The 144,179-nt window shown below is 45.9% G+C and overlaps 1 protein-coding gene across 1 annotated transcript; it reads right to left on the reverse strand.

Moving 5' to 3' along the window:
* Nucleotides 1-55,856: 55,856 nt before the first annotated feature.
* Nucleotides 55,857-96,291, reverse strand: DUSP10 (dual specificity phosphatase 10). The gene is made up of 4 exons (XM_043569236.1): nt 95,793-96,291; nt 92,742-93,580; nt 61,821-62,192; nt 55,857-58,241 (listed from the first exon to the last, which is right to left on the reverse strand). The coding sequence occupies exons 2-4, from the start codon at nt 93,535-93,537 to the stop codon at nt 57,976-57,978; spliced, it is 1,434 nt and encodes a 477-aa protein (XP_043425171.1). The 5' UTR covers nt 93,538-93,580; nt 95,793-96,291; the 3' UTR covers nt 55,857-57,975.
* Nucleotides 96,292-144,179: the final 47,888 nt, after the last annotated feature.

A 144,179-nucleotide genomic window follows, 5' to 3' on the forward strand; every position in this document is an offset into this window, starting at 1 on the left:
CGCAGATTTAAAAGGGCTTCACGGCTTTCCACTCGAGGGTGCTTGGCAACACAAAAGTCAATTTGAGAAGGTGTACCTCCCTGGTTCAAAGTCACCCACCCACATTAAGGTTAAGATAGCGGGAGCCTGGGGCTTGCCAAGCAGACAAAATGAGAAGGGTTCTGAACTGTAATACTCCAAGCATGAGCGAATATCACAAACACAATGTTGTTCAAATGAAGTCAGACACAAAAGAGTACAAACTGTACCACTCCTTTTAGATAATGATGTTAAAAGAGGCAAAACCCGGGCGCCTGGGTGGCTCAGTCCCGTTAAATGTCCGACTTCGGCTCAGGTCATGAACTCGCTGTTATTTGTGAGTTTGAGCCCCGCATGGGGCTCTGTGCTGCCAGCTCAGAGCCTGGAGCCCACTTCGGATTCTGTGTCTCCCTCTCTCTCTGCCCCTCCCCCGTTCATGTTCTGTCTCTCTCTGTCTCAAAAATGAATAAAACGTTAAAAAAAATTAAAAAAAATAGTAATAAACTTCAATCGCATCTGCAAAAAAAAAATCGTAAGAATTAGGGGAGGGGCGTCTGGAATGAATTTCTAATTAAGAAGGAAGACAGCATTATGGTTTGTTACAAATCCTTACATTCAACTCTACTTCTTTGCTTGTCGGTAATAGGGTTGGAGAACGAGAGGAAAAGACGGGAGAAACGCCAACCACATGTAAGCCACTGTGACTGGGTCTGAGCGGTTTAGGCAAGTACGCAAACTCTAAACTGGGGTGCCCCCCGGGGAATCTTTCAAAGTATAAACTAAAGTCAGTTCAAATCAATTCTGCAAATCTTCACTGCACTCTATTCTCTGAGTGGAACAGAAAGTACCATAGGTAGGTCCTCGTCAGTCAAGGAATCTGTCCCCGGCTGGATTCCAGCCAGGAAGTGACTCTCCCCCTCTTCGCTCCCCACACAGAGTTACAATTCTTTTTCCTTTACTGCAGGGCGGCAGCAAAAACAAAGCAAGGGTAAAGGACACAGAGACGTCAGATGCGAAGTAGAGAATCGTGGGCCAGAGGGAGAAGTCTGAAGATCACCGACTGTCTCAGAGCTTAATGGATAAAGAAACTCTCCTTAGGAATAAAGTGACAAACTCTATTAAGCTTTGAATAAATGTCTGTGTAAATAAGGACTTCGATTTTCAGAAGCAACATCTTATACCAATTGGAGCTTGACATGCACCATATACGACGTAGAGCTGTGTATCTTATCATTCATTTGCTCTGTGTCAAACACTGGGAGTGTAAATAGAACAATGAAGGCTCTGCTCTTGAGTTTGGAATTTTAGTGTGAAGGCTAGAAAGAGGGAGAGCGTATATAAAGAAGGAGGTAAATACGTAACATGTCAAATCGGCAATACGTGCGAGGTCCGGGTGAGGAGGTCCGAAAGCGCTGAGGAGGAGGGTTGATATTTTACATGCAGTGGTTATGGAAGCTCTCACGACTCAGGTGGCATTTGAAAAAAAAGTCTCAGGGAGTGAGGGAGTGAGATATATAGATACGTGGGAGAAGAATGTTCCAGGTCAAGGGAAGAGCAAGTACAGATGTCTCGTGGCAAGAATGAACTTGGCTTTCAAGGCACGACTAAACCGATGTCGCCTGAGCGGAGCGAGAAGGGAAAGGATGGCAGGAGAGGAGATCAAAGGTAGCAGAAGCCAGATCACAAGGGCCCTTGTGGACCATGATCAGCACAGTTGGCCGAGTGCAGTGGAGACCCAGTAAAGGTCCTTAAGATGAGGGACATAGTGGAACTCAAAAATTCGTTTTGGTTTCTAGTTTAAGAGTATGCTCCACAGGAGAAAGAGCTAAAGTGGGGAGAGTCACAAAAACTTCCTGCAAGAGCCCCGAGGAGAAATTGCTGAGGCTTGGCCCCGGGCAGCAGCACTGGAGAGAGTGAGGACTAGAGGCAGGGTGGACAGGAATTCTCATAGATTACACAGAAGATGTCTAAAGAGGTGCAAAGCTCATAGTCTCTCTTTTAACAGCCGTACCTGTACAACCATAGCTAAATGAATGATAGCGTTTGCATTTCAGAGTTTCATTTAAATAATTCTCAGTGAACCTTTTCTCTATTTCTTCAACTTTCTAAGTCTAAGATCCTCCCTAAGCATTGTTAGAGGTGTACATATAAATGGGATAGTTATTAATCAGAAACCTATGCCACGATTCATCGATCTGTTCAACAAATATTTGCCAAGTTCCCACTATGTGTTGGGCACTATACTGAGCAGAGGGGGACACAAAGGGGAGCAAGACGGACCTGACACGTGCCGCCACGGAACAGAAACTGGAGTTGAGAGAAGACGAAACGAAATAAGACACTCTTCTTCCCGATTGCTGTATCTGTATGTTATACCATCGAGGTTAAGAACACAGGGTTCTGAACAAGATAGACCTGGGTTCAAGGACTATGTCAATTCTCAGTCGTGTGACCTTGAACAGTTGACATAAGCTTTTTAAACCTCATTATCTCCTCGGGGAAATGAAGGTGCTAATCCTATCTTAGGAAAACAACTGTAAGAACTAAGAGGAGATGAAAACATCTACCCCACACGGGGCTTTGGTAGATAGGAGCAATGTGTGAAGGCAGCTCTCAGTTTTAGGTCTGTTATTACACAAGAAAGCCTGTTTCTGACAGAACGAGCTCTGTATCAGTTGCATCTTTAAATCTGACTTCCGAAGAAAGCTCGAACAAGTACAGATAATGATGCCAAGTTACAGCCTCCCAGGGTAAACCTGTACACTCACCACCTCTTTGCCACACGCCATTGGGCCATTATCCAGGAGTGTTTCCTAGTTTCTAGATTATCAGTGAACGTTCCTGCTTCTTTTTCCCACCTTCCTTTCATCAACCTTTGAACCAGTTTACTCCTTGTGTGCACTTTGATCAAACTTGAGTATTTGAAAAGAAAACAAAAAACAAAAAACAATCAGATCTTAAAGCAAAACAAAAACCCCCACAAACTTGTTTTAGCTTTGGGATAAGATTTCGCAGTTAATGAAAAAGAAATGACTGGTGCAATTGAATTGGGAACTAAATGTGGACCTACTTTATTCATTTGTTTTTGCTTGCCAAAAACCTGGAAAATAGACAATTTTCTGTTCTTTACTGTCCTTCTCTGGTAATGACCTTGTTTCAGGTGCAATTTCCGATGTGAACAGGCACTATTTCTGACATTTCCCCCAATTTCCCTCCACCCTCATGCCTCTAAAAACAGAGAAAGCACGGGGCAAAACACATTAGGAAAATGATAGCTAGTTCATTGAAAACAGGTCTTTTCTTTTTTATAAACGTCGTTCCCGAGCTGGAATTTTCACAATAAAATGCCATTTCCAGAGGGGAGAAATATTCACAAAATCTTAGCAATTAAAGATGTTCAAAAACGAGGTTCAACAGAGTAAATCTGAAGATCGAATTGGCTCTACTCAGCGATTGGTGGATCCCCCAGGACCTGTACCAAAGGAAATGATCTTATAAGCAGAAACAGGGCGGGGCAAGGAGGGTATTAGCAAAAGAAAAGAAATGGAAAGATGGTCTCCGGCAAGGTCACCTTCCCTTAGGGGGAAGGGCAGAGGGTTTTATCATCCAGATGATCTCACCAGTGCTGATCATGAAATTCCAGCCTGATTAGTTTAAAATTCCTCTCCTGGGGGAGGCTGAAACTGCAGTTAGTTTAGACAGGGAGTCTTGGTAGAACAAGTGACTGTTTTGAACATGTGGCTTCTTTTTAACAAAAAGATATTAGATATTATGAATCCCTACATTTTTTAAACGAAAAAAGTGGGGGCGCCTGGGTGACCCAGTGGGTTAAGCGTCTGACTTCCCCTCAGGTCATGATCTCATGGTTCATAAATTCAAGCCCAGCATTGGGCTCTGGGTCGATAGTGTGGATCCTGCTTGGGATTCTCACCCTCTGCCTCTGCCTCTCTCTCTTTCTCTCTCTCTCAAATAAAAATAAATAAATAAACTTAAAAAAAAATCAAAATAAAAGAAGAAAGTGAGCCTGACAAGGTTGGAATGTTACTGAGTCAACGAGTTTATGCAACTAATCCATTGGGGGCCCAGTATATTCACGTCATGTTTTCTGCAAAATGGTGGACTCTGACACGAGAATGAAGAGACTTTAAAAATGCATACCTTGAGGGACACCTGGGTGTCTCAGTCAGTTGAGCGTCAGACTTCAGCTCAGGTCATGATCTCACCGTTCGTGAGTTCGAGCCCCTTATCGGACTCATTGCTGTCAGCACAGAGTCCGCTTTGGATCCTCCGTCCCCTTCTCTCTCTGTCTTCTCCCTGCTTACTCTCTCTCTCTCTCTCCCTCTCTCTCTTTCTCAATGAATAAAATTTTTAAAAATGCATACCTTTCATCTTTTCAATCCCTGACTGTCTTGGCCCTGGGGAAAGGATAGGTAACTCTTCAGTAAGCTGGGGAAGAAAAAGGGGCCTGTCCCACTCAACTCCACTCTTGGCAGTAGATCCCTTCGTACCCCCAGTGACAACCCCCAAGCCAGCCCCAACAAGGCCAGGGTTGGCCCTACCGGGGGAGAACCTTCACCCAATATGAGGAAAGCTCCTCGGCCAAAAGCTCTAAAACCATGCCTTCCTGCCTCGTCTCTCAGCAACAAGGGTGATATCTTGGCCTCCACCTTCCACTCTCTTTTCCCTCCATTTCCTCCTAGGCAGAGCAGGGAAGAAAGACACGGTTTATTGGGTCCCCTAAGGTATCAACATTTGAGTACATTTCAAATTATCTCAGCCTACTAATGATAATGTTAATAACTTTTCTGGGAATATAGCTCCTGAGGAGTGTGTGTGTGTGTGTGTGTGTGTGTGTGTGTGTGTATTATGACACATCACAAGGCTCTGCTGCCAATTTTTCTTGTTTGTATTAAGAACATAAAACCTGAGGGAAGGCTTCTGTATCTATGACAGATGATCAGACCTACAGAGGGTCCAGATATTACATCTAAAAGTTTTTACATTTTTTTGGGGGGGGGTGGTAGGGGGAGAGGGAGAGGGAGAGAGAGAATCCCAAGCAAGCTCCACACCTAGTGTGCAGCCCAACCTGGGGCTCCACCTCATAACCTTGAGATCATGATCCGAGCTGAACACAAGAGTCAGTTGCTTAACCACCTGAGCTACCCAGGCACTCCCATACCTATAAACTTTTAAGGATCTTGAGATCCATCTTGGATCTCTTGGCAGATGATGGATCTCTTGGGTCTCTTGGCCACATGACGGAGATGTGCCTGGGGAGAGGGCAAGCATAGGCAGAAATGGAGAGAAGAGGGGGGGCCTGGGTGACTCAGTCGGTTAAGCACCCGACTTCAGCTCAGGTCATGGCGTGGTTTGTGAGTTCGAGCCCCGCGTCGGGCTCTGTGCTGACGGCTCGGAGCCTGGAGCCTGCTGCGGATTCTGTGTCTCCCCGTCTCTGCCCCTGCCTTGCTCACACTCTGTCTCTCTCTTTCCAAAATTAACAAACATTAGAAAGAATTAAGAAAGGAAAGAAATGGAGAAGAGCACAGAAGGGAGAACCTGGTAAAGAAAAATTGTCCATAGCACGAACATTGTTAAAATGGTAAGGAAAAGTTTATTCGACAGGTACTATTGCAGTGGGGTCTTGCAGTAGGGGACAGAGGTTGGGCTCGACTCCCAGCTGTCCAATGACAAATGGGGATTTGTAGCCAAGAAGCAGGGTGGAGATCAGTGGGTAGAAAACTACCAAGAGGAGTGGCGCCTGGGTGGCTCAGACAGTTAAGTGTCTGACTCTTGGTTTCAGCTCAGGTCACGATCTCATGGTTTCCTGGGTTCAAGCTCCACGTCAGGCTCCGCACGGCCTGTGGGAAGGCTGCTTAGGATTCTCGGTCTCCTTCTCTCTCTCTCTCTGCCCCTCCTCCACTCATGCTGTCTCTGTCTCTTTCAAAATAAATAAACTTAAGAAAAGAAAAGAAAAAAAGAAAAGAAAGGAAAAGAAAAGAAAGAAAAGAAAAGAAAAGAAAGAAAAGAAGAGAAGAGAAGAGAAGAGAAGAGAAAAGAAAAGAAAAGAAAGAAATAAAAGAAAATTACTAAGAGGAAACATCAAGGCTAGGGGGAATTGTTGTTAGACCGACTTGACGGGATTCTGGCCGAAAGCAGACTAGTGATAAGATGTTATGGGATAGGAAAGAAAAGCTTAATCAGATCTGAAGAGTGGTCAGATACCAAGGGTGGGGGACTTAAGCTAAACTCACCCATCAGAATTCTTGCTAAAAATGGATTGAGCGGAGCAAAGACAGAGCCAAAGTTTAGGGCCTCTTGAAGAAGAGGAGTCAGAGGAGACTGACTCAGGTTTGATGAAAGAAAAGCATCTTCATTGGGACCTGTTTGAAATTTACTTAATAAGATTTCTTGGAGCCATCACCTTTTCTTTTCATGTTTCAGTTTTCAGTTCTTCCCGTTTTTTTAATTTTGTTTTTCTCAAGTTTTTATTTAAACTCCGGTCAGTTAACATAGAGGATACTATTAGCTGCAAGTAGAGAATCTAGTGATTTGTCACTTACATACGATACCTGGTGCTCATCACAAATGCCCTCCTTAATACCCCTCAATTATTTACCTTTCCGTAACACTCAATTTGTTCTCTGTAGTTAAGAGTCTGATTCCTGGTTTGCCTGGTCTCTTTTTCTCCCCCTATGCGCATCTGTTTTGCTTCTGAAATTCCACAGACGGTTGAGATCATGTATTTGTCTTTCTCTCACTGACTTATTTCCCTTAGCATAATACTCTCTAGCTCCATGCACATCGCTGCAAATGGTAAGATTTCATTCTTTTTGATGGCTAAGTAATATTCCAGTGTGTGTGTGTGTGTGTGTGTGTGTGTACCACATCATCTTTATCCATGCATCAGTCAACAGACATTTGGGCTCTTTTCATAATTTGGCTATTGTGGATAATGCTGCTCTAAACCTCGGGGTGCACGTATCCTGTCAAGTCAGTATTTTTGTATCCTTTGGGTAAATACCTAGTAGTGTAATTGCTGGATCATGGGGTAGTTCTGTTTTTAGCTTTTTGAGGAAACTCCATACTGTTTTCCAGAGTGGCTGCACGAGTTTACATTCCCACCAACAATGTGGAATTGTTGGTGGGAGTCCCCCTATCTCCACATCCTTGTCAACTCCTGTTGTTTCCTGTGTTTTAGCCATTTTGACAGGTGTAAGGTGACATCTCATTGTAGTTTTTTTTGTTTTGTTTTGTTTTTCAAAATTTTTTTTAACGTTTGTTTATTTTTGAGAGAGAGACAGAGTGTGAGCGGGGGAGGAGCAGAGAGAGAGGGAGACAGAGAATCCAAAGCGGGCTCCAGGCTCTGAGCTGTCAGCACAGAACCTGATGCAAGGCTCCAACTCATGAACCATGAGATCGGGACCTGAGCTGAAGTCGGACGCTTAACCGATTGATCCACCCAGGGGCCCCTCTCATTGTAGTTTTGAACTGTATTTCCCTGATGATGAGTGATGTTGAGCATCTTTTCCTGTGTCTGTTAGCCATCTGGATGTCTTCTTTGGAAAAATGTCTATTCATGTCTTCTGCCCATTTTTTAACTGGACTGTTTGTTTTTTTTGGTGTTTGGTTTGATAAGTTCTTTATATATAAGAGATACTAACCCTTTATCTGATACGTCATTTGCAAATATCTTCTCCCATTCCACTAGTGGTCTTTTAGTTTTGTTGAATGTTTCCTTTGCTGTACAGAAGATTTTTATTTTAATGAAGTCTCAGTAGTTTATTTTTGCTTTTATTTCCCTTGCCTCAGGAGACATATCTAGTAAGAAGTTGTTATGGCCAACGTCAGAGAAGCCATGCTTGTGTTCTCTTCCAGGATTTTGATGGTGTCCTGTCTCACATTTAGATCTTTCACCCATTTTGAATTTATTTTTGTGTATGGTGTCAGAAAGTTGTCCAGTTTCACTCTTTTTCATGTTGCTATCCAGTTTTCCCAGCACCATTTGTTGATGAGACTGTCTTTTTCCCACTGGATATTTTTTCCTGCTTTGTTGAAGATTAGTTGACCACATAGCTGTGGCTTCATTTCTGGGTTTTCGATTCTGTCCCATTGAACTACGTGTCTGTTTTTGTGCCAATACCACACTGTCTCTTGGAGCGTTCTCTTTTTTAACTGGGACCCTGACTTTCATTGGAATTGAAGAGATCGAATCATTCAACAATATTTTTCATTTAACAGTTTTCGTTACTGAACACCTGCTATGTGCCAGACGCAGTGTTAGTCACCAGGGAAACAATAGGGATTCTGATAAACATGATCCCAACCTCCATGGGACTGACAGTGTCATAGAGAAACAAGTAAACATAAAAGTCGTGCCTAAGAAGATAATAAGCAGAGGGTTGTTCCAGAAAATAATAGGAGACGGTATGATCAAAGAGAAGGCAATCTTTAAATGGAGAATGATGAAAACAATGGTGTTGAGCACCCAATAAACCACAGGAAGAACATCCCAGCCATAGGGAGCATGACTGCAAGGGCCCTGAGGCGGGACAGGGTTGAGTGACACTGAGAACATAGGAAGGCCAGAGTGGGTAGAGCAAGGGCATGGGACAGCAAGGCACAGGCTGCAGGAAGAGCTTGACCACGACGTGATCAGATGTGTTTTTCTAAAACATCACTCTGGTCACTGTGGGGAAAATAGTCAAGGACAAGAAAAGAAGCAGGCAGTTACGTAGGAAGAGTCCATTAGGGTCATCTTTATAAGATGTGCTGGTGGCTTGAGGTGATGAGAGGAAGAGGGACAAGGGGAAGCAGCCTGGGGGAAGGTGGCGGGGCAGGTGAAACCAGCAACTGGTGAAGCAGTTTGGTCCGTATCCTTCACTGTCTCTGTCAACAGACATGTCTTGAGCCCCCACTACTTGCCAGGACCTGGCAGGGAGAGACCAGCCAATGAGACAACCAAGAGCCCTGCCCTCCTAGACTCACATCATCCTGGGGGCCGTGAAGAATGCATCGGTGAACAAATACGTCTGTCGCACCGGGGGATAAGAATTCTTACGAACCACAAACGAAACCAACCGGGCGAGGAGGCCTTTGAGCAGGGACCCGAATGAAATAGGAGAGCAAACCATGCAAATATGAGGTATGGAAGGGGGTGTCCAGTTCCTCTGCAGCAAGTGCAAAGCCCCTAAGGGGGTGGGGATAGGGATGGGGCAGGTTTGGCACACTCCCCTCACGTGCACCCCCCCCCCCCGCCGCCATCCCTGAAGATTCGATGTCTTTCTTCTCATCTCAGAGTAGTACTTATCTTTCATTCAGTCTCAACAATCCTAGGTGCTACAAAACAGAAACTACCCCACGGGAATTTGGATGACCTCCGTTTTTTTGTAATTCCGAGGGTCTTTTTTTTTTAACTTTTTTTTTAACATTTATTTATTATTATTGAGAGAGAACCGCAGAGCGTGAGCAGGGGAGGGGTAGAGAGAGGGGGAGACACAGAATCCGAAGCAGGCTCCAGGCTCTGAGCTGTCAGCACAGAGCCCGATGCGGGGCTCGAACCCACCAACTGCGAGATCATGACCTGAGCCGAAGTCGGTCGCCTGACCAACTGAGCCACCCAGGCGCCCCCCAAGTGTCTTTTATTAACTAAGAATCACATACTCAAAAGTCTGTGACAGCACATTTAAGTACTTAAGCTTTATACCCAGATGAAAACTATTTCGAAATTATTCCAGTTTAGACAGGAAAAGCCAGAGTCAATCTGATAATGGAGAAAGGCAATGACAGAGAGCCTGGGATCTCTGAGACTGAGTTGACGATGGGGATTTTTAATTGTTTTTTAATGTTTATTTATTTTTGAGAGAGAGAGAGAGCAAGAGACAGAGCGTGAGCAGGGGAGGGGCAGAGAGAGAGAGGGAGACATAGAATTGGAGCAGCTCCAGGCTCCGAGCTGTCAGCACAGAGCCTGATGCGCGGCTCAAACTCATGGATTGTGAGATCCTGACCTGAGCCCTAGCTGGATGCTCAACCGACTGAGCCACCCGGGCACCCGGACAAATGGGATCTTTAACTAAGAATTACTGTCCTCTGGAAAGCTGGACCATATATCTTCTTTTTGAAATCTCCCTTCTTCTATTACCTAGAACTGAAAAGACTTTATGCCCCTTTCCTATTCTTTCTCCAGGGAATCTGTTCACAGAAAAATTCCACTCTCATCTAACAGTGAACATTATCTCTCTGAGAAAACAACACCTTGGAGCTGTCTCAGTGGACCTTCTCGGAAAAAGTAGAGGTCCGAGCCCAGAAAAGGTACCAGACAAGATTAATCTTGACCATCACAGAAGCCCCCTCCACTTGGTGGGGTTTTCGTTCATGTGGGTCTGTGAGAGGGTATCAGACCAGGCAACACGCGGCCCATGCCTCCAACAACCCATCCTTCTGGAAAGAGTTCCAGTCACCGTGTTCAGGCTATGCCAAATGCGTCTTTCTCTAGTCACCATCCAGCTTGGTGCTCATGAGGTTGGCTCTGACTCTCACCTCTGTGGCATTTTAGTTTATTCCAAATCGAAGAATGCCTCTTCTCTCTGGGCAGACCTTACACTGAAGGTCTTCATTTCCACGAAATGGGAATTTCAAATGCCAACAAATGAACATCTGCCCAAAGGTTCTTGTTCTGCCTTTGTTTCCAGAGCCCGGAAATGCTCTGGCATTCACTGCCTGGCTTCTGTAATTGCTTGAAGATGGGGACACAACTATCTGAATAGTGGAGGACCCAGAGTTGGGACAGTTCATTTCATCTTTGAGGATAAGTAACACAGAGAGGTGACTGCCATCTGCAGCCAAGCCCCTTCCACTGTGACAGAAGCTTTCAGAACTTTTTACCAATTTACTTAGAATAGATACAGGAATGGAGACGTTCAGCCACAACTTCCCTTTCTCCTTTGGAATTCTGAAGGGTAAGGACTTTTAAGAATTCTTTAATGAAAGCTTTACAAGAAGCAAACTTTCTAAACAAAAGGACTACTTCAAAGGGATTTTGCAGATATTACATATTTTGAATCCCTTCTTAAAAATACATAATTTACCTCCTGGGCAGGAACATAGGTAATTTCTTGGGGCAATAAACAAATGACCATAATCTTTTTCAATTTCCCATGAAAAGCAAAGAAATATTATTACATGATATTGTCATAACGTCCCCTAAAAAGAGATGTTTTCTGGGGCGCCTGGGTGGCGCAGTCGGTTAAGCGTCCGACTTCAGCCAGGTCACGATCTCGCGGCCCGTGAGTTCGAGCCCCGCGTCAGGCTCTGGGCTGATGGCTCAGAGCCTGGAGCCTGTTTCCGATTCTGTGTCTCCCTCTCTCTCTGCCCCTCCCCCGTTCATGCTCTGTCTCTCTCTGTCCCAAAAATAAATAAAAAACGTTGAAAAAAAAATTAAAAAAAAAAAAAAAAAAGAAAAAGAGATGTTTTCTAAGAGTCACCTGTAACAACGGAGATTGATGTGTATGACAAGGAAAACTGCCTTATATCTCTTCTGCAGATTTCCACATCCTTGGGTGGCTCCCTTCCTGCCCCTGCTTAACATACTGCCAACACCACAGGATGAAGGTCAGGGGGTATGTCGACGGGGGAAATTCAGTGGAGCAGAAAATGTAATGACCTTAGATAACAAATTCAGATTTAATCTATCCCTACCTCACTGATTTGGATAGTCTTTTAAAAAACTTAAACTAAATTCTCATCTTTATTTAGATCTATTTCTAGACTGTTCTATTGCTCTGTTTACTCTTCTGCCAGTCCCTTATTGTCTTCCTTATTGTAGCTTATAATCTATTTTATACTAAGTAAGACTGTAGGTGTTAATAATGTTTAGGAAATGTAAGAACTCAGACATGGGGCTCGAATCCAGAACAACGGTCACCCCAGGAACAAGCAAACTGAACGTGTTCAGATATGCTTAAAGTTGAATATTTATTTGCCTTATGAAATAATATAGTATAATGCAGTATAATAACAAACATAACATAACATATTCAAGTGTAGTTTGCTCAATTGATAAGTAAACACAAATGCAATTAAGCCCATGAATTCAAGGATGTCGCAACATTAGAAAGTTGATGTGCGTTGTATGATTAGATCAAAGGGAAGAACCCCGTGATCATTTCAGCAAATGATGAAAGGAAAGGGCATCTGACTCAATTCCGCATCCATTTCAAGTATGAAAAAAAATCTTAGTAAACTAACGTGGTCAAAAGATACACCTCTCAAACCAACAGCCGGCGACATGAGAGCTGATGCATTTAAACAAGAGAAAACTAAATAAATCATAGAGGTTAGAAAGGAGAGAGAGAATACTTTTTTGCAAATGTTCTTATTCTGTGCCCAGGAAATAAAGCCAAAATGATAAAACGAAAACATGAAACTATTAGAAAAGATGCTACTGCTTTGGGTTTTCTAACTTGTTAATTATATTTATCTCTATCTATCTATCTATCTATTTAGATATAGATATCTATACAAAGATATAGATATATAAGATATATATCTTATATATCTATATCTTATATATATCTTATATATATATCTTATATATCTATATCTATATCTATATCTTTATATATATATCTTTATCAGTCTCTTCTTTTGGTCTTCCTAAGTTCAATTTTTTTCTAACCTTTTTCAGCTCTCTTAAGTGGATCACTTTGCTCTCTTCTTTATTATTTCATGACGTCACTGTTTGAGCTATCAATTTTCCCAGAAGAAAAGTTCTAGATGTATTCTACATCTTCACCACATTTCATCAGTTCCAACATACACTTTTTTTCGCATCTGAACATCTACAAGATATGTATCTCATAATATCGATGCCATCTAACCATCAGTGGCCTGGAAGCGGCTGGAACGTGGCTGTGATTGCCCCACTTTACTGTATGTGTTCATATTTTTTACTCCTTCACCTAGATGTGAGCATTGTTGGTCATTGCCAGGTGAAATGTGTCCCAAATTTCCCCCTATAATTTGACAATGAAATAAAGTTCTTGCGGACACAGAAATGCAGGGAAATATATCGACAGGGCACACATTTATATTAGCGACATACGTTTTGATATTAACCAGAAAACTACAGCTACATATTTCCTTGCAAAGCAGCTACTGAATACTTTACTGGATTTAAGAAAGGAACACATCCCCAAATAGATGAACCTGTGTTATATTTTGTTCCTGAGATGCGTCGAAAAGGATTGCCCATCGTACTATGCAAAACAGCTAAAGAAATCAGAAATTGCCAAATCCCTTGGAACATATGGAAGGAATTTCAAAGCAATGAGAGCTGGGTGTTTCATACATGCATAACGTGGAACTATTGTCAAAGTATCAAATATCAATTTGGCCGAGACTTCCTGCTGATTTTGAACAGAAGCTGCTTAAACTCTAGTTACATACGATTCAACTGAGGGGAAAAAAAATATGAGTTTTGATCAAATAACAAATATGGATGACACATCAGTATTCCTTGTCATGCCTTTGAATTATACCAAAAATGCAAAAGGTGATAGAGAGATTAAGATCATGAGCAAACATTTCTTTAGGATGCTCTCCATAACCACTATTTGCTGGAAGTTGCTATAATGTGTAGTCGTAAACCACAGAACAACAGCTGACAATGAGATGTTCCTCAAAGATGTCACTAGGCATGCACAGAAACAGGGGTGAGCGATGGCTGAACAGATGGAGAATTAGCTAAATGTCATGGGACAAGATGTGCAGGTGAGTCATAATGGATAAGTAAACGTTTTCCAGGAGAATGAAGAAGGGAAAGTCATTACAAACCAGACAGAGTGCACAACAGACGTACAGAACATAAACTCATTGGGAGAAAGAAAGATTCTTGGTGGAAAGGAGCTTCTACATGGCAAGGGACATGTTCCTTTGGCTGCACCCTTGAACTAGAACTGGAGAGCCACTGCAGATCACATAGAGGTCTTGGTAGTGGAGCCCTTCGGGGATGGCCCAGCCCAAATCACACTGTTGGTGGTGCTGTCTACTTCCAATTGTATTCCTCTTCTCCCCCTGTGCCCATCACAGAGCTTATTGGAGACTGAAGAAATATCCTTCAGCTGAAAATATGCCTGTATGATTTCTATAGCTTCAATGCTGTCCTCCGAATGCTGAACACATAGAAGGCCTCAATACGTACATATATTTTTAAATGTTTATTTTTGAGAGAGAGAGAGAGAGAGAGAGCACTGCAACTAGGGGAGGGGCACAGAGAGAGAGGGAGACAGAAAATCCAAAGCAGGCTCCGCCTGGACAGCATCGAGCCCGATGTGGGACTCGAACTCACAAACCATGAGATCGTGACTTGAGCCAAGGCAGACGCTTAACCGACTGAGCCACCCAGGCTCCCCCCTTAATATGTCTATTCAGTGGTAGCTTTGTTTGCCAAGAGTTTTCATGAGCTTAGTTGGCAAGAAGCTCTGCCAAACATCATTACTGTGTGCACGCCATATTGCTTTCTTCTCCGTGCTGCTTGCCTTTCCCACCAGGCCGACGTACGCCCTCAGCTCCCTCCATGGTGTCGTGCTTTCTCCATATTCTCTGCTGCCTTGGCCTCCGCTTGTCGCTGCTCCTAGCCATTTTACCCAGATCTGTGCAGCAGTCAGTAGATAAACTTCTATTGCCAAAAGTGAAGGTCCACGGCCAGATGTGGGAGGGATGGTGTGGAGAGATAAAGACACACAGGTGGCCGTATAGGCAGATATTGACCGCTTCATAAAACGTATTCTTGCTTTAGCTTCGAACAGAAACCTTGCTTATTTGACAACAAATGTAGTCCAAAAAAAAAAAAAAATCTCCACTTCGATCTTTTCCAGATTTACGTTATTATTAAGACTACTACTGTGGTGGTTTTGTTTTAAAGAGAATGTTCTCTTTCACAGAGCTAGGATTGATTACCAGCTTACGCCGGCCAAGAAGGGACGCTGAATATTGTCACCCCAATTTACCATGTCACTAATTTGGCAACAGGGGGTTATTCTTAATGGAGTGCAAGAAAGATACCATTTTTCTTCTGTCTTTAAAGCCAATTTTTTTTTTTCTTCTTGAAAAAGAAGCAATGTCACAAATTTCATTCCTATAAAATAGACTGTAAGACCTGCCAGAGACATTACGAGGTACCTAGCCCAGTCCCTTCATTCTACAGATGGGGAAAAATAAATAAATTGACTTGCTCCGGACTTTACAATAAGCTGGTGACAAAGCCAGGACCGAACCCAAGTCCCGACTTTATGCCACTAATCTGCTCAAGACATGTTATGCACCAAATGGTATCTGTCAGAGACATGTGCGTGGGGCATGCAGCCGCAGACCGTGTTGCGGGAAAGTTCGAGAATGTTTAGGGTCTCCCTCTTTCTCTGCAGTTCATTGAATTATGAACCCCCAGTAAAAAAAAGTCTCAAGGTTAGTGTTGTTTGGGAGAGTCCACAGTTAAATCTGTCAGAGGAAAAGTCTCCTCACTGCACGATGGCTGACTGGCCAAGGAGTTCTGAGGAAGAGTTGCCAAATGCCTGCATGTATCTCCCCACTTCCCAGATGAGGATATTAAGGCATGAGAAAACAACAACAACAACAACAACACGCAGCTGAAGGAGAAACAGCTCCAGAGCAAAGGTTTCTCTTTCCTGGGCCGCCTTCTGCAAGCCAAGGCTTGTGCGATTCTCTAAAGCCCTCATGAATCAGCGAGGATACCAGCCCAATCGATAAATAATATGGAGAGCTGAGAGATTGAGGTCTCTCGGCAGCTTTACCAACATCTATTAAAAGTAATTTCAGTTCCCTTTTGAGTTGCAGTCCTCTCTCTCTTAGCTCTGCCAGAGGTTTTTCTTTTATTTGTTCTTGCATTTTGGATGGCCTCCTTTGTTGGCTGCGCAGTGGATTTGACGATCTCATTTCGTTTGGTCTTTTCCAGCCTGTTTGTGTGACTGGAGCAGGCTGGGAATGGATTCTGAACATGCTGCCCGAAGGGGAGGGAGGGGGGACTGTGTCAACAGCCAGGGTCCCTGTCCTCCTCAGAGGACCGGAGAGTCCTGCCTGTCCTTCTGGAACACTCCCCACAAGCCCAGGACTCCACAATTCTGTGCTTGCTCTAGCCAGACTCACTCCATTACTCCTGCAGGCCATGGGACACTCCCACACTCAGCAGGTATTTTCCAGGCTTACCTTCGAGGAGAGGAGTGCCTGCTGTTCACAGGCTTCCAGTCAGTTCTAAAGCCACCGAATCAACACAAAGCAAGCAACCCTTTGTTGAACAGCTACTGTGCATCTGGCACATCGAGAAGCCAAATAATGAGCCCGGGGGAAACCGTAGTTCTGAGGTGCTCATAGTTTTCCTCACTGACTCCTAAGCCCCCATTCACGCAGGGATGGGCAGGATCCCTTCACAGACAAGGCAGGTAAGTGGACCAAGGTCATGGGATCCTTTTATTACAAAGGTTGAAATCAGAGCATGGTGTGTTTCCTACACAATGGCATTTCTTTCCCTCCTCATCTCCCAAGGCATTGCGACGCTAATCTCCCAAATGATATGCTGTGGCTCACGTGGTCCTCTATGAAAGAGCACCTAATTATAACACTCCCCTGCTAGCTCCTCCCCAGAAAGCAGAAGGCCTGCACCCTGAAGGAAGTTGCCTTGACACCGGTGATAGGAAGGGAGGAGAAAGGGCTGCTTCAGAAGGCTGTGGAATGGCAGCCCGCTGTGAAACATGCAGTGGGCACGCTGTATCTCCCTGAGGGGAAGCTGGGTAACATCCCGGCTCCTGGCCGTGGCCCAACTGTGCTTACGTTTCTTCCCTCACCACAGCATGATGGAAATTGTGCCGCTCTATTTCTCTCAAAGGGCATATCCTTTTACAGCGACAGCCCTGGAAATATTCCGGCCACTCTACCCATGGAGGCCTACAAGCTGGGGGGCTGCTGGATATCTGAACCGTGGTCCCGATAGAGGTAGAATCAACTTCCCCTGAGCCAGACCCTCAGCAAAGGCTGAGGCCAGAGGACATGCATGGTCTGGCTCGGAACCCAGTGTCTACTTGGGATGCTGATGAGGGTCCAGGAAAACCTAAAAAAGTACCATGGGTGCGTTGGCTGCGACCCTCCACTATATTTTAGCTACTCAAGGAGCCATCGATTGGTTTCCTCAGACTTTCAGAGTCCCTGTCAGATCAGGTCTTGACGGTTTTCTGAACAGGCGGGAATTCAAGTCAAGTCAACAACGTGCATTATTGGGCTAGTGTTTATGAACACCTCTCTTCAAGCTCTGTGTGATTCTGAAGCCAGATCACCCTTGGGGCCTCGAAGTCTCACCAAGGAGTCAAACTTTCTGACACGAAGGACAATAATAGAAGGTAGCAAGTGCCTAAGTGCCAAGCCAACTGATTCCCTCAGCACACGCCTGACTCATTTGGAAACGGGAAACCCAATGTGGGTTATTTGGGGTGGATTACTTTTGAGCAAGGCTTTATGGAGGAAAAAAAAAAAACTGGAAGCCAGTGTGGGCTGAGAGGAAAGGAGGGTGGTGATTTCAAGACTCAGGAATGAGTGTGTGAAGAGGGCACCGGCTGGGCTGGGGCAGAGGCTGTGCAGGACCCCTTCCCTGGCTCTGGAATGATTGTCCCAAAGCCCAGTGGCAAAGGAGCTGGCCAAACCCACCTAGAGAACAGCTAGCATAGTCCCGAGTTGGCTTCCTGCAAAAGACACTTACGGCAATTGGATTTTCATTCTGTCAAGAGTATGAACTTCCTGGAGAAGCTAAAAAGCCAATTTAGATCAACTGAAAGAATTTCATTACATGACAAATGTTGGGGAGTATCATTTTCATATAAGGATTATTGCAGCCACCGCCTCCCCTGCTCAAGAATCTTGTAATTCTATCAAAAACAACAATAATTAACCTAGCTCGGCTTTACTCTTGAATAAGAGAATATTTTGTATAGCTCATGAGTTGGTTATTTTCTAGTTATTTGTGGATTTTTTAATCTTTAAAGGTGAATTATTGGATCACAAAGGAGAGATTAGCATAAGAAATTCAAAAGGAGACAGGAGCTCAACTCTGCTAATTAGCAGTTATGATACCTTGAGCGGAAAACTGACATTCTCTGGGGCTGGATTTCCTGGACAGTTACAAGGAATCCAATTTTTGCTTGATGAAGATGATGGGACACTAAGTAAGATGACATAAAAAAAACGTACCTGACACATGGTAGTTGCTCAGCAAATGGGAACCATTGGGGTTTTTTGTGTTAGAGATAGAGAGAGAGAGAGAGAGAGAGAGAGAGAGACAGGCAATGCACACGTGGGAAAGGGGCAGAGAGAGAGGGAGAGAGAGAATCCACGCTGTCAGCACAGAGCCCAACACAGGGCTCAATCCCAAAAACTGTGAGATCCTGACCTGTCCTGAGCCAGAATCAAGAGCCAGATGCTTAACCAACAGGTGCCCCCATAAATGGGAACTATTGCTTTTCTTACCTTACGCTGTAAGAATTGCCTCTATCTGTGGGAGTCGGGGGCAGGCAGACATTATATCACAATCTTTAATTATCTTTTTGTCTCTTTATTTTCTTTTGACTTTCAAATTTTTTATGCTAGTGAGTCCCTCAACTACTGAAAATAACCCTAAAAATTCACAGCCTAAATGTTGTCCAATAATCCCAACAAATTTGAAGAGACCAAACTTAGATCAAATACCCAGAAGATAAACAGGGCATATACATATCAAGGCCTACAAGCTTCAGTTACTTGAATTTAATGTAGGTGGAATGTTTTGTTTGTTTGTTTGTTTGTTTGTTTGTTTTGCAACCAGTTGCCCAAAAAGAATAACTGGCTGGATTCACTGAATTTTTAACTTATCAAGAAATCATCATTACTATCTCACACGGGTTGACTAAAAAGTTGTATGCAGTCAAATTAGGAAAGTCAAGGATAGCTATCTACTTTTTTTTTTTTTTCCTATCTCTCAGAATGACATGGTAGCTGGTTAGTGACTGGGCATATGGGGGACAAAAACCACAAGAATGGTTTGAGGTACATCTGGAGAAACACACCTGGAGTGGACACCTGCCTGTGGGTATGGTTGGAGAATCAGGATATCACTACCAGCAAGAACACAAGAACGTTTCAATACCAATTAATGTATCAGTGTAAACCACTCACCAAAGTAGTTAGGTAGAAAAGTCATACCCATTGATTCTGAAAAGGCATTTTATTTTATTTAAAAAAATTTTTTTAATGTTTATTTTTGAGACAGAGGGAGACAGAGGGTGAGTGCGGGAGGGGCAGAGAGAGAGGGAGACACAGAATCCGAAGCAGGCTCCGGGCTCCGGGCTGTCAGCACAGAGCCCAATGCGGGGCTCGAACCCACGAACCGTGAGATCATGACCCAAGCCGAAGTCGGACTCTCAACCGACTGAGCCACCCAGGCGCCCCTGAAAAGGCATTTTAAGTGCACAAGCCATTATTATTATAACATTTTATAGGATAGGAACAAAAACAGATATTGTTTTGTTTCATTTCATTAGTATACTATGCTTACATTTTAATGATATTTCTAAGAAACCAATATATTCTCCAAAAAAGCAAAATTACAAGATGGTTTCAGTTAAAAGGGGGAAGCCGACACGGATGGTTGCTTCATCATTCATTTTTACATTTCCTAGGTTTTAACACAGATGATAAGGGGCCAACACGAAATTACTGGTATAAACACAGAGGAAGGAGAAAGCTTTATCTCTTTTTACAACCACAACCCAAGTTACTCAGATAAAAACTACTGGAATAGTTTTGGAAAAGTGATGAGATGCAATGTGAAATAAAAACATCAAGTCATTTCCTTTCCTCTGACAGTACCACTTCCAAGTGGAAATGGGACATTCAGTTCACTTGAGACGGCGGCAAAATCTATAAAACGCTTAGGAATCAATTTAACAAGAAAGGCACAAGACCCACTTGGAAAGAACTGTGAAATGTTATTAAAGGTGTAAAAATAAGATCTGCGTTAAAAGGAAAGGCATAGCATGTTCTTGAAGGGAAAGACAATATCAAGCCTCCTCAAAGTAACGTATTTACTTCATTCAATTCCGATTAGAATCCCTGGTTTTTAAAATCGGATAAAATCATCCTAAAGTCAATATAGGTGAATAAATGCCCAAGAACCAATGCTACTGAAAAGAAGAGCGAGGGGAAGGCTCGCTCACTAGAGATCAACACATGCCGAAACATATGTGTGAGCAGATCAGTATAGTATTGGTAAGTACCATATACAAATAGGATTTGTAGATACAAATATAGATTTGTAAACAGAGTCAATAATTCAGAAGTGGAACATACAGTCTACATGAGATGTTAAATTTTCATTTCAACTCAGTAGAAAAAAGGATGCTATATTTAAGAAACTGTCAGGGGGTGCCTACGTGGCTCAGTCAGTTAAGCCTCAGACTCTTGATTTAGGCTCAGATCATGATCTCACGACTCTTGAGATCTAGCCCCAAGTGGGGCTCTGTGCTATGCTTGGGATTTTCTCTCTCCCTCTCTCTCTTTGCCTCCCCTGCTCAGGCAAGCTCTTGCACTCTCTCTCTCTCGCCCCCCCCCCCAATAAATAAATAATCTTAAAAAAAAAAAAAAAGAACCGGTCAGCATATTATTTTTTTCATCTAGAAGAGAAGCATGAAGCCCATAGGGCACCATATTCAAGAATCAATTATAGACAACGATTTAAACGTGAAAAATCAAACAATAAAATTTTTGTCGGGAATATTTATAAACTACAGGTACAATGGAACCTAACCAGCCTTTTCATCTAAAAGCTATAAAATAATGATGGAAATAATTAGCTATATAAAACGTAGAAACAACCATATGGCAAAAGCTGCCCTACAGAAAGTCCAGAGGCACACTACAGGTTGGGGTAAAAAGAATTTGTAATACAGAAAAGGGCTGACATGCCTACCAAACAACAGTGATTAAAAATACAAAGAGTAGACAAAAATATATACAAAGATATATGAATAGACAATTCATAGAAATGCAAGCAGAAGTGTGAAATTCCTAAATGAAGCGATCAGATGACCGGGTTCCTGGTCAGGAACCAGCCAATTGAAGGGAGTCGGGAGTTCTTTATGTCTATCAGAACAACAAAAATGTTTCAAAACTGTGACCACGAACAGATTTTCCCACTCGAGTGGAAGTTCCGTTGGGAAAGTGATATTTTTGTCAGTTTCATTCGCTGCCCTATCCTTGGAGTCTAGAATAGATTCTGAAAACGTACAAGGTGCTTGTTCAACATTGTGAAAAGAACGATGGCGCGGCTAACAATCTACGGCACTTACCGTGTGCGAGGTACCACCCGCACTGCAGGTAGTGATTCAGGTCTTCGTAACACCCCTAATGGGGTAAGTGCTATTATTCCCATTTTACAGATGTGCAGAATCTGAGGTACAGGGTGACGCAGGGAACAAGGAGCAGAGCTGGGAATCGAACCCAGGCAGTCTGGCGCCATATTTCCTGCACTGACGGCAAAGCTACGTGACCTCTCCTCACATCCACATCGCTGATTGGGCTGTGGAGAAAGACCACAGCCCTTCTACGGAAAGCAGTCTGGCAGGAGTTCCACTCCTAGAAGTAAAATCAGAATAGTATGGGGGTGCCTGGGTGGCTCAGTCCATTAAGCATCTGACTTCGGCTCAGGTCATGATCTTGTGATTCATGAGTTCGAGCCCCAGTTGGGCTCTGTGCTGACAGCTCGGAGACTGGAGCCCGCTTCGGATTCTGTGTCTCCCTCTCTCTCTGCCCCTCCCCTGCTCGCACTCTGTCTCTGTCTCGTTCTCAAAAATTAAACTTTTTAAAAAAAATCAGAATAATATGCAGTCATAAAAATAAGAAAATGAGTTAAGATAGTTGACTAGGATCAGTGTCAATAACAGGGACTTGTAACAAAACAAGAAGCAGAAGTATAAAAATAATATGATCACATTTTGGTAAAAAAAAAAAAAAGACAAGAATCGTATCTGTGACTGTGTGTGCACGTGCATGTGTGTGTGGGTGTCTGTCTTTACATGATGACATTAGCAGAGAAACACTTCTGGGTTGCTACCATGGGTGCCCAGGGGATTAGGGCTGGGTACTGATGTGACTTAAATAAGGAGAAAGAAGTAGAAACACAGAAAAAATGGAAAAAATAAAGACTGCCCTTTAAAAAACATATAAGATCACATTTAAGCTCTTGTGTAAAAGTAAGTAAAAAACAACAAATTTAAAGTGTCTATTCCTGTTTGTTGTTCCTTTTTTAAAAAGTGGATTGATTTTTCTCATCTGTGAATTGTAAAAGTTGTTAATATATTCTGGATGTAAATCCTTTATTAAATGTGTTTATTAAAAATATTTTCTCCTAGTTTGTGGCTTGCCTTTTAATCTATGAATGCTGTGATTGGAAGAATAAAAGATTTAAGTATTGATAAAATTTAAATGATCAATTTTTCTCTTTCATGTTAAGTGCTTTCTATGAGTTGTCTAAGAAATATTTGCCTACCTCCACGGTCACGAAGATTTTCTCTTAATGTTTCTTATAAACGTTTTATGGTTCTCCCTTTTATGTTTACAACTATAATTCATTTCTAGTTAATTTTTGTGTGTGGTTTGAGGTAGGAGCTAGTAACATAAGCTGTTTAAAATCTTTAGTCATCAGGAAAATGGAAGTTAACACCACAATGAGATATAACCACAAATCAACAGAATGTCTCAAATCAAAGAGACTGACAATCTAAGTGTTGGCATGGATGCTTTACGACTGGAATCCTCATACGTTATTGGTGACAATGTAAAATGTTATAACCACCCGGGAAAACAATTTGACAGTCTTGTATAAATTGGCCATGTGACCCACTCACCCCTGTGCCACAATAACCCTACTTCTAATTATTTACGCAGGAGAAATGACACCAGAGACTCACACAAACACTCGTAAATAAATCTTTATACAGCTTTATTCATAATAGCGCCTAACTGGAATTAACCCAAGTGTTGATCACCAAGTGAACGGATTTAAAAAACAACCTCGGGCGCCTGGGTGGCCCTGGCAGGTAAGCGACCGACTTCAGTTCAAGTCATGACCTTGCGGTCCGTGAGTTCGAGCCCCACGTCGGGTTCTGTGCTGACAGCTTGGAGCCTGGAGCCTGCTTCCGATTCTGTGTCTCCCTCTCTCTCTCTGCCCCTTCCATGCTCATACTCTGTCTCTGTCTCTGTCTCAAAAAATAAACATTAAAAATAAATAAATTATAAAATTAGTAAAAAAAATAACCTAGTGTATCCATACTACTATTCAGTTATATATATATATGTGTGTGTGTGTGTGTGTGTGTGTGTGTGTATACACACACACACACACACACACACAGTAAAACCTTGGTCTGCGAGCATAATTCATTTCAGAAACACGGTTATAATCCAAAGCACTTGTATATCAAAGTGAATTTCAAGAACCCTTGGCTCAGTTGTGGTCATGTGACATTCAGTGCCACGTGCAAGTCATATTGCAAGACATCGCTTGTTTATCAAGTTAAAATTTATTACAAATGTTTGTTCGTCTCGTGGAACACTCACAGAACAAGTTATTTGCAATCCAAGGCTTTACTGTATTTTCTTTTTCTTATACTTAAATGTTTTTATTTAGTTTTGAGAGAGAGAGAGAGAGAGAGACTGTGCTCGAACAAGCAGGGGAAGAGCAGGGAGAGGGAAAGACAAGAGGATCCAAAGCAGGCTCTGCACTGACAGCAGAGAACCTGATGCAGGGCTCGAACTCAGGAACTGTGAGACCATGATCTGAGCTAAAATCAAGAGTTGGACACTTAACCGAGTCACCCAGGAGCCTCTTACGTGTGTGTATTTATATTTATATTTATATTTATATTTATATTTATATTTATGTTTATGTTTATATTTATAATTTATAGTTATTTATATAATGTGCCCCATATAAATATAAATATAAATATATGTATATGAATATAAATATAAATATACATATATTTAAATCAGCAACTGATTCATGCATTAACATGGATGAATCTCAACAACGTTATGCTGGGTGAAGAAGCCAGATATAAAAGTGTACACATAGGATAGGAACAGAAGGTACAAACTTTCAGCTCTAGGATAAGTAGATACTGGAGGTGCAGTGCACTGTGTGATGACTGTAGTTCACGGTCTGTGTGGTACGTTTGAAAGTTGTTGAGGATAAAAAACAGCACTGCGTCTGTTTCTTTGTTACTGTATGGCGTAGTGGATATTCACGAGGTTTACGGTGACAAGCAGGTTACAGCGTATCCAAGTCGTTATGCTGTACCCATTACACGGACACGGTGCTATATATCAATTATATCTCAATAAAATTGGAAAAATTACAATAAAAAATAGAAGTGTACGTATTTCGTGTTTCATTTATATAAAATCAGACCCGTGGAGTCATCCAGGTCAGGGCTGGGAAAGTTCACAAAGGTACCTTAGCAGAGAAGGAAAATGTCCTGTGTCTCGGCTGGGATGACGATTACACACTTGTACACATTTGTCAGCCTGCTCGAACTATACTCTTAAAATGGGTCTATTTTATTACAGGTAAGTCATACTTCAACAAAGTAAAAGAAAAAAAAAAGGAAAATCAGTGAATTTTTAAAATAAAATACGCAGATGAAATAAATCCCCAAATGAAGCATCTCTGCCATCAAAACTATTTGTGATTTTTTGGGCTTCTCCGATTCTTGCCAAACTGCTCATCACTATTAAGGCGAAATTCCTCTCCAAATGGATTCCAAGCAACTGATCCAATTTTTTTTAAAGGGGAATCCTCTACTCGTCCAAAATTTTAGATCCACTTATTTCCTGGGCATTTCTCATAAACCATCAATGTCCATCTTGAAAAATTGCAAATGGGAGTTTCTTGAGCTAATATCCCTTCCGAGGAGTGAGCCTAATTCTGGCTCATAGAGACAACTAGTGACCGTGGTTCTATAATTCCTGACACATTTTCATGAAATCTGTCAGGCACAGGTAGTACTTTATAAAGAGTTTATGAAACCACCCCAACCTCGGAATCTTTGGACGGCCTCTTATTACCAGATAACCCAGGGAAGCTGCCTGGACTCCACTATGTGCTCCAAAGGAGGTAGTGCTGGGTCAGAGAGCGGTGACCCCACATTCGAATTACTGGGATAGTTTTCCAAAAATATCACTTCGGAGCCCCTACCTCAGGCCCTACCCCAGGGTCAAAATGTCTAAAGCTGAGGTTTGAGCCCTGGACATTCTATACAACTCCTCGGACCATTCAAAGGTGTGGTCAGGATTGGAAATCACCGTTTCAAAGTGAAAGAAGAAAGACACGTCATTTGGCACCCTTTAAAAGACATAGACCATGGGGGAGGGGAAGGAAAAAAAAAGGGTAGAGAGGGAGGGAGCCGAACCATAAGAGACTCTTAACAACTGAGAATAAACTGAGGGTTGATGGGGGGTGCCATTGAGGAGGGCACCTGTTGGGATGAGCACTGGGTGTTGTATGGAAACCGATTTGATGATAAATTTCATATTAAAAAAAATAATGACAAAAATAAAAGGCATAGACCTGGTGACACGGAACTGTTTTTAAAGGAATAGGAAATGTGTGCCCTGTATCGAGAAGAGAAAGAGAAGCATGTTTAAAATAAAGTTAAAGACATGTATTTCTTTCCTGTTTTGGTTGGACCTGTGCAACCACACCAATACCTATGAACAGCTCACAGACCAGTGGGGCTCCAGCGGACACAGCCTGGGAGTTGCTGGCGGAGGGTGATACTCCGAGATGTCAAAAAAGACCCCTGCAATCCCTTGATGCTCTATTTTTTTTTTCCCCACCACGTGTCTCTGCCTCCCTGGTTGGAGCCAGGCCAGTCTACTCATCATTTGTTTATACCAACTTTGCAGGTTCCCACCTTTCCACCATCTTATTCCATCCCTTGGCATATTATCGTCGGCCGTGGTAAATAATCTGCCCCTTCTTCCTTCAGAACCGAGTCTAAACTCCTCCTCCAGGCAGCCTCCTTTGATAAATAGAATTCCTGCTTACTGGTGTCCTGACTACTCAAAGTGTGATCTGTGAAACAAACAGGTCAGCATCATCCACGGGTTGGGGGTGGGGGGGGGGTGGGGGGCTGGCGGTTAGGGTTTAGGGTTAGACATGCGGAATCCTGGCCCTGCCCCAGACGTGCTCAATCAGATTCTGCTTTTTAACAAGATTCCCCAGCCGAGTCAGCCCTCTTGAGGTACTTTCAAGGAGTGCTCACGAAGTATTCTCACTGAGTGACCCAGGGAGGACAAGACCCCCGGCCATTCCTTTAGACCACAAGGCCGGTGCTTGGTGTGGGCTGCATTTGTTAAGATGTCCACTGCAGAAGTGGTTTCTAAGTTCTCCCGTGCTCTTGCCGGGCTCAAATGACTGGAGGCTGAAATGCGGCCTCTGTGTCTTTCATTCATTACTCTCCGCCTTGAGGGTCTGAGGACACTGAAAAGGAAAGGAGAACTCTTGCTTTCCCACATGCCCCAGATGAGAAAGTAAGCCTTCTCTACACACAGGTCAGGAGAAAGATGCCTCTTAAGTTTTCTAAAAATTGAGATTTAATTCACACACCGTCAAATTCACCTTTTTTAAGTTGTAACATTCAGTGCAGACCCAAACTCGCGTAACCCTCACCACTATCTAGTTTCAGAACATTCTCATCGCCACAAAAAGAAACCCTATACCAGTCAGCATAGGTATTCCCCTCCCCACTGGGCCCTGGCAGCCATTACCGTACTTTCTGTCGCTATGAATTCACCTACTCTGAATATTTCTTGTAAATGGAATCCTACGCTCTGTGGCCGCTGTGTCAGGCTGCCTTCACTTGGCACAGTGTTTACAAGGCCCACCCATGTGGCGGCACGCGGGGGTGCTGGCGGAGTCTCTCCTTGACCAAACTCTCTTCAGGCTCCCCTGAACTTTTTAGCCAGGCCTTGGTTTTGGACTTCCTGTCTGTCTCTGCATCATCTGATTTTAACAAGATCCCTAAGTCAGCTTTGCCAGAACCATCTACCCTCTCTATCTGATCACCCTCAGTGTCTGATTGAGCTCCTCCTTCTCTACCATTCTCCAGGTGATGTCTGATCACTCCAGCCTGCCTTCAGCAGGAATCCCGTTGGGTGGGTTTAGCCAGAATCTCCCCTTCGCTCTGATGCTTCCCCTTAGGAATTTTCGATCCAATGATCCCCACCCTGCCCCTTACTTATATATTCCCACTTGCCCATGATGTCCTGGCAGTCGTGTCCCATCTCTCCTGCCCATTGCAAGACCACATGCAGCGGTCACTATACCCAGCACAATGTTCCTTCTTGAATAAATTCTTCCTTATCTTGCTTTAACAAGTGTCGTGAATGTTAAAATGCTATTTTTTCACAGCTAGAATATCATTTTTTTTCTTTAACCGTACTTTATTCCTTTTTGGGGGGCTGACTATATCCTTTATGTGCCTAGACCATAATTGTTTATCCATTATCATTTGATGAATGCTTAGGCTGTTACACTTTTTGGCCGTTAAGAACAATGATGCTATGAACATTTCTGAACAAGTGTTTTTTGCAGACGTAAGTTTTCGATTCTTTTGAATATATAATATACCTAGCAGTACACTTGCTGGGTCATGTACACGAGCAAAGGCTGCTCAAGAGAGGGGCTTACTCATATATTCTTCTCTTAAAAGATGTCGAACACATGGGTATCTAGGCCTCAACCTCTCTATGTGGGAAATTTGATACCTGTCCTTGGATGGACATCAGAGTCAATCAAGAGGAGTAAATTGGCACCTATGGCCATCTCTTGTTTACTCTAAAGACTGGGAACTGCCTTCTGAGCATTTGTAATGCATGTTCAATTATGCTTCAACATTCTGGTCTCTCCCGGTGCACAATAACTGAACAAATTCTCATGGCCTAAAGTTGAATCACCCACGATGGCAAGTATAACGTATCCGATTCTTCTTCAACATCTATCCTCTAACAGGCAGACTCAACTACAAATAATGATTACCCACAAAGTCGACAGAGTCCTGAAGACTAATGCTGCCACCATCCAACAGGGAAGCAAGTGAACATTCTTAGGACGATGCATCCCTTTCTCAGAGGCCACGTGTCCCAGTGTCCTGGGATTACAAGCAACATTTTTGAGCCACCTTCCACGTGCAGACTCTTGGAGGTACAGGTAATAAGAACCACTCAGGCCAAGCGTAAGCAACAGAAGGGGAGATTAGCACAGTGAAGATTTAATCATAGCTCAGAGACGCCAAAAAAGGAGAAGCCTGCCCTGAGGGAGGTGATGAGAACCAGGAGCTGAAAAGTTGTATAAGACCTCCAGACTGGGCTTGCCTTCACCCTGTCAGCTCTGTTGTTTCAGAATCCCTGTTTTCATTTTCTTTTCCTCCCACCCATCACAGACACCAGCATCTCCCCAGTTCTCGTGGCACACGTCCAGCTATGTAGACGGAGGCAGACCACTCATCTGTTGCCTACCTCTCAACGCCCACAGATCTGAATCCAGATTCTCGTCTTGCTCTAGTCCTCACTCCCCATCCAGTGAACAGTGACCCAAAGCAGAGCTACATGGCCTGGATGGTGCTACCACCACGTGGTCTGGGGGAAGAGACGGTACCCAGAAAATGACGCATGTGTTGCGAGGCAGACCGCTGGCCAAAACAAAACAACCCAGTAAGAGACCACAACTGCTTTTGAGTATGAATTTACTGTTTGCACACAGGGCATCCCCCAGTGTAAAGAAATCTTGCGAGAGCAGCATGGGGCCAAGAAAGTCACTTACCCGGCTTGCACTCATGGGATGCTATAATCTGAACTGCAGCGGTCAAGGCGGTCCACCTGGACCAATTATCTACCTATGTCAATCGCCCCTGATGTGTTATTTATGTTCGGGGCTTGATGCCCACAGCAGGAGGATGTGATGAAAATAACTAAAAACACACTATGATAAAAGAGTAGTGGATAGCAAAAAATTGTGATTTAGAGAATATATACAGGCCGCCCAATATTGGCCTTCAGGCCCCACTCAAGGGTCCCCAGTAGATGTGCAATCTAAGTATGAGCCTTATGTTTACTCTGCATACGCGGTCTCAACTTAAGGATCCCAGCTGCCCACCTCCATCCAAATTGCCAACACGAAGTCTTCCTAGATTTCAATTCTAGAGCCACTTCTGTGTACGGGTAACTCCAGTATCGTTGTATTCACCCGATAACACTATAAATACCACCTCGGTATACATTTCCCGTTGCATCTCGCTAAGAAACCTGGGAAGATCTTCAGCCAGCTCAGTTGGGCGGTTCTTCCCGGCTCTCATCTGGATGTTGCTGCACGGAGATTTTCTTAATCCTTTCCTGGGTGCTCCTGCTAGCCCTGCCCTTTGCAGGCCATCCAGAATACGTGATTGTCTGTATCTGATCTTCACGTTCAGGTTCCGAACCCAAAGTTGACTTTGTGGGAGCATGTAACGAGAATGCCCGTCAAAGGTGCGGTGAAGGAGGCTGGGGTTTGCTTCCGCACATCCGGCAAACCGTGGGCTGCCAGTTCCTTATTTAAAATCAGAGAAAGACTTTTCTCTCCTATTTGAATATCATTTAGCTTTCCGTCTTTGCAGTGGGGATACGCTATTCTTTCTAGGGCGCCCCAACCACCTTTCGAAACTCTGGTGTCAGAGGAGATCCTTTATTACACTCCCAATAATGGGAAGAGAAACCCTCAGGTTGGTAAAATCTGGGTCTCCCCGCCATTGTGCAGAAGCAGGAATGCCTAAAAATTTCCTGTATCTGAATATCATTTAGCTTTCTGTCTTTGCAGTGGGGATACGCTATTCTTTCTAGGGCGCCCCAACCACCTTTCGAAACTCTGGTGTCAGAGGAGATCCTTTATTACACTCCCAATAATGGGAAAAGAAACCCTCAGGTTGGTAAAATCTGGGTCTCCCCGCCATTGTGCAGAAGCAGGAATGCCTAAAAATTTCCTGTATCTGAATATCATTTAGCTTTCTGTCTTTGCAGTGGGGATACGCTATTCTTTCTAGGGCGCCCCAACCACCTTTCGAAACTCTGGTGTCAGAGGAGATCCTTTATTACACTCCCAATAATGGGAAGAGAAACCCTCAGGTTGGTAAAATCTGGGTCTCCCCGCCATTGTGCAGAAGCAGGAATGCCTAAAAATTTCCTGTATCTGAATATCATTTAGCTTTCTGTCTTTGCAATGGGGATACACTATTCTTTCTAGGGCGTCCCAACGACCTTTCGAAACTCTAGGGTCAGAGGAGATCCTTTATTACACTCCCAATAATGGGAAGAGAAACCCTCAGGTTGGTAAAATCTGGGTCCCCCGCCATTGTGCAGAAGCAGGAACGCCTAAAAATTTCCTGTATCTGAATATCATTTAGCTTTCTGTCTTTGCAGTGGGGATACGCTATTCTTTCTAGGGCGCCCCAACCACCTTTCGAAACTCTGGTGTCAGAGGAGATTCTTTATTACACTCCCAATAATGGGAAGAGAAACCCTCAGGTTGGTAAAATCTGGGTCCCCCGCCATTGTGCAGAAGCAGGAATGCCTAAAAATTTCCTGTAACCTTCTTTTACACACCCCCTTGCAGACCGGTTTATCCTGTAACCATTTCCTGTCCATTCACACGTGGGCTATACTTACATCTCCTACTGCACATTCTTTTTCCTCATTAAGCTGGAAGAACACACTGGCAATAAAGTTGAAGGCGAATGCCAATCAATTATGGTGCTTTGGACAGTTACCGGCCAGAAGGAGGGATGGTGGACCAGCTGTCCCTTCCTTCTCTTAATCCCCCATTTTTCAGTCTGTCCACATCTAGCCAACACATTCCATCCTCCCTTCACAAATCTAAAGGGAAAATGAGATGGGGAAGTTTTCCTTTGGAGTGCCAAACAGCTTTTGACATCCTCCCAAAACGTCTCAAGGTCCTTCGGCCAAAGGAGTTTTGTATTGAAAAACTTTGGCGCGGTGGTATCCTCGTCTGGGATCCCTACGGTTGTCTGTAGCATTCGTCCTCATTTCCTGTTGGGAAAAGCTGTGAACTGCTCTTTATCAAATAACTGCCCCGATTCTGCTGCCCACTCCCCAACCCTGCACTAGGAAATCACTAGTGTTTCAAGGTTAGCTATGATGAAGCCTGTCCACTGTCACATTTACAGAAGAAGTTGGATTTATTTGCAAGGAAAAGTTACTTTGTTTCCATTATCCCGTGTGATTAAGAGGGTTGTTAAGAAAAATGAGTATGGACCCCCCCCCCCCCCCCGATAAGATAATTTACAACAACGCTTTGACTTATTTGGTAAGAAGTGTTCTTTGTTATCTCTCAGGGCTGATTCACACTTGGTGCGGGGGCAGGGTGGGGGGAGATTGATAAGAGACCGAAGGATAGTAGTGACGATGACATTTGCCTTCTCCTTCCTTTTCAAGGTATCAACACCTGAGAAACGTAACACAAACCCAGGATCGAATTCGATCCCACCCATGACTCATCTCTTCAGAGACACAGGCAACTTTGTACATTTCCGCATGAGGGCTTTATTGACTCCACTCTAGCCTATAAATGTAACAGTCCATTTGAGGACAGTGGGCTCTAATTGCCCCAGTGAACATGGCTCAGGCTGTTTTTTCTAAGTCATCCCCTGCACAGAATCCACAAGGCAGCTCCATGCTGAATTAAAGGCTTCTCTTGAATGAGGCTGTTGCCCTCAAAATGCATACTGATCAAAGCATGTGGGTTCCGGCATGCTACATGTGCTTTTCACATTGTCTTTGAGTGGGAACATGAAGACAGAGGGAGAGAAAAATCAAGAAGAAGGAATCGAAAGCAAGAAATTAAATGCAGCGATTTAAATAAATCATATTAAGTGTCACTATAATGTATTCCAGTGACTTCATAGTCCTGGCATACAGTGGCCGTTAAGTGCCTATTGGATGAATGAATGAATGAATGAATGAATGAATAAGGTTCCCCAAACAATCAATAATTAGGGAGGCCAGGTTAGCCTCGTTTAACAGCCAAAGGACAGGAATCATAGAAAAATGAGCTGTGATGTATAAATCTCACATTCTAAAGCAGGGGAAATTTAGAATAAATTTAAATGTTATTCTAAAGACATGGAGAAAAAAAATGGGAAACTCTTCTTTGGAATTCAACACTTTTTCAAAATGCATTCACCTGCATGGCCCGCTAACTAGAGAATGCCAGCGTAGAGAAAAATGCCAAATCACTGTCCCTTCCTTTTCCACAGCAGAAATAGTCCCTGGAATCGGCCCCTGCTGCTTTTCATCTCCTGGGTGGGGTAACTTCTACAAGGCAACTTGAGTAAATGTTCAGCTCACCAGGCAGAGCTCTGGGCCCTGACCTTGCCTGCCTTTTTCTTGCCATTCCAAAACTCAGTCTTGATTTTCTAGGATTCTGTAAATGCCTTTTTTGGATGGATTACCCCCAAATCTCCTAAAGATATGCGATAAAATTTCTGTTAATTGTGATGGGTCACTCTAAGGGGGATTAACAAACAGACAATAACATATCTTTATCTTCGAGGTTATAGTAATCTAGTTAATCGTTGGATTTATTCAACACATATTTAAGTGTCAGGTATTCTATGTGAGGAAATGTGCCGGGAACTGGGGATAACCTGTGAACAAGCCTCACAGATCCTACAGTTGAATTGGGGTGGGGGGGGGGGACATAGACAAGCAAAGAGACGATTAGAAAGGAGAGTGATGACAGGGCGCCTGGGTGGCTCAGTCAGATAAGCGTCAACTTCAACTCAGGTCATGATCTCACAGTTTGTGGGTTCGAGCCCTGCATCAGGCTCTGTGCTGACTCAGAGCCCAGAGCCTGCGTCGGGTTTTGTGTCTCCCTCTCTCTCTGCTCCTCCCTCCCTCACGCTCTGTCTCTCTCCCTCTCTCAAAAAATAAAATAAAAGAAATTTAAAAAATTTTTAAAAAAAGCAGAGTGATGAGGACGTAAGTGCAATGTGAGGATATTACAGAGGTATACAATACAGATTTCCGAAGACCATGGAGGGCTTCCTGGAGGAAGAGACATCTGAATTGAAACCTGAAAGACCAGAAGAAAATGGAGAAGAGTGTTCCAACTGGAGGGAAAAGTTTGGATAAAGATAAGGAACTTCATGCCAGTGTGGGGTGGGCTCTGATGGATAGGGAAGGAGGTAGGGGGCGGGCAGGTGAGGACAAGAGATGTAGCTGGAAAGAAAGATTAGTAGAAAAATTAGAAACTGGATCATGATGATTGGTGTCAGGGTTCCCGGCAATGGCTGCCCTTTTGGAAACTTACCAAATACTGACCCAGGGTCAGGTACATACACCTGTGCACCCAGCTAAGTTTGCAGGCATGCCCCAGCCTTCCCTAAGAACATTCTCCACCTTAGAGGCAATCAGCACTGTGCAAGTACAATGAGATAACGCTATGTTTCTAAGCGTTTTCTTTTCTTGAACGTACCATTTCTTTGATTTTGGATTCTACTCAGGGGAGTAGAATGGAGCTATGACTCGGCAACTCAGACTTAGAGCGAAACTTCGGGCCTGGAATCAGCATGCTTCCGGAACCGGAAGGCAGCAGGCCCAGGTGACAGTTGTCGACTGGGGTGTGCCCAGGGGTAAAGACCAAGAGCCTTCCTGTGACGGTGCACCCCCCTCCCCAGCCCCCAAGCACCACTTGGAGCTGTTGGAGAAATGCAGATTTCTTCCTTCCATGAGACCTCTTTATTTGATTTTTTTACTTTTTAAAACTGTATCATGAAAGAGTTTCAAATCTACAGAAAAATTGCAGGTACTTTCATATATCCTCTCCCAGATACACCATTTATTAATATATTGCCCATATATATAGTATATTATTGCCCCAAATTATATATGTTTATAGTATCTATGTGTGTGTGTGTGTGTGTGTGTGTGTATAATTGCTTCTCATTTTATGTATGTAATTGTATGTATCATTATGTATACATATATGTATATATATATATTAGTCTCTGAACCATGAGAGTAAGTTACATGCCCCTTTACCTCTAAATACTTTCATGTGTATTTCCTCAGAACATTCACACGTAATCACAGTGCAATTATCAAAATTAAAAAAAAAAATTCTTGGGGTGCCCGGGTAGTCAGGTCGGTGGAGCAATCGACTCTTGGTTTCGGCTCAGGTCATGATCCCAGGGTTGTGGGATCAAACCTTGTGTCAGGCTCTGTGCTGAGTGTGAAGTCTGCTTAAGATTCTCTCTCTCTCTCCTTCTCTCTGCCCTTCTTCCCTGCTTGCATGCTTTTTCTCTCTCTCTAAAAAAATAAAAACAAAAACAAAAACAAAACTCTTATCTTGGGGCAATTGCTGACTCAGTACAGCATGCAACTCTTGATATTTGGATTGTAGGTTTGAGTCCCACGTTGGGTGTAAAGATTACGTAAAAATAAAATCTAAAACCAAACCAAAACAAAACTCTTAGCTTATACATATTCAAAAGTTTGCCAACTACCCCAGAAAATGTCTTTCATTGCTATTTTTTCCTAATAAATGATCTAATCCAGGATTATACATCACACTTAATTGTCCTATTTCTTAGGTTTACTTTAATCAGAAAGAGTTTCTCAGCCTTTTTCGGCCTTATGACTTGATATATTCGAACCATGTAGAATGACTATTTTGTAGATGTCCCTGAATTTGGGTTCATGTGATCTTTTCGGGATTGATTGTTTGATTTAGGATATACATTTCTGGTAGGTCAAACAGATATGTTTTTCTCAATGCATCGTATCAGAAGGCACATCCCATTACTGGTGAGCATAAGACCATTTAAAATAGAACGTTGAAAGGCACAGCTCAGCATGACTAGAGTTCCTAACCTGCAAATCTAGACGCACAAGTATAAGGGTCCCCATGGGGACACAGTTTTCAAGACCAGAGGGAAAACCAATGTGTACCTATCACATAACACGTAACGTGTTGCCCTCTACGAGCTATTCCATACACCCAACTTAGTCTTTGTAGGAACTCCCTGAAGTAGACGGTCTCCCCGCTACTTTGGCAATGAAGAAAGTCAGAAAGAGGGGTACCTGGGTGTCTCAGTTGGTTAAGCATCGAATTCAGCTCAGGTCATGATCTCACAGTTTGTGGGTTCGAGCCCTGTCTCGGGCTCGGTGCCGACAGCTCACAACCTGGAGCCTGCTTCGGATTCTGCGTCTCTGTCTCTCTCTGCCCCTCCCCTGCTCACGCTCTGTCTCTCTCTCTCAAAACACATAACACTTAAAACATTTAAAACAGGAAAAGTCAGAAAGAACGTGCCACTTGATAGAAGCCACACGAACTCGTGGGATTTGAATTCGGGTGTGTTTTACCTTAGATTACAGTTCACAGTCATCTTATTAAAACACATAAATTTGAACTTTGAGGTAATCCACTCGATGCAGGGAACTGGCTTTTGCTTCGTCACCCCTTCAGGTCCCACAGAACGCTTTAGTCTCCTGCGCCCAGTATCCTATTCTCTACCCAGTGATGTCCCACTGGCGGCCTTCTTGTCCACACCTCCTCTCTTCAGGGATAACGGGGGCTTGCAATCTGCCCAGAGATTCCTTCACCTTCATTGGTGTTTAGTATTTTTCATTCTTCCTGGGGCTTTGGGAACCTAGACTGTGGTTTCCAAAGCACTGGACTGTTTATCCTTGTCAATCATCCTGGGACTGAACTCCTGGGGAGGAACTGTGTGGTTGTCTCCTCCCAGAAGCTTTTTCCCACAGTGAGATGAATGGTGTGCCCCCCCCCCCAAAAACAGCCCCAGCTTCTGGAACCTGCGAATGTTACGTCATGTGATAACATGTCCCTAGGGGTCATTAAATCAAGGATCTGGTGACAAGGAGATTACTCTGGATTATCCAGGTAGGCCTAAATGCCTTCAAAGTGTTTTCATAAGAGAGAGGCAGAGGGAGATTAGGTTCGCACAGAGGAAAAGGTGATGGGGAGACCGGGGAGTGACATAGCCACCAGCCAAGGAATGGCTGCAGCCACCACAAGCTAGAAAAAGCAAGGGATGGTCCTTCCCTGAGGGACTTCCGAGGCTATGTGGTCCTGCTGACACCTTGGTTTTGGATTGCTAGCCTCCAGAACCGTCAGGAAATAAGTTTCTGTCGCTTTAAGCCACCACAATTCTCTAGTTTGTTTCAGTAGCCACAAGAAACTAATACTTGTTAAACATTGGTGGACGTGAAAGGCTCAGATTCATGGCCAAAAAGTGAAGACATACACAGCTCTCCCCATGGGAATCTGCATTTTCGTAAGTCCTGACAATAAAACCTTAGGCATCCGCAGCAGCTCTGGGGACGGAGGGTGGTGATGTTTTGCGACAGACAGGTGCTGGCCGTACTGAAGTGGGCCTCACCGCCGTCCCCCGGGGGCCCTCCTTGCTTGGGAAGGCCGTCCAAAGCCTCAGAAGATCGGTACCAACCACACAGTCGATGGAACTCAGGAGTTTGACCTGGGAGCTTCGAAGAGCTGGAGGTAACTCGTAAATTCCTCCACCTACCACATTATTCACAGACACCCCAACCCCTCTGTTGCTCCTTTTATTCATCCACCCAATTGTCCAGGCAGCAGAGGAAGCCAACATCTGTTGACTTGAGGGAAAGCTGAGCCCTGAGATCAAGGAGCAAGGCTCTGGGGAATGGTGGTGGAGCTTCCAATCTTGGCCCAGCTCCCCTCCACGACCCTGACCTGGCGAGGCGTTAGACTGTGCAAAGCCTCCATTTATCAAAAACATAGGGATAAGGGTGCCCGCCTTCCAGGGAGGTGGTGAGGGCTGGACGACGTGGTATCTGTAAAGGACTGGAGACGGTGTTTGGGGCCCACTGAATACCCAGTAACTTCCAACTATTACCACAGAGCGCCTCCTGTCCTCCAGAACTTGACTCTTTCCATCCATTTCTTCGTTGATTTATCAGGCATTGCAGGTTTCAGCCCTCTGAAGGAGTTCGCAAGAGGTAGACGGCGGACATCTGAACGGTGAAATTACCATCCAGCGACACGGCGCCCGATGGCTGTGTATATGGCGCACTGCGGGTGCACGCAGGTGGAAAAGACCAGAACGCCTGGGCCAGGGGCAGGGGAGAGGAAAAGGAGGGTCTGAGGAGGCTTCAAAGGAGCAGTGACTTCGAAGATGGGCCTCCAAGGCCATGAAGAATTGGATCTTGTGGAAGAGAACGTAAGTGCAGGTGTCCCTGAGGTCTATGGTTGTGGTGGTTGTTAAGGAGTATTCAGTAATGCTACGTTCATTTGCATCATTTGCAGCAACTGGGCAAGTCTGTGATTTTTTTTGCTTTTCATCTGTATGTTTTCATTCGCGATAGCGACTGAGACGTTGAAACAGTAACGTAACATTTTTTTTAACCTTTCGGAATTTTTCTCTTCCTTTATAATGTAAAGAATACCTCGGGGCGCCTGGGTGGCTAGGTTGGTTAAACATCCAACTTAGGGTCTGGGAGTTTGGGCCCCGCGTCGGGCTCTGTGCTGACAGCTCAGAGCCTGGAGCCTGCATCCGGTTCTGTGTCTCCCTCTCTCCCTCTCCCCTGCTCGCACCCTGTCTCTCTCTCTCTCAAAAATAAATAGACATTTAAAAAAATTTAAAAAAAAGAATACCTCATGCCTTTTTTGTGTATGTGTGAAAATTAAATTTACACATACACACCTATAAACACATATATGTATGTATACATCTAACAGTGCTTAGAGACTATAGCTGCCCAAAATTTCACTTACAATCCTCCTCTTTTCTGTTTCGATCTTTTTCCTTTGCCTCTACACCATGGAGGCAGTTGGGTATAAAAGACAGTTGATTGGGTTTAATGGCCTGGAACTTGAGGGCAACTTGACTTCCAAATTACTGTCATCTCCCACAAATCTTAACACACTGAGGCTTCATGAATGATTGGGGAGGGAAGGGAGAGAGCAGGAGGTGGAAGGAGAGAGGGGGCGTTAGGGAGAGAGAGAGAGAGAGAGAGAGAGAAGGAAGACTGATCCACATGTAACTTTAGGAAGTCCATGCTCCGCAAGGTTTATCTCCTTCTCCTCAAGAGAAAGTCTAAAATACTCAGTATTGTGCGATTAAGGGATTTTTGCTTGCACTATGCCGACCAGGGGCTCCTTATTGTCTTAGTCCTCACAACATGCCCAAAGTCACAGAGGTTGCAATCCCAGTCTGATTCCAGAGGCTTCTCTTTCCATACATCATCCCGACAATAACTACGACATTCCATTTCTCTCCCAAGGAAGCAGGTATCTCCCAGAACTATCAGAGAAGAGACCTGATTTCTTTTCCAAGATCTGCCATTTGGTAACTGTGTGATTTGGGGTGCTCAACGACTGTTCTTTGCCTCCATTTCCTCTTTTGTCTAGCGGGAATTACAAAATAACGCCTGACCCTGTGAGCCTTCCAAGATTGCCGTGCAGGTCTCATCGAACGGGCGTGTAAGGAAAAGTAACCTTCGTAAACTGCAAAGCTGTAAACATGTGGGAACCTATTAGTACACATTCATACTAACGTGTACATGACTGATAGCAAATTTTACACGGAGTCGAGACCAAAAGAGTAGAGCAAGGAAAACTGAACAGAGAGGTGCCTACACAGGAATACGCTGGAGACATTTGAAGGACGTCCTTCAGCTTTTTCCAGCTTTTCTGGACCCGTCTGGCCCAGAGCCAGTGTGGTGTTATTTACTTTTTCCACACCCTGTTCCTACATTAACCTAAGGTTCCAGAATCCATAGACTGCTCCTCACCCCCAAATACACACCTCCATCCCTGGGGAGGAGATGCTTCCCTTTCCAAATATGTACAGAACCACCGGCCCCGAAGCTGACTGTGGGCTGGCTGAGATCAAGGCTATTTGGGGCAGCCAGTTTGCACGCTGATAGGGGAGGATTAATGAGCCGGTCTGCTCATCCATGGCAATTAGAAACAACACTGGAGCTATTCTGGGGCTATTTCTATGCAGGGAACTTGAACTGCTCATCAGCCCTCCTCACTCAGAGACCTGTGGGTAATTAGGGCCGGGTTAAATATAGGAGAATCAGCCCAGAGCGGGCCCCATCTGTGCTGGCGCCTCTGGAGCTGAGGCTGCACCGTGCCCTCAGCTAGCACGCCGAGGGCAGTAAAAGAGGATTTAACTTCAACCTGGAGGATTTGGGTGTTGCCTAACTGAAGTTAAAAATGCCCCGGACTTTCAGCCGAACACGGGCTGTCAGATCCAGTTCGGGAGTGAAAAACCACATCAGCCCCAGTAAAGCACCCTGACATTTATGAGCCCTGATTAGCCAAGCCACAGGTTTGCTCCCGGTCCATTAGGAAGGACAGCTCAGCCAAAGACTGAGGGCACGGAGTGGGTACGGTGTGTCTGTAAACCTCATATGTGAACAAGAACCACTGAAAAACAACCAGCCAACCAACCAACTAATCAAATAAGTAAATAAATAAGGGGTGAGGAAGGATGCCATGGCATGTCATTGCAATGACACCCTCCAATTCCAAACAGTTTTGTGGACACAGCGTCATTCATTATAAAGCACTTCTCCGTCCCTGTGCAAAGGTACTCTTAAGTGGGAGCTGGAAGTACTCTAGATTTGGAAACAGTCAGCGACCACTGAGTTACGCTCCCATGACATTGACTAGGGGCCGAGAAAGAACAAGTATTCTCTCCATTTCACAGATTTTATTATCGTCTCTGTTTTCTAGAAACTGGAGTGTGGAGAGTAAAATCTAGACCTGTCAGCAGAGCCCACAGTAGGTCCCAAGGGCCCTCCGGAGCACCTGGGACCACTCGTCTCTGTGGTGATGACCTCCTTGTAAGGTATGTCCTCTGGGGCCCGCTACCCCAAGTGGGGTCGTTGGATCAGCAGGTCTGGAGCCCTGGGGGGCAGGGTAGAGATGCGGAATGCCCGCACCTCCTCTCTCGTCTAGCGAGTCTGAACCTGCTTTTGAACAAGGTACCCAGAACATCTGTTAAGAACATCAAAACTTGAGCAATTTCCCCAGAAAGCTCACTGCCTTGTACCTGGAAGGGGAGTGGATAGAAGTGGGCTTTCCAGATAAGTTCGGCCAGTCTGGAGAGGCCGTGAGGCCACTTGCTGCACTGCCTGTTTGCTCCTTTGTTTCTTTGCTTATTTGTTTGGGTTTCCTACTGCCTGAAAATCAGAACATTTTAGGACTTCTCAGCCTCCCAGGATAGTATCTGTGTATACTCAACTCATCTAGTATCCAGTCTGGGAGTTCTTGCTTGTCTGCAACTTGACCTCTGGGCACCGCCCTGAGATGCGCACATCTGATGGTCCCAAGGGAGTTTCTGGACCAAGGCTCACTCATCCATCAAGCCTAATAAGGATTCGATAGTTCTAGACTGGGAGGGCCATTCCTAACTTAGGATATTCGGTTGTGTTTGTGGTTACTGACTACTAGAGGGGCTCATTCTCCACCGATCTCGGGTTCAATGACTGGCATCTTCAAGATGGAGAAGCAGCTTGCTGTGTTCCTGCAGCTGTGTGCCTCGTCTCCCCCCAGACCCACTTTTCATTCATGCCAGCTGGCCTGGCCTTGGGAAGCCTCTGCGTGGTAGCGGGCGCCTCTCCACCCCAGGCAGATCTGCAAGAGTCAGTTATTGGTGGCAGCTGGCCTCAGCAGAGGCCACCGAAATCGCTGACTGTGCAGGTGCCTGAGGGGGCTTTCTGGCCACGAGATTCACTCTTAGGGCTTAAAGGCACTAAGGCCACTATAGCTGGGCCGGTGAGTCTGGCCCAGTTTCTCCATTTCAATAAGCATTATGAGATGTCTTTTTTGTAGATTTTCTACAAAAATGAGCTTCAGGAAATCCAAACGACCCACGGGATACCCTCTCTTAGCTGCAAAGTACCAAGGGGTAGCACACCCAAGCGCCACTCTGGAGCACGTCTTCACAGGCAATTTTGCAACCACTCGGACCCATCTGAAGCCGCCGGCTGGGAGGCGGCAAAGGGGCACACACGGAGAGGCATCTCTGAGAGCTCTCCAGCTCTCCAGCTTACCAAGGGCAGTTCTAATAAGGTAAGAAAGAGGCTACATTTCTCCAAACCTGGATGGTGGACATAGGTCATCTTTTCATTCCTTGTAGTCATTCAAGTCCTGCAGGTGTCGGGAGCTTCTAACAGCCCCGCGTCAATGACCGTGTGGCGCGTGACACGGCCAGCTGTCACGTGACCCACGGATGGGCGTGTCCCAAGAAGAGGGCCAACACCACAGTAGTCCCTCAATTCCTGAGCAATTCTCTTCTCGTCCAAGGAAGCAGCTAAGGTGCCATTCGCCAGACTGTCTTCTCTGAGGATCTGCTTCCTTAACAGACTGAAGGGCCCACCCCAGATTTGGTACTAGGAACTGCAAGGACAGCAGTGAAGAGGTGACTTCCTGCCCGCCTGGTGGAGCTACAGCTGGATGAGGAAGGCAGACCTTAAATAAACAACCGACGAAGTAATTGCATGATTGAAGATGTACAGGATGCTACACAGTGGTCGTCGGTAGACTAGCTTTAAAAACGGAACTACCCCGCAAGCCAGCAATTGCACCACTAGGTATTTATCCAAAGGATACGACTGCTGATTCGAAGGGACACATGCACCCCAATGTTTATAGCAGCACTATCGACAATAGCCAAGGTATGGAAAGAGCCCAAATGTCCATCCGTGGGTGAATGGATAAAGAAGAGGTGGTATATATATACATATATACCATATATATATGTATATGTATATATATAATGTCATAAGATATTATATATATATACACATATATATGGTATATGTATATACCATATATATGTGTATATATATATGTCATAAGATATTATATATATTTACACATATATATGGTATATGTATATACCATATATATGTGTATATATATATAATGTCATAAGGTATTATATATATACATATAGATATACGGTATATGTTTATATATCTATATGTATATATATATCTTATGACATTATATATAGATATATGGTATATGTTTATATATTATATTATATAATATGTATAATATGTATACATATTATATAATATGTATATATATTATATTATATATATTATATATATAATGTCATAAGATATATATATGTACATATATGTATAATATATATTATATATTATATAATATATAATAATATAATAATAATATATAATATATATAATATATAATATATAATATAATATAATAATAATATATAATTATATATATAATGTATATATGTACATATATGTATAATATATAATATGTATATATATTATATTATATATATTATATATATATAATGTCATAAGATATATATACATATAGATATATGGTATATGTATATATCATATACATATATGGTATGTATATACCATATATCTATATGTGTATATATATATAATGTCATAAGATAATATATATAATGTCATAAGATAATGTGTATATATATATATAATGTCATAAGATATAATATAATGTCATATATTGTCATATATATATAATATAATGTCATATAATGTCATAAGATATTATATATATACACATATAGATATATATGTCATAAGATATATATGTCAGATATATATGTCATAAGATATTATATATATACACATATAGATATATGGTATATATACATATATATTATATATGGTATATGTATATACCATATATGTATATATATAATGTCATAAGATATTATATATATGTATATATATAATGTCAATAATATATTATATATATATACATAAGATATATGACATATGTATATACCATATATATAATGTATATATATATATAATGTCATAAGATATTATATATATACGTAAGATATGATACACACACACACACACACACACACAATGGAATACTACTCAGCAATCAAAAAGAATGAAATCTTACCATTTGCAACAACATGAATGGAACTAGAGTGTATTATGCTGAGCGAAATAAGTCAGAGAAACACAAATATCCTATGATTTCATGCATATGTGGAATTTAAGATACAAAACAGATGAACATAAGGGAAGGGAAGCAAAAATAAGATAAAAACAGAGAGGGAGGCAAACCATAAGAGACTCTCTTAAATACAGAGAACAAACTGAGGGTTGCTAGAGGGGTATTGGGTGGGGGATGGGCTCAATGGGTGATGGGGCATTAAGGAGGACACTTGTTGGGATGAGCACTGGGGGTTATATGTAAGTGATGAATCACTAAGTTTTATTCCTAAAATCAGTATTATACTATATGTTCACTAACGTGGATGTAAATTACACACACAAAAAAAGATATGTAACATTTGCCAACTTGCATGGCTACCAGCAGTTGCCATCTTATGAAATTCCAGAATATTTAACAATCAACTTGCAATAGTCAGTGTGATCCAACCTGAACATACCACCGGGTCACCTGGAATGCAAGAGAGAGATGGAACCAAGTTACGAGGGTCAGGGCCTTCCCGGGAAAGTGGAATTTTCTGAGGCAAGCAGTAGTTAGCCACAGAGAGAATGGAGCAAATACTTTCCAGGCAGAAGGAATCCCTCAGACAAAGACCCTGAGGTTTGAAGTAACAGGAGAAGACATGTGGCAGAGCCTGGTAGGCCCTCAGACCGGACAAAATACACACTATTCTCCTTATCCCCGTTTTAGACATAAGGAAACAGAGCTTCAGATGAGATAAGTAGGCGCGTAAACTGCTCAAGGTCGTGTCACTGCAAAGTGGTAGGGGATGGAGTTGAATCCATTAAAAGCTGCCATATTACGCCCTCTTTCTGCTGCCCTTCAGCTGAGGCTGGAGGGATAGGCAAGGTCCAAATTATGCAGCAGCTAGTGAAATTTGGAGGTCACTTCTAGGAGGAGCAATGTCAAATCCACGTCCTTAAGACACTGCTCTAGGCTGGCAGGTCTTGACTCCTTTGGTTAAAGAACCATTGGGAAAGCTGATGTAAAGTACAGACACCCTCATCATAATGAATGTGTTCATACACATACACAATTTACATGTGGTTTCTAAGGGTTCACAGACACCTGAAGTCTATTTATAATCTCTGTAGTGGCCCAAAGACCAAAGAAGAACCTTTCTAGACTATACCTCCCCCCACCCTGCTCACCTGTTGCCTGCTTTCTGTCTTAGGTACTTGTTCGGATCGAATTCTTTTTACATGCCTGCCATCTTACAGAAATACTCCTAGATTCTCTTGCTGTTCCTGGAACAAAAGATTTCATCTTATATTGGAGCCCTGGAGCCATGTCATTTAAAACATCTCTAGCAAGAATGTGGGGCTGAGAGTAGAGAGATGCTGATTCTTGCTTTTCATCTCAATCTGCTTCCTGGCGATTACCCCATCATGATGTGGAAATGTGTTAGCATCCATGCTTAACGCTCTCCTCAAAGACCCATCCCCATCCCTTTGTCAAAAACACGCCATAAAAATGTCCATCTGTGTGTGTCAATAATTCGATTTCCGGGGCGCCTGGGTGGCGCAGTCGGTTAAGCGTCCGACTTCAGCCAGGTCACGATCTCGCGGTCCGTGAGTTCGAGCCCCGCGTGGGGCTCTGGGCTGATGGCTCAGAGCCTGGAGCCTGTTTCCGATTCTGTGTCTCCCTCTCTCTCTGCCCCTCCCCCGTTCATGCTCTGTCTCTCTCTGTCCCAAAAATAAATAAACGTTGAAAAAAAAATTAAAAAAAAAATAATAATTCGATTTCCAAGAAGTCCACTTGACATGAATTGAATGGTATTTCGGAGTAAAATTCTACTATAATTACATTTTGCTCTGCCTTCTTCAGTAAATACTTTTGAACTCAAAAGAGATACTTAGAAAAGCATTGTGAGACCGTGGGAAAGAAAGCATCATTTATATGCAGAACATTACAATTATAATAATAATTGTGTTGCTGCTGTTCTATCACGGATGCTGACATTGTCCGTTCTATCACTTCCGCCCAGCAATTTTCCTCCTCCCATCCCAAACAAGGAAAGACAGCTTTAAGTGAGCTAAAGACAGAACAATAGATCTTTGGGGTGCTGCCTGCCATGACAGCTTTATGAGGTAGAAGATAGCTTTTGGATGCTGTCTCACATAAATACAATGGCTCACACCGGCTCCTGAACACTGATGTTTGAATATTCTGGAATTTTGTGAGCTGACAACTGTTTCAGATGACAAAAACCAATAGGATGCAAATGTCCTGATTTCTTTCTGAGTTCTTGCTATAAGGAAGACACGGAACCGGCTGCTATTGGGCAAGCCAGATGCCTGTTTGTCCTACATACACATATGGTCTGAACAGACCATCTGGGAGGATTTGAGCCCCCTGACGGGTACAACACTGATAAGCCCTTGTCATACCTTGGGCCACTGTAAGATATGAATAAAGCAAGTGTTTGTTGAATGAACAGATAAGTGGGCAAATGGTGAAGGCACGGTGCTTCTTAGCTTGGGAAGATCGCTTTCGTGAGAATTCTCGCCACTCGTGTCCACTTTAGGAGAAAGGAAAGGTCTCTGCGATGACCCTTTGGGAAGTGAAATATAAGAAGCAAGAGCTAACAGATCCATAGTTGTGTTTTCTTCTCTTCTTTCGGCCTTTGCCTCGGCCTCTCTGGCTTCTCCTCTTAATGTACTAGAACATAAGTCATGCAAAATATTGCTCAATGGATGTTCTTGCCTCCTTTGTCATAGATTAATTGGCCGTATAGGTGTGGCTTTATTTCTGGACTCTCTATACCAGATAATTTCACCATATGTGGCAGCTAAAAACAAAACAAATGAGAAAACAAACAAAAAGCAAACAGACTCTTCAATGCAGAGAGCAAACCTGTGGTTGCTAGAAGAGAGGGCTGGGTGAGGTAATGAGGGAAACAGATAAAGGAGATTAAGAGGTACAGACTTTCAGTTAGAAAATAAGTAAGTCATGGAGATGCAAAATACAGCACAGGGAATACAGTAACTAATATTGTAACGTTGTGTAGTGACTACACTTTCCGGGACCAGCGTTGAGTAATGTATAGAATTGTCCAATCAATACGTTGTACACCTGAAACTAATGTAACATTGTGTGCCAATTACACTTCGATTAAAAAAATAATAAATGAAAGTATTAGCCCATGGGTCCCCCAGTGATTTAGCAGATTTGGAAAACTGAAATCGTTTTCTCACAAAAAGTCTCATCTGGGGCGCCTGGGTGACTCAGTCAGTTAAGCATCCGACTCCAGCTCAGGTCACGATCTCGCGGTTCGTGAGTTCGAGCCCCGCGTCGGGCTCTGTGCTGATGGCTCGGAGCCTGGAGCCTGCTTCTGATTCTGTGTCTCCCTCTCTCTCTGCCCTTCCCCTGCTCGCACTCTGTCTCTCTCTCTCTCTCTCTCTCAAAAATAAGTAAACATTAAAAAAAAATTTAAAAAAAAACCTCTCATCTAGAGAAGTAACATTTATCTATCTTCTAGATTTGTGTTAGGACTACACTAGGTGCTTTGCCCACATTCATTCATTTCATTCTTACAACCACGTGAAGTAGGAAACTAAGACTCAGAGATGTTAAACGAGTTGGTCAATGTCACACAGGACTTCTGACTTCTAGGCCTAAGTAATTTTTACTACACAAGAGGAGTCCTTAAGGAAAAAAAAATGTAGCGTTTGGTATTCCACGCCGTTTCAGTTGGCATTTGTCCTGAAGAGAACACACTTACCCTCTAAGATGAAAACAGTGGGGATGAAGAAAAAGATGACTCTTACCCTTTGAACTTAGGATTTATCCACTCATAAAATAATTCAGAAGGAAACTTATAATTTAAACATTTTGTAAAGGGATTGTATGTCAAATATGTCTGCAGAGGGGTCAGCGGCCCCGTGAGAAACACCTCAACCTTATCCTGGCACCCAAGACAGCTGGTTTCTAGAGAATTCTCTTCAACCACATCTTCCCACTTACCCTCGCCACCCCCTCCCCCATACACTCCATCACGAAGGAGCACTGGTTTTAGTGAACAAGGAAACCTCGGAAACAAGGTGCTGAATGGTTCATGCGCTGACTGAATGAAAGGTACAGGGAAAGAGAAAAATAGAGTGTCCAGGGCCTTGGGTCTGAATACGTAGAGAGCCACTGATCAGAGAACAAATATCCTTTGGAAGTAGACTGTGATATAGCAAGTTTAACTCTTAGCAAAAAGGATGAGAGAGAAATGAGAGAAGAAATAGAATGGAGGATGTAGGGTCCAATTAGTAAATAGATAGACGATAGATAGATAGATAGATAGTGAATGAAATAAGATAGGAAACAAACATTCTGAATTTCTGAACTATTATGGGAAGGTTTCCTACTCTTCTCTAAATATGTCTGTTTTCATTGGGACTCAGTAGCTGGCCAAAGGGCAAGGAACCCCAAGGAACCAATCGTCTGCACTGCCAGCTATGGGGCCTGTAAGACATGCACACAGTCAGTGTTCTCCCTTATTCCTTGTCACTTACCATTTCCAGAAGAGGCCAGCCCAGCTTTTAAATGCCGGGAACTGTGACTCTTAGCCCAAGGGCTTCCTCTGGTCCCTCTGCCTGCCTTCTACGACTAGAAGTGCTGGGCAATTGATGCCTCCTCCCCCACCCAACTAACCTTCATCTAAATTCACACACTCCTTCACTCCTTGGGAGGATAATTCTGACTTTCATCTACCCTAGAATTAAGCTCTACCACAATGACAACTATTGATAACGCATTCTTTATTGGCTTCTTTCCCTACCCCGTCTCCATTCCCCTCTCCCTTACTGGTTTTAGCAGAGATTACCTAACTGACTACTTGGTCTGGAATCCATCCTCGTGGTCTACTTCTGAGTAAACCAAAGATAAAGCAGAAACTGTTTCCAAGATCCCACAGTTGGCCAATAAGAGTCCAAGCACCGAGGCACAAAGGCTAAAAGTTCATGCTGTGGATAGCCAAGTGGGGCATCCATTCTCCCAGGGGTGAGGAGTCATTCCAAGTTCCAATACCAGGCCAGTAGTTTGGTCACTAATTCTTTAGACATTTTCTAACAGCGCATAGAGATGCAACAGATCTGTGGATTTTTTTTCCCTTGAGGAACATTCAGGTTTGTCTTTATAGTATATCAAGCTGAAGGGAGGAAAGGCAGTTCAGAGAATTAGCCATGAGTTATGGAATATAAAATTCCTCTCAAACCTGTCACTTCAAAAATCTATTATGTTGTAGAAGTTCTGCTCTGGGTGAAATAAGAATATGGTGGTTTAGTTCTTAGGAAACTGATACTCCTGTCAGAACCAGATGCACAAGCATCCACCAAATAGATCTCCGTCCTCCGGTGCCCTTTATCCCCATACCTCTGGGGTTTGGGTTTGGAGGATGGAAAAAGATAATCTTTGGGTCAAGAGTGGATTTCACATGTTAGCCTTGAACTCCAACACTATTTGAGGTACTTTAAGAAGGAAGTTAACGGCATTCCTCTCTTTACCGTCATTCCCACATTACTGCCTCCTGCAGACTACTTTTCCATATACTGGCTTTATTGTGCAAGGGACAGTGATGAATTACAGATGGCTACAAATTCTTTGCCATTCTTCTCATTGAGAGGTGGAGTATAATGCCTCTCTCCTTTAATCTGAACTCCTATTAGTGATTCACTGGATAAATGGAATATGATAGAAGTGATATGGGACTTCTGAGTCTAGGTGACTTAGATGTTTTGCAGGTTTCCTCCAGGCCTTTCGAAGAAGGGCTGCCATGTTTTGAGGAAGCCCAAGTATCCCCATGGAGAGGTCCATGTGAGGAGAAGCCAAGATATCCAGTGGACAACGACGGCTGAGGTCCAAGCTAGCTATAAGAAATACTGGAGCACGACATCTTGGGAGTAGATTCTCCAACCCCAGATGACATTTCTTATCCTGATGAGTTCATCAGAGATGAGTTGTTTCTGTCAAACCTAACCGAATTTCACATTAAGGAATAAAAAAATATATATATTTCCATTGTTTTAAGTCACTAAATTTTAGAGCACTTTGTCATACAGCCATCAGCTACATGCCAAAATAGTAAACAAAAAACAATATTAGACTCCCAAGGGGATTGTGGAGATTAGGGCCACCAACAAGGACTAAAAACAATGCAATGATGGTGATTCCTGCCGTGTCCCCATTTATTCGTCATACTTGCCGTTATGTAGAAAGCAGATGACTTTTGAAGAATGACAGTGGGTTTTAAGATCTCAGTCAGGTATTGGCTCCAATTAGAGCTGCCATTACCTGTGTGGTCTTTACTGATGGAAAAAACCAACACAGCTCCTGGCACCAGGCTAGGAATATTGATCTGACAGATGCGTATTACTCTCTCTACCCATGAGTGAAGACCCGGAGTTGGCAAATTACAGCCCGTGGGCAAAATCTGGACTACGGTGTTTTTTTTGTTTTTGTTTTATAAATAAAGTTTTGTTAGAACACAGCTATACTCATTCATATATATATTGTCTCTGGCTCCTTTTGTGCTATAGCAACAGAGTTGAATAGTTACGACAGAAATGATACGCCCTGCAAAGTCTAAAATGTTTATTTTACGTGGAAGAAAAATCGCTGCTAAGCCCTGGTAAAGACCATCAGAAGAAATTTGCTTTCAGCGGGCATAGTCCGTAATACACTCTCACTGTCCCACCTCAGAGCTAGTGTTATTCTATAGTAATCATAACTGTAATTTGTCATTATCTAGTCCACAGGAGCCATAAATGACTATCCATTCCACAAGGCATCATGCAGGTACATTATGTTAATGATATCACGCTGACTGTACCTGGTAATGAGGATGAAATAACTATTCTAGATATGTTAAGATGCACACCTACCAGGGGATAAGAAATCAATCCCACAAAATGCAGAGGCATACAGCAAGTGAAATGTCTAGAGGTCTAGTGTTTTGGAGCATGCCAAGATATCACCTCATGGTGAAGGAGAAGTTGTGGCCCCTGACCCCTCCTATCACTAGGAAAAAGGCGCAATGTCTAACGGGCTTTGGGGGATCTTGGAGGAAACACTTACATCCTTGGGCATGCTAGCCCAATCCGTTTACAAGAACCCTGAAAGATCATTAATTTTGAGTGGGGTACAGAACAAGAAAAGTCTCTGCAATAGCTCAAGACTCTCATGCAAGCTGCTTTTCTACCTAGATCCAGTATATCCCACAGTGTCAGAAGTGTGTGTGTTAGACAGGGATCCTGTGTGGAGCCATTCACCTGTTCGGTGAATCCTAGAGCATACCGTTAGGATCTTGGAGCTCAAGTGTGATGCTTTCTTCAGAAAAACTATTCTCCTTTTGAATAGCTGTTTGAAACCGGAAGCTTGATCGTGGGCCATCAAGTTATAGTGGACTCACCATGAAAAACTGAGTGTTGTCAACCCACCAAACCTCTAAGCTGGGCATGAACAACATGTCATTTTTTTTTTTTAATTTTTTTTTCAACGTTTATTTATTTCTGGGACAGACAGAGACAGAGCATGAACAGGTGAGGGGCAGAGAGAGAGGGAGACACAGAATCGGAAACAGGCTCCAGGCTCCGAGCCATCAGCCCAGAGCCCGACGCGGGGCTCGAACTCACGGACCGCGAGATCGTGACCTGGCTGAAGTCGGACGCCCAGCCGACTGCGCCACCCAGGCGCCCCACAACATGTCATTTTTAAGTAGACACGGAATCTATGAGATCAGGTAGAAGTAGGTTGAACGAGCCAGTGATCCGGATACCCATGGTCTCTATTGTTGGAACTCACTCGTGGCTTCATGAGCTGTTCTCTGTGACCAGCAGACTCACAGAAAAAGATTTGACCTTGTCTATAGAAAGTTTTATGTGATATCCTTGTTTTCATCCAAAACAAATGGCTATATCACTTCAGCCACACTCTGGCATGGCCCAGAAGAATAGTAATGGACAATTTCCCCAGTGGGCAGAATGTCCAGCAGTGTCCCTGGTCATTCGTTGTGTCTGGAAGGAGAGATAGCCAGAGGTATGAATCTATGTTGCCTCCTGGGCAGTGGCTAATGGTTTAGATGATGACCAGGAACTTCAACATGCCTGGAACACTGGTGATGAGAAAGTCTGGGGGAGAAGTAAGTGATGGAACTCTCTCGGTGAGCACAGAATGTCACATGCAAATACTCGGCAAAGCTCAAACTCAGCACAGAAGAATCTTGATAATGGTCGAGATGACACATTCTGTGGACCTGTCCGGTCCCTTTCTTTAGTCATTGTCTTTGACCAATGGGATCATGAACAAAGTAGCCATGGGGGCAGAGATGGAGAGTATGTTTGGGCTCAGCAACGTGAAATTCTACTCACCATGGCTGATCTGGCTCTAGCCACTGCTGAGTGTCCAACCCATCCAAAGCAGAGCCCCACACTGAGCCCCTAAAATAGCACCATTTCTAGGGAATCACAGGCCTCTGATGGTGAGTTAATTACATCACATCACTTCTATCATGGAAGGGGAAGTCTCCTGTTCACACGTTATGTGGATTTGCCTTTCCTGAAGGCAAATGCCTGAAATGCTTTTGCCAAAGTCAGTATCTGCAAACGTATAGATTATTATGTCTTATTCACCATCATGGTATTTCATGATGCTTTGCTTCTGGCCAAGGAACTTATTTTACAGCAAATAAAGTGTGGCAACCAGCTCATGCGTGTGGAATTCACTAGTCTTACCATGTTATCCATCACTCTGAAGCAGTGGGACGGTCCTTTTGATAATTCAGTTACTGTGCTATGTGAATAAAAACACTCTTCAGGATAGGGGTAATGTTCTGTAAGATGCAGCAAATTCTCTAAATTGTCAACCAATAGATGTTGCTCCTTCTCCCTTATCCAGGATTATGGGTCCCCAAATCAAGGGACAGAAATGGGAAAGGCTCCTCTGGATGCTACACCTCATGATCCCTTTGTAAAATTCGTCCTACTTGTCCTGCAACTTTGGGCTCTGCCGGTCTAGGAGGCTTAGTTCTGAAGGGGCAGATGCTTCTGCTGGGAGATCCAGCAAAAGTTCCATTACACTGAAAGCTGACACTGCGTGCTGGCCACGCTGGGCTCCTCATACTAAAGAACCAGCCAACGAAGATGGGGTTCCCGAACTGGCTGGGATGATTGGGGCCACCAGAGGGAAATCGGATTACCACTAGACTATAGGAATAGAAGTGTATCAGGATGAAGGGCAGCCTTTGTACTCTTACATCCTGCAACCAAAGTGGAAAACAACCCAATGCACACAGGACAGCCTGAAGCTCAGATCTTTCAAAGGTGAAGATGTCGTTCACCCCAAGAGGCAAAGAAGCATGACCAGGTGATATACTTGCTGAGAGCAAAGGGTACCTGGAATGGGTAGCGAAGGAAGGAGGCTAGAAACATCAGCCAAGACCACATGATCAGTGGTAGAAATTCGGGTGATAAGAGTTACAAATATTTCTTACTTTCCTATAAATATATTTGATTCTATGTTAACCAATTGTTGTTTTCGCCTCTAGCTCCCATCTAACACAGAACGTGGGGAAGGTAGTTATCCTTTGTTTTAGCTTTGTTGGGCTGCCATAACAATGTCCCACACACTGGGTGGATTGAAACAGCAGAAATATATTCTCTTAGAGTCTGGCTGCTAGGAGTCCAAAGTCAAGGTATCAACAGGGTTAGCCCCTTTTGGAAGCTCTGAGGGACAATCTGTCCCAAGCTTCTCTGGTGGAATCCAGAAACTTTTGATTATTTGGCTTGAGACATAGCTCTCCAATCGCTACCTCCCTCATCATGTGACATTTGTTCCTTTGTGTGTGTGTCCAAATTTCCCTCTTTGTATGAGGATGCCAGTAATTGGATTCGCCTAATCCAGTATGACCTCCTTAAAACCTGATTACATCTGCAATGACCCTATTTCCAAATAAGATCACATTTATGAGGTCTGGGATTTAAAACTTCATAAGCATATCTTTTTGGCAAATATAAATCCATCTATAACATCCTTACATCTCAGCATTTAAACTAGAGGATATCAGGGGAGCCTGGGTGGTTCAGTTGGTTAACATGACTTTGGCTCGGGTCATGATCTCAGGGTTCGTGAGTTTGAGCCCCGCGCTGGGCTCTGTGTTGACAGCTCAGAGCCTGCAGCCTGCTTTGGATTCTCTGTCTCCCTCTCTCTCTGCCCCTCCCTTGCTTGTGCTCTCTCTCTCTCTCAAAAATAAATAAACATTATAAGTGAATGAATGAATAAATGAATGAATGAATGAATGAATGAATTCGAGAATAGCAAAGAGAGAGTGGATCTCAACCACAGGAGGAACGAACATCACCCAAAAATGGATACAGTAACAACGCAGGGGGCTACGTAGCCTCTTTTGGAGACAGGGTTAATGTGTTTTCAACTGTAGAAGTGTCAGTTGCATCTAATTAGACAGAAACATCATCTTCTAACGTCTTCGCTGGGAAGTTACGGAGGGTTAAAAGGAGTTGGCGAGGATGGACTGTGGCGGTTTCCTACAGTAGCAACTTAGCTGAATCAGAAACTGCGTTCTCCCTTCCTGTTTCACACGGGGCTAGGGTTGCCCGGAAGAGAAATGTACATGAGACTTGCGAGGCAGAAGTGAAGCAGCCGCCCGCTCGCTCTGCGGAGGGCACTGTTCTCAGGGATCTGGTGGCGCACCCCGGCTTCGGGCAGCAGCTGTGATTGCTGCCGATCCCCCCCCTTCGGTTCTGCAACTCCTGCACCAGTCTGTGGTCAGCTCCCTGGCAAAGGGCCCCAGATCCTTCTCCAAGATCACCCACATCATCAAGGTTGATAAAAGGCAAATGTGGGTTCCAGTTCTTCCTCCAGTTTCCACTTCTTTGTCCCTCTCGACTTCATGGCCGGCTTTTCTCCCGGGCTGTTGACTCCACTAACCCACAGGGACTTCAGCCCGTTATCAGACCTGGAGGCAACACACTCCCCTTGACTTCTTCACTAGACCCACGGCTGTCTAATTCCCCGGGACGAACCCCTCCTTTTCTCTCTCTCCGCACTTTGGCTTCTGATCGGACCTTGATACATGTGTCTTCCACTAAACATCGGCAAGGTTGTCACAGGAAAGGAAATCAGGAACCCTGGAAAACACCGGCATTCACAACCACCTCTGCACGGGCAGGCGGTCCTCTATGGACAGGTTTAACTTGGGATTTTTTATCTAAAGACCTTATTCTTGCCCATTCTTCTGGGGGCCGGTGCTTAATACTCACTTTCTGCCCACATCCATACATAATGACTGTCTCCAGTTAGAGCTTGAAAGCACACATCAACCCCCATTTCCTGAGACCGGATGTTGTATGTTTGGAGGCTAAACCATAAATACAACGTGTTGTGGCTTATCTACAAAAGCCTGTTCACAAGCAAGGTGTTGGCCATATTGCTTATATCCATTCAATTTGGCTTGCCACATGTTTTACCTTCCAGGAGACCTAGTTAGAGCAATTTATCAGTGCTCTGTCTCAGTCAACTTCTGAAGTGTGATTCAGGTCCTAGTTCTTTATTTTAATACAGCTTTTCATTTTTGTTTTACTGTAACCTCCAATTTTCTCTTTCCCGTGCTTTATTACCTTTCCAGAAGGTCGCCTTTGCTCATTTACTGTCAACATGTGATTGCTGGGTTGTGTATGTTTCTTCTTTCGTATTTCCTCCATCTGACAGCTTTCATGCCCCACCTCCCTCCTGCTTGTCCTGATCCCAAAGCAGTTAGCACAAGCTGTTCATTGCAATGTGAGCTCCAGGGGCGCCTGGGTGGCTCAGTCCATTAAGCATAAGACTTTGGCTCAGGTCATGATCTCACAGTTCGTGGGTTTGAGCCCCGCATCGGGCTCTGTGCTGACAGCTCGGAGCCTGGAGCCTGCTTCAGATTCTGTGTCTCCCTCTCTCTCTGCCCCTCCCCCCCCCCCCCCCACTGATGCTCTGTCTCTTAAGAATTAATAAACATTTACAAAATTAAAAAAAGAAATGCCACCTCCATCTCTTGGTTAATATGCATTGATTGGAAAAGTATTAACTGTTGTAACGAATGTATATCGAGGGGCTAGACCCGTTGGGCTGTTCAACTAAAGGTTAACGATGGCAGCTGTATCTGCTGAATCTGTACATAACAGACTCCTGCTATTAAATCATTACACCCATTCAGCACAAAGCAACCCTTGCTGGATGCTGAGAATGACGCATGCACTGGTCGGTCAGAAGCTCTGCTTTCTCAGGAAGACAACACTCAATTATTTCCCAGTCAGCTGAGGCACCTAGCAAGGCCCAGAAACCTGGGAAGTCTGGTTTTTAGAGCCATAGTTGGGTTAATCCACTTTATTTTCATGAAGTGGTTAACATTCCTCATGAAGAAATAGAGGCTAAGTGACTCAAAACAGATTAGCAAAAAAGTCCTGGGTCTCTCAGAATTCTTGGTATGTGGGTTGGCAGGATTCCTGTGGGCCCCAGGACAGTCTTTTTCTCAAAATCATCAAGTTCAAAGACCATCAATCATTTCCACGTAGCTAAAGAAGAGAAATTGTATTGATTCTTCTCCTTGTTTTGTTACAAAAAAAAAGGGGGGGGGGGGAGAAAAGATAAAGAAATAAAGGGAAAAAAGCCTTACACCCTATCAGAAATTTAACTTTTGGATTTAGAGTAAACAAAAAGAAACGCCTAGGAAGTCACCATGTATTTTAAATCACTAATTATGTAACAACTTGACTCCTTAAATATGTTCTGACACCAAGAAGAGTACTAGTCTGAAGAAGAGAAAACACCAAAAGAGAAATTTACTTTTCACCTGATTAACACTTCGTAGTAAAAATAATTCAAACAGCTCTCAGCTAATTCCCATTAAATCCAGTCTTCACTTTCTTTTTCACTTCTAGTAGAAAAGCTATTTAAAAAAATAACTGGCAAAAATAGTTTGTTACAACAGTTCTAAGCAATGTTCACAAAAATACGTCAAGCGTAGTCATCTAGAACAGGACATGGCAGGATTCTTCAATTCGGCGACTCACGCCAGGCATGTTTCCAATTTGCTGTGACTCTTCCCTATGGCCAGCTCCCTCTAGACATGTATTTTAATAAAACGCAGAAAACCTTGAGATCGTGTTCTTCCCCTCCCCCGACACCCTCTTTTCTGTGGCTTGGGAACCCCTGGGATACCAGCTATGGATTAACCAGGTGTGATGGGAAAGCCACTGTACCCATGGAGCTGAGTTCAGTTTGCTGTCAAAAGAGCAGGAAATTGCACTTTGCTGCTCTGTACTCTCTGTGGTTAATGTTACCAAAGATGCCAAGTGAGAAAGTGGCAATGGGGCAGGGGAGGGACCGTCAAGACCCCTAAATGGCAGATGCTCACACATATTTATCAGATAGCCACTGCAAAAGATCACAGAATTCTAACTAATCAATCTAGCAGTGACCTGATCATCAAAACTCAAAGGCTGGAGTGGAACCCCCCCCCCAAACCTCAAAGGTGACTTCACCTGACATTTCCCCTAATTTGGAGAGAATTTCGTTGGTAGAAGAGGGGGTGACGACTGGGCACGCCGATGACCGGGGCTCTTTGGGTTCCTTGCTAATTCTCTCCGCTTCACCCTGAGAACACAGAATGTTTTCCCTTCCTCATCTTTCTTTCCCCATATAAAAACATGTGTTTCTTTCCAAATTACGTTACATACACAAGGTACCAGAGGTAAGAGATGCTTGAACCTGAGTTGAGGAAAAAAGACACACCCCCAAATGAGTTTCATTTATATAATGAAAATAAATTTTTACACAATCAACAGAAACACATCAAGTTTGTTTTGTTTTGTTTTTTGCGAAAAATATTTTTAAATAAATTTTTGTCTTTTTTTTTTTTTACATTCTGATATACATATGTAACAAGGTTTATGGCACTGTAACCAGAATCAAATCCAAAAAATGATGATAATAATAATAATAATAAAGGAAAAAAGGTGGGGAGGAAAGTAACTGATTTTTATTGAATTCCTTTCTATCTCCAAGCTGGCAAATTTACACTATTTGCCTATTATTTGGCTGTCAGCTCTCACTGGTTTGCACACTCAAAACCCCATATTATTGCACGAGAAGCCAGTAAAGGCTTATGGTAACATGGTCAGTCCCTTGCTATTTCAAAAAATCTCTTAAACCCAAGAGGGGGGGAAAAATAATCCAGAGTATGAAACACACGAAATCAACAGTATCTTTTGTCTCTTTAAAGAATGTGAAGGGTTCTTAGACCACTTAAGTTGCCCTGATTTTTCTCTTTGCACCAGTGAGCACGCCTGGGCTTGGTTTGATTGGGTGTTTGTTTTCTGCGTGGATGACCCAGACAGATGTCGGGCCTTTGTGATTCGATGTCTTTTTCTGCCGCTTGCTTTTGGTTCTTTTTAATTTGTTGCAATTGTAGTAGTATCTTCGGTCTATGAACCTGCACAGACTATTTAATCATAAACTCTACAAATAGCTTAAAAGGAAAAGGGGGAAGAAACAGCTTTTATTATATTTTTATTGTTGGCTTAAAAAAATTACTCCTTTAGCCTCCCTGCTTCGTCAGTTCACGGGAAGTAAATCTCAATGGGCATCAAAAGTTAAATTCTTCTCACACTTGTTAAAAATAAAGAGTTTTTAAACAAGTTTTGTTTCCATTCACAAACGTTACCCCCATCTAAAAAAAAAAAATGAGAAAGAAAGAAAGAAAAAGAGAAAAAGACAGAATCCAACCTCCTTTCTCTTCGTCTCCTAGTGGAGAACAGTAATCTTTTCCATCCAGGCCTCTGTCACACCACCGTTTCCACACCCATCAGCTTTGGCGTAAGGATCCGTGGTGTTACACCATTGTTCAGGTCTTCCTCAAACTCCAGTAACTGCCCCATGAAGTTAAGGTTTGGGGAAATAATTGGCCGTTTGCCTTTGACAAACTTATAAGCGTCAGTCATGGTCATCCGAGTGTGCTTCATCAAGTACGCGATGACGATGGTGGCGGACCGGGACACCCCCGCCTGGCAGTGGATGAGAAGCCCCTTCCCACACTGGTGAGCTTCCTCTGGGAAAAGGGAGGGAGGCGACAGGTGCAGGAAAGAAGGGAGAGATGGGAAAAGAGAGATTAGCTTTTATCCAGACGTGACAAGGCTATATTTTGTCGAGAAAAGAATAAATTCCAGCGGTTTTAGAGCTCAGTTATAATTTGCTAGTTAACTGTGTGTGTTTATGGCACAACCTCCAGAACTGGCTGACAGCAATATGAACGTGAATAAGATGCCACACGTCTACACTTAAAGAGAGAACGAGTGGCTCAGCGGGTTAAGGGTCCGACTCCGGCTCAGGTTATGACTTCACAGTTCGTGGGTTCCAGCCCCACGCTGGATTCTGCACTGACGGTATGAAGCCTGCTTGGGATTCTCTCTCTTGCTCTCCCTCTGCCCCTCCCTCACTTGTGTGCGCTCTCTCTCTCTCTCTCGGAATAAATACGTAAACTTAAAAAACAATAAATAAATAAAGAGAGGACGAGGTAAAAGAATCATTTAAAGGAACCGTCCACATCACAGGTAGTGACAACCTACTTACAGCCAGAGTCACAACACAGCTAACTTGCCCGTGAAGCAAGTCACTGATGAAGGAGACCCTTTGGATCAAGGATGCTAATTCCGATCTCAAGGTTGTGTCGCTTTTCGACACTAGTATTGTTAACAATGGCCGTCCCAGCTGTGACAGAGAGGAAAAAAAAAAAAAAAGCCCTGCATTTCTTTCTTTCTATTATAGGATTGATCTGTAGGAACTGGTGTTAAATCGGTGAGGGTTTCCATCCTGCTAAACTCCGAGGCCAAAGAAACAAAACGCAACGAGAAAGTTGCTAGGTGCGGCTTCTTACCAGAAAAGTCTATTGTTGCAAATGCAGCTAAAGAGTCGCAGTGCTCGGGCACAGGGGGCATCACCTACGTGTGACTGTCCAATCCCTCCCCGCATCCATGTATGCTGTTCCAACATGGCGATGGGGAGCAAGATGGAGGAATTCTAGTGATGGTCCAGGACCCAGAACGATTGAAAGAAGCAATACTTTGTAAGTTTTCAGGTATATTAGAAGCTCGGGAGAATAGCTTTGTGGGCACTGCCTACATGGATTCTTAATGACAATTCTAGACCAAAAGGCATCCCAAAGAAAGTTTCTCTGAAGGGATATCAATTAGATGAGGAGTAGGGGAGGGGTGCAAACAGGAGTGATCTAACTTATACCGCTTTTTTAAAAAAAAAAAAAGTTTATTTATTTATGCAAGTAATCTCTACACCTGACATAGGGCTCGAACTCATAACCCCTAGACCAAGAGTGGCATGGTCTTCTGATTGAGCCAGCCAAGGCTCCCCTAATTTAAACCACTTCTATGGGTTACCCTCCGGCGAAAAGAAACCTCACACAAAATTCCATCTTAAACATCTATGAATGAAGCTCACTTCTCCTAGATGACGGTATCTGAAGAAAGCAGCTCCCTTTTGTAGTTCCTGCTCCTCAGCACACGCTATTTATTCACCTCCACACCAAGACTGGGAAGCATGGTTGTAGGAAAATGAGATGCAAAGTGCTAGGTTTGACCACCGGTTTCACGGCACACTAGATGAACACCTTGTGTGAATCACCTAACTCCCGAGAGCCTCAATCCTCCTGTCTGCGTAATGGGAATAATACTAACTAACAAGGCTCAGGGAATCTGGGAATAATATCCCCCAATTCAGGAACAAATACATTGGCACCGTGAAACCCTAAACTCTGCTTAGTTTATATGAGACTCTCAGTGAATGTTATTATGTTTATAAAGCCTACTGTTTTCCCCAAAGCAAGACTACACAATTTCAGTTTATCTAATGATACAAGGACAAAAATGAAATTGTGTCTCTGCAGGCTGTGATGCTGAGTTGTTCTTCAGGTTACATGCTAGTTGTTATTTGTTTTGTTTTCCTTCTAAAAAATCAGATAAGCCTGAATAACCTATAAGGAATGCAGGTGCTTGGATTGAAATCCTGTCGGAACAAGCATGCCTTATGCTACTCCTTAAATGGGAAACAATCTCTTAACTTCCCCCAACTGGAATTAAATCAGATAAAATTGCAGTCATAACACCATATATCAACCGGAAAGTTCCTCGTCAACTTGGTGACATACATTTCTTCCTCGGGTCTCAAGGTTTGACTCGAATATCATGAATAAAATATCTAAGACACCTTTGCATCCACAAGTGTTGCCGTTCGGGAACCAGTTGAGCAGTGGAAACACCGCCCCAGCATATTGTAGAAAGGCTCCTGCCTCAGAGTCAAGAGCCTTGCCTTCTGGTCCTTTCTTGGCCACTAAAATTCTTATAATCTTAGAGAAGTCACTTTACTTTTCTGAGTTCAGGGACCACTCAGAATTTCCTTGCAGACTGCATATTCCATGGTCCTGCATTGAAGGCACAATCGGCCAGGAAAACAGCTGGGTGATGTGGCCAGAACCGCCAAATCCACAGCAAACCTCTCAGACCCAAGGCTTTTCTTTCTGCAAAAGGATCGCCAAACATGAGTGCATTCTTCCTGGGACAGAGGCCAGTAACAACCTGCTATAGTATTTAGGGAAAGAACTCGATCACCTTGTTGTGGTTAATGAAGGCTGGAGTCACTTGAAAAAAAATTGTTGGTTATGGGCTAGGTATTCCCCCAAATGATCATTAGAGCCTTAAAACAGTGCGAGGCTCTGGGAGCAGCAGAAGGTTCCGTTGGGATCAGGGTGAGGCTGGCGGTTACCTCCTTCTGGAGACTAAAGTCTGCTGTGGTTAGAATTCCCCTCCTTGGGAACTGCTCAGGCTACACAACCTGATCTTTCCTACTTTAGCGGGTTTGGGGTAAGCTGTCTCACGAAACCTAGTACCATTTTGCTAACACGTTCATACGCTTCCGCTACCCCATGTCTACGAACTGAGACAAAGCAAGTCGAAGGGGAAAAAAACCAACTCATCCCTCCGCTCTCCTCCCTCTCCTCCGCACCGATGTGACACCTGAGGATGCTCGCTACAGCACCGCTTTCCTGAAGAACATTCTTCAGAAGCGGCCTTTCAGCAAATGCTACCCGTGCCTCAACCTCATGTAGAGAAGCTATACCAACTGCGAATTCATTTAACCTGGGGTAAGGGAGGTGGGGGCGAGTTTGGAGGCGGTGTCATTTTCCTCGCACTTCATTTCCCGCAAGGCGCCCACAGCCACGGTAGACCAGATGGCCATGGCAGCAGCTCTGTCCTCCTATGCCTCCCTCCCCGTTACTTCTTTTGAGATGACGTGCCAGAACCTACCGACGCGAAGCCCTACCGTCTTTTTCCTGGAGAACCACAAGGATGCGGCTTTCTGATTGACCAGATCCCGACCAAAGGGAATCACCGATTCGTTACAACCCATCCCAGGGGCTCCCATGCATTCCGTGGGCCATGACTTGGGAGAATCCTTTGGCTGGTCCAGGTGGGGGAGGCCTGGAAACACCTCTGAGCCGCCTTTTTTTTTTTTTTTTTTTTTTTGCAGCCCAAGCATCAACCTTGGACTCGCTATCGAAGCGAAAGCTGGAGGGGGAGAGGAAGGCTGAAGGTGAGCCGCCCCCGCGGGAGATAGTTACCAATGAACTCGAAGGCCTCTTCGAAGTACTGCCGCAGGTTCTGCTTATTGCTGTCGGTGGCCGGCAGCCGCTTGTAGTTGAACAGGCCTTTCTCGTAGTGGTAGAGGGGCAGGTGAGTGGTGACGTTGATGACGTAGCCTATGTTCAGCCGCTGCATCGTGTCCAGGTCCTGAGCGTCCTGCTCGTTGCCGAGGAACAGGAAAGGCAGGATGGGCGTCAGCTCCGCGTTCTCGATGTCAGGGGTGGTGGGGAGAGACTGAGGTAGCACGCTGGACGCTGCAGACGCGCCGCCCCCCACCTCCCGGCACTCCTGGAGCTGGAGGGAGTTGTCACAGAGGTTTTCATGGTTCTGCTTAAAACTGCTAAGTCCACCTGGAGCAGACACACAGAAGGTGAGAGTGACCACTTGTAGAACTTCGGAGCCGGCGGAAAGACGGTGCCACCGTCCCCCCCACCCCGGGAAATAAACTATGCTTTGCTGCCTAGGCACCTCTTAGAAAATAAAATCGGACCCCAAGTGCCAGCCCAGGGGCATCCCCAGTGGCTCAGCCGGTTGGGTGTCAGACTCTTGATTTGGGCTTGGGTCACGATCTCACGGTTCGTGGGTTCAAGCCCCCCACTGGGCTCTGCACTGACAGTGGGGAGCCTGCTTGGGATTCTCTCTCTCCTCCCTCTCTCTGTCCCTTCCCCGCCCATGTTCTCTCCCTCTCTCTCTCAAAATAAATAAACTTGAGAGAGAGAGAGAGAGAGAGAGAGAGACAACAATGCGAGTCCTTTTGGAGATCCAGGACAAGCTTCAGATGATCCCACAGAAGGCAGTACTTTGGAAATGTGCTCTTTCTACAAACTGTGGCATGTTCCCCTGGAAAGAGTTCCGTGCAGCATCAGGCAATTTTATCAGCAGCAGATTTGATCTGCTTCAAAGAGCCATATGCTCAGTGGCCTACATAGAACCTTGTACGTCGAGAGCCAGGGAAAGCATGGCCGACCTCCCCGGGCACTGGAGGCACGTGCCTTGCACTCTTCCATAAGCTTACCTCACCCAGAATGAGAAGTTTGCTCCCAACGCGGCAAAGTGGCTATGAACAGGGACCTTGGAAGGCCCGGATTCCCTTGGCTATCGTCCCAGTAACACAACTTCTTGGCTCTGTGACTTAGGCAAGTTAATTTCTCTCTCTGTGCCTCGGTTCCCTATCTGCAAGCTGAGGGTAACGGCATCTACCCCTGAGCGTGACTGGGGATCTGGAATAAATGCACACGGGCAAAGTGTGCAAACGTCCCCATCAACAACTGCAGCGTCACTTATGGGAATGTATCTTAAGAAAATCACCTAACCAAACATATCCAGCTAGATGTGGCAAGACGTTGACCACAGCATTATTGTTTTATAGGAAAGGCCAAGAACCAAAACAAACTACAAAAAAAAAAAAAGGAAAAGTTAATATATTCATCCCAGGGAATGTGACGTAGCCATTGAAAGTTGTGAAAGGGATCTGAAAACAAAGAAAATGTTTCTGTTTAGCGTTAAGCGAAACAGATCCAATCCAAAACATTCACCATACACGTGATAAAAAGCTAAAGGACCATGCAAAAAAGAATTTGAGTTAGGAAATTTATGGATCGCAGAGTAGCGTTTAAGTTTTTCCTGTAATATTTGTTAGATACATCGCACACATGGTTAAGCCCCAAGGATTGTTACGACAGTCGAATCACATGATATACGTGTAAGGGCTATGAAACCTGAGTTGATATGATTACCGCCGTGTGGGCTCCCATTCTAATCAAACAACCAGATACCCTGGCCTTCCTTTTAAAAGGAGGGGGAAGTTAGAGACCTCCTAGAAGCTGAAAGCCTCCGGAACATGACATTTATGCCTCCTGATACAGGCCTTACATCTGTCTTGATAGTTTCAGGAGATAAGGCAGGAAACACAAAGCGTGAACAGGATACCGTTGTGTTGAAATAAACACAGGAAGTCTATCTGTCCTCTAGTTTCTGAACCTAACATATGCCCTCCTCCATTTCAAGTCTCATCTTTGGCAACTAGGGCAGGGCTCTCCAGGCCACAACCTAGACAGTCTCAGGTTGTTCCTGCCCCAAACACACACAGCCAGGCGTGACAACAGGCCAAGTCATATTTTCATCAAGGCCCAGCGATGACGCAAAGATCATTCAAAGAGGGTAATATTATGGTCATTTCATTCATCTGTAAGTGTCAAAACCTATCTTTGCTTTTCAAAAAGAAAAACAGGAGCTCTATGTTCATTTTGGTGGATTTCTAGAATTAAACTCTGCCCTGACATATTATTGGCGTACTCTGCTACGAAATCATGATTAAAAAGTTTGGGCTCTAAGAGATTATTTGTCAACTAGACAGAGGAGATGGAAAGCCAGAAAGACTTCACTGGTGACAACTTAAAAAAAAAAAAAAAAAAAAAAAGCAAATTGAAATCACCCACTGTTACCATCACAAATGCCACGAAAGAGACTTTGAAGAGTTATTTTAAACTCCGCTTAGCTTTGCCTCCATAAAATCCAAGTAAATGATTTACACTGATTCTGTGATGGGAACCTAATTCACTTTGTTTTTCCCCTTGAGAAAAAGGCAGTCGTTACACTTTTTCATCTAAGATGAGAGGAAAGAGCCAAATAAACTCAAAAGAAGTCTCGAAGGGGTGGGGAGGGGACTTTTCTCTGTTCTTATTTAGGGTTCTCAAGCTGTAATTTGTCTTAAAAGCGGCTAGTTTAAAAAAAAAAAAAACGCATGCCAAAAAAGAAAAAAAAAAAAAAACCCACACACAGAAAAAAAAAGCACCGTACAGCTTTTTAAAATTCTGTCTCTATACCTCCTTTCCCAATGACATCAGCTGGAGGCTCCCCACCTGCCCAGTTGCCATAGCAGTTACACAAAGACATACAATGACATCAGTTGGCATGATATCAGCTCTTTGAGTACAAACAATACAAGAAGAACTACTTTGTTTAAGGCCTTTGGTGCAACTGTGTTCTGGAGAGCCAATGATGTAATGCTAACAGGTGGCATGGGCCTTGCATTTGCCTAATGGGGGAAAAAAACCCATGGGGGAGGGGAGGAGGGAATGTGAGACAGACAGACACAGAAGGCTCCGACTCACAGGGGGTGCTCACGTGCAAAACTACGTGTGTGTTGCATGTTGCAGCCATGTGGGGACTCCGTTCATAGAATATTGGAAGACGACGAGGCTAGAAAAGGAAATCCCACGGGCTCAAATACATTAGTTGGACAAGGGAATTCTCATGGAGGGGCACGAAGAAATCGCCTCCTGTTCACTCGTCAGTCTGCTGAGCAGCTTCAGCATCAGTCCCCCTACGGGTCATGCACATCCGCAGTTACACAACTCTCCTGGGAGGGAGCTTCAGGCAAAATGAATGGGTCGAATCTCACCGTGGTGGTTCTTCAGACAGATGTCTGCGGGGAGGATGGTTTTTCTGCTCTTAGGGAATTGGAATTGGGAGCCGGGGAAGGAGGAGAGGGAAGACTAAGGCTGATATGGTTTTCTCTTCCAACCACCTTCCCCGGACGCTACGCTACCATGTATCACTAGAGGCTGAACTGCCTGATCACCTAGGGAGGAGCTTTGATTCCATCCTGTTGGTCCTTCACTACGTAAGAACATTACAGCAGGATAACTGACAAGCAAAGTAGAGACAAAGTGGCTGGTGGTTAAGAGCAGTTGGTAGAGGCAGACAGACCCAGGGTGTGATGTTGATTCTGCCCCATCAGAGCAGTGAGTCTTGATGCAAATCACTGCCCCTCATTAAGTTTCGGCTTACTGATCTGTAAAGTGAACGTAATGTCACCTGCCCGCAGGGCTGTGGTCTGAGCAGCCTCGGTAAGCATGTTGATATATAGCCAGGCATCTGATACGTAATGTCTTCTTACCCCACAATTATTACCCTCCTTGTCCTTATCTCCCTTTGATCGTCTACACTGCACTTCGCGAGAACTCTAAGTGCCATGCGTGGTCGGTCCTCAGGCCGGCCGCCTTGGGTCTGAGCGCCAGCACCGCCAACACTAGCTTCCGGACCCTGAGCAAATTTCTTTCCCCCAGATAGACAACAGGGGCAATAAGAGTACCTCACACTACTGTTTTGAGGATTAAACTGCTTAGTAAAAATAAAGGGCTTGAAAACAACTATCCATGGTGAGCACTTTTCTACTTCTATTACTTTGGGAAACTACCATTTTAAAGGTCTTTAAAAAAATTTTTTTTTTTACATTTTTTAAAAGTTTATTCATTTTTGAGAGACAGAGCACTAGTGGGGGGTGGGGGAGCAGAGAGAGAGAGGGGACACTGAATCCGAAGCAGGCTCCAGGCTCTGAGGTGTCAGCACAGAGCCCGACGCGGGGCTCGAACCCACGAACTGCGAGATCATGACCTGAGCCGAGGTTGGACTCTTACCCGACCCAGGCACCCAGGTGCCACCTCCCCCAAATTTCTTAATATAAAGATCCTACTGGGATGAGCACTGCGTGTTATAGGTAGCCAATTTGACAATACATTATAATAAATTAAAAAAAAAAAAAGAAGACCCTAAACAACGATCAGGAAGCTAATATTGCAGAACGTTTCCTTTTAAATTTTTACTTCAAAAGAACCAGGGACAAACATATCTGAGCAGTTTTAACACTGAAATAATATACTTTTATCATAAGGAAAACAAATAGCTCCCTATCCTGCCTAAACAAATATATCTGATTTCATTTGTTGGCCCTAGCTTTCCCAATAACGACTGCATAGTTTTTGACTTCCTGTTTTGTTTTATTTTATTTTTTTCCAGAGGCGGATGGTGTTTTCAATAAAAGTGCTCTACACCCATCCCTGCCCCCACCCCCCACGCCTCCCCAGTCCCCACCGGGCTGAGCGATCTTGACCTTCTTACGCACACAATTGCTTGCAGTTACCGTGCAAATATTTTCCAGGCAGGAGCACCATTGCTGGGGGCAAACATTTCAAACCTTATCGGCAAAACTAGGTTCTCTGCCAAAGTGAGCATGGTCAGCACTTTGATTCCGAATGGCAACAACCAAGCATACCCAACCCCTAGAGAAAAATATGTAGGAATACAGGTCGCCTTGGTTTCCCCCAACAGCAAGGCGACCGTCCCGCTGAAGCAACGGATCCCAGCGTGAGTGGGGAACCTCCCGGCAGATTTGTTTCAGTTCCCGTTGCCGTGTTGACCATTGCCGTCCTAGAAACAGAGGAGCCTTCTGTAATGTGATTCAGAAGCAGGGCTCTGGGCGGCAAATTAAAGAACCACATCCAAATGCAGAATCTACAAGCAAGAGATTTCCGTATTCTGGGGACGGACAGCACTTTCGCGCACACGCTTTTTTTCGTTTCATGCTAGGCCGGAAAGTGAGCACTTTCCAGAAATTGAAGGAAAACCCTCACTGAAGGTCAGCAGATGGGATTAGCCCCCAAAGGACGGCGGAGGGGGATGAAAATGGAGCTCTTCTCGAAGAGTGACAGCATGCTGATCACTCCTTTTTGTTGTCTACTTTTCCTTACTGGGTGATGAGTCTTTTAAAGCAAACTGGTGCTCTGATGACCGTGGTTAAGAACACAGACTCTGGAGCCAGGCTGCTTGGGTTTAAACCTCTGGCTGCCATCACTAGCTAGCTATGTTACCTTGGGCAAGTTATGTAACGTCCCTGCCCCTCGGTGTCCACATCCACGTAGTTAGCTCTAGTATCTATCTCATAGGTCTCTTCATATGGATACGATGCTATATGAGTTAGATATTACGACAAATGAGAAAGATATCGGTGTACAATGGGCCCTAACGGATCCTATTTTGGGGGTCCTCCAAGGAAACTGCAGTATATCGAAGCAGACTCTCCAGATTCTATACACACAAGGATCCTTGTGGAAGAAACAAAGCTTGGAGAAACCAGAGTGGATGTCAGGCTTCTAGCACTGAAACTCTCATAGAGCGGGAGTCACAGTCAATTCATACTTTTCGAGGCACAGAATTACCCACCCTCACAGGGGAAATATTGGGGATGCCAGCTAGAACCACAGAGGTTACTGTCCCTGGCTTGTTTCACATGAAACAGTCTTCATAGTCCACAGACACAACTGAGGATTTCATAGTAGGAATGATTTCAAGTTCAATGCCAGGTGGTGTCACCTACGCTGTCATATGATCCTGTCCCCAGGCAACGTGGGGAGGCTATCTTAGAGAGGATGAGTCAAGTGAGAGCACTGTGTCACTAGGTGGACGAGGACACAAAGGGATTAAGAAACACTTTCGTTACCCAGGGAAGAGAGAGACTTAGGAGGTTGGGTCCAGCAGCCATGGTGGCCGGGACCACGAGTCAGAGATGAGTCTCCCTAGGATCTCTACAATCCTATCACATCATCGCCTACGTGTGAAATGTCCCAGTGTGAAAAAAAAAAACAAACAAACACATATACAAGAGGTACGTTAAGCTTAAAATTCTTAACAAATCAGTATCTTGACGCCAACTGAGTACATATTGATTATTTGGGTAAATACCGTTAAGTGTTCCAGAAAGATAGATACATGTTGCCTCACGGGTTTTTGTTTTTATCTGTTTGTTTATTGTCTGATCTCTTTGGTAGGAGATACACGTTATCTACAGATACATCTTAAAACCCAGCTCTAGAAGGCCATCTGTGATATATAAGGCAGAGGGGCAAAGCTTTGCCTTGATTCAGAAAAATGACTCTGTCGTGTGCCAGCTGTGGGGCTTTGTGAACGTTACTGGGTGCTCCTGGATGAGTTTTCCATAAGTATAAATCTGGAATACTTCTGTTCAGGTGGGTGGTAGGGATTCAGTGAAACTGTATGTAAAACATCCATCCTGGTATCTTTAAGAAGGTATTCAAACCCTGTGGCTATTTGGAGAAGAGCTGTCAGCGGGGGACAAAGATGAGGAGCACTTCCGGGGGTGGGGGGGGAGACGTTGGGGGGCTTTCCTTGCTCTAGAGCTGTCGTAGGTTTAGCTGGAGGGGGGACCTTGAAGAAAGGTACGCGGAGGGAATCGGAGACCATCTTCCAGCGCCAGTCCCAAGGGAAAGGGTGCTGGAAGATGCCACCGGGCTGCCGGCCTGCAGCTCTGCTCTTGTAAAGGTCAGGTTCAGTGCTGTTGGGTCCCAGCTTAGACAAACGCAGGAGGAAGTGGCGTGCAGAACGGGGGCGGGTCTTGTGGTTGGTGGTCTCCATTGGAAACTTCATTATATTTAGTTATTCATGTTCTAAGATTTCAATAGAATGGGAGGGGGAGATATATAGGGTTGTGAAACAGGCATAAAATACATGCATTTCTGGCAAATTTTCTGGAGATATACACACACACACACACACACGTATATGTACATATATACACATGTATAATCTACCGGCAAGACATTGCTTGTACAGTCATTATAACTCGGGTAATTTACTCATTTGTGTACCCCTCAGATGACATGCCATTGCTCCCAGCAAAACAGCCTGGTAGATTATAAAGTCTAGCATTCTGCAAATAAGCTAATACTTGACTATAATATATACCAAGAACGAAATTCCACTTTTGCTCCTTCCTAATCTTTGTATAATTGGCAACGAGCTCTTAGCTTCATTTTTATCTCTAGATACTTCTGTATATAATTTGCTTGGGGGCTCTTCTTTCTTATGTTTTAAGACACGCTGCTCTCTTGTTTGATTGATAAAATCTTTGTAATGTCCTCAACAGAAAGAACTTTTAATAAATCCCTGCCTAAATATTTACCTCAAAAAAAGTGAACGGAGTCGGAAAGATCCGATGACTGAGGAACTGTGACTTCCAACAACTGAAGAGGAAGGGGCGCCTGGGTGGCTCAGTCCGCTAAGCATCTGACTTCAGCTCAGGTCAGGATCTCACGGTTCGTGAGTTCGAGCCCCGCGTCGGGTTCTGTGCTGGCAGCCCGGAGCCTGGGGCCCGCTTCGGATTCCGGGTCCCCCCTCTCTCTGTGCCCCCCCCCCCTTGCTCACACTTTGTCTCTCTCAAATATAAACATTAAATTTTTTTTTTTAAACGTTGAAGATGAAGCTTTGGCTGCACACCTTCCAAGAAACGCTGATCCCGGCATGTTTCCGTCCAAGTTGAAAAGACTCTCCCTGTGTCCCCAGCACCCCACACCGTCCAGCTCGGAAGTGGCCTCTGGTGTAGACACGTGCCCTCGCTCCAGAACCACTCGGAAAAGGGCTGGGGATTCCACTGCAGCCCGCTGAAGTCACTCAAATGCACCAAAGGGGCACCTTCTCATGTCCCCTTCCTACCACCCCCAACTTTAAGGCTTTCACGGGTACCCAGAGATCAGGATACCACCAGTCTCATTTGTGTGTGCTTGAATACCGCGAGCAGCTGGTTTGGGAGGCCGCTTCCCAAGTATGTAAATACAGCCTGTTTCTTTAAATCTGTTACCTCATTTATTTACATTAGAACAGAAAGCACTGCCAGAAGCAACAGCTGATGACAGTCATGTAATTTTCCACAAAGACAACAATTAAACAGCTTTGTGTTATTTTAGCGAGCAGATGACTTTTCTGAGTGAGTGGGAATCAAACTAGGATTTCAGACTTCCCACAGCCGGGACCCCCCTCAGGTATCTGCCAGGGTCCCTGGGACTGGAAGGAAGACCAAGCTTTGGGTCCCTCTCCCTCACAGCCAGCTCTCTCTCTCCCTCTCTCTCCCCTCTCCCTGTCTCTGCCTCCCTCCCTACCTCCTCCCTCTCTCAGAAACCCGACGGGAGAACAGGGGAAGGAAACAGGAGAGGGAGAGGTTCTACCCAGAACTGGTTTCTGCTTGGACTGCCAATGAATCCACAGAATAGTTTTGAAACCGATTTTTATCTTTATTATGTTTTAAAACTTTATTTATTTCTTTTGAGAAAGAGGGCAAGCCCGTGGGAGAGGGGCAGAGAGAGAGAGAGAGAGAGAGAGAGAGAGAGGGAGAGAGAGAATCCCAGGCAGGGTCTGCACTGGCAGCACAGAGCCCGATGCAGGGCTCGAACTCATGAATCGTGAGATCATGACCTGAGCTGAAGTCAAGAGTCAGACGCTCAACCGACTGAGCCACCCAGGCGCCCCTGAAACCTATTTTTAAAGAATCCAGGGTAAGGGTGGGAAAAGTGGTCAGGCCCCCTTACCCCTACCCCCACATAGCGAGGCCCTGTTAATGGAGAACCCCACCTTCACACTCACTCTCCCCATTCTGTCGGAAGAACCATCTGGAAGGCAGGGGTGGGCATCATTGACTCCTAGGGGTCGATCCCTTTGCCTGAGGGGCTGGGAGAAGCCTTCTGTTCACCCTTCAGCCTGGTCTGGACTGGTCTGAGCAGCCATGCCGGATGGGTCCGGGTGCCCGCCCTGGCACCATGGGAAGAGCAGCCTGTGGAATCTCATGTTCATGGGGAGTTCGCCTGCCTCTACATCGAGCTTCGCTCCCACTAACAAAAATGCCAATGAAAGAGAGTGAAAGTGATTGTCTTCTTTTCATGACAGGGCTTTGGAAGCCAATCAAGTGAATAGCTTTCCACGAAGAAGTGTGGCTATCGGGGCACCTGTCTGTTGAGCCCGGTCTGTTGAGCGTCCGTCCGAGATGGGCTTAGTTCATGACCTCGTGGTTCGTGAGTTCGAGCCCCGCGTTGGGCTCCGGGCTGACAGTGGGGAGCCTGCTTGGGATATTCTCTCTCCCTCTCTCTCTGCCCCTCCCCCCCCTTGATCGCCGCGCCTGTGTGCTCCCTCTCTCAAAATAATAAATAACTAAACCTAAAAGAAAAAAGAACTGTGCCTATCAAAATACAGGCTGGGTATATGGAGGGAAATGCACAGGAAGGAGGACAGCCAAGTTCGAGCCCCATGTCCCCGGAAACTTGCAAGTTCAGATTCCCTTCTCGTTTCTCTGACCGTCCAGCCCTGAACTGTGTCAAAGCCTCAGCACAGACCAACCGGTTCCCAGGGAGAAAGGCGCATCACAAACACTCAGCTCAAGTCTCTGGATTGTTCTAAACGGACACGCCAGAGATATTACGTACGTTTCACTTTTATAATCTCTTTTATCTAAGAGCAAGCCCTCCCAAACATTTGGGGATTGGAGAGACGTGCCACAGATGCCCCTTCCCTCTCTCCACCTCTCTCCCTGCCCACAGGTCAGGGTCCAGTGGGAAGAGATGGAGGATAAACATTAAAACACACAAGGAAAAAGGTAATGATTAATTATGACGAGGGCATGGGGCGCCCTCCAGTTGCCGGGTGCTAGGAGAGGGAACTATTAGACGGGGTCCAGGGAGGGCCTCTCTGGGGATGAGAAGGCATTAGCTGGTTTGGGAAAGGGGTAGAGGGGAGGGGGCCCAGAAGGGCAGACGAGGCAGGGAGAACCACACCATCGGCAAGGGCAGGACATTTGCTAGGTCTGCGGTGACTCAAGGGAGCCCAATGTTTAAAGCCTAATGACCAGGTGGAGGGAGGGGGGGAGGGAGTGACCAGTGGAGGTCAAAGAAGTCTGCAGAGGGCCTCTTAGGGACATTCAGCAGCGAGGATTTTATTCTAAGTTCAGTGGGAAGCTCTTGAATGTTCAGAAGTCCGTAATAGGGGATTAATATGTGTTTGAAAAGAAAAGGGGATCAAAAGAGAAAGGGAAAAAAATTAATTTACCAGATGGTGCAATTTACCTATACTCTAAAACCTGGGCCCAAATCATGACTTCCCGTTCCCAAACTACATCTTTTGCATCTACCGTGGATTGAATTGTGTCCCCTACCCCACCCCACAAATTCACATGCTGAAGCCCGACCCCCAGCATGGTGGTATTTGGAGATGGGGCCTTTGAGGGATAATTCGGTTTAGAGGAGGTTATGGAGGTGCCGTCCTCATGATGAGATTAATGCTCTTGTAAGAAGGGGCACCGGAGAGCTTGGTGACTCTCGTGTGACCACTGAGGACACAGCGAGCATCTGCAAGCTAGGAAAAGAGGACCCTCACCAGAAGCTGACCATCCTGGCCCCCAGATCTCAGACCTCCAGCCTCTAGCACCGTAAGAAAATACACTTCTGTTGTTTAAGTGACTCTGTCTGTGGTATTTTGCAGACTAATACAGTCTTTTAAATTCCCAGTAAGGCTTTCTTTTTAAAAATATAAATTATAACTACTTTTGAAGAACCACACCCAAACCTATCAATTACCTGACCCCCTGGCCCCTGGGAGCCAAACCAAGTTGGTACCATATTTTAAGATCTTAAAATCGAGCCAGAAATGTTCCAAGGTCAGGAGGAAGACGGTGCCTAAAGAACCAGCATAGCCATCAGAAGCAAGTCCATGGAGCCTCCCAGAACCTTAGTTCCATGAACCAGCTGCAAGCAGAGAAGCCCATTCCTTTCCCAAAGACACCGACCTCCCTGCGGATCAGCATTGACCCAATGCCCTCCGTGCTACATCCTCCTGGGCCAAAGAACATTTTTGCTGCAGAATTTCCGTGTATTTGGGAGGCTACTCTATACCATGCGAGGGCTCCACCTTCTCCGTTCCCTAAAAAGCTCAATACCCGTTAATCCATCAAGACGGATTAAGGGAGGGGAAAAAAAAATCCATGAGATCATACTGGAAGGCTGCAGAGGGAAGAATGTTAATAGGAGAGTGCTATAAAACACAAAGCCATATTTTTCCCAAGAGCTCAACCAGATACTCTCCATTATTGTTTAATTCTCTGAAGAGAGGGAAAACATTCTTTGCTTTTCAGTGCAGAAGTTTAAATAATGAAGCATTGCTAAACAAACAAACAGAGGAAAGCCCAGTGAAGCTATTCATTAAACAACCCCACTGGACATAAGGAACACGGCTGCTTAACGGTCCACCTCCCCTGAGGACCGACATTTGTCTAAGACCCCAAATTAAACACATCACAACTTCACAGCAAAAGTATGTTCCCCAATGGGATTTCGGTAGAGTCCAATTAAATAAATCTCTAGAAATATCAAGAACAAGCCTCAAGGGAGAGCATATTTCTACTGTGAAACATTCTCATTGGAAATTACATTCACAAAAGGTCATCTGGAAACATCCATGACAAGAGGAGGGGAGGAAAGGCAGGAAGCAAGGCAAAGTTACACAAATAAAGCCCCAGGGGGGTGGGGGCGGGGGTGGGGGTTCACTATCATCGTGTTTGGAAGAAGTGCCCGGCCAAAAATCCTGTGTGCCTCTTAGCTTGCTTTGAATGAAAGCCTGTGTCCGGACAGCTTGTATGACGATGCTTTAATATGATCTGGAGGTCAAAGGCTCTAGCTTAGGGAATTCAGGAAGTGGTAGGGGAAAAGATTAAATGTCAACATCAAAATCTGAATTGTTTTACAGAACCAATGTTTTCAGTTCGCGAAAGGCATAGCAACAAGTTCCTCAAGTCACGGAGCCGAATTCTATATTTGGCAAGAATACTCAGCAAGCCTGAGCATTAGCGATCAACTGCCAGAAAGAGCAGGCGTGAGCCCCACTTGCAATGGATTCACCCAGCCGCCCATGCCCAACAGTTAGATCACAGAGTGAGGGCTAAGCTTGGGAAGGTCAGCCGGAAGCCAGGGAAGACCTCATTGGAGCACTGAGAGAGATAGGGGGTCACACCAGGTCAAAAGCTAGCACGTCTCCACCTAGTGGACCACCTTCTGAAATTAAGGGGGAGACAACCAAGAGGCCAGTACATCTCTGAGGAGGTGGGCTGGGAGGGTACAGGGACGCGGTGGAGGACCAGCCGAGTAGTGGTCAGTTCAACCTGGGACATGTGCAATGGAGAGCCAGCCTGGGATGCCCCCCACATGGGACACCATCGGACTTCCTGGCGACGCGCCCTTGAATGCGATGCCAATGCCCACCACTGCTCAGGGCGACAGAAGTCCCAATGGCCAGCGCTCGAAACACAGCCCTTCTTCCTGCGCTGAAGTGATCCTGGGTTCTAGCTTGGGGGCCCCTGTTGCCACTTCTATGAAGTCGGGAGTGTGGATAATCTGTGCCCCAAGGTCTGGCGCTCTATAACTTCAACACAGCTTCCATAAACCAGATATGGATGGACGATGGCAAGGACGAGGGCAGCGGTCTCGGAGTGTGCCAGGCCTGGGGGGGGTCTGCCTCCCTTAGCTCAGGCTGTTCCCTCCTCCCAGAACCCTCTTCCCCTCGTTTCTCACGTAGGTGGCTCAGAACGCAGGTCAGATGTGATCTCCTCACGGGGGTCGTCCCGGCCTCCAATTTACCGCCGACCTCTGATGGCACTCTTTCGTGACATCATCCAGTTGCAAAGTTTTGTTGTCTTCAAAACACTTATCACAATCTGAAGTTGCTTCTTCGTTCTTTGCCGGTGGGTTGTTGTTAGTAAAATGTAGTTTCTCCCACCCTCACCCCCACCCGAGAATGTCCATATGCTGTTTGTTTTTGAGGAAACAGAGCCTAACAGTTCACTGTGCCGGGGCTCAGGCTGCCTCCACCACTTTCTAGTATGATCCTAGCAAAGCTGCCTCACCCTTTTTGTACCCTAGTTCCCTCATTTGTCAAATGGGGCTAATAATAGTGCCACCGGGGAACAAGGGAGTTACTGTGACTCTTAATGAGCTAATACTGGGAGTTATGAAAAGAAATTATAAAGGGGTGGACTGTTTAGCACCTGGAGCAATACCTGATTTGTATAGATGCTCATTAAATGTTTCTAGATTACATGACCTTTGGCTTGAGATGAGAAAAGGCCGTTTAGTTGGCAAGCACCTATTATGTGTGGTTCAGCATAATGTTAGGGATTCGAGGGATTAAAAAACAGACATATGTCTCTGAAGATAAATCGAATGAGACAAAGAAGGAAGGAAAAAGGAACATTAGAGAAAACAAAGGAATGGGCAGAAATCTTTTAAGAACCTACTAAAGAGTAACCTGAAATGACACCATCAAGCTGTGACTCATGGAAGGCAGTATAGGACCAAACAGGTGAATTCAGCATGAGGACACAGAAATCTTGTCACTCTCTGGCTAGGAAGGAGGGCCAACAAGTCTCCTGGAGATGAACAGCCTACGGGGGACCGGCTATGACGTGGGAGGGCTGGGACCCAAGACAGTTTATATCTGGTGGCTTCTAACGCTTTCTCCTCTCTCCATGCCTCTCCCTTGGACATTCTATCTGAGTGATGAGAAGTAGAGAGGACGGGGGCACCTGGGTGGCTCAGTCGGTCACGATCAGTCATGATCTCACGGTCCGTGAGTTTGAGCCCCGCGTCGGGCTCTGTGCTGACAGCTCGGAGCCTGGAGCCTGCTTCCGATTCTGTGTCTGCCTCGCTCTCTGCCCCTCCCCTGCTCTCACTCTGTCTCTCTCTCAAAAAGAAACAAACATTAAAAAAAAGAAAAAAGAAAAAAAAGAAAGACGAAGTGGAGATTGATGGAAAGGAGGAAAAAAGGCTCAGGAGGGCACAGCAGCCTGTGGGACATCGTGGGACAGTGGAAGGGGCCCCCAGTTCAGTTCTACACACGTTCACTAAGCACTGAATATGAGCTGGAGGCTGGTACTGAGCATACAGACTGGCCCTCCCACTGGGGCACAGTGAGCAGGAACAGATAGATGGTGCAGACAGAGAGTTCTCACCACCCCTGGGGGCTATTTCTTCTGCTTCCTGTTGAAGGGAGACAACGCTGGATCTAAAATCAGGAATTCTGGGTTCCTCTTACCCCTGTCATTAACCATGCACTTTTGGGTAAGTTACTTAATCTTAAGGCCATTGTAAAGCATGATTACATCACAAGAGCTTTTTCTTCAAACATAGGAGCTTCCTCTTCCCTAAAAAAAGGGGGGGGGGAGTCTCTCCCAGGAATAACATTGTGGGTGCTCTCGAAAGGCAGACAAGGGGCCTCTGGTTTTCTGGAAGGTGAGAGGCTCAGGGGCAGGGAGTGAGAATGGAACGCCTAACTTTCTGTACCTCTTTACTTGTTTCTGATGAACCCACTTCCCTTTTAGAAACCAGGACTGGCTGACACCCCCACAGTCGCTAAGAGCGGCAGGGAGAGGTGCCTGAGAGTAACCTGTTCCCCGAACCTCAAACCTGAATGTATATACAGGAAATATATATAGGCAATATATATATACATATACATTGCAATATAACAATACAGAGTTTAAGTTTGTCTCTTCTTAGAAATGTGCCTTTGAGGGCAGCCCCAAGATGCCCTTGCAGGATTCCACTTTCCAGGAGCTGGTGACCTCAGAGGGCCTTGCAGGACTGGGGCCAGGCCTGAGTATGACCAGAAGGGTAATGGTTAGTAGGACCACAGGCAAGAGACAGGGTCTATTTTAGGCAGGGAGGAGAAACCAAACAAAAATCAATAGATAAAACACACGGGATCGTGGCTTAAAAATCCAAACAAAAGTTTCCAAAGAAAAGACAACAGCTGATTTGAGCACAGCATTTATGAGATGTAGCAGAACACAGACTACAAAAGTATGGTTCTAGATGATGCAAACTGTTAAAAAAAAAAAAAAAAAACATGCCATGGAAAACACTCCTTACTCACAGCATCAACCTACATCAGTTTCCTATAAGGATCTCCATCCCAACATCAATATTTAAAAGTCTCCAGAATCAAGGAGATGCCAGTACATATGTCCCCAGCACTCGAGTGGTGCTGTCTGGGAAATGAAGACACAGAGGGGACCCTACGAGTTGCAGGCTGGAGGGGACTGGTTGTGCTGGTCTCAGAGACTTCCCCGTCTCCCGTCTCTGGGCTGAACCTAGCGGTCAAAAGCATTGGCTAGTGGTTAATGACTCAAAGGCTGAGTCATTCTGCGTGTCTAGAATGGAACTAGCCACCATCACCCATGAAATGGGGTTAGGGAGATCAGCAAGTGAAGGTACGGAACCTTGCTTTCCCAGGCACTGTGCCCCTAAAATAAATATCCAGATGAAAGGTGTCTATTCTTGTAAGTCTACAGCACAAGTCTGACACAACAGAATCAGCACAGATTCCACAAGTTAAGGGCATAGTCCCCCCCCCAAAACTGCCCTCACTTCAGATGCCAGCCGTAAGTTTGGGAGTCCCAGGCCACTCACACTTCTGACCAGTAGGCAAAAGTTGTGGGACTCCCACACTCAAACCCCCCAGGTTGGATAATTCACTAGAACGACTCATAGGACTCAGGAAAAATGCCATACTTACTCTTACCGTTTTATTCTAAGGATGCAAATAAGAACCAGCCAAATGAAGAGACACAGAGAGCAAGGTCTGGGAGGGTCCTAAACACGGGAGTTTCTATGCCCTGAGGACCCCATCGCCCTCCAAACACATCAGCGCATTCATTAATCGGGAAGCTGAACTGAGCTCTTGTGTTCAGAGTTTTTGCTGGGGTTTCATCACATAGGCCTGACTGATTGAACCATTTGGTCACATGACTGAACTCAATTGCCAGCTCCCCTTTCTTACCAGGAGGAGGTCTAACTAATACAAAGCCCCCATCCTCTAATGGCATTCTTTGTCTTTCCAATGGCCTACCCCTATTGGGAATCATCTCACTAGCAAAAACTATCCCATTAGCATAAGCTGTCTCATTAGCATAAGCCATCTCATTAGCATAAGCTTGGTTGCCATTAGAGGTTATGACCCAGGAACCAAGGACAAAAGCCAGACAAGTTCTCTATAGTATAGTTCACTAGTGGGGAAGAGCACGGGCCCTGGAGTCAGACGGCTCTTGAGTTTGACTTCCTGCTGTGTGACTTTGGGCTATCGACCTAACCTGGCTCTCGGTTTCCTCATCTAAGAAGTAGATCCAGATAATACTGTTACTGTTATACAGTGATCAACACCACTCAAAAGAAATGTAATGCTGGCTACTATGTAACAAAATTCTTTTCTAGTAGCTGCATGTAAAAAAGTAAAGAGGAACTGATGAAATTAACCGTAACAATACATTTTGCTTACTTCAACATGCCTCAAATCGTATCATTTCAACATGCAATCAATGTTAAAACAGTTCATGAAATATTTTACTTTTTTTCTTAACACGACGTCTTTGAAACCCGGTGTTATTTTACACGTGCAGCACATCTCAGTTTGGGCTAGCCCCATTTCAAAGGCTCAGTAGCCACATGGGACTCATGGCTCCCGTAGTGGATAGCACAGACAGAGAAAACAGCCGTTGTTATTTCCATTAAATGAGTTAGTGCTTGGTGCCATCCCATCCCCTTTTATAAATGTTAACTCAAATATGTATGTGCACATGCTCACACGTAGGTAGAGGCAGTGGCAAATGACTAAAATCTGAAATGCCAAAAGCCACACTGTCGGTCAGCTTCACAGAACAGGAAAGAGCCCCTCTTTTCTCAGAAAAAGAACCACTGTAACTTGGAGTAGAGAGGTTTTCGGATAGATCATCCCTAGTGGGCTCTTCTACTCCCATGCTCCCGTGTCTCCCCAACACGTGTTCATTGTTTTTTAAATGTTTATTCATTTTGAGAGAGAGAGAGAGGGAGAGAGAGAATCCCAAGCAGGCTCCACACTCTGCCAGGAGCGTGACGCGGGACTCAAATCCACAACTGTGAGATCATGACCTAGCCGAAATCAAGAGCTGGACGCTCAATTGACCAAGCCACCCAGGCGTTCCCCCAACGTACATTTCATACGGCAAAATCAAGGGACTGTGGGCAACGGCTTTCAATGGGGAAAGATGCCCCAAATCACGGCGCGGCCAGATGAAGAAGTGCCACTTGCGAGGGGCAAGTGTGAATGGCTGGGGACTAAAGGGGGGCAGGGGGAGAAAAACCATAGGGAGGAGTTTTGGCTTCTTGAGTCACTGAGCAGCCCCTGCTCACCCCAGGCCGCCTCCCAGAGTCACTGCCCAGCCACCAGCTAAGTCTACCAAACCAGTTACCCCACCCCCACCCCCTTCACTTCCTAGAAAAAGCTGTGTCCTGTAAATCCAGAAGAATATCACTAGCAGGAGACCGATTTCAAGCAATTATTCAGGCAGCTTTGTAGCATGAGATTCTCAGGCCCCAAAACATTCTCCACGGTTTGTTTTTTGGTTTTGGGTTTTTTTTTTTGGGGGGGGGGGTGGAAACGATGCCGATATTAATATGAAAGCTCTGTGTCTTAATCGTGGTGCCCCACATTCAGCTTCTCCCAGCTTTTATAAGGGAGAGCGGCCCGTCACTTTGGCATTCCTCCAACTCATTCAGTTCTCACTGGAGTTGCGGTGGGGGATGCCAGCCACCCTCAAGGTAGGAATAAAGGGCCCCTAAGAAGGGCAGGCGAATGCACTTTTTACATAATATGCAAGATTAATTATAATAAATGCAATCCAATTCACATACCTTATCAAGGAAGACAAGCTAATTATCTGTTGGAGAATTAGCTCCTATTTAAAGGGCATTTTACCTCAATTTGGCAAAAAGAACTAATGGGAATAGTCTTTCCATTCTGATGCATTCTTTTGGCTGCACCAGCTTCAGGGCTCAGAAGACTTGAACACTGCCCTGAAACCCCAGGGCTTAAGAAAGGGGGAGGGAGGGGGGCGCCTGGGTGGCTCAGTCGGTTGAGCGTCCAACTTCGGCTCAGGTCATGATCTCACGGTCCGTGAGTTCGAGCCCCGCGTCGGGCTCTGTGCTGACAGCTCAGAGCCTGGAGCCGGTTTCAGATTCTGTGTCTCCCTCTCTCTCTGCCCCTCCCCTGTTCATGCTCTCTCTCTGTCTCAAAAATAAATAAACGTTAAAAAAAAAAATAGAAAAAAAAGAAAGGGGGAGGGAGGAACACAGAAACACGTATCACTCAGCATCTCCCAAAGTCTAACTCTTTGTGCTGTTCTTGTAATGATGTCCCTTCCAAAGTGTCTTATCAGCAGCATGAAACTGGGAGTGACTCATATTTATGACACAACGTAGGGTTGGCCCTGCCGGACCGTTCACGTCCACAAACGCTTCTGTTATTTTAATAGTGCTGAGTGGTGCCTCGATACTTCCTCGCTCTGCCCACCAAAGCAGAAGTCCAAGATTTACAACATATCCCTCTAGGGTGCGGGTGCCATACAGGCAGCTGGAATGTGCAGGGAGACCTACGATCGAGGACAAAGACCTCTCTAAAAATCAGTAACTTTGATAGGTAGTTGGCTCTTGTATCCTCAAGAGAAAAACAGGAATAGACAAGTGGAAGGGAATCACGGTAGAGGGGGGACCATAAAGCCAAGGTAGCTGGCCCCAGCCACCATTCCTCAATGTGGGGGCAGGGGTGAAGAAGATTCCAGGCAAGGGAGTCTCCTAAGAGGTTTCTCTTATAATACTGAAAATTTGGAGATAACCTTAACCTCATTAATAGGCAAATTAGTTAAGTACAACGTGAGGCATCCATAAAATAAGACATGTTACAACATGAAAAGAAAATCTGATGGTAATACAGGAATCAAAAGGACACACGATATAGAGGGAAAATGAATTTCAGTTTCTATACGAGAAATGCTGCAAAATATGCACATATATGGGTAAAGAATGAAGAGAAGATATAAAAATGAAACTAGGCCGGTCAGGGGGATTAGTAGATGATCTGTTTTCTCCTTTCTAAAACGTCCTTGATATTCCAACAATGGGTATACAACTGAGTCTCTGCTAAGACTTAATTTTGTAAGATTTCCTTACATAGAAACAGTATATAATTTTCCAGGATGGCACTGATTCAGAAAAAAATACGATGTAGGTATCTATCCACCCCACCAGAAACACTGGGTTGTCTCAAACCTTTAAACGAAGCAACGGAGAGTTGTTTCTATTTATATTGTACCAGTGGCAATGTCATTTTTCTGAATTATAGCACTCCTGTATCCCCTGGACACAAGTAGCTAATGATGAATTATTTGTGTGGGTATTTGATATTATAGTCATAAAACCTTTTTAATAAATGCTAGTCATTATATGTCTGGCACTGTTCAAAACACCTGTACATGTATTATCTAATTTAATCCTCCATTAATTCCACGAGGAAAGTGCCCTTGCCCTCCCCATTCCATGGATAAGAAAACTGAGGCACACCGCATTTAATGTGCTCAAGTGCATGCTTTTTTTTTTTTTTTTTTTTTTTTTTTAAATTTTTTTCAACGTTTTTTATTTATTTTTGGGACAGAGAGAGACAGAGCATGAACGGGGGAGGGGCAGAGAGAGAGGGAGACACAGAATCGGAAACAGGCTCCAGGCTCTGAGCCATCAGCCCAGAGCCCGACGCGGGGCTCGAACTCACGGACTGCGAGATCGTGACCTGGCTGAAGTCAGACGCTTAACCGACTGCGCCACCCAGGCGCCCCCAAGTGCATGCTTCTAATAGGTGGCCAAGTCAGATTTCCAACTCAGCCAGCCTGGCCGTGGGACCTGTGCTGTTAACTTTCATTCTACACTCTGCCTGCTGGAAGAGATATAAATTCTGGAAAAAGAACAGTGCCTACAAATACAGATCAGCGGACCAACTCACTGAGAAGTCAGCTACCGAGCTCACTGCAAAGGGAAAGGGAACGAAAACATGGAGTGATCTGGCCAAACACTTGGACCCCTGAGATTTTCATATTTAATAACAACTCAGATACAAACCCAAGGATTACAGTCCCACGGGGGTTAAAAAAAAAATCACGGGGCCCCTGGGGGGGTGGCTCAGTAGGTTAAGTGTTGATTTCAGCTCAGGTCATGGTCTCAGTTTGTGGGACGGAGCCCTGCGTTGGGTCCATGCTGACAGTGCAGAGCCTGCTTGGGATTCTGTCTCTCCTTCTCTCTCTGCCCCTCTACCCTCTCTCTCTAACAATAAAGAAATAAACTTGAAATAATAATAAATAATTTGTTACTGAACTAGAGTTAGGAAACACGGATCCTATACCAGTTCTGCGACCAGCTACTTAGACGCTCTTGGGTAAATAATCAGCGTCCCCATCGGTAAAATGGGAGAGTTGGGACAAATGCTCCGTAGTACCGCCTGAATGAATGATGCTTCCGGCCCAGGTTCCCAGGGGGGCGTTCTGCTAGCCTTCAAGGGTGTCAGTTATGCTTTTTCCAGGGTCCGTCCCTGCCACACTCCCTGATTATCTGAGCTGTATTTGTACACTTAGGCTGTAGAAGGGAAGAAGAAAGGAGAAAGAAAGCAGAGGGGAAAAAGAATAAAAAGTAAATAGTTTGGTAAGAACTCTGTTCCCTTATCCCAGAGAATTAGCTTCCCCAAAGGATAAGGAGAACCTACTAGAAGTTCCTTCTTCACACAATTCAGGGCGGGGGGTTGGGGGGGGGGAGGGAAATCTATAGTTAATGTTTATTATTCACACTAACAGAATGGATAATGGATACATTAGGGTCTTTGGGCTGTCATCACACATTATCTCATTTTATACACACCTCGTATCAGATAGTGTATCATCTATTCCTTCTCCCTTCCCAGATCTAACTTTGTCCCCGTCTTTCTTCCTGCTCTAATTCCACTCTAGAAAGTGAATAGATTAATACTTGCAGAAAGAACATCACCCTCACATCTGCAGGTATCCTAAGATTCTCCCCATTGACAGAAACCCAACAGTGTTGTGCCCAGGCTCTCGCAGTCCAATGACCTTGGACAGGTGCCTGGGCCTCTCTGGGTCTCGGGCACTCGTATAGAAACGGGAGTGTTATCATGAGCTATAATGCTTCGAGCACAGAGTCTGGTAGGCAATAAACATCGCATAATGTTGGAGATAATTGTTGCGGTTTTCAAAGTTTCTTTAATCAATCTGTTACTCCTTAAAAAGCTTCAAGCTTAAAAAGTTTGAAGTTGCCAAAAGCTGAGATAGAACCCAGGGTGAGGTCACGGAGAAGACGGCTCTTCTCTGAGGACACAGAGGGGGCCAATATTCTCACCAGTAGCATTTTCAATTGAGGATATACAAGAAAATAGAGGGGATGAGGAGGTAAAAATATAACTCAGGACGCATCAGAGAATAAAACACAGTTAAGGCGACCATTGGGAATGAGATACATGCTCCCTGATAATTAAGCATGTGGCCAGCTTGGAAGGAACTTGGGCCCCAACCTTGTAAGAACTGGGTTTCTGTTCTTGTTCGCCAGAGAAAATATTGAATCCGTTCCTCAGATTCTGCATCTGTAAAACTGGGGATCTGAAACCACTCTGATGAAGCTGCTCTGAGAAAGAAATAAGACACAGAAAAGACGGTCCGATGCCCAGCACACAGAAAGCATTCAAGAGCTCTTAATTTTTGTCCTAGACTATCGGGAAAATCTTTTTTTTTTTTTTTTTTTAATTTCAGGGATGATAGGTTGGCCAGACCCAGGGTGGTTATATGTGATTAAATGGTGTTCTGCGGTCAGATTAAAATATCACTTCATGGGAACCATAAAAACATCCTCATAAAGTCTTATCATAAAAATGTGCTATTTTAATAAGACTAGAAATACAAGCCCCAAGAAAATGTCCCCTATCCCTCCAAAGAAGCCCCCCGCCTTAGAAGTCTGCGTCTAGACTTCCTCTCATAAGAGGGAAGCAGATGCTCTAATAACTAATGACAACAATTCACTGTCTTAAACACTAGAACCCAGGACTCAAGTCCAGGTCCTGGACGATCCTGTCACCATAACCCTGAAGGTATCCTCTGTCCTCATACTGTCGTGTCCCCTTTTCTCCACTGCCTCTCCTTATGCACCTCCCAATCTGTGTTTTCTTTTCACCTGCCAGTAGCAACAGCAGCAGATATTTAGCCCAGTGGTTGTGGACCTTGGGGCCGTGATTCAAACTGTGTGGGATGATTCCTTCCGTAGAATAAATATGAAGTATTAAAGAAGTAGCTACTGATGTTCTGACACAAAGAGGTGATTGCCTCATCACCTGGGGACACCACAGAAGGTGAGCTGAGCTCCCATTATGAGCTGAGGAGTGGATGTGCCTCAAAGGGGACACCAGCTGGGCGTTACCCCTAGACCAGACAGCTTTATCTATTTACCTGGTGGAGATATTTGGCAACAGATGCCCCACGGGGGTCCTGTTGGGGTGGTGAGACAAAGAAGATGAAACCCTTTGGTGGAGCCCTGAGGATGTTCGGCCTTGTTTTGTTTTCCATGAAATTCGAGTCTTAGAAGGTGAATTAAAAAAAATATATATATATATATGTGTGTGTGTGTGTGTGTGTGTGTGTGTGTATAAATATATATATATGTGTGTGTGGATACACTTATAAGTAATAGATGAGATGAGGCACAAGCTAGAAAAAAAAGATATTATTATCTTCCTCTTGGCTTATGGATGAAAACATCTCAAGAGTTAAAGACGTCATAATTAGAAAACACACATCAACTTCAATATAAAAGGTACATTTCGAAAATGTACAGTAAAATTCAGGCTGTGATTCATACTCATCATTTTCTCTTCCCTCCAATTTTTCTGAATTAGTAAGGTCATACAATATGAATGAAGAGTAAATAGTATATGGAAACGCAGCCAATGAACAGTTGCCCAAGAGGGACCCATATGGTTTAGGGGAAATAACCCAGGCTTTGAAACGACAGAGACTTGTGTTTTTACCCCAGCCCTGTCTCTTAGAGTGGTTTTTAATTGTACTTGCAAACTTCTTCTCCTTCTTCTTCTTCATCTTCTTCTTCTTTTTTTTTTTTTTTCCCCTGAGCAGGCTAAAACCTTGTCTTTGAAATATCATTTACAATGCTTGTTTGCTTAGCATGCCCTCTTTTCGTCGAGAGCATGCAGGAAAAAATAAACACCAGTCCATTCCTATCAGCAACATGTCCAAAATTAGGTCCAAATTACAAAGTTCCACTCTAATGCTTGGAGAAGGCCTGTCAGCCCTGAGCTCCTAAGGCAGAGAGAGAGAGTGCATATTCCCTTTTCCATTAAAAACCAACACATTTTTTTAAAAAGTCATTTCTTTTTGGATCAAGTCTTAGAAAGAAATCCTGTTGGCCATGAAGATGTGCTTAGAAAAGGCCAGACTTTCTCTTGCAAAGGAGAAATAAAGGAGAAAAATGCCAAATGCCTCACAAACATGTGCTTCCCAGGAGAATGGCATTTCTAAAGATGAACTGCTCCCTAAACAAGATTGTGTAGCACGGGAGGATGAAGAAAACAAACAGGTACATGATCTTCAAGGTAGAAAGGATCTGGAATATACTGGCTTGGTCTGTATATGCTCCCATGCTAGCATTTAGATTTTGAGGGTTACAGCTACAGACTCCCCAGCTCAAAAATTAGTGCCCAGCACATAGAAGGCATTCAGTAATATTTGTTGAACAAATGAATGCATCTCCTCTACCCCACGGGCTGTATATCCATGGAGACCAACACATCAAAAAGTCCCTAGAAACCTGAGATACTTTGGGACAAGGGTGCATTTTGATACATGTTTTCCAGCTCTTTCATAAACCATTAAGTTTCCTAGAAGATGGGTTTAAGTCAATGTCAATATTTGACCTACTAATCTAGGACCCAGGCAAATAGCGGGCCCATGAGCTGTTGGTTTTCAAAAGAGCTTAGACTTAGGTCCCTATAGTTCTAGACTGAAATCTCAAAATTCAACAAAAATAGTATCAATATGAAAAATGATTGATTAAATGTTACTTCATATTTGTAAGCTATACAGTAGATACCGTTATCATTAGATAACCACACACACACACACACACACACACACACACACACACGCACACTCTACCAACCTGGCAAGACCTATTTTAGCACTGAGGACCAAGGCTCTAAAATTAATCATGCATGTGACCTTGGGCAACTTAAATCTCTCTAGGCCCCATTTCAGTAACTGCATAATGAGACTGGACTAGATCAATGGTTCTCACACTTTCCTGCACGTCAGAATCACCAGGGAAGCGTTATGCACACGCTGTACCCCAGACCAATTTAACCAGGATCTCCAGAGGTGGGAACAGAGCATCGTAAGTTTTAAATCACCCCAGTGGATTCCACTGGGCAGCCTGCAGGGACGACTGTGGGACTAGGGGTCCTCTAAAGTCCCTTCCTGTTCTAAAAACTGGGATCTTGAGCTCAAAGAACATGAGAAGACCTCTCCTGGGTTCAGAATTTCTCTCCCTAATGTGGAGTCTATCCTTGCCTACCTACTTGAGTTAAATCACCAAAGCACGGCAAATCGACACATTTTTATGCCCAAACTGCTCCCCCAGGCTGGGGCAGGAGGGCCTGGCTGGTGGCAATGCTGAGCCTAAGGAGTGAGGAGTGGGTCTGCTCCTGGTCAAAGGCTCACACCTAGGCTGTGCAGAGTTTTTCTGCGCCTGTGATTCTGTCAAAACTCCCTCCCCTTACCCTCCTTTTTCTAATCTAAAATCATGATCTACTACTGCCAGGAAAGGAGTTTCTTGAACTTGTCCTTGACAAGCCAGATGGTTAACTTAACTGATCTGAACTGGTAAGGACAAGTGGTTGATATTTAACATGCTCCCATAGTACCGTGCTTAGAGCGACTTGCCATCCTCCCCAGTGACCAGTGTCTAACCTCAGAGGATCTGCAAGGGCACAGGGGTAGGGGAACAGGGCCCAGGGGCTGCTTGATTGAGAGCCATGCACCAGGCACTTGATTTCCGCTGTCTCAGTTCATCCTGTGATGTTGGAATTACTCCTGTTTCACAGCAGAGGAACAACCGGGGCTCTGGGAGGTGACCTGAGCTCCCTAAGGACACCTACAGTTGGTCAGTAGAAAAGCCTAGAACTGAGCTCAGGGGTAAGTGGGCTAAACCACACTTTGCTGAGCACACAGTGAATAGGGCACAGATAAAGCAAGGACAGGGATGGGGGGTGGGGAGCTCACTTACATCCTTTCACTTACATCTTAATTAGGAAGAAGGACAGGATACCCAAGAGCTCAAAATACAGGCAACCGTGAACCAGTTGAGAGCAAAGGCCCAGGTCTCGCTTCAAGAACAGGTCTTCCCACGATTCCCCGCCTTTCCTTCACATGCCATCTCCTCACAACTCAAAGCTTTGAGAACCTTTGAAAATGAAGCACATTCCCCCCCCTCCTTCCACCTACCCTTTTATAGTCAGACTACAATCCTTCTTCCAAAAATAAATCGGCTCCAGAGGCCAGAAAAAGCGACGCTTAATGGTTTTATACTTTCATCATTTAGTTATGGGACGCTAGTTGGACGGATTTATCATCACATTTTTACAGATTCCCCTACAAATAAATAACTCTAGGATATGCCCAAATAACCCTGGCCTCTTGACCTAACATGTTTTTATAATTATTTGGCACTCCAATCGTATGCTACTTAAATTAGGTAACAGTCATCAAGTTATTTTTAGGCCATAACACCACACACACACACACACACACACTCTCTCTCTCTCTCTCTCTCTCTCTCTCTCTCTCTCTCCCCCTCTCTCCCTCTCTGTTATATCTAGCTTGCTATTTGTACTCCTTTGCCAAAGGAGCACAGATTGCTTTTTTACTGGCACCACCATTTCTCTCCAACCAATAGTAATAACAATATGAAGCCACATTTACTGAATGCTTACCACATATGAAAACCGGTCTAGACAGTTTGCACACATGAATTCATTCGATTCCTAATCTAACACCATGAGCTAGCTACTGTTATATCCTCTTTTATAAGTGCAGAAACTAAGGAAGTAAGGGATTAAGCAATTTGCCCAAGGGCGCATGGCTGGTAACAGGGGACCAAGACTAGCTTCAGACAGACCGGATCCCAAATCCCGCCTCAATGTCTCCACCATTTGCTACAAGGCAAACGTTCGGCACGTTTGGATGGTAAGCGGAGGTTCAGAATAACAACGGTAAGTTCGTGCATGTAGGTATGTCTTGATTTCACATATCTTAAAAAAAAATCCTCCTAACACCTTGAGAGACAAGAGGAAGACTGTTTGTTCCCCCCCAAAACAAAGCAGGAATAGAATATTGTCACGGGGTCCCTGATTTCCAAGCACGGGCATTTATTTTGTTGGCAAACTCAGTATTGCCCAGAAGTGTTAACTTCAGAATCCTTTGTGATTATGGAAAAATGTGCAATCTATGTTGTTCATTCCTCAGGAATCATGATGGAAGGTTTTATGGTATAACAATCTAACTCTCTATGTTATCAAATCTTCCTTATGGATCAGCCTTCCTGATGTGATTTCCTCTCTTCCCCTGCTCCCCACTCAACACCTCTAGCCACGGCAGCAGGCCTGTGGGGGACCGAGGCAGTCGGTCAGTCTTTGTATCCTGACAGCACAGAGCAAGTATGGGCATGGGCCCTACAGACCCCCAAGGAAGTGCCTAGAGCCCGCTCCCCCACTCGCTTCTCCACAGACCTGAGAGCTACCTAGCCAGAGTGGAATTCTAAGTTTGAAAAACTCTCAAAAATGGTCACACGACCCCGAAGGTTTTAGGAGTACAAATGTTGTCCACGCTAGACTATAAAATATTCCCAGCCTTCTCAAGGCTAAGACACAGAGTTCCAACGTGAAACATATTTGAATACATTATGGTCTATGCTAGGAAATATTTCAGCAACCGAAAAAGGAAGAGAAAGCCAATTGGGAAAATAGTGACAACTGTTTACTCTAGGTGACAGGCATGTGGGTGCTCTTTAACCTCTTTTCTACTTTTCTATCTATTTGAAAATCGTTATTAAAGTTTTAAAGGCACACACCGTCTTTCGAGAGGAGCAAAGCCATAGACTATCCTTTCCAACATAGGCCTATCGGTGATAAAATAGTTCCCTGAATCCAGCTTTCCTGAAAAGTAAGGGTACCCTATAAACACCATGACAGAGGTGGTAGCTCCCATTAAGGAAGGGACTGGAACGGTCTAGTCTTCTTACTCCGTTTGGTTAGAAATTATACCAAAAAGCAACTTGGGGTGAAACAGATTGTGGCCCTTTCAGAGACTTTGCAAATCCCTACGTTATTTATTCATTTGGATCATTTTCACCAGGATGAGCAGAAGCACTGGTCTGACGCCATTTATTCTTCGGAAGCTGAGAATAAAACATAGATTCAGACATAGGTCACCACAGGGAGGGGACTGTAAATTAGAACAGTAACTTAATCCCAGGGGCTTCTGCGCCTCTGATCGGTTTCTTCCCAACCTGACACAGCATTACTAAAATGGTAACTGAGCAGCCACTCTATTTGATAGCACCAAAAATGGAGAACATGGCATTGAAATAGGGGGACATGAAACTTGGACAGGGAGGGTAGCAACCAGTGTTTACAAACACAACCCGGAGAATCAGTTGGGCCAGCCATAAATTACCCAAGATTGTACCAAAATCTCTGAAGAGAAATTAATGAGGCCCCAGAAGTTTCCGCCTTAGACTTGCAACCACCTTCACCCCCATAGCTTCCCTGCGAAAATCGCTCATTCCAAAATGGTACCGCTCCCACCTCGCTAACATAAAATCTTACATCACCAGGGGAGGGGTTAGTAGAATGAACCCCAGCAGAGAACCCAGACCAGAGTGGTCGGCCTGACCCACTCGAGAACTTGGGAGAAGTTGCTGGCCATGCGCTTCTGCGAGAGGCCCACCCCGTTCTTCACCTCAGTGGTGCTACGGGATTAACCTTTGGTTTATTTACCCAGATGAAAGCGTAGGTAAGGGGGGGGAGGTTCTCATCGCGATCGCTTTCCTTTCTTTCCCATCTTGGTCCCAATGTTAAGCCGTTCCCCCAAAAGAGACCAAAACGGTAATGACGACAATAATAAATTAACTAGATTACAGGCCCTTTTGCTCCTAAACTATGTATTTTCAACCAACTTCCCAGATACTTGAAGAAAAAGCCCCCAAAACTACAAATAATCCAACCTCTACCACCAGCGCGTCTTCCAGGTCGACCGCCGCTGTGTCTCACCAACCCGAAAATGACGAGCCCTCGGGGCGGCCGCCCAGGGTGCCCAGTGGTGAGGTCAGCAGCATGTCCGGCCCCGCCCCACTGAGGCAGTCTTACTCAGTGACACCGAGGAACAAGCCCAGGCTGTTGGACTCTCAAGCTGCATCCACCAGAGAGGAACCCCACTTCCATCAGTAGCACCCAGGAGACTCATTTCCCAGCGATCGACAAGCCACCCCCAAACACAACAGTGTCCGCTGCAAACGAGAGGGTAGGATCTCCAACTCCTCCTAATCACCCTCGTGTTCAAGGTCAGGGTCATCTTCATTTCTATTGTTTGATGCCTGCCCTCAGATCATACAGACGTAAAAGGTCTACTGTCTCTTAACAACATCTCCTCTACGTGAGCAAAGAGATGCCCCGCACGACCACCGACTAGCCCCTCTCTTTGCTCCCCACTATTACAAACGGGAAATTTGTAGGTCGTATTTTTTCCCACCCGAAAAAAGACAAGACAAGCCAAAACCGTGGTGAGAGAACACTAGCTAGGTAAGCCTACTGGGAATTACTCAAAGTCAACCAAACCAGAATAGGAAACGATAAAATACACGGATTTTCCTCCACAGAGGAAATCTGAATATATCCGTAACCCTGAGAAAACCCATCAACCACAACAAAAAAGTCTGGGCCCTGCTGAAACTCTCTGGATGTGACCTCCATTATGTTCTCCTTCCCACCAGACCCCACCGACCCTAAGAAAAGTTGTGCCTTTGTGGGAGCACAATGACAGCAAGCTTGAGGAGCTCAGGAGAGGATGGGATGGGGGGACAATATCAGAGCAATTCAGAACCGTGTTTCCAACAACACTACTTAAGAAAAGGCAGAATGCGTCACTGGGAAGACAAGGAGAATGGCGGAACTGTCACACAAAGACAGAACAACCGACTTGCTCATCCCAGTGGCCTGCTGCAAGTGAAATATGGAAGGTATTTAAAGGAACCCAGCAATGCCTTTGGTCAACACTCTTCAGGAGACTCGGTGGTGACGTGGCCCAGAAACCATATACCTTAGCTCTAAATACAAGAGAAGAAAAGAGAGGATGACTGTCTCTCACGATCACCAAAGGACAGAAGACACCGAAGACGCACAGCAGTGCGTAGTGCCCCAAAGGACAATATCGGACGCCAAGGAGGAGCAACCGGGAAAGATCCCAGATGAGGGCTCCCCTGCTGGGTTCGGCAACCCTGGGTGAAAAGGAGCTCAGGAAAGAGTGGGTAACTAACTCTTCCTGCCAGGGCTCAGCAACGCTGACCTCACGGTTATTCTGCATCCAGGGTACGTGGGCAAGTGACCCACCACTCCATCCTGGAAGGAGCCATGATGCCAACGGTTGCCAGGTGAGGCCAGAAAGAACAACGGGTTGGGGAGGTATTTCATAAAAATGTCTCTGTCCCCCTGGAGCTTTGGCAGAAGAATGCACGTTTTGGCTACACTTAATGCTTTCTGTGGGGCCTTATAAGAAGGGTCTCTGCCCTTCTTGAAGGTCACTTCATAAACCACCTAAAAGCCCAGCTGGCCAGAGAGGTGAGGAAGAAGCTTCCCCACCAAAAGAACTGGTACCTGTAGGTTTACTTGTAGTTCACCATAGTTGCTGCTTCCTCCGTTCCATCAACTTGGGTTAAATCTGAGAGACAATACCTTTCCAGCTGGTTATTGACTGGAATGGTGCTACCAGCCCAGTTAGGACTTGAGAAACCATCTGGTGGCACAAAGCCCCTCTTTAGAAAGATGAGAAAACAGTCTCAGAGAGGTGAGATGCTTGCACCACGCAACCGAGCGGCTGAATCGAGACTAGAACCCAGGGCTTCTGGCTTCCAGTTCTGTGTTACTGGGCTTTTCTCACTCTTACCAGAACAACGAAGGGCCAAGAAGGGAAGACGAGAAGAAGAAAGCCTGGCTTGGCCTCGGGTTGCCAGGGTAAGGAGGCTGCCGGAACTTCTAAGACCGAACCCGCACTGGACCCAGGCTGACCGGGACTGCGCTGGGGAAGGGGGCAGGGAGGGCATTACCTTTCAACACCAGAGGCTCTTTGCCTTCTCTCTTCAGGGACTCGAGGACTATGTGAAGAGGCTGGGAGGGCATCACTCGGCTCGGCTCATTGGTATTCTCATCATAAACTATAATTTCTTTGGAAAAGATCCTCTTGAAAGAGTCCTTGCCTTCCCTACAGGAAATCAAGTCTAAGACAGTGATCTTGCCCTGTTGCAGTCGCCGCCGGCTGATCTTGTCGGCACAGTTAATGTGGACAGCTCCTTGGATGTGACTCTTGTTGTACTCCATGAAGGGCCTGCAGTCAATGATGACGGGGCCCTGGCTCGGCAGGTGGCTCTTGCTGCCTTTGGCCATCTTCTTCGCCAGGTCATTGGGGTAGATTATTTTGATGCTGGCTAGCTGCTTGGGGGTCCCTGACACAGGGCTTCCCACCCCACCTGACGAACTTAAAGGGCCTGCGTTCTCATTGCTGTTGACCATCTGGCTGGCAGGGCAGGCGGTAGAGGTTCCGATGGCAGCGGCGACGGCCTGGGTCGGGGCCTGACTGTCCTTGTCGTAGGTTGCCACAGTGCAGCAGCTGGCACTGCTGCATCCACAATTCAGGGAGCGGGCAGAGCCGCTGGATGAGGGCATATACGTCAGATTCGCAGCCTTGAGGGACACGACGGTGGTGGCAATGACCGGAGGGCGGCTGCTACTGCCGGGGGCGGCAGGGCCAAGGTAGCCTGAGTCTAAACAAAGGTTGAGGTCCTGAGGTCGGACGGGCCTAGACAATGCCACCACTAACCTGTCGTCTAAAGGAGACGGAGGCATGAGGAGGCTGAAAACTGGCAATTCAAGAAGAACTCAAGACAGTCTGTAAAGAAGGGGAGGGGGGAAAGAGAGAATAAAGTCACGTGACACAAAAGGCAGTCGGCTCCAAAATCTGGGCAAGGTCTCCGCTTCCCTCTGAGGGAAGGGGTCCCAAGGGCCCTCTACCACGCCACTCTCCAAGCCTGGAGCCCGTCCTTAGAGCTGCCAAGAGGATGTCAACCTGAGGGCCCCCGCCTGCGTGGTCACCAAGTCCACGGCTGCATGGACCATCTACACCAACGCTGACGAACGACCTTCCGCGGACCCACAGCAAAGGTCGGCCTCGGAGACAGCAAAGGCACGAAGACACATACACGCTGAAGACAGAAAGGAAGGCTCTTCAGAGGCATCTGTTCTGGGCCTCATCTCCTGGGCAGAAGCATCGGGCAGCCATCTGAGAAAGAGCCACTTGTCCACCCTTACATACTTTCCATTTCATCCCCTCACCCGCTGCAAAGGCAAAGCAATGACCAAGGGCGCTGGCATGGCTCACCAAAATATACAGCAGCTAAATATACATCGGGGGCGGATGGCAACTTTCTGCACATCAGAATGAAAGTGTCCCCCTTCGTGAATCTCTTTAACCAGCAGCTAGTCTCGCTTCCCACTCCTTTGAGAGGCACAGCACGGTCACATTACCCCCCCCCCCATGTTTCCTGTCAGTCTCCTATAAATTAATCTGCATTTCCCCTTTTGTTATGAACGAAATGTCCCGAAACAAAGCCTCGGGCCAAGGAGCCAAGTCTTGTAACCCCCCAGCTCTGGCGGACCCATCACCCTTTGCTCCTCTGCTGCCGACCTCATCGCCCCCCCCCCACTCCTGCCTTTAAGGAAAGGACCACTTCGACTCTCCTCTCTCCTTCATTTCTCTATTGGCACACACTGTGCATCCCAGAGCTTCTCTCAGTGGCAGGCAGCCACCATAGAGGACATTTCAATCCCCCACAGATAGACCCTTGCCCCTTGAAGAGGATGAACTCCGTAGAAAGGACTTCCCAATTAGCCGGTCCCTGTTAAAGGGCGCAGGGAAGGGTTGCCCGCTAGGTCCACCTCCTGTTTCATGAGAGGACGCCTGCAAAGGAACAGTTCCTTCCTTCCCGTGGGCACAGAGGCACTCTCTGACCAGACCCTCCTGGGTCCTCTGCTATTAGACATGCACAGAGAAAAGAAACCAAACCACATGCAAGAATCGCTCACCTAAAGGAACTTTAAGAGATGGCTGGAAAAATGTCATCTATCATCCGTCTACACACGACCGTCACCATTCTCTGACACAGAGCCAAAGTGTCACAGGCAGAATCCACACGCGCGCACACGCATACACACAGAGGCACCCACCCAACACGTCCACAGATCCCCACCGACTCAGGTTTCTCTCTCCCACCTTTGGATGGGAGAGAAGGTTCCATCCCCTTCCCTCCCCCCTCCCTCTCTTCTTCCTCCCTCCCTCCCTTGCGTAGTATTTTTTTTTTTTTTTTTTTTTTTTTTTGAAGAGCAAGTACTATTCCAGAAGCTATAACTGTTTCCCAGCTGGACCAAGCTGGGAAAGTCTTTGCTATTGTGTTACCAGGTAGGGCTCGTCCCGGGATCAACAGCCCGTTTCCTTTGCGAGGGACGCAGAAGCGTGTTTCACGGAGACACAGGCTGGGACCCCCACCTCCACACGGAGTGCGCGGCTCACACGCGCGCACACACACACACACACATACACACACACATACACACACGCGCGCGCACGGAGTGTATAAAGAGATCTGCATCCCTGCAGCAGAGGGTCGGGCGTATATATTGCCCGTGAAACCATCCAGACTGGCCCAGGAAACCTCGCAGCGAAACACGGAGCTACCCCCTCTCCCTTGCTAGTCGTCCTTCCACCTCAAGGCAGGGGCTGGAAAGAAAATTAAGTCGTTCGAGAATGCTACTTCCCCACTCCTGGGCACTTATCCCCCTTCGCAACAGAGCGCACGAACAAGCCCCTGGCATTTAAAACTGCCGCAAAGCATCCCAACAAACCTCATTTTTTCTTCTCTCCAAACCCAACTAGACTGCAGACAGAGTAAACGCACAGGGCAGCGTGAGCCAACAGCCGGAACCCTCTAACCTCACCTGCTGTGGCTCCCCCGTGAGCATCGCATCGCACACACTCACTCACACTCACACTCACACCGCCTTACACTCCCAGGCTCTCGGGAGCAGCCGCGGTGACTTCCACTTACTTCATAAATAAGCGTAGCCCTCCACCATCTGGCGCTCCGCTTCAGCTATGGATTCGCCCATTCAGCCCCCATTCACTTGGCTTCATTGATCTCCAGCAGCAACATAGTTACTTTCTCTTTTGCTACACTGTAAATGTAAGGTTCTGGGGGGGCGGGCCGGCTGCCGACCGACGGCACGTTGGGCCAATAGGGATCCGGAGAAAGCTGACCGCGGCCTCACAGCGGCCCGTGGCCAATGGGCAGCCTGGGGGGAGGAGTCGGGGGCGTGGCCTCGTCTCTTTAAGGAGGGTTTATCCGACGCCGCTCCGGGTCCTCAGAGTTAGAACACGGGCGGTGATGTCATTGGCAACCAATCAAAAACTTAAAAGGGCCAGCCGGGGCCCGCGCGGAGCAGCTGCTCTCTATTTACATGTAAACCGAACCGGCTGGATGCGGTTAACCCTTTCCGGGGCTGAAGTGTCAGTGGGCTGGACTCGCCGCTCTGGCTAAAACTGGCTGGGTCCGTTTGCCAGGATCCCCCCCCCCCCGCCCCCTGCACCCCCGCTCCCGGTGGGCAGACCACGCTTTCCTTTTCCTTCTCACTCGGGACGGAAGATCAAAAGTGTCGGAGTAACTTTCTCCAGGCAAGAAACAAGAACAATCACCGCCCCCAGTGGGCGAACCGGGTTCTCCGAGTCGCTCGAGGTGCTTTGACAAACGCGAACCCGAGAGCCACGGACGTCGCCGAGCCGCCAGCCGTGGGACCGACGTGAGCGCGCTGCCAGGGGCGTCGCTTCGGCGGCGGCCCGCGAGCACCCGCCGCGCGCTGGGGGCCGGGGCGCGGGCGCGGCTGGCGAGCGGGCGGGCGAGCGGGCGGGCCGGCCCCGGGGAGCGAGGCCCACCCAGCCGAGCTGCGCCCCGCGTCTTCGGGCCGCGCGACTCGGCTCTGCGTCTCCGGGAAGCGTCGGCCGCCCGCCCGCCCGCAGATGTCGCTGCCCCTCCGGCTGCCCTGCTGCTAGCTACCCCGCGCGGCGGTGGCGCGGCGCCCTCTGGCTCGCCTGCATCTGCGCCCCGGTCACGCCCCCGCCGTCCCCCCGCCCGCGCCCCGGGGCCCGGCCGAGGCGGCGCTGCGGAGGGCTGCTCAGAGGTGGCGGCGGCCTGCGTCCAGGCCAGAAGCTACAGGGTGCGCGCCCACGAGGCCCGGCGTCGCGACGGGGCTCGCAGTGCGCTCGCCACACCCCCGGGGACCCGTCTGCCGCCCGGCGCGCGGCATCCCCGCGCCGTGCCTGCCTCCCTCCTCCCCGCGTCCTGGGCAGCCGCCCCGCCACCCCGCAAGGCCCCAGGCGAGCCTCGGACAGTCAGCCCGGCGCTTCTGGAACCCCGCCGCTGGCGGACAGGAGCTGGAGCTGAGAGTAAACAACCAGATTGCGTGTAGCTCGCGGAGCGTCGAGGAGGCGGCGCCGACCCTCTGGGTTTTCCAGACTTTTGCCGCCCGCGGAAGTCGCGGGCCCAGGCACGCGTCCGGAGAAAAAGAGTGGGGGGCGAGAAGCCGGCTCGCGCCTGGTCGGGAAAATATCAGGGCCACTGCGGGAAGGTTTTCTTGGGGTGCGAAAAGGGGTGGAGATGACGAAATGGACTGCGGAGAGCCTTGCGTCACAGAGCCCTAAAGAGAAAAGAGCTTTTGCCGTTCCCCTCACTGGTCTCAGACGGGAGCGACGGAGTGAAATAATTACAGCGGAGGACGTTGCATTAGGAGCCCTGCAGACATTTGGCGATGATTTTTCTCTTAGGAGCTTGAAGGTGTTTGGAGACATTCTTCAGGCTCCAGGCCTATTAAGTAAGCTAAGTGGCGGTGACATAGTCTTATAATTGCTTTAAGTGCAGGTCGGAAATCAGAAGATGCCATACGATGGCCGGCTGTGCTCCAAGAGCTACTAAGAGCAACCCCTTCGGGTTCCTCTGGAGGGAAAATACCTGTATAGTTTTTCACATAGGTGCGTCCACATACACAGTCCAGCTTTCACTCCAGGGTTTCAACGTGCAGTAAGTGAATACAGTCATCTTAAAAAATCACATGATCATCTTTTGTGTAACCCTTCTGCATTCACACACCAAGGCACCTACACCCTTCATGATAACTGAGTACTTAGGGCAAGCCCGTTCGTCCTTACACCTTGGGGATCAGCAGGTCCTGGCTGAGGAAGTTGGTTTTGGGTAATTTCCATAGACCTCAGAGAAGAAGTTCCCAGAGGGTCTACCCTGGATCTATTTGGAGCTTTAATAGCTTGCTTTTCCCTAACCATAGACGACTATTGAATAAGCGTTCACGAATTCAGGGTCAGAGAGTTCTGGATAGAAGTCCTGATTCTGACGCACATCTGTTGTGTCTGTGCATCCAGAGTCACCGTGTTCATTTGTTTATCTGTAAAACGGTAATACCCCAGCCCAGAAGGAAGAAGGAAAAGTCCTGGTGGGGAGGGGCCGGGGAACCGAACACTTGTGCTGATAACTGGGTGCCTCTGTTTCAAAGCACTTGTGATCTCTAGATTATGAATTCATTGCTAATGCCTCACGATCTAAGCCCAAACAAAGTAGGCTTTATACAATTACAGAGGAGTTTATAACAGCTTCTCCCACAGGCCCAGAAGGGGAATGTCACTTCAAAAACAAATGTAACCCATTTAATGAGATGATTATTTTATTATAGTTTCAAACTAGTGGATTATTGTAATTTAGTTGACTAAGAATCGAAGCCGTCCAAGTTGCAAAATTAGGAAAAATGGCAACATTCCTCCTCATTATCAAACTTGAAACATGGAAGAATTACCAGATCATTCACACACAAACATGTCATTTTTTTTTTTAACTAAGCATCTCTAAAGGTACAGCTTATGTTCAAATTATAGAATGGTAGGAAACAGTTTACAGGTGGATGTTGTTCCAGTCATTATACTTCTGAGCTTCTTTTGTACAAACAGAGGTGATTGTGTTCCTTTAATTTTTTGTTTTGAGTCATAAATGTGAGAACGCTGTCCGTAATACCAGCCAGTCGATGCCTATGAACCTGATCCGTATACAAATAACCAGCAAAGCCTTAATGTTCAGTTTTGGTCCCAAAGAAACAGCAAAACATCTTCGCCGTATTTGAGTGTTCTAACGTGATTATGCTGAGCCATATCTTTGTTCTGACAAACATCATAAGGAAAACACTGTTTCACCGCAAAGCACTATGTGTTAAAGCCAAAAGATGGAGACGACTTAGACTGACACAGAAGATATAATATGGATAATGTCGGGAAAAAAAAAAACACGTACTAATTAAACGGCTTCCTGGGGCACCTGGGTGGCGCAGTCGGTTAAGCGTCCAACTTCAGCCAGGTCACGATCTCACGGTCTGTGAGTTCGAGCCCCGCATCAGGCTCTGGGCTGATGGCTCGGAGCCTGGAGCCTATTTCCGATTCTGTGTCTCCCTCTCTCTCTGCCCCTCCCCTGCTCATGCTCTGTCTCTCTCTGTCCCAAAAATAAATAAAAGTTGAAAAAAAAAATTTTTAAACGGCTTCCTTAATGCGCACTCAAATGGTGATGAGTGTGAGATGCTGACGGCAGAAGGTAGGGATGGGTGTGACAGCCGGGTTTTCAAAATACTCCTCCGGGTCAAGGTGGATTCCTGGAGGAATTCTAGAATTCTAGAATGAAGGCAGAGAAAGCCTTAAGGAAAACTTAGAAGGAATAAATCCCAGGGTAAAGGTGATCGCGGATCCACAAGAGGTGGAGCACGAGCTGAGTGACGGAAAGGTGAGGTGTCGAGCAGCTGAGGTCACCGAGGCCAGCCTGATGAAACGTCGCGCAGCACTTTCCAGGCCCAGAAGAAGAGTGGCTCCCGCAGCATCTGGTGGGGCCGTGGAAACACAAGCGGGACCATCTGCGTGTCTCTCTCCATGAGTTTGGATACAGGGAGCCCGCGGATGTTTCCCGGTAAAGTCATGGATGGGATGGACCTATGCCCGAGCCATTTAAGATTCTGTGCTTCTGTGCTTTCTGGTAGGGTAGCCATTTGCCACATGAGACCACTGAACACTGGTGACGTGGCAAATGGGAATTAAAATGTGCTGTGCGTTTAAAGTAAATGCCGAGGGTGCCTGGGTGACACGGTTGGCTAAGCTTTCAACTCTTGATTCCGGCTCAGGTCAGTATCTCATGGTTCATGGGATCAAGCCCCAAGTCAGGCTCAGTGCTGAGTATGGAGCCTGCTTGGGATTCTCTCTCTCTCTCTCTCTCTCTCTCTCTCTCTCTCCCTCTCCCTCTCTTTCTTCCCTTCCCTGTCCTTCTCTCATGCTCTCTCTCTCTCTCTTCTTTCCCAAACTTTACAAATAAAATAACAAAATACATGCCAGATTTTGAAAATTTCACGTAAACATGTGAAATATCTCAATTATTTTTGTACCAACTACATGTGGAACTGTGCAGATATGTTGGGGTCAATAAAATATGTTGATGAAATTAATTTTCCCTATTTTTGTATTTGTTTATTTTCCTTCTTAGAATAGAGCTATTAGAAAATTAGGGGCGCCTGGGTGGCGCAGTCGGTTAAGCGTCCGACTTCAGCCAGGTCACGATTTCGCGGTCCGTGAGTTCGAGCCCCGCGTCGGGCTCTGGGCTGATGGCTCGGAGCCTGGAGCCTGTTTCCGATTCTGTGTCTCCCTCTCTCTCTGCCCCTCCCCCGTTCATGCTCTGTCTCTCTCTGTCCCACAAATAAATAAACGTTGAAAAAAAAAATTTTTTTAAAAGAAAATTCAAAAAGACTTATGCACTTGACATAGGTTTGTGGGCAGTGCCGTTCTAGAACCTGCAATTTCTCCTTTGATGTGAGGTCACTTTGGGGCCAAAGGGACCAGAACCACTCAGTGTTAGATCTGAACCGGCCTTAGAGCTTATCTAGGCTGGTGTTTTTCAAACCGTGTGAGGATGAGCCACAGGGCATAGAGACACCCAGGCCAGGGGAAGATTAAAGAAAGAGCCCTGGGGGGCGCCTGGGGGGGGGGGGGGGAGGCTCAGTCGGTTAAGCCTCCGGCTTCAGCTCAGGTCACTGGCTCGCGGTTTGTGAGTTCGAGCCCCGCGTCGGGCTCTGTGCTGACAGCTCTGAGCCTGGAGCCTGCTTTGGATGCTGTGTCTCCCCCTCTCTCTGCCCCTCCCGTTCTCATGCTCTATCTCCCTCTGTCTCTCAATAATAAATAAGCGTTAAAAAATGTGTACATATTAAAAAGAAAAAACAAAGAAGAGAAAAAGTCCTGAGGGGTGAGCTGAAGGACCTCTGGGACCACTCCTCCTTCCTCACACACGGGAGACGTATTCTTTTATTCCTGAGACTCCAAAGTAAGATTGCTTTTGAAGAAAGGATTCTGCTGGCGTTTTGTTTTGTTTTCTTTTGTTGTGTTTTACTCAGGGCCCACCACTTTGCCCGTAAGGCAATCTGAGGTCCGGCGAATGGCGATAACCGAGTCAAAGCCATGCTTGACCTCAGGACTTGACCTCAACTTCACTTGAAGGTCCAGCGTGGCCCCTACAGTGCAGGCAGCGAGTGCCCCGTTGGGGGAATTAATAAACTCCCTGTGTCAACTGAGGCAAGCCGGTCCCCTTCCCGAGCAGTTAGCTGTTCGTCCCCCTCGGCTCGTCCCTCCGTTGGTGACCTCAGAGATGCCTACTGCTCTTTGTCAAGAGAGAACTCTGGCTAGGCCCGAGTGTGTGGATCACTGACACAATTTTCCTTCTGAAAATACCAAACCAAAAACTCACTGGCGGTAGGTTTCCAGCAATGCCTTGCTCTGCAGTGGATGGCCTATTATTATTATGAGCTGCTACATCAAAGACTTCCCGTTTTCCCCTTTGCCAGGCTGAGCAATCATTCTCTCATTAGAAAATGCTCTTGGACCCACAGTGGCTCCAGCCCAGGAGGCTGTGACTGCCGGCTGCAAAGACGAAAGGCAAACACTCCCGCTCAGCGTTCCTAGAGCCCCTCCCGGCTTGCCTCAGGTCTAAGGAGTGAAGGCGTTAATCTAACACCCTCTGTGGCTGAGGACGGTACCGCCCCTGGATAGAATAAACTCCTTTCCGTTTTGCCCAGCGTGTCACGATGCGCCTCGCTTTTCTTTACAATTCAGCATTGACCGCACTGACTTTCAGGATCTGGCCGTTGGAAACATAATCATAACGGGTTAACACGCACGGAGCGTTTTGCTCGGGGCCCACTGCTGTTGTCGGCGATCTAGGCGCATCCACTCGTTGAAATCTTCCCATCCACGCTGAAGCTATAAGGAAGCACGGCTTTGATTAGCCTTAATTGGAAGAGGAGGCCACAGAAATACAGACCGGGCAAGAATCTGCCCCAGGTCACACAGCTACAAAGCAGCAGAGGCAACATTTGAACCCAGACAACCGGGCGCCACAACATCTGCTTTTAACCATTCTGTGTGATTTAATTCACTCTCTCTGTGATTTTATAAACTTCTATCACATCCCCTTCAGCCTCCAGACTGCCAGCGTACTTTTAATTGCCTGCTTGTGAGACTTCGCTGTTTTTTCCCCTGCTTTCTCCTGCACTTCTTGGAGTCCGTTATGTCCTCACATGGTCTCTCTCACTGCTGGATCCTCCACGTTTGGGACGGGATCAAAACCTCCGCCGTGTTTCCAGAATCCTCCCAAAGAGTGCTCGAAACTCGGTCAGTGTTTTGGTCCCCGCTTCAGGCTATGCTGCCAGAGTCCAGGAAGAGGCTAGGACAACTCCATTACCCCGACGGCGTCTCGCTCAGGCTCCCATCCCAGCGCCTGGCCCCAGAGCTAGCGCGCAGCGGGAGCGCAGAACGTTCCACGCGAGGGGACGGCCCCACTGCGCGTTTTTCTTAACTCAGCCCCTTGAACTCTTTTTCCCTAGATGCGCAGCTTGGCTGGGCTGAAGCCTTTGAAGCTACCGATCTGGGCCTTCTGCGATAGGGCGAAGTCAAGGCCCCTGGGAAGTCCCTAAATTCAGTCCTCTTTTGAAATACTTAACGCAGATTATTAACCACGGGAGCCCCGTTGCTTGTGGATCGCCGCGTTGGCTCCTCAGTCTTCCATTCATAGTTTAACTTCAGTTTCTTTTTCTCCTGGCCTCCACGCAAACATCAGCATCTTTCTCGTTAGCGCACATCTCACTCTGGTCCATCCTCGAACTTTCATATGTGGCCGCCCCCTGTGTGTTGTGCTATCTTCCACGCTCGGGAAAAATTCGCCCTTCCTGCTCGCTTGAGTTTGAGCAGAAGGAAGGCACGTTCTTTTTCACTTTCAACATCTTCCCTTTTTTAGCATCCAAAGGCATCCGTTTCTGTGTGCTCCTCTCCCGGACCTGCCGCCCGGCCAGTGTTTACTTTCCAGCATGTGACTGATGCTGATGAATCGCTTTTTTCAGAAAGAGGCATTGCATCCAGACCGGTGCCTGGAGGCTCACTTTGCCTTCTCCTGGGAGTCGGTGATGTGCTCAGAAAAAAAATAAATAAAAATAAGAAAGAAAGAAAGAAAGAAAGAAAGAGAAAGAAAGAAAGGGAAAAAAAGAAAAGAAAAGAAAAGAAAAAGAAAAGAAAAGAAAAAGAAAGGAAAGAAAGAAAAGAAAGATATTCTGGCATTATTCCAACCTGAAAAGTCCTGGCTCTAGTGTTCTGTGATAATGTGGCCCATGTCCCCCTAGACACCTGCCCAGAGGGGGCGGGTGGTGGGTGTTCAGTTTTGCCCCTGATTTATGTGGTGGATAAAGCAACCACTTTAGAATTACGCTCTTGGTTTCCGAGTGCCACGAATACAGAAATGTGGTGGAGAAGTCCCCTTCTGGGTGAATTGAAGCATCCACTGTGGGCTGACGACCGAGCCCACTGTAACACCCTGAATAATAATAATAATAGGTGCCCAAATGAATGCAGGTCAGGTCAGGTCACGTCACTTCAAGTTATTCGATGGGTCAGAGTAAGATCCCTATTGAAGTTGACTACATTTTTAGTTCAAGTAGGAATCTCAGAGAAGAAAATGTTATCGATGCCATACACTTCCAGTGCTCACAAAAATTCAGAATTCAAGGAAGTAAGTGGATTGGATCCGAAGGCAGCCACACAGAGTCGGAGCTGCATCTCACTCACCTGCCAGAGCCCAGAGCGTGGGACGTAGCAGGTGCGCACGGCTGAGCGACTGTGTCCCCTTTCGAAGGAATGCATTAACGTGTAATCCTGCAGTGCTTCCTTTTGCCATTCCTATTCCTAGGAACTTGGAAAATGGATACTACTTGAAATTGCTGTTGTGAACTTTAAACTAGGTGAATAACAACAAGCCGTCCATTGAAGTGTTTCCTCTGTATTCTTCACAGAACAGAAACACGGGCAGGCTCTGATTCCCTTTTCCATGCACGGTCCCAATCCTCACGTATTACATGCGTTCTCCAGAATATGCAGAGAGACTTAGACATTTTACCCACCAAGATCATCCAACACGTTGCACCGAGGGTTGCTCCCAGCCCATCTAGCATCCGTGACTATTTTCCGAAAGGTCAAACTTTTGCCTTCCCTCTTCCTGCCCTCCAATCATCAAACTTAGTTGTGGAAGAAAGAAGGAAGGACCAAAAGAAGGAAAGAAAGAAGGCAAAAGGAAGACAGAGATTATATATATATATATATATATATATATATATATGTGTGTGTGTGTGTGTGTATATGTATATATATACATATATATATATATATATTTTTTTTCTGCTTGTATTTTTGACTACAGGGTCGGGAAGGGTACACCTGGAGAGAGAGACAAAGCAAAGAGTGGACAAATAGAGGAAATGTTGCTGGTTCCAGACATTTTTGTTTTCACAAGCAAGACAGACGCAAACAGAATCTGGCTGCTGCAAGGGGTTGTGGGATGCTGTGCAGCCAGATCACGCGCAGCACCAAAGCTGAGCCTGGTTGTCCCCAGCAGACACTGGGGTGGCAAGGAGGCGGTCGGACTTTGGTCTCGATGCATCTCTCCGAGATGCTGACTCAGGCAGCAGCTGACGGTTGCTGTGCCGGGCCATGGGGCCTCAAAGATGAAAGAAGCCAGTCCCTGCCCTCTGGGAAAGCTGAGCGAAGGGAAGCTAGGTGAAGTTGAAGTGAATGGAGAGTCACTCTATTGAAGCCCAGGGCAACCCCAAAGGCAAGTTTCTCTGATCCCACAGTAGGAGGAGCAGATGGTGCCTCTCTCCTAAGAGGACACAGAGGTTTTCCCTCTGTGTGTTTAAGCTACTGTGGTCTTCGTCTCTGTTGGTTAATTTCATGTGTCAACTTGACTGGGCCATGGTGCCAAGCTGGTTGGTCAAACATTATTCTGGATGTTTCCAGGAGGGTTGTTTTTTGGATAACACTGACCCTGAAACTGATAGACTTTGAGTAAAGCAGGTTGCTCTCCATAACGTGGGTGGGCCTCACCTAATCAGTTGATGGCATCAATAGAACAAAGATTGATCTCACCCAGGCAAGAAAGAATGCCACCAGCAGATGGCCTTTGCATTTGAAGTGCAACATCGGCTTTTTCTAGGTCTCCAGCCTGCCTGCCCATCCTGAAGAATTTGGACTTGCCAGCCTTCATAATTACATGAGCCAATTCCTTAAAATAAATCGCTCTGTGTCTCTGGGTATACACACACACACACACACACACACACACACACACCCTTTGGTTCTGTTTCTCTGGAGAACCCTGACCAATATATCTTTCTTTCCCTTTGTGGACAAAGCAGAGGAAGCTTGGGAGATGAAACATTGTATCACATGTTAACACATCTCCATTCCTGTCCTGAATTACTCAAGACATTGAATTGAGAGCATCTTTGTCTCAGTGCCTCTAGGTACAAGAGTTTAAAACTGGTGAAAGGGTGATGAGGATACACTAGATAAATCTAAAAACAGAACTTCTTTTTAAATCTAATCTAAGATAGGATTACTGATACAGAAGGAAAACAAATATCCCACTTCACCCCCCCCCCCCCAATTTATTAGGAAAAACTAGTAAATCCCAGTGAGGCTTCTGGCTTTGGGATTCTAAAGCAATCCAGAGGTTGGAAAGATAAAAATAAACCCGAGTCATGTTTCTGAGCCCCTATTTGTGTCCATTTAGCCTGAAGGAAGAAAGATATGAATATGTTTGCTTTCCCCCAAATGCGTATTTAATCTTTTAGCTAAACATCCTGAATTTGGAGCCTGTCAGGAGTTTCCATAGTAAATACAGATTGCAGTCCCAATTTTCCATCATGTGTTAAGAAAGAACCACTTTAAATCGCAGACTTAATGTTGCAGTTACTTATTTCTTGTTACTTTTGCTTTTCCAAGGTAATCGACATGCAATTAGGTTATTATAAGATCTCAGTGCAAGGGCCTAAAGAGTGGACTTCTCAACATGAAGAGGTCACAGTTTACAAAACCACCTTGGAGACAAAAATGTACTCTGTTTTCGCAGCTGCCTCGTGTTTTCGGTTTCCCTGGATCTTTATCAGGAATGTGTGAAGAACTGGACTGTGAATCTATAACTCCGCCTCACCCTCCCGGGTTTCGAGTCGACTGGAAGCCCGTTCTCTAGACCAGAGCTTCTCCATCTCTGAGTACCCACAGATCACCAGGGTATCTTGTTAAAATGCTGGTCCTGATTCAGCAGGTCGAGGCTAGGACTGAAGAGTCTACATTGCCTAACACTCTTCCCAGTGATTTTGATGGAGCTGGTCCACAGATCACACATCTGGACCCAGACCACCCGATTCAGAAGCCCCCAGCCACGTGTGGCCATTTGGGCATTTGAATTGGGGCTAGTCTGCATTAACATTTACTCTAAGTATAAAACACATACCAGGTTTTGAAGGTTCAGTAGCAAAAAAGAGACAAAATATCAAATTAATAGTTTCATCTGGATTACATGTTGACATGACATTTTAGAAATAAGGGGTTAAATAACATATTACAACTACTTTTACTGTCTTTAATACCAATTACTTTTAAGAAAAGTTTTTTTAAACATTTATTCATTCAAACATTTTTGAAAGACAGAGACAGAGCGCAAACGGGGGAGGGCCAGAGAGAGAGAGGGAGACACAGAATCGGAAGCAGGCTCCAGGCTCCGAGCTGTCAGCACAGAACCTGACGTGGGGCTCGAACTCACGGACCATGAGATCATGACCTGAGTCAAAGTCGGCCGCTTAACCGACTCAGCCACCCAGGCGCCCCAATACCAATTACTTTTTAAAAATGGAGTTACTCGAAAATTTTCAACTACATGCATTGCTTGCATTTGTGGCTTGCATTGAGTGTCTTTAGGAGGGAACAGCTCCAGATCGACAGAGCTGGCCCTGGAGACATGTGTGAGGGAGTGAATCCCCTACTCTTTTGGTTCCTTTTCACCAGGCACTGAATTCATCTCTTGATCCGTCTCTGTGGCGCCTCAGGACTGTCGCTCTAGTGTTTCCCCTGGCACCCCACTCCCCACCCCTTTCAAAGTTGGGTCATCTGCCAGCTTGGCCATCTTGGGTCCCATCAGTCAGGGTGAGTGCTCTCTAGCAAGGCCTCGCCCAAAATGACATGGAAACACTCTTAAAAATTCATTAATGGGGCTCTCTTGTGTTCCCCCAAAAGTCTGTGGCCTACAAACTGTCTTTATAAGGGACCGAACCTCTTAGCAAAAAAAGCCTGGGCTTTAGAACCAAGAGACTCTGGAGTTTAATTTGATCAATTTATTAATTAGTTAATCCAATAAGCTATACTACGCTTGTCTTTTAGGTGCTAGGGATTCAATGCAAAAGTATCACCTTCTCTGCCCCCAAAGAGCTTAACGTTCAAAAGAGAAAACAGACATTAAGCTAGAAAGTATATGATAAAGAGACGACAAAATACAGTCCCAGCATCTCTCATTTTCATGTGAAACATTCCTTATCCTTTCTGAGCCTCGGTTTGATTTTTGGATCTGGAATAAGGCACCCCCTTCCAGGGTTTTGTGAGGACTAGATATAGCGATTACATTTGCGTAGCTAGCATTCGTCTGACCCAGAGTAGGTGCTCAGCAAACAGTTGCTGGCTGGCTAAATAAAATTGAGCAGCCCAGATCATATTTATTTGTTTGCTTATTTTATGCTAGCCTGTGATGAGCAAGTTCACGTGTCAACTCAACTGAGACACGGGATGCCCAGATAGCTGATAAACATTATGTCTGGGTGTGGTCTGTGAGCTGTTTCCAGAAGAGATTAGCATTTGAATCAGTAGATAGGAAAGAAGATAGCCCTCAGCATCGTGGCTACGCCTCATCCAATCCAGTGAGGGTCCAAACAGAACCCAACAGGTGAAAAAGCTCTCAGACATCACAGCTTCTGATTCTCTGGCCTCGGAACTCCAGGACCTACACCAGTGATGATTCCCTAACCTCCCCATCCCCGCTGCCAGGTGGGTTCTCAGGCTTTTGAACTTGGACTCCATTGTCCTATATCACCGGCTTTCCTGGGTTCTCCAGCTTGCACTTCGTGGACTTTTCGGCCTCCCTTCCATAGCCATGTGAGCCAATTACAAACGTAAATCTCCTTTTCTGGATATCTGTATATATCCTGTCAATTCTGTCTCTCTGGAGAACCGTGAGTAGGACGATGCCTCATTCTACGAAGCGTTCTGTAGGAACTGGGTAGGCTGTTGTCGCATTGCAGACGGTAGGTGAATCTTGACTCCCGATGGAACTCAAACTTCTTGGCGACATTTCCTAACTCAACTCTTTGCACATAAGAGGCATTCAGTCAACATTTCTTGAGTCAAACTATACCTGGAACAGACCTTCCAAGAGTCCTGGTACAAACCTCCTCATCTGCAGAAGGTGATAGAAGCCAGAGTTGATGCAGCTTATCCAGGAGCACAGTTCCAACAATCCCTCTTGGGAGAGAACACACCGGTCACACCTGCCAGGCTCTTGTGGAAGGAGAGGAGGAGAGTTTGTGGAAAAGCAGTCAGAGAAGAGAGCAGGTGCCTGGGGCCAGAGGAGAGCTGGGAGCAGCTTGTAGAGAGGCTGGGAGGTGGGGACCCAGGGGCAGTGGAGGTGAGGAACTGGAGACAATGTCAAGGACTCCTCTTTTAGGATGTTTTGTGGTTAAGAAAAGGAGGGAGCCAAGAGCCTCACGGAGGAAGCAGTAGCACCAGGGAGCTTTTTGTTTGCTTGTTTCTGAAAGTTTATTAATTTCCTTTGAGAGAGACTGAGACAGCACAAGTAGGGGAAGGGCAGAGAGAGGGGGAGAAAAAGAGAGAGAGAGAGAGAGAGAGAGAGAGAATCCCAAGCAGGCTCTGCGGTGCCCACACAGAGCTCCATGTGGGGCTCGAATCTACGAAGCTGGGAGATTGTGACCTGAGCTGAAACCAAGAGTCTGCCGCTTAACTGACTGAGCCACCCAGATGCCCGTTTGTTTTTGTTTTAGAACCGAAGACACGAGCGCAGTGGAGGCTGAGCTGAGCTGAGCCGCTGGTTAAAAGGAGGCAGAGGTGGTACAAGAGAGGACGAGAGCAGCTGTGAGCCCCAAGTCCTGGCAGAAGGGAGAGGGACGAGTGGGTCAGCAGAACAGGGGCGATCGGTAGCCTTAGAAAGTGAGGGGGCACCTTTGCTTCTGAGATGAAAAGGGAGTGTGATAAATATTCAGTTCTATGTTGGGGGGAGAGAAGGACCGTTATGAAGTGAAGAAGGAGGCAGGACCCTCTAGGGAGAGTGAGGAGGGCATCAGAGGTTGGTGTTCCAGCCCAGAGGACTTCCAGCCCAGGCTCTCCTGAACGTACAACCCAGACCTAGGCTTCTAGAAGTCTGGTCTGAGGACCAGTGCCGGACCACACACTGTTGGCTGCTGGTCTGAATTCAGAGAAGGAGCTTGTGTTCGGATGCAAATAAACAGCATCGCTGAGCACGCTGTTTAGTTCAGCTGAATTGTTTTCCTCTGTCTGGATGAAGCAGAGCATTATTATACCTTCTGGCTGGGCTCTTTTGCTCATCACGGTGCACGGAGAAGGTGCTCCTGGGTAGCACTGACCTGCACAGTCTCCTACTGGCAGTTCAGTCTCCGTGCCCCACAGGCGCCTCTCACCACACTGAATTCATCACCTTTAGCTCCAAACTTGCTCCTGTTCCCTCATTGTCCTCCGTGAGTCGGTATCTCCCTCGACCGGGTCTCCAAGCCAGAAACGTCAGGGAGGGTATTTTATCTCACATCTCCCTCTCCAACCTTGACCAGTCATGGTCATTCATCAGCCGGGTAGAACCTGCTCCCCCCACCCCCCTGCGCCTCCATATACACATAGGTCTCAAATCCACTCTTCTCTCCATCCTTGTTGGAAGGATCCAGTCGAGACCACGGACGTCTTGCCTGGATATCTCCGCAGGTATTAGGCAAGCCATCCTCCACACCGCTACCAACAGCTAAACCCTTCACTCCCTTGGCTAACCCCTCCAGTGGCTCCTTCTAGCCCACATGAACACCCCGGGGTGGCTCACGGCCCCTCCCCTTCAGCCAGGCGTTCTGAACCCCTGGCATTGGCCATTTGGTTGACCTCCAAGTTTTCATGCACACTGCTCCCTTCACATGTGATCATCGGCGTGGGTGTCTGTGACCTCCGTCCCTTAGAATCTTTGCAAGACCAACACCTAGCCCGGTCCCCAGAAAATAGTAAACAGCCTGTACATGTTTGTTGAATGAACGAATGGATCAAGCAGAAAAGGACAACTTCGTTGACCTTGTACTGAGCAGAGGTGCTGGAAGCGGGGTCATGAAATGCTTCCTGACTATGGTCCAGGTGGTCTCAGAGCCGGGGCTGGACTAAGCCGGTAGATGGAGTCCTAGAACTCCAGCAGTAGAGGTGGGGGCTCTCCCCGCAGTGCTGCCACGGGCTGTGGCTTCGCTCACTGACTCTGGTACATTCATGAAAAGTCTCCTGGACCTCTGGAAAGCACCATCTTTGTCAATGAGATTCTTAGCACCTGTGCATATCATCGGCTACTTTTCATGTCTAGGCTTCCTGGTTTCTCTTGCAACCCAAGTGGCACCTTCTTCCCAAGCCCCACCAACACCACTACCCTTTGGGCTTTTGCCCTTGACTTAGATCCTGTTACTTAACATCCCGTGGCCTCCTTTGCATTCCTGTAATAGATGGCTTGCAGAATCTGGCCCCAGATTCCAACATAGCACTAGCTGGTAAGAAAGGCTGAGGTCGAACATTCTCCCCTGGTCTTCAGGACTCTGTTTGCTACGCTGTCACATTGTCACTTTATGCCAAAAGAATGATTGTAGGACAGAGAAGGGGTGGAGGGAAATTAGCACAGCCTTTCGGAGCCAAATAATAGATAATAGCTGGAAACTCCGTCTTGATTTGGCTCAAGGGCCACAGCTATATTTGGCTGGCCCCTGATTGACATAATTATTATTGCCAGAAAGTAATTTTAGAAAGACCTTAAAAGGAGGACATGGGTGATTAAAGTTCTAATAATAACATTTCTAAAAAGTCTGGGTTAATGAATCTGTAACTCAGGTAAAAGAAAAGAGGCTTCAGGTGTTCAGGGATTAGTACCTGGAACTGAACTTGGAAAAAAAAAAAAAACAATTCTGTTGGGGAGTCAAGTAGGGCAGGGGGAGATCACCCGCCCCTAAGAAATCAGGGGGAAATGGAGAGGACGTGGCTCATTTTTATTTTGAAGTTCCTCTAAAAATTTTGCTAGTGAAATAAAGTTTCACATATTTTAAATTCCTTCACTGAGCATCCTTTATGTTAAGGCACGGTACCAGTTCCTTTGTGGGATTCCCATGCGTGCGAGTAGGGCTGGTCTGAGCATCGGCTTAGACTTTCTGGCTGTTTATAGCCAGCGTCTAATTGGCTGATGCCCCACCAGTTGTTAAATATTTTGAATGTCACCCTTGGATATAAGGCAAACTTTCTGTCCTAAAATAGCTTACAGTTTACAGGATGAGGTATGCCCAGGAACAAGGATAGTGTAATGCTGTCTCATAAGAATGGTTACAACTGTATTTCCTGTTGTCCTTTGCAAAGTGATTTCAGACACTTTTACCACATATGAACTTCGCAACAGCTCTTGCGGTGCACGTTCGTATTCTCATTTTGCAGATAAAAAAGCGTGACAGGCAAGGCAGGAGGCAGTCTTTCACATTTCACAGAGCAAGAGCTTGTCCTGGCTTGACAACATCTGATTTTTCCCTCCAGGTCTTATCCCCAGTGCCCACATCCTCCGCATTTAAAACTGATTCATTAAAGCAAATGATTGTTTATTTCCTGAATTAAGTCTTTATTGCTAAATACATTTTTTTTTATACCCTGTAACCACATGAAGATCAGCCTTGTAGATCACCCTGATAGAGAGTTTAAAAAGCCTCATTCTGAGAAACAGGTAACGTACATTCGGGAAGCAAGAGTGCCTTCGGGGACCTCATCCAAGCAATAAAGATAACATGTAAAAGAAACGCAAAATGAAACAAACAAAAAATCAAGGGCGATAAGAGAGGGGGTTGCAGAGGGAAGAACAAAAAGAAATCTGCAAGCAAGCAAACAGACACATAAAAGCTTTCAAGATAAAAAGTGCCCAGTGATCTGGGGGGCAGACCTAACCCGGGTGCAAAAGCCTCAGCGTGTTGCAAAAGCTCAACACAGCACAGTAGTAGGTGTTCCTCATGCTGGCCCTGAGGAAGTAGGTTAGATGCTAGAAAAGAGTGTGGATGCCTGCAGAAGTAAGCTTGGGTGTTCTGGGACTTCACTCATGCAGAGTGCCTCCTTCTCCGAGGGCCCCGTCCGGGTGCAGCTGCTTTTGAGTCACCTCCAGCATTTATACAAATGGTCACGAACAGCATGCCCGTGAACTACGGGGAGAAGAACAAAATATCTCCCGAGTGAGTGATGCCCGTAGTCTATATAACCACTCATCCAGGGCTCCCGATACAGGAGGATGCCCAGGTCCAGGCTGTCAGCACTGACCCCCTCTCTGGTTGATGGGGTGCTTTTCTCGTGCATCTGGCATGCAACGTGCCAGCATCCGCTCGGTTCCATTCCGGTCCTTAATCCCCTGTGATGATTTCTTTCATGAAACCTTACAGAGATACTATGTGAGGTGGGAAGGCAACATACAAATTATGTAATGCACGCCCCTCCTTTCTTTCAGGAGAGGAACATGGAATTTATAAAAATTAAATGACTTGGGGCACCTGGGTGGCTCCGTCGGTTAAGCTTCCGACTTTGGCTCAGGTCATGATCTTACTGTTTATGAGTTCGAGCCCTGCCTCAGGCTCTGTGCTGACAGTTCAGAGCCTGGAACCTGCTACGGATTCTGTGTCCCCCTCTCTCTCTGCCCCTCCCCCGCTCACACACACGCGCGCACACACACACATACACACACACACTCTCTCTCTCTCTCTCTCTTTCAAAAATAAATAAACATTAAAACTTTTTTTAAATTAAATGACTTATTCAAGGTCACAAAAAACGTTAGTTACAAAATGAATATTAGAGACTATAATTTCTGGTTGTCATCACTAGATGCGCGTTAATTGCAATGTTTGGAATAACCTTACTATCAAACGACTTGCAGAACTAGTAACTCCGCCAGGTATTAATAGAGTCGGTCGTGGAAATTAGGCCACCTGATTAGTACCTGCTCACTGGAACATCCTGTTCTGAAACGTTGGGCATAAATACACTTCTGATTATTTAGATTCTATTTTGCAGGTTCTCAGGGATATCTCTCTGATGCACCTTTGAAAGGACTTCCTAATAAACTTCTGCTGTGTAGCCAAGAAGCTTCTTACAGTGAATATTTGCTGTCGGATCCATTCCTTTGACAGCTGGAACAGTGCTCACCTTCGAGAGCCGGCATCCCACGTCCCCAGCACGATCTGGTGCCTGTTGGTGGCTGATTCATTCACGTGCCGCAAGAGGCTCTCAAGTTAAACCTCTACGGGCAGGGGCATTTGTCTCTCTTGTTCGGTCCTGGACGCCCAGTACTTAGCCTCAGCCTGGGACACAGGAGGAGCGCTATGCATATTTGATGACTGAAGTAAATAAATTTTCAGAAAGGGAATGTCTAGCCTTGGCTCACTTCTGTCACCATATCTACCTTCACAGACGCTCCCTTGCCTGTGAGGAGTGTGGCTACGAAACTGCAGATGACCCCTTCCCTCCCGCCCGGGCACCTAAGACAACGTGGCTTTGCCTTCTCCTTCTCCGGACCTGAGCAAACAGTCCACCAGCCCAGGGGGTCAGATGCCTGCTTCCGATGCTCCGTGGCTCCTCGAACCATCTTCTAGGTCTTCTCCAAGTGCGTTCTTCCTGCTGTAAGCCACCATGCTAAGGCCATCCCTCACCTTGGGAAGGACATCCCCGTCCATCACCAAGGAGTGTAAGTACCACATTCCCGGGGGCAGGCACCCTGACCCTGTCGAGCCCACCAGGGGACAGAGCTGCCCTGTGTGGGCGGGTGCAGCTCAGTCTCTTTGTGACCCCTGTTAAGTCATAAATGCCCTTTCCCCATGTGAAGGTCATCCAGAGTTACAGGGTGTATCACAGTCACTTGGAGACAGGATGGTGTAACAGTCAAGAACGTGGCCTTGGGAATCAACCGACTCCAGATCAAGCCTGGTAGCTTCTACATCCTGTGTAACCTTGGGCAAGTGACTTCATTTCCCTACAACTCAGCTTTCTTATTTGTAAAATCAGGAAAATACCGGAACATATCTCATAAGGTAGAAGTGAAAAAGTAAATGTGAAAAGTTGCTCGGTGCATGGTACATCTGAGAAATGCTCAATAAATGGTTTCTCTGTCTGAGAGGGGAAAAAATATATTATTTCCAGAGGATGGAGGTGTGAGTTGGAGAAGTCGAGGGAGGGTCAGACACTCCATATGAGAAGCAAGCGGGCTGTGGGGCCGGGTTTGAGACTGGATGAGGCGGAGGCAAAGGGAGGAGGGAGTTTGGCCAGGTTGGGAGGGAGGAATTGGAGAGAGAAGAGGGGGGTCTCGGAGGTATAAGAGAAGAAGGGGGTGCACCAAGCTTCCCAGGAAACAGAACTTTCTGCATTCCGTCAGCAACTTTCCCTGCCAGCCCTCGTCATCCCCCGGACAAGGGTATGTTCCTGTCCCTTGGACTAAGAGAACGTACAGCCTTCCTCTTGTCTTGTCGCTTTATAATTTGTCACCAGGGCTGGAAACTCTGTGACAGCAGCTACTCTCCAGTCTTGCTGACGGGTGGATCCTGGGGTCTGGCCCCTTCCAGACGGGACGTCTCACTGCGGAGGAAGCAGCCCGGGGTCCCTTGCCATCTTCTGCCAAAGTTGGAGCCTCAAATCCCTGACTCAGAAACGATAACCCCGGAGGCTCCAGGGCTTCCTTCCTTCCCTCGCTGCCCTTGCCGTAAACACAGCAAATGAAATAAATGAAGTAAGTCAAAGCTGAATGTGTATTTTCCTCAACTTCAGTTCATTTGGGATGTTGGCCTCCTGTCCGTGGGTCCGCTCAACGGCGCGCCTGGCTCGGCGAGACGGAACACTTAGGGCTGACGCTGTCCCCTTCGGGTCCCCAAGTTCCAGTCACTCTTTTGTGTCCCAGGTGGTGTGTGCCTCATCAGGGGACTCCCTGGGCCGACAGAGGGCGGGCCGAGAGACCCGGCTTCTTGCTGCACCCCAACTCGGCCCCCAGGCCATCGGCTATGATGCCATGAGCACTGTTCCTGGCATAAATCTGATCTCGAGCAGGAGTTACTGACCCCACTGGACGCCGGCCCCCCATGACCCACGCTGCCCAGAACACAGGTCCTTTCCCGGCGGAGGCTGCCTTCGTACAACTGGGCTTGGGCTCTGGCCCCTTACCCCTCAGTGCTCGCCCTTTCAACTCCCAGTTCCCCCTTAGCGCTACACCCTGCTTTGCTCCTAACAATTACGATACCAAGGGTCATAAGAGCTAACCGTTTCCGAGCATTTACAGTATGCCGGCCGTGGTGTTACACAAATGCTGTGCTCACGTAGCTTCATCCAGTCTTCACAAAAATACACACTGGAACCGTGTCTGTCCATTTCACAGATCAGGACACTGAGTCTAAGAGAGGTTAAATAACTTCCCCAACGTCTGGGAATGGGAACTGGTCTCCCTGCTTCCTTTATAATTTTCTCTGCCCATCTATTCCCCTTTCCGACATTTTCTTTAAAAGAGGAGTCTCAGGGGCGCCTGGGTGGCTCAGTCGGTGAAGCGTCCGACTTCAGCTCAGGTCACAATCTCGTGGTCTGTGAGTTCGAGCCCCACGTCGGGCTCTGTGCTGACAGCTCAGTGCCTGGAGCCTGCTTCAGAGTCTGCATCTCCCTCGCTCTCTTCCCCTCCTCACTTGCTCTCTCTCTCTCTCTCTCTCTCTCTCTCTCTGTCTTGTTTCAATGTTTTAATAAACATTTAAAAAATTTTTTTAAATAAATAAAGGAATAAAATCTCAACCAGTCACTCCCTTGTTAAAACGGCTCCAGCGCTCTCTCTGCCTTTTGAATAAAACTCACTCTTTCTTGGTCTACAGGAAGGTGCTGTGGCGTCCGACCCATCTCATTGCACGGCCTCAATCATAACCCTTTCTCTTCTGTCATTAAATTCTGGCCCCGTCAACTCCCGGAGGAGCCTGTCCTCTTCCCGGCCGTAATATATTTCAGTCTGCCATTTCCCCTCCTGAAGGCTCTTCCCGAGCTCTTTGCCTTCCTGACTCCTTTCTTTCCGTCACGTCTGAGCTTAAATGTCACCTCCCTAGAAGTTTTTCTAAACCGGGTACTCGTCTTATTCTGCCTCCGATCACCCTGTTGATTTTCTTCATGGCAAATAAGGCTTTGAAATTACTTGTTTACTCGTTGATAAGCTGTACTGTTTCTTTGTACTGGCATGGGCTTATGATGAGGGCAGGAGGGCAGGGACTCTGTCTCATTTATCACAGAACACACAGCTCTTTACATGTTAGGTGCTCGGTAAATATTTGTCGAATGCATGGTCTGTCTGACTCAGAGGGAGATTTGCCAGGAAGCCAATAAATTTAATCGTTGGGGTCCCTCATTTCCGACGGGTCATAGGATCACATCCACATGGTCACATCTTTTTGAAAAATTTATAAAAGTATGATATTGGAGCTACAATAATTTACAACCACAGAGGTGTTTTATGTGGTTCTAAAGACTCCCATGTATAGTTAAGACACTACTAGCAAGATTGGTTTCCAAGAATACTTCTGCTCGCTCTGCGGGCTCACTTGGTGTTGTGACACAAATACGCGGGGCTGTGGCATCAGAAATAGGTGGGTGTGGGGAAGACGCAGGGTTTGAAATGCATGGCACCAGCTGGCAGTCTGTGGAAAGTTCTTTCAAATCTTACAGCTCATTGATGGAACCTCGGTAGAGTTTTCCCAGTTTTGGTAAATCCTAAAAATTGTATTTGAAATTGCTACGAATGAGTAACAAATCTGAAAGAAACCTCTCTGAACCATTATTAGGAAAAACAAAGCCCGTTATCAGGGACTCATCATCCTGTTCATTTTATAGCACGGAGTGAGCTCTAACGCACACAACATTTGAAAAATCATTTAGGTGGTCAGGGGATCTAAGGATGTAACGCAGAATGCAACAAAATAATCTAACTGTATGAAGTATGAAATGACCGTCCTGAAGGGGCTGTATGAAGTATGAAATGACCTCAGTAACTTTGGAAATTGGTGGAGTCTCTAGGACTCGAGGCCAAAGAAGCTGTACGTAAGCACTATACTCCAGTCGATAAAGTTGTGTCTCACAGGGGTAAGGGTTAGCAATTCTTACATAGTGTACATGTATACCTGGAATTGGATAGGTAAGCAAAGGATAGTGGATGGTGGGCGCCCACTTTCTCCCTGGTGAGGTGGAAGGTTACAGATAAGCATGGAGAAGAAGCTGGAATGATGATCCAAGAGACTCTATAGAACAGCTACATCTTAGTAGCATCGTGATAACTTAGCATCTTAGTAACTGGGGAAGGAAATACACATGCTGATCCTGGTGTATCCTATAGGGTTAGAAAGCAAAGAGGTATTTAACACTAATACTCATACTAACATGGACAGGAGTATTTCAAAGAGGCACAGAAGCCAACTGAAACAGCACCTAATGGTTCAGGTGGAAACGATTTGAGCAACAAAATCAAGAAAATAGTATTGGATTATCATCCAAAGTATGAAATAAATGTCCATGTATCTATAATGATATAAATAAATTATTGAGTAAATAAATCAGTGGAGGGAAAGAGAGAAATCTTTCGTGCCGAGGATCTCAAAGTAATTTATGGAGACGCTCTGCCCCCGAGGTGGACCATAACTCCCTGCTTCCTAAGTGTGGGCCATGAATGATGATTTTCTTTCAAAGAAGACAAAATGAGGAGAGGGAGGAAGGGGAAGAGCCATCTGTACCTCTGAGGAGATGTGAGGACAGTAACGCTTGACCTCTGTGGTTTTCCTTCCCCAAACCTACAACCTCAACCTAATCATGAGACAAACATTAGATAGAACTCAGTTACAGGACATTCTACAAAATGCCTGACCAGTCCCCCTCAAAAACGGCCCTCAAAAACAAGACAGGTCTGAGAAACTGTCACAGCCAAGAGGAGCCTAAAGAGACAGGACAACCGAGTGCAACGTGGGGTCTTGGGTGGGATCCTGGAACAGAAAAAGAACATTCAGCGATCTAAGGAAATCTGAGTAACGTATTGACTTTACTTAACCACACTGTATTAATATCCGTAAATTAATTGTAGCAAATGTACCATATGAAAGTAAGAGGCTAGTAAGAGGGGAAACTGGGTATGACGTGTATGGGGAACTACCTACACAGTTTTTCTGCAAATCTAAATCTGTTCTAAAAAATTTCAATCAGACATGTTAGAGGAAAGACTGAACTATCTTTTCACTCTATAGAAAAATAATATTACAAAGTGATTGTAATATGAAAAGGTGATCAAAGAATGTGTAGCCAAAACACATAAAAAGAAAGTATTTTAGAGATGTATCAAGCCATTTGTTTTAGAGATCATAGAGTTGAGAGCCAAGTATAGTTGTGAAATTGAATTATTTTTCTTTATTTTGTCAAACACCGACTTTTCCAATTACACAATGCATTGTGGTTTCTCATTCTAAATGAAGTCACTTGTGTATTTAACATCGTGCGTGTAATTTTGTACTGTTTTTCTTAAATTGAAGACCCAAACTGTATAAGCTTCAAGCCCCACAAACCTGCCCATGTGCCCATGTGACTCTAGAACTGTTGCCCTTGACCCCTATTCCGGGTCAGTGGGTCTGCAGCCTTAGCCTGCAGCCTTAGCCCAGGTATTTGGGGATTGCCCAAACCCTTCACTTCCCAGCTGCCTCCCTGCCTTCTAGAACCTCCCATCTCCACCTGCTGACATCTCTACCTTACTATCTTTTGACAGTTGTTTACCCTATTTATACAGTATTTCTCATACCACATGGGCATTCTTCTTTTATACCTGACTATATCATTCTTAAAAAAAAATCATCTGAGGGGCGCCTGGGTGGCGCAGTCGGTTAAGCGTCCGACTTCAGCCAGGTCACGATCTCGCAGTCCGGGAGTTCGAGCCCCGCGTCGGGCTCTGGGCTGATGGCTCAGAGCCTGGAGCCTGTTTCCGATTCTGTGTCTCCCTCTCTCTCTGCCCCTCCCCCGTTCATGCTCTGTCTCTCTCTGTCCCAAAAATAAATAAACGTTGAAAAAAAAAAATTAAAAAAAAAAATCATCTGAAATATACAACTCAATGAATTTAGGGATATGTATACATTCATGAAACATCACCACCATCCCGTGTGGCTTCCACAGGCTCCTCTCCATTCACACCCACCCTGATCCCTATCCCCCCACCCCCATTATCACTGTCCCCTTGTAGGCAACATGTCATGCTTTGTCCTACCCTCAGAATGCCATCTGTCTTGCACCCATTCCTGGTCACCAGGACCCTACTGTATTGTCAACAGTCAAGGCTCTCTCCCTGGTGACTTCCCTTTCAGTTTCTCTGGAAATAACATCATAACTGTCTTTTCTCTGAACTTCTTGAAAATTGATTTCCAAAAACCTAGGGTCGGTACATGATATTTTCTCAGAATTTCCTTTACAGGTCATTACAAAGGTAAGATGACAGGATTACTTTCTACACAATTTCCGTCATTTCATCCAATGTCATCTTCTTCCTTTCTGAACAGAATTACATTCTCCAAAGTAGTTTTAAATGTCATTTTTTCATCCTCCTAAAAGATGTGAAGAAACAAAAATAAATAGACATTCCTTCTCATAGCATATGATGTCAGCCACTTTCTGACCACTTGGTTGATGTCCCCACCACAGCTTTCTGGAACTTTCTATGATGATCTGCTGGTAGCCATGTTCCTGTTCCTCACCGGGAGAAGCAGCAGATCGTAGATTTTCATGATACTATCACCTCTTATTTCTAATTTGTACCCATATCCCTTCCTCCACACTTTAACACTCACATTTGCAGATTTGCATGTGCTTTACTGTCCTTTTTTTATTATTATTATTATTCCATAGTAATAGTGACACTGTTCCGTTTCATTCAGTAGAAATGTGTATGTATGTGTGTGCGTGTGCATGTGTGTGTGTGCGCACATGCGTGTGCAAACACACAGTGTTTTCAAAATCATCCACAAAAGAAAAGTCTATTTCCTTTTCTTTTTAAAAAAAAGTTTATTTCTTTATTTTGAGAGAGAGAAAGGGAGCACGTGGGGAGAGAGAGAGAATCCCACGCATGCTCCGCACTGTCAGTGCAGAACCCGATGTAGGGCTCGAACTCACAAACCATGAGATCATGACCTGAACTGAAGTCGGACACTTAACTGACTGAGCCACCCACCCAGGCGCCCCTCTATTTCTTTTTCCTGCACTGCTCACGAGGATAAAAATAAAGAAAATTGTACTGGGAGGAGAGTGGAAGAATGTTCTAAGGTAAGCTAGGGTGTTGGTCCAGTTTGGGCTGTTGCTGTTCAGGTGGAAGCATTTGTGGCAGGCCTTGAACTTGGAGGAATGTGAACAAGTGAAACAGATGTTTTCTCTTGGAAGCACCTTCTGTTAAAGTTTTGCCTGGTTTCGTTTTCTGTGTTTTGGCAAAATCACTGCCTCCTCCGTGATTCTTGACATGTTACTGAGCAGCAAGAACAAAAACTCTAGTGGTTAATCCATCCTGGCTGTAGGGAAATTCTTGCCTATTCCTGAAAACAGTCAAACCAGTAGTTTCGATCAAGTGTTTATTCAGAGCGGACGGGAGGGACTCAAGCACCGTGGCCGGAATGGAGTCTATGGTCCGTGCCCTGTGGTCGCCATGCATCGCGTTGTTTCTAAAGAGTAGTAAAATTTCTTATTTTCTCTTGTATATAGCACGTCTTTTTAAAAATCTAAGAGTTTAATTTTTAGAGTAGCTGAGAAATGAACAGGTAGTCCATAGAGTTCCTGTATATCCCTTCCCTTCCCTGCTCACCCCTAGCTCATTATTGATATCTTGCATTGACCTGACACACTTATTACAGTTGGTGAATCCATACCAATACATTATTATTAACTAAATCCATAGTCGACATTAGGGTCCACTCTTCCTGTTGTATATTCTATGTGTTTTGACAAATGCACAATGTCATGTATCCTCTGTTACAGTATTACATAGAATAGCTTCACTGCCTTAAAAATCCCTTGTTCAACCCACCCATCCTTTCTCACCTCCCCTCAAACCCTTGGCAATCGCTGATCTTTTTTTACTATCCCCATAATTATACCTTTCCCTGCAGAATCATACAGTATTCAGCCTTTCTAGGCTGATTTCTGTAAGCAGTATGAATTTAAGTTTCCTCTTTATCTTTGTTGGGCTTGATAGCTCTCTTCTTTCCTCTCCTCTGCTTTCCTCTCCTCTCTTTCCTCCCCTCCTCCCCTCTCCCCTCCCCTTCCTTCCCCTCCCCTTCCCTTCCCTTCCCTTCCCTTCCCTTCCCTTCCCTTTCCCTTCCTTTCCTTTTCCTCTTTGCCTTAAAGATTTTCTCTTTAGTTTTAGCTTACAACAATGTAACTATGATGTGCCTGGATGCGGTTTCCTCTGTGTTAATTATGCTTAAGGTTTCTCAAGCTTCTCACATTTATAGGTGATATTTTTCTCCAAATTTGCACATTTTCCAGCCACTCTTTCTTAAAATGTTTTTTTCTGCTTCTTTATCCCTCCTTTCTCATTCTGAAACTGACATTACATGTCTTTTATAGTATTTCATATTGTATTACAGGTGCTAGGCTCTGTTCCTTTTTCTTCCACCATTTCCCTCCTTTTGTTATGCTAATTGAACATTTTATATCTATACTTCTTCAAGTCAGTCCCTTTTTTCTGTTATCTCTAATTTCATGTTAAGATCTTCAGGTAATTTTTCATTTCAATTGTTTTATTTTTCACTTCTAAATGAATCTAATTTTTTTCTATGTCATAGTTTTTTTTTTCCTCTGCTAGTATTTTCTATCTGTTTACTCATTAAGAGCATATTTTCCTTTAATTCTTGGTTACGTTATAAGTAAATGCTTTAAAATATCTGACTGCCAAAGCCAACATTGGGCAATCCTGATGTCAGTTTCAGTTTCTATTGATCATAGATCACAGTCTCCTATTTCCTTTCACGTTTAGTATTTTGTATCATATGCTATACACTGTTAATTATCTATTGTAGAGATTCTGGATTCTGTCATTCTCTGAAGGTTGAGATTTTCTTCCTGGCAGACATTGAATCACCAGCTAATAACTTTGAACTTGTTTAAGCTTTATTTTAGGCTTTGTTAGGGAAGGTCTATGGAGAGATCAAGTTGTTTCCCAAGCTTTTTTAGCTTGGTGCATTTCAAACTACTGACTCAGCTCCCCATGCAGATCTTGCCAAGGCTTCATTTTGAGATTTGTATTTGAGATTTGATGAAATAGAATAGGTCTCACTCAGGGCACCGGGGTGGCTCAGTCGGTGAAGCGTCTGACTTCAGCGCAGGTCATGATCTTACGGCTCGTGAGTTCGAGCCCCGTGTCAGGCTCTGTGCTGACAGCTCAGAGGCTGGAGCCTGCTTTGGATTCTGTGTCTCCCTCCCTCTCTGTCCCTGCCCCGTTCATACTGTCTGTCACTCAAAACAAATGAATGAATATTTTTAAAAATTTAAAAAATTTTAGGTTGTGCCCCTTAGCTCCAATATTTGTTTTTCCTAGTATCTCAGCCGGGGATGTAGGGGAGTCAGCAAGGCACCTCATACTCCAATACCTTCCAGCACTGCTAGACCTCAGGTATGTTTGTTCTGCTTATAGCCCTCCATCAGCTGCTATCTGGTAAGTCTCCTTTTGTCTCTTTCTGTGCAGGCTCAACCCATTCCTCACTCATGGGAAACCCCTGAATAGAGTTGCGACCCTCTCTTCATAGCCCCCTCCTCTCCTGTGTCCTGTCCCACAGATGCTAGTCCTTTTAACAGTTTCGGAGGCTGATCGTTAGCTGACAGACTCCTCCGAGGTCTGTTTTTACTCCAGGTCTCTGTGCTGCACTGGAGATGTTTTCCGCAAGAAGAGAGCTGGGGCAAATGTGACCTTGTGAGTTTCCCTCTTCTCAGGGATCATAGTCTGGGGCCGTCTGCTGCTCAATGGCTGAAAAAACGTCTCACATATTTTGTTCTGTTGAATGTTTATTTATGGGAGGAGAACTAGTCTGGTAATGGTTAATTTAACGTGGCCAGAGTTAGATGTCTTGATTAAAGGAAATCCTTGAATTTATGGGGCACATGGGTGGTTCAGTCAGTTAGGTGACCGCCTCTTGATTCCACCTCCGGTCGTGATCTCACAGTTCACGAGATGGAGCCCCGCGCCGGGATCTGCGCTGACGGCAGGGAGCCTGCTTGGGATTCTCTCTCTGCCCCTCACTCTGCCCCTCCCCACCTGTACATGCTTTCTCTCTTTCTCTCAATAAGTAAATAAATATTCAAAAAGAAATTAAATCCTTGAGTTTAAATCCTTGTCCATCTGAATCCAGAATTAGTCATCTCAACCCTGTGCGATTTTGCCTCTTAGTATAAGGCAAAAGAAGTTGAAACCTATAAATAGTGGGGTAGGACAAAGTGCATAATTAAAATCTAGATCAGGGATGCGGACCAAGGAATTTCAATTTTCAGATAGGAAGGGGATAGGGAGAAGATTTTGTGTGAAGAACAGTAATGATAACATCACCTTGGGGGCTTTCAATATCTTTAAAGTGCTTTCGTACCCATCATTTTAATCTCGCAACAGACCTTGTTATACCCTGATACATGGGATGCTGTCACTTCAGTGTGATAAATAAAGAACTCAGAGACCAAGAATAGCAAAGTGGCTTGACTAAGATCAAGTTAGTAAGGCAGTAGAGCCAGGACCTAGGTCTCCCCAACTCCAAATCTTTATTATTGTGTCAAGAAAGAAGACCTGCCTCATAGCTATGCAATGAAAACTTTGCAACAGCTTGTCCTATCTATTTCATACGTGCTTAGCCAGAGACACCAAAGAGAATGTGGCTTTGCACCGTGGTCTCTTTCAGAGACAGCTCCACAGTGGACACACAACAGAAGATGAGAAAGACATCTTTCTAAACCTTTAAAACAGCCCATCATTCATTTCCTGCGCTCCCTTCGCTAGGAAAAATACTGCTCTATGTAAAGGAACCAGGCAATAAATAACAGCAGGTCACTTTGCAAATATCAACATTGCAGAAGTAATTATTAATCTCCCATTATTCTGAATGTGGATTTATAGCCTATATATATCAAATGAGACCTAGAAAGAATTTGCTTCGCACATATATATGCGTGCATCTTGTATAATGCACACTTGTCCAACCTTCCGGAGGTGAGAATTTATATACAGAGTTTCGGAATTAATTATGATGGAGTTGGCAAACACACACACACACACACACACACACACACACATACACACACACTGTCAACAGCAGCCCTGCTGGAAATGTTCGTTAGCCTTTATCAGCAAAAGTTCTGCCCCCTCAGCTATTCCTTTTTTTTTTAATGTTTCATTTATTTTAGAGAGAGCGCAAATGGGGGAGGGGCAGAGACAGAGGATCTGAAGTGGGCTCTGTGCTGACAGCAGGGAGCCCCATGCAGGGCTTGAACTCATGAACCACCTTGAGATCGTGACCTGAGCCAAAGTCGGACCCTCAACCAACTGAGCCACCCAGGTGCCCCTCAGGTATTCTTTTATTAATCAGATTTAAAAGCAATATTTTTCTTATGACGAATTTGTCCCATGCCTGGCTTATTGTTTACACAGCATAACAGGAATTAGAAAATGGACATTGATTAGCTTGAAAAGCTCAAAAGCTGGGCCTAACGATACCCCCTGCTGTTTTTAGCAAGCAGGGTTTGGGGTAGTGTCTGCAGTAGGTTCGGACCCCCGTGCCCAATGGGGATGAGGCAAGAAGGATGACAATTAACCAAGAGGAGTCCCCGTGGTGTGTTTATGCTTCCGGCTTCCCCGCTAGTGGGAAATAAGGACTGACGATTTAAATGCAGGGAAGAAAAATCTGAACTGCCCGACTCTTCTCCAAATGGTAGATAGAGACGGTGATCAAACATGAATCATGCCTGCTGTAGGGTGGGAATGTGTATGACAGAGAGAGAATTTCAAAATGTTGTCAATGAAGGGCGCCTGGGTGGCTGAGTCGGCTAAGCATCCGACTTCAGCTCAGGTCATGAGCTCCCGGCTCGTGAGTTCGAGCCCCGCGTCGGGCTCTGTGCTGACAGCTCCGAGCCTGGAGCCTGCTTCGGAATCTGTGTCTCCCTCTCTCTCTGCCCCTCCCCTGCTCACCCTCTGTCTTGCTCTCTCTCAAAAATAAAAGAAAACATTAAAAAATTGAAAAACAAACAAGCAAACCAACAAAACAGAATGTCACCAATGACTTGCTTTTTGAGCCGCAGAAATGGAATCCCAGAGAATTCACCCAGGACCTGGACTTCGGTCTCCTTCTGACCGTGATCACGGTGCAACGTCTTCAGGAAGACCCCACCCTAGGTGGTCAAACAGTGCCCTGAGCTAACACTGAAGCTGGATGACAGATGAGGACCGACAGATCTGAGGGGAGGCCGGGGAGTACGTGTAAGAAAAACAGTCATTAGCTCTTACAGCCCGGAGCGCCGTGCCACTCACAAAGCCCCTCTCTGTGCTCCAGGTCATTTCCTCCCGGCCTCACTCTTCTGTGAAGAACTTAGAATAATCATCTTGATAGCAGAGACGAAGAAGATAAGACCCAGCAGGTGTAAAAAGCCTGACTGTCGGACATCCAGACCTTGGCAGAAAGGGAATTTGAACTTGAATTTTTGGTACCACGTTGATGCTCTTCTGAAGTTCAGGGCTCAGGCGGCTTTGTTCATCAAAAGCCTACTGACCGGCCCTGGAGCCGAGGATCCGGGCTTGCTGGAGAGCAGTGAGGGAATGGAGCTTTTAAGGACCGCTGCTTGAGCTCAGTGCCAAGGTTACCATTTCCATTGTCTTCCTGTAGCAAATCCTGTGGAAATGGAAGTTGTACTTCAGTTAAGGAGAGCGTCCAGGATTCCTGAGTGATTCCAGCAACATCAGCAAAATCTGGAGAGAAGATTGGCTGGAGAGCAATCAAACAGCAAGAGCAGGTGGAACTTGTTCTCTGTGCCCCAAATGCCACACTCCTTCCCTTTCTTTTCTTGCTTTTCTTGAGCTTATCAGTCTCCCCTTAGGATGCAGGCCCCTTTAAGGGCGCTGTGTTCTCTTCATCTTTATACACCTCCTTCCTGAGGGACAGGCATCACGTGTTGTATGTTGCAGCCACACAACAGAGGCTTATGAAATGAAAATTACCTTCCGTGCATAAACCTTCCACCATCTGTGGGCGAATTCACAATCCTTTGGCTTTTTACTTCCCTCTGAAGAGGCCTTCTGAACTTCCCTTGGGGCTTTTGTTTATTTATTTTTTTAACGTTTACTCATTTTTGAGAGACAGACAGAAAGTGTGAGTGTAGGAGGGGCATAGAGAGAGGGAGACACAGAATCCAAAGCAGGCTCCAGGCTCCCAGCTGTTCAGCACAGAGCCCCCAACACAGGGCTCGAACTCACTGGCTGCAAGATCATGACCTAAGGCAAGTTGGACGCTTAGCTGACTTGAGCCACCCAGGCGCTCCCCCCTTGGTGTTTTGATGATAGAAGATCAACTTGTATTTTAAAAATATATAGTTCTGATGAAAGAGACACGGTCTTAGGACAACTCCAAGTTTTCCCTACAATGCAAACACAGATGGCCAATTCAGTTAGTTCAAAGAAACGATATTCAAACGAGCTGCTCAGTGCTTTCCACAAAGATTAATGTGCACCAAAGGAGTTAGAGGAATTTCTCACATTGGACAGTAACAATTGTTCATAAGCTTCCATTATTAGCACCTAACAATTGGAGGGAGAGTAGGGAAAATACATTTGAGGGCATATGTCTTAAAAAATCCTGATATTTGACTCCAATGCACAGGCTAACATTTTGCAGTCAAAAGCTGCTTCTTCATGTAGAAAAGCCATCATTTGGAAAGTGACCATTGCCACTAACTGCTTATGTGGTCTACACCCTTGCTTCCCAAAGTGTGGTCAACAGGAATAGCACTGACCCCGCCCTCGGGACCTTGTTAGAAACGCAGATTCTCAGGCTGGGTCCTGGACCTCTTTGATCAGAACCTGCATTTTAGCAAGATCGTCAGGTGATTCAAATGCACATTCATGTTTGAGAAGCACAGAACTTGACTTCCAGCTATTTGTATTTGGGAATATGGGGGTGCCTGATATCTGCCCACAACTTGGAGCAGGCGGAGTTAGAGGAATTTTTCACCCTCAGACAACATCCGCGTAGCCAGTATGAGGTCGTGTCCAGCTTTGGAGCCCTGGGGGAAGCCATGGTCAGAGAAGTTTAGGACAGTCAGTGCCCAGAGCCAGGTTTTGTTTTGTTTTGGTTTTATAGTAACAACTTACTGAGATACAGTTTGTATACCATACGGTTCACCCTTTTAAAGTGTACAATCCAATAGGTTTTATATATTCAGAGAGATGTGCAAACACCACCCCACTTAATTTTAAGACATTATCATCATGTCTGAGAAAATTCTGTACCCATCAGCAGACACCTCTCAATGCCCCTGTCGCAGCTCCCCCTCCCCCCGAGGCAAACACTAATCTGCTTCTATCTCTATGAATTCGCCCATTCTGACCTTCCATATCGAGGTCGTCCTATACAAAATGGCCTTTTTTGACTGGTTTCTTTCATTTAGCACAATGTTTTCAGGGTTTATCCCTTTTTAGCATGCATCTGTACTTCATTTCTCTTAATGGCCAAATCATGATGTATCCCATTTTGTTTATCCATGTTGATGGACGTTTGGGTTGTTTCCTGTTTTCAGTTATTTTGAGTAAAGGTATTATGAACATTCATTTGCAAGGATTCCAGCCCCCTCCCCGTGGACCTATATTTTCACCACAGCCATTTTTGATCCTCAAACACAGTGGCTGATGCGGCTTTCAGTAAGAGAAAGGGAGATTGGCCAGACTCCTGGAAAGGACACGGACCCACTGGAGAAGAAACCCAGCTGTACTATCCACTGCTGTGCAACCTTTAGCAAATCACCAAACGTCTCATAACTACCTTTGCAAAAATGTCCGCCCCATCTATCTCAGACAAGTTTTTGTTTGTTTCTTTGTTTGTTTGGTGTGTGTGTGTGTGAACGCCCAATAAGATCCTGAACATGAAACCATCTTTAAATGCAAAATACTACTCAAACATAAAGCAGTTTCAAGAGTCTGATCGCCCTTGTCATGTTATTATCCACTCAGTGGCAATCCTTGACATTGCCAGTGGCCTAGTGAGCTAACGACCTCTTCACTCAGGGCATGGGGAGAACTGTAGGGTAAGCCTCCCTCTCTGGTGCCCAAAAGAGATCCCCCGCGAAGGAGAGATATGAGCTCATTGTGACTTTCTGAAGTTGTGTTTATTTAGGTTTTTTCCTGTCAACTCATAGCTTCTTTGGGGGAAGAGAAACGTCTTACCCACAGTGGCTTACGCTAGAGAAATAAAAAAATAATTAAAATAAGAAGCGTTCATCAGTTTTCAGCATTTGTGATGTGCTCAGTAGTGAACTGCATGCTTATAGAGGCTGGTGGGATGTGGGCCAGAAGTACAAAAACCATGAAATAGTATGCTTCCTTTGGGGGAAACCGATGGGCCTCGTCAGCTATCGTATTGACTCTCAGAAACATAACGTAGTTCTGGTAAGGAATGTATTCTAAAGTCGGCCATCAGAAGCCCACTTGGAAAAAGTGGTCCAGGGAAACTACAGTTCTCTGAAGAAGAAGGGGAAACAACAGAGAAAGAGAAGGAAACAAAAATGAGGAGAGGAGACACGTGAACCATTGTGGCTGCTTCCATCCATCACTTTCTTGATGGAGCCCATTATAGGCCAGGGCCATTTTGAGATAAATATGAGGCCTGTGGTTTCCCCCAAAGCCCAATTTGGTCTCCAGAGGCAGGGAGGGATGCAGTGGCCACAAAGTCTGAGACTCTAACTTCATAGAAGAGCAGAGAGAATGTTGGGTGTGTGGGCAGGCGGGGATTTACCTGTTTCCTGTTCCAGTTCCTTTTGCTAAAGCAAAGTGCTGTGGTTTTACTGGTTATACTGAATACAATTCCTGGCCATTGCAGGCTATATGTGTGGTAACGGCACCACCTGGGTTGGTGAAATAGATACTCTCAGGTACAGCAGACTAAACACAGCAGGATGTTCATAAAACTCTTAATCTGGGCCCTTTGGGCCACCAAGAAGAGACACAGAGGTTATATAAGCAAATTTTTAAGTCAGCCTGAAACCAGACATACTTACATTTTCATAATTTAAAAAATTCACACACACCACAGAGGCCAACTCTCAGACCACTCTCTGCGAAATATGAGACCACCCCGAGGTGCTGGTGCCTTAAGCAAACATTGTCCCTTGTAGCTGCATGGCCACCACCTCCGGGAGACTCCCTCCTCTCCTGCTCTCTGGCCATCAGAGCAACCTGACTAGCAGCATTTTCTTTCCAGAACTTTCAATTGCTACATTGTTGTATTGATCTCTACGCGGAGGAAACCAGCCTTTCACTTGAGGCCTGCAGATCTCCTTCTCCAAGTCATAACACGGTAGGAGAACGTGTGAAGTGAGTTGTTGTAGAGGCTCGTGTTCAAAACCCAGCTCCCGCAGCGGGTGAGTGGTGGGGTCCCGAGCAAACGACTTTGCCTCCCTGAGATTCTGTCCCCTCATCTGTACACACGGTGCTAAGAGAGTCCGCCCACAGACGTGGTCTGAGGGGAGCACCTGTTTTCTTGTCTGGCGCACAGTAGGCATTCCAAGAAGGCTCGCTCTTTCCTCCACGAGGTGATTTCCCCTGCAACCAAGCCAGAAGGAAGCCATGAAGCCCAAGAGCCTTGCATGAAGAGAAAATACCAGAAGGTTCTTGCTCTCCAGCCCTCACTGCAAGGGTGCAGGAGCGAGCCCAACTCGACAGCATTTACCTCCTCTGTCAACTCCCAAACTTCGCGCCCGGCGGAAAAGTCGGGTGCTACTTTGCAGGGGCCCCAGAAATGCACGCACTTCTACTAACGTTTCTGCCTACACCGAGCTCTAACCCAGAGGGCCTCGCTGGGGTGGTGACCTGGTTTGCTGAGCAGCTCGGGCTGAAAAGGACTTTGGCTAATAAGACACTTAAGATCCAATAAAAGTCCCAGCCTGGATTTGTGACGGCTCAAAAAGTCAAGTCAGATGGTAGGCAATTTGACACTAAGGCATGGCCCATTTGGCGGACTCAAAGGCAACCCACTCAGAGATCCTTTGTGTTCAGAGCCAGGAGCAAGGGACGTGTGCATTGTAAATAATCATAAAAATGTGCACACCTGGGGTTGGAAATCCTTATGGCTGCTTTGCAAGAGTTGGGGTCTTTCCCCATTGTTTGAGGTCCCAGATTGGCCCTTCTTTCTGGAGGGATGTGACACACAGCCACAATCCCACCACGTCTTCCTGTACAAGTCAGGTCCCTACACGGGGACCCTGACTGGCTCACAAACGCACAGACAGTTAACCTAACAGGGCTCCAGCCGGTGCTGCGACCTGAGTCATTCCAGCTTCCTTGTCGCAAGCTCCCTGCGGTGATGGGTCTCCTCTGCGTGGATTCATGCTCTGTGCACCAACTGGAAGAAGCTGGCCTGTGGCTTCGGCTCCGGTGCCCAAGTTCCTGTTCTGCTGTCAGCTCTTTATTATTATTATTTTTAAGTTTGCTTATTTATTTTAAGAGAGACAGAACATGAACAGAGGAGGGGCAGAGAGGGAGGGCAAGAGAGAATCCCAAGCAGGTTCCATGCTGCCAGCCCAGAGCCCGATGTGGGGCTTGAGCTTACAAAACCGTGAGGTCGTGACCTGAGCCAAAAGCAAGAGTTGGATGCTCAACCGACCGAGCCACCCAGGTGCCCCCTGTCTTCTCTTTTTTTGTCCTTCCCTTGCCTCTCCCATTTTCAGGTCCAGTCGGCTGGAAGTTTCATATAGCACCTCCCCCAGCTGCGGCCGCCTCCAAGGTGGCCTGCTTGACCCTCCCTTCCTGGGATTCACACGGTAGTATAGTTTTCTCCCACTCTGGATCGGGGTAATCTGTGTCACCGCAATGGAGTGCAGCTGAAGTGACAGGAGGTGTGTGACTTCTGAGGCTGGGCCATAGCAGGCCCACAGCTTCTGTTTTCACTCTTGAACCTCTTCTTCTCGGTGACACCAGCCACCTCAGCAGAGGACACTCCAACAGCCTCATGAGAGACCCAGAGGAGAGGGGCTGGAACTTCCCGCCAAAGCCACGACTGGTTCGCCAGCCTGGGAGTGAACCATCTTGGACACACATTCCATGGGTCCCGTCAAGCCTTTCTATGACTACGGCCCGCCTGACATCGGATTGTGACCTTGACGTCATGCCAAAACTACCAGCCGGGTTGCTCCTGAATTCCTGTTTCGCAGGAACCATGAGAGATGACAAGGAACAATTTTGTTTTCAGCCAGTAAGTTTGGGAGCTACTTGTTACACAGCTGTGGATGACAAATACAGTGCCTCCGTTAGTTTCCCCGAGGCAGTGCTCCGCCACCCGGTGAGGTCCCTGCTGTTTCATGGACGATCCACACCCCTGTGCTTGCACCCCGTCCCAGCCATGTGTTAGTGATTGCCTCATTGCTACTCGTATACCATTCCTAGGACCCTGTCTCGCTGTGAGTAAAACAGCCAGGACTTATGCGTTCCGAGATGGGAGCGTAACCAGGGAGGATCCGCCTTGGCCAATCCAAACTAGCGCTAAGAGAATACTCACGAGGGAGGAGCTTCTGAGACCCAAGCACCGCAGAGCCTAGGTTTGCTTTAATTTTGAGTCCCTTTGCAGATTCACTCTGTAGGCAGAAAAATTAACGCCAGGGCACCTGGGTGGTGCAGTCGCTTAAGCGTCTGACTCCAGGTTTTGCCTCACGTCACGATCTCCCAGTTTTGTGAGTTCGAGCCCCGCACTGGGCTCTGTGCTGAGAGCATAGATCCTGCTTGAGATTCTCTGTATCCCTCTCTCTCTCTGTCCCTTCCCTGCTCACTCACTCGCTCTCTCTCTCTCTCTCTCTCTGACAAATAAATGAATAAACTTAAAAAAAAATTTGATGCCTTTTCCAGTTATGCCTGAGTCCATTTTACAGATGAGGAAACTGAGGCTCACGCGGGAGACCCTCCTGGGCTTGGCGTGTGTAAGGGCTCGGCCCTTCGGCTGACTGACCTGCTCTTGGGTCACACTTTCTGCTTCAAGGGCCACGGCCTGGTGTTGAGCCACACGCGGCCTTTTTGCCTCAATACCCTTGACCCGGTTCACTTTGGGGCAACAGTGAAGTGAAACCGTGTGATGTCATCTGGCCACTGCCCAGCTGCAGACCAGCTGCCTGTCATGGCCGCTTCGTCTCGGAGGGACCATCACCTGATGCAGGCTGGGGGCCCTGGGGCAGGAGGAGCAGCCAGGGGTGAAGGCAAGGGGGCAGAGGCCTCGAACCCAGGGCCAAGCCCCAGAGCGTGTGCCCTGACCCAGGCCCCGACATCACCTGCCTCAACGGAATAAATAACTGTGATAAATGGTCTCCTCCGCCGTCTTGTGAAAGGGCTTCAGAAATGCAGTGTCATCATTAATTTCCTTATTGCTGTCCTCACAGGCACAGTTGAAAATACCAGCCTGAAATGGAAGCTCCAACGCCCCAAACATTATGGAAAAATGGATCTTGTACCAAGACATCTTTTCTCATTCGGGCTCCTTCTCCCGCGCCAACTCCCCCCCCCCCCCCGCCCCCGCCCAAATGCTCTCTTGAGCTGACTCTAATCTATCGTTAAATAGCAGCAAGGCAAGAGGTAAATTGAAGCAGGGAAAGGTCTGGAAACAGCCTGACGTTGCAAAAAGCTGGCAAGTCAGAGAAGGAAATAAAGGTGACCGTTCGCAGTAGACGTGAGCGAGCCTAGGAGGTACCTGGGGGGGTGGCAGGGCCTGTCCTGAGGGGAGGGATGGGAAAGTGTGTGTGGGGGGGACACAGTGAGTTGTCGCCCCAGCTGTCCCTACCCCTGCCACTAGCTTCTGCTCCAGAATCGGTTCTCCTCTCTCCACGGGGTTAATGAGAAACTTGAGGTGTCACGTGCATCCAGACCATGACATTTCAAGAATATATGGACAGGACGTTTTTAGAAACATGTTTATTTATTTATTCTACAAGACAGAGAGAGAGAAAGAGCAGGGGAGGGGCAGAGAGAGAGAGGACGAAGGACAATCCCAAGCAGGCTCCTCGGGTCAGCGCAGAGCCCAACGTGGGGCTCGATCTCACAACCTGTGAGATCACTGAGCCAAAATCAAGAGTCACGTGCTCAACCACCTGAGCCACCCAGACGCCCCCAGGAACGTCACTCTGGAGTTCAAAGTCAGAAGCCGCCCTGAGTGCATCCAGGCTCCCGATATGGTGTTTGGCCCGAAGACTGTCCTGCTTGCAGAAGAAGAGCTTTGGGAACACCTTCTCCAGAGGGGCCGGTGTTAGTCGAAATCCTGCCACGCTGTCCAGAGGTCGAGCGTGCCTCGGCCACATCACTCACCGTTGATTCATCAACATTTTTGGAAGACCCACACGGTGTCCACACCGGGGGCTGTCAAAGTACGAGCACTCGACTAACCGTACAAGCGTCGCACAAACACGACCTCACTCAATCCCCACAACAAGTCTCTGGTGTTAGAATTATTGGTATCCTTATTTGCAGACTGGAAACAGAGGCTCAAAGACTTTAGTAGCGCATGTAACGTCACAGGCCTGGGAAGCAGCAGGGTTCACGTTCAGCTCCAGTCCGTCCCCTGCCCCCGCTGGTCGCTGCACGGATTCCCGGCAGGACAGGCCCGCCGTGCCTGTGGAGCTCCACAAAGGAGACCTTTGAGATGCCACACAGGCCGCTCCTATCTCCCGCTGCTCCCCTCCGGCAGGGCGCAAACTCGTAACTGTCCCTACAAAGAAAGCAGCAGAGTCAGGTGGCCCCCATGCCACTGAGGACCCCACGGCATCGTCCTGTTGCCCGTTAGTTTTTTCTCAAGCACCGATTTTCTCTTTCCTCGTTCATTTGGGCTCTGGCATCTCCACTTACCGTGTGGGTAAGTGACCCAGAAACCCAGGACGCTAACACGCAAACTCAAAATTTGCCGAAAGGCAGCCCGGTGTGAAGCCATCGCAAGGAAAGCTAGAGAATCTGATGGGCTTAGGTGTGTGGCTCAGAGCTCTGCCGGGCAGAAGCGCACGTCCTGGGTCAAGTTATAGAAAATTACCTTGCTTTAGACCGCTCATCTGTAAATTGGGCATCAGCAGAAGTTGACCTTGTGGAGTCGTAAGGGCACACGTGTGTGTGTGAAACCACACGTGCAAAGCTCCTGGCACAGTCCTGGCTTCACGACGGCCGCCGGAGTACTAGCAAGGAGCAGCTAGATCACAAATGAAGAGAATCCTTGTTCCGGGGCGGGGAGGAAACGTGTGCATTTCTCCCCCATCTATTTCACTTTCGGAAATCGGGATTTCGAACATCGTTGAGTCGTGCGGCACAACTGACTTGCCATCTGCCCATCTTATACCGAGGGCTGGAGAGGTCACAGCCGGTTGACTTGAGAGGCCATGTCTGAGTTGATAACGGAGCAGAATCCTTCGGTAGCAGACAAATGTGGAATGCTATTTTTTCCCCAACGCTGCGCTGGAGTGCATGTTTTAACAACCTCCCAGGCTCGCTAACAGAGCAATTGACCCCTTGTAGCCAACCGCCTAGGGGAAGTGAAGAGCCCCAGCTTCTGATCTCCAGACCGTATGCCTCTCCACACAGCTGGGGTGGGAAATTTTGACATGAGACTCCAAGGAGGCTTCTGTGCTTTTCATAGCCCACATCCTGCTTTCCCCTAATTGGGTCTCTGGAAATGCTTTCTGCAGGCAGAGGAGTCTCTAAAATATGCTGAACGGATGAATGAAAGAATCACCCAATCTAGGATGAAAAATGGACTCAGGATAGATAAATGTCGGCCTCTCTAAGCTCCAGATGGCTTAATTGGTCATGTTGCTCCTGGGCTGGATGACAGCCGCCATCCAGACTTTACCTGCCCATTCTGCACAAAGCTATTTCCAGGGGAGAGAGGCGACCAGCACAGGGCAGGAACGGAGTCTAGGTAGCGTGCTTTCCAGGGTACCGGTCTCTGCCGGGATCCTACCAGGAAAACAGAACCCAGTCCGAATATTTAAAACAAAGGGAATTCGAGAAGTTGGTCACACAGGTTTGAACAAAAAGAGGCAGAGGGAGGAGTCTGAGAGGACAGTGGTCGTATTTGATGTGGAAAACTCAGAACTACCTGGGTAGTCCTGTCTGGCTCACTGAGACCTGGAAAGCGATAGGTTCCACCCCCTGTTATGCTGAGCACCAAAGGCAAGGCTGCCATGACTCTCCCTTAGACTGAGGTGACCGAAGCTGAGGAGAGACTCCTTGGTGAACGTCGTGGGCTTGCCGTGACCACGAACAGTGCTCAGGATCCCAGAGGCATCACCGATCGTGCAGGAATCTGATCCGGAATGGAGTGACTGGACCCTAATGAGTCCTGCGTCCTCCAGTAGGTAGTGACTGACGATAGGTATTCTAAAACGCCAACGACACACGAGTCACCCAAATCAAGCCACGTGCAGGCTCTGTCAGCCATCAACCATGACAAGAAGGGGTGGACTGGAAAACCCATTCAAACTTTACGGCTGGCATCTTGCAAGCCAAATCATTAAGCGGAAGTGAGTGGAACCATTTTGACTAAATTGGCCAAAAATAAAATAAAATAAAATAAGTAGAGGCCAAGCTTTCATTTGCAAGCAAGCTTTGTGAATCCGGTGAACCGAGTACTCAGAATGTTCTTCTTTTTTGACTATATTCGTTCAGCACTGGGTCTGCCTTTATGGTCAAGCACCAAAGTATTGCTGGAGATGCAGGGTTGCCTCAGAGAAAACTCCTGGGAAGAAAAAGCCACCCAGACTCTCCAGCCTGTCCTTTCTTCCCGGTCTGGGTCTGGCCAGGCTTTGAGTGTGCACACAGTGACCTGCCTCTCATTTCCGCCGCACGGGCACACGTAAGCCACCCCCAAGGAGCTCGCTAATAAAGCCCCAGGTGTTACATAGATTCAAAAGGGAAAGCAACTTCAATGCAAATAAATGCGAATATCTTTGTTTCTCACAGATGAAGGAAAGTTGTGGGAAGGAAACGTGTACTAACCGTAAGCAGAAACCATTCCAGAGAGCAGAACGTGATTTGAGAAGGCCAGCAAACACTTCCCTCTGACTTCTGCCGGACTATCGACCACGTCAACTTAGGGAGCTATCACTTCATAGACTGTTAAGGCTTTGCTGCATGGATCAAATGGCCCTTTGTCATCGGGCTCACAGTTGAAGTTTCATAGCCGGAATAGTCTTCCTGGTATCTACTTGAAATCGCCTTTCCAATAATGGGCGGAGATTTTCTTTCTCCTTATTCAGTCCACGGGCCAGCATGGTGGATCACAGCTGTTCTTGACCTCTGAACGTCTGATATACAAAAGGGATGAGAGCAGTGCTGATACCGGAATACGTTTTTTTACTCAAAATGTCGCTCGTAAATCGACGATCCTCGGTCTAAAAACAGTGGCACCCGTGCCAGGGAGGTGCTGATGGAAGGAAGTCTGTTTTCAACATCTTCGGCCACAGCCTCTAACCTTGGGTTCATCTTGAGGCTCCAGGGAGATGCTAAAGAGATGCCTGAGTCTGTCCACAGGTGCAAATAAGAGCTTCCTGTTGGGACTTACTGAGCTTCAAACACCTGGAGAGTGAGGAAACCTGTCAAACAGCGACATTACAAAGCGTTGTGATGTTGGGCACCAAGCCCTGTTGCCACACCCTCCTCTGGGAGAACAAAACTTTGGGGATAGTGTACTGTGGACCCAGCCCTAAGTCCGACCGCTTCCATCTCATTCTTGGAGAAACGAAACTAGAAGCATTTCCAACCCCATTCAAAACACCCACGGGATAGGACCTCTTAAAAGAATAAAATCGTACATCTGACCTCTGGACTCGTTTCGTTGTAATTTAGCAAAGTTGGAGCAGTAGGTAGATGAGAACTGTTCTGATGAACCAGTCACTGAGTTATCACAAGCATCCATGGCTGGGCATTGCGGTAGAGACTTCAAAGAGGCCATCAATGATTCCTCTGGTCATACTGCCCCTCACATCAAGGGGCGGAATATTTCTCCTCCATTTGAATCTGGACTGACCTCGTGACGTTTGACCAATAAAATATGGGGGAAGCAATTCAATATTTTGCTCTCTTTGAGTCCATCCTTCATGCTTTTATTATTTTATTTTATTTTATTTTATTTTTATTTTATTTTTTTTTCAACGTTTATTTATTTTTGGGACAGAGAGAGACAGAGCATGAACGGGGGAGGGGCAGAGAGAGAGGGAGACACAGAATCGGAAACAGGCTCCAGGCTCTGAGCCATCAGCCCAGAGCCTGACGCGGGGCTCGAACTCACGGACCGCAAGATCGTGACCTGGCTGAAGTCGGAGGCTTAACCGACTGCGCCACCCAGGCGCCCCAATCCTTCATGCTTTTAGGAAGTCAGTCTAGACTACTGGAGGAAGGTAAGCCATCAAAGGGTGAATGGAAGCATCTCAGTTCGTGGCCAACATCAACTGAAGACACGTGGATAAGTCATCTCGGATGTTCTAGCCCCAGCCAAATGCATGCCTAAGTACAGCGACATGAGTGCCCCAGCCAGCACCACACAGGGCAAAAGAGCTGCCCTGCTGAGCCCAGTCAACCCCCAGAATCATGAGAAGTAATACACTTTTGTCATTTGAAGCCACTAAGTTTGGAGTGGTTTGTTATGCAGCCATAAGTATGTTCAGGTGCCCAAAGATATTTAACATGCAGTATTAGTGCTCGCTTCGGCAGCACATATATTAACATGCAGTATTAGCCTTATGCACAAGTAAGAAAGTGCCCACAGCATCTGCACTGAGGAATGTTTAGAAAACAGGAATCTTCTTCAAGACTCTCCTAACCAGGTTGTCATTGTTTATGATACACCGTCACTAGGAACTCATTTCATCGGGCAAACCATTGTCTTTTACCTTTTATGTAAATGTAAGCCACGTGGATGTAGTGAGCAGAAAAGAATTCAAGGAGTCAAAATTGCTAAAGAGAACATTTCTCCTAGAGCTGCAGTAATTAAAATGTAGACCACAGTTTTGTATATTAAGTATGACACTTAGCCTAATATAAAGACAGGAGAAACACTTTTTTAAAAAAATTGGAAACTAGGGCCCCTGGGTGGCTGAGTCAGTTAAGTGCCTGCCTCTAGATTTAAGCTCAGGTCATGATCTCATTGTTCGTGGGATAGAGCCCCACGTTAGGCTCTGCACTGGCAATGTGGAGCCTGCTTAGGATTCTCTCTCTCTCCCTCTCTCTGCCCCTCCCCTACTCTCTCTCTCTCTCTCTCTCTCTCAGAATAAATAAACTTTTTTTTTAATGGAAAAGAATAAGAAGGATGGACCCATTGTTTCCTGGGTTGTTCCCCATGTGTCTTATCTTCCTAACTGAAACCACAGCAGCATGGTAAAGAGGACCTTTCAGCTTCTCGGGGCGGCAATGACAGGAACCAATTGAGACCCCAGTGCCCCACTAGGATGACATGAATCTGATGAAGTCAGGTTTGCTACCTAATAACCTGAAAGGACGGTAGAAACAGGAAAACAAAATGAGTGATTGATACGAACCATCCTTAGTATTTAGGCAACAGTGAGGGTGGAATCTTTTGGAGACGTAGGAATGTAACCCATATGGCCATGTCTGGATAGTTCTAAAATTCACTTTTAGAGAAAAGTGGCCAAGGTAAAAGCTCAGCCTTGAGAAAAACATGCAAAGACCGAAGGGGAAAAAATAGATTGGTGTCCGACATCATTTCTCAAAGTATAACCCATGGGACACTAGTCTTGCCAACACCTCCATCTTTAAAAAGGGCTCATGGTCAAGTAAGTTTGGGAAAGGTCCTCATGTGCACACCCTGACTTCTTGCAGAGTGACAGCACACATCACATGTCAAAGCTCTGAGCCGACGGAGAGGAAAGAAGTCAGCTTCATTACACCTAGAGTTTCTTTTATCATGGGGATTATTTTCCCATTACCTGCCATTGCATTTCAAGTGGAAAGTGGGGGAGGTCCCTTTTATTTTTAGTGAAATGTCATTTAAAAGTCTCAGGGCTGCAAGGGATCAGTGTTGGATGATAGTCCTCAAGTCTGTGTTTCTGCAAGAAAGACTTCCAGCAGTGCCCAGCCCCATCGAGCCAACTGTACAGGTTGTTCAGGGAAGACCAGAAAACTAACAAAGAAAATTGCGTAAATGAAACACTGTGGTCCACACGGAACTCCCATCCTTCCTATTAGGGACCCACTTCTGGCTAAATAAACGTCACACTGGGATTATTTCCTCTGTTAAGCCGAATAGTCCTGAAGATAAGGCAACATTCTTCCTGACACAATAAGCCATTGAAATACATTTATAACAAATCCCAGCTACACCAAAGTTATCTGTGCTGCTGACAATGGGATTTCTTCCCACCTGTCTCTTTCATTATGTCCCCAACAAAGGAGCTATTACTCTTGCCCTGGAAAAAGATAGCGTTTTGGCCCTTGGAGCTCTGACAATTGCACTCAGCCCATTTAATTACTTTCAGCGCAGGCACACACTCTACTAACAGAGCCAGATCAGCAGGGGCTTCCTGTAGGTCACAGGAATAGTGGTTAATTGAGACTTATTTATGAGAATCTATGCCCACAAAGAGGAGAGAAAGAGTGGCCATTCTCTTTCCTGTACCTTGAGGTCCAGAAATCAGGATCCAGTCCACCCAAGGGCCTCCAAAGCTAAGTCAACAAACAACAGCAAAATGGGAAGTGTGGTGAAATGCGATTTCTGTGCATCGTGTACATGTTGAGAAAATTAAAGATCCCGCCACCCCCCAACCCCCTCGCCGACCTCAGTGTGTGTATAGCTTACCTTTGCTCTCAGACCCATCCATCACCCTCCCTGGTGACTGCCCCTCTAACCCCACCCATCCCCCTGCACCACTAAAAACACAAACAGAAATGAAAACCCCGGCTGGTCCATGTTAAGATGGCAACTGCTGTGACAACTTTCCCCAGTGGTCTGTCTGTGCAGAAGTGTATCTCTGAGCTCCGTAATCGATCATTGGCTCTTCATCTGCTCGCGGGGGGTCCCCGCTGAAGCTCATTGCTTCGCCACTCCTACACAGCCCTCTTCTGCTTTGTGGCTTTCCTACCTGTGTACAGGGGAAACCCCAGAGCACCTTCAAACACTAACTAAAAGGGGCCCTAGGTGTAAACCAAGTTTAAGGCGTTGTCTTCTAAATCACTCTGGAAATACCCTGCGGGTCTCCTTTGCTATGAAGGGGCCTCACTACAGCCCCAGATAAACCGCAAGGGGAATTATTTGGATACATTCATTTGTGGGCCTTCACGCGCTGCCCAGGCCACTTGGGTGGTAGCTGAACCAACGTGACCAAAAGGGAGGTGGGGGAAGGGGGAGTGAGTTAAATCTGAGCGTGATTTTCTTGTTATTCAACCCAAGGCAGTTTGTTTTAAAATAGAAGCTGAGCTCAGGGAAACCATGGCCATTTAACCGAACTTTATTTTCTAAGTTAAAATACCTTCCTTATACAGTCATGTCTTTCTTTCCTCGTGGTAAGTTACAACGAAAGAAGATTGAACAGTGCAGAGGTCTGGATAAACATGGGAAAATGTTCAGAGTTCATCTAAGTTTTATCAGACGACCCACGCAAGAAACCCAGCTGGGGGACCTCAGGAGAACGGCGTACCAGACACTCGTGGCTACAAATACTATTTTGCCTCAATCATAGCCATTCACCCACTTCATGACAGGCCAGAGAATTGGAGCGAAAGGATTTCTGGCAATGACAGCAAGCCTTTCTCCCAAAAAGCATAGCAGTGCAGGAGCAAATAACAAATACTTGGGTGCCATTCCCCAGCAGGGCAGATGCAGAGGTAGAGGTTGAGATGTGGGCTCCCGTCCCAGATCCCTCGTCATACGGGATCCCCTCCACCCTACCTGTAGACTCACTGAGGCTACAGCTATCGTGCCTCAGCTTACTACGGACCTCTTTGGGATCGCACAGCAGGGGAGACGTTGCTTGTGGAGGGAGGAAGAGGCTAAGGAGGAATGTCTTAGACTTAGGAGTCTAAGACGCGTATTTTCATGCAATAAAAATACAAGAATCTACCATGCACAAGGGGCGCCACTGGATACAATGAGAGACAGAGATGTTTACAAGGTTCACCGCCTTCTAGCATCTTTATAGACTCTAGGGAGTGCCTTGTACCGATGGGGCATAGCAGTACTAATCCCCGTGCATAAATAATGACAACCACAAGAGGAGATAGAAACGAAGAGTAAACTTGTTCTGTGCGGACCCGGGTTGGGGCCCCAGGGTAACCATAAAGACTCCCTGAAGCAGGTTTTCCAGCATACTTCAGCTTTGGTTTCCCATAAGCAGAAATGGAGGGAAAAAACACCTCCGTCCCCAGGACTTTGTTGAATATTAAATGAGGGGAGGCATAGAAAGTGCCTCGCCCCCAGACTGACACAATCGGATGGCTTCCTGAGATTGAGATCAGGCCCTATGAACTATAAGCAGTGTCTCTCTGGGTTTGTTTGTGGTTTCTGAGAGCGGTGGAACCCCACGTACCTCCACGAGCCAGGGATCTCCGAAACGAGTGAAAAGTAATGCTAGGTACTCGTGTTTACAGAGCCCTTCATATAAGCTGGATTCTGTGTTAAAGGCTTTTCAAATATCACCTTGTTTAATCTTTACATCATCTGAGGAAAGTCCTAAAAAATTCTCAATTTACAAATGAGGCACCTGAAAATTGGAAAGGTTGAGTAACTCCCCTGAATTCACATCGGATCCAAACCAGGGGCTTTCTGACTGAGGGGTTTGTGCTGTTCACTACCTACTTGGATCTCCAAGCTTTCAACCTTGGGTGGATCATTACCTACTTGCATCTCCAAGGTTCCAACCTTGGGAGGGTCACTACTTAACTTGTGTCTCAGGTTTCAACCTTGGGAGGGTATACATCAACAGCACTCTCAGAAGTCTGAGCCCATCGACAGTGGGGCTGGCCTCATTCAGACACCCCTGAAGAAGCCAGGAACACGGAAAGTTCCCCCGGACCAGGACAACGGCACGATCTCTCATCCAGGCTGGGGAAAGAGCTCTAAAAACTGTACTGCCATCTTCTCAGACACAGGGGAACACCCAAAAGCCTTTATAATTCTTGTTCTGAAATGTTCCTCTAACTCAGGGGTCTGGAAACTATGGTCAAATCCAGCCGAAAGTCTGCTTTTATAAATTAAGTTTTATTGGAACACAGCCATGCTCATTTGGTAATGTGTCCTTTCTGATTGTCTTCGTGCCATGATGGCTGATATGAATAATTATTAAAGACACTAAATGGCCCACAAAGCCTAACATTTTTGTGATCTGGCCCTTTACAGCAACAAGTTATCAACTCTAGCTCTAAGCTTACTGTTTCCATTTCCGTTGCTTTAACTGCTGTGGTGACATTATGAGACACATACATTTGGTCCCTGCCCCCAGTTCCTGACCCAGAACTCCTAAAACCCTTGAAATTGTCTGAATGACGGGAGCGTTTTTTGTTCTAACGAAGAGAGGTTTGGTGGGCTTGTGGATAGCTTCAGGATGGGGATAGGTTACCAGAAAGACCAAGCCGTGATTAGAAGCTTGGAACTTTCAGCAACACCTTCCATCCTCCATTAAGAGAAGGTGATTAAGTTCATCGGTCATGTCTACATGATGAAGCCGCCATAAAAATCCCTAAAGTACAGGGTTCGGAGCTCCCAGGTTGGTGAATACTTTCATGTGCTGGGAGTGTGGCACACCCCAACTTCATGGGGACAGGATTTCTTGCATGTGAGACCCTTCCGGATCTCACCCTATATACCTTTTCATCTGGATGTTCATCTATATCCTTTATAATATCCTTTATAAACTGGTAAACAAAGGCAAATGTTTCCCTGAGTTTGTGAACGACTCTAGCAAATTATCTAAAGGGGGTGGGGAGTGTGTGGGAGCCCTTGACTTTGTAGCCAAGTTGGACAGAAGTACAAGTAGCCTGGAGACCCATTACTTGTGACTGGTGTCTGAAGGGAGGGCAGTCTTACGGACCCGAGTGTCCGTGGAGCTTGTCACTAATGCAGGTAGTTAGTACCAGAATTGAATTCAATTGTAGGACACCTTGTCTGTGTCTGGAGGGTCGGAAAATTGGTTGATGTGGGGGAAAAAAAATCTCTCCCACATTTGGTGTCAGGAGTGTTGGGGTAAAGAAATAGTCTTCCTTCCGTCATGATTTCCAGACTTGAGATTTGCCTATGTGACAACCTAAGATTTCTTAACTCTTCGGTAACGCCCAGTCATTTGTCTTCAGTACGTCCCAGGAGAATTCGTCACATGGCGCCTTTCATAACTTGACCTCTAACTATATTTCTATCCTCTGCTCTTGTCTCTTCCCCCACCACACACACTTGTGACAGAACCGCAGTGACCGTACCCTTCATCTGTAAATATCCCAGGCTCTTTTAGG

This window comes from Prionailurus bengalensis, chromosome E4, assembly GCF_016509475.1.
Source record: "Prionailurus bengalensis isolate Pbe53 chromosome E4, Fcat_Pben_1.1_paternal_pri, whole genome shotgun sequence".
In the NCBI taxonomy this organism is placed as follows: domain Eukaryota; kingdom Metazoa; phylum Chordata; class Mammalia; order Carnivora; family Felidae; genus Prionailurus; species Prionailurus bengalensis.

Bases quoted from the DNA above. Each gene is read 5' to 3' on its own strand.
- DUSP10 (XM_043569236.1), bottom strand. From the start codon at position 93,537: ATGCCTCCGTCTCCTTTAGACGACAGGTTAGTGGTGGCATTGTCTAGG. The intron at 62,193-92,741 runs GTAATGCCCTCC...TGTCTGCTCCAG, and splicing joins AGAGCCTCTGGTGTTGAAAG to GTGGACTTAGCAGTTTTAAG. The intron at 58,242-61,820 runs GTAACTATCTCC...CCCTTTTCCCAG, and splicing joins AGAGGCCTTCGAGTTCATTG to AGGAAGCTCACCAGTGTGGG.